Here is a 114,407-nt window from a genome sequence, read left to right as displayed (position 1 = left end):
AAAATATAACTCATATAAAGTATCATATTATGCGCACAATGGGTCGGCCCAAAGGAATGCACATTGTGCGACCAATTAAAGTTTGAGTTATATTAGAGAGTATCGCTAACAAATAATGTGTCGGCCCAAAGGAAGACACATTATGTTGTACTTGGTATCTCATAAAGAACTCATTTATATGCATTTAAAATTTTATTTTATTTGCATAATTTTATATTACTTAATATGTTCTTGGCTTTAGTAAAATCGTGAGCTTAAATAAACTTCTCTCTTTAATTCCAGTGCAATCTGTAACTGCCAGCATTAATAACAACCCAACACTAACTGGTTCGAATTTTACTGAATGAAAAGAATACGTAACCATAGTCTTAGGCTACATGGACTTAGATTATGCATTAAGGAATGATCGCCCCACACCTTTGACCAGTGCTAGCACTATAGAGCAAAGGGCTGAATTTCAGCTGTGGGAGAAATCAAATCGTATGTGTCTAAGTATCATGAAGCTTTTCATACCGGCACCAATAAAGGGCTCAATAATAGAGGGAGGAGATGCTAAGAGTTTCTTGGACCAATTAGCAGACCAATTCACCTCAAATGCAAAGGTCAAGACTACCACGCTTCTTACGAAGTTGGTAACCATGCGGTATAATGGTAAAGGAAACATAAGGGAGTCCATTATGGAGATGTCCAATATAACGATAAGTCTGAAAGCACTAAAACTCGATATGTCTGAGGGTATGTTAGTGCATTTCGTCTTGATGTCTCTGCCTGCACGGTTCACTCCTTTTAAGATATCATATAATACTCAAAAGGAAAAGTGGACATTGAATGAGCTTATTGCCCAATGCGTGCAAGAGGGGAAGAGACTAAAGATTGAGACATCTGAGAGTGCTCACTTAACATTTGGTTCTCAAAGTACGAGCAAGAAACGAAAGAGGATCAATAAGAAAGGAAAAAGAAAATAAATTGCAGATTCAGGAGGCAATGGTCATAAGAAGCACAAGAAGCAAGATAAGGAATCTACTTGTTTCTTTTGCAAGAAGAAAGGTCATATGAAGAAAGACTGCCTCAAGTACGCTAATTGGCGTGTAAAGAAAGGTTAACTTTTCAACTTTGTTAGTTCGGAAGTCAATCTAGTTATTGTACCCACTGACACTTGGTGGATAGATACCGGTGCTACTACTCACATAAGTGTCACTATGCAGGGTTGTCTCAGGAGCCGACTTCCGCTTGATGGTGAAAGATACATCTATACAGGAAATGGAAAGAAGGTTAAAGTCGAGTCGATTGGTGTTTTTAGGCTTTGTTTAGGAACCAATATCTTTCTGGATTTAGAAAATACATTTATTGTACCGTCTTTTCGACGAAATTTAATTTCAATTTCTTATTTGGACAAATCAGGTTATTCTTGTTCATTCAGAAATGGAATTTTCAGTATTCTCTTTAATTCAGTGTTGGTTGGCAATAGTTCCTTGGTTGATAAGCTTTATAAATTGAACACCTTACTCCTACAGTTGTCAATGTGATAATGCATAGTATAGGTACAAAACGTAAATTGACTAATGAGAATTCTTCCATGTTGTGGCATAGGCGTTTAGGACATATATCCAAACAACGCCTAGAAATGTTAATGTCACATGGAATTCTCGATTCCCTTGATATGTCAGACTTTGATGTCTGCATAGAGTGTATCAAGGGGAAGACCACTAACAAAAGGAATAAGGGGGCTAGCCGTTGTAGTGATGTTTTGGAGCTAATACATACGGATATTTGTGGGTTATTCCTTAAGGCATCTTGGAATGGACACACATATTTTATTAGCTTCATAGATGACTATTCCATATTTAGCTATCTGTACCTTATTCATGAGAAATCGCAATCTTTGGACATATTCAAAATTTTCAAAGCCGAACTTGAACTTCAACTAAGTAAGAAAATTAAAGTTGTCCAATCCGACCGTGGAGGTGAATATTACAGTCGATATGATGGATCAGGTGAACAACATCCAGGACCTTTTACGAATTACCTTGCTGAGTGTGGAATTGTGCCTCAATATACTATGCCTGGTACACCCAGTCAGAATGGTGTAGCTGAGCATCGCAATCGAACCCTAAAAAACATGGTAAGAAGTATGATGACTTTCACTTCTAAACCAGAGTCCTTGTGGGATGAAGCACTCAAGACTGCAGTTTATTTACTTAATAGAGTACCTAGTAAAGCAGTAACAAAAACCCCATTCGATATGTGGATGAGTAAGAAGCCTAGCATTAGGCACTTACACGTTTGGGGTTATCCAGCTGAAGCTAGGACTTATAAGCCTAATGAAAGGAAACTGGACTCAAGAAGGGTTAGCTGTAATTTTGTATGATACTCTGAAAAGTCAAGAGGATATAAATTTTATGATCCCTCTAATAGATCCTTCTTCGAAACAGGAAATGCCAAGTTCATTGAGGACAGTGGGAGTTATAAAATTAGGGAAATATCTTTTGAGGAATGCGATGACAATCCTCCTGTGGTTACTACTAGTGCGATCAGTAGCGGTATGGTTACCATACCGCACATTATGGGTATCACACATCCAATAAGCGTAGTGAACCAAGATATTCCCAAGACATCTCCAATGTAATTGGAGGAACCTGCCACTGAAATTGAAGTATTGCCTCATATTGATGAGCAAGTACCTCAACCACTTCAAATACAAGTGCCTTTAAGGCGATCCACAAGGGAACGGAGAAGCACGAATTCTCGTGATTATGTTTATCTCCAAGAGCATGACTTTGACATAGGGTTGGAAGGTGATCCTACATCTTTCCAAGAAGTCAAACAATGCTCTGATCCTGAAAGGTAGATTAACGTTATGCAAGAAGAGTTGAAGTATATGGCGGACAATGACGTTTGGGAACTTGTCGAATTGTCTGAAGGAAAGAAGCCCGTTGGTTGTAAATGGATATTTAAAACCAAGCGGGATTCAAGGGGTAATGTCGAAAAGTATAAAGCTCGTCTTGTTGCCAAGGGATTCACTCAGAAAGAAGACATTGATTACAAGGAGACTTTCTCACCTGTGTCGATGAAAGACTCCCTTAGGGCAATCATGACACTTGTAGCTCATTATGATTTGGAGCTACATCAAATGGATGTAAAGACTGCATTCCTCAATGGAAACATAGAGGAGTCTATATATATGGTGTAACCAGAGAACTTTGAGTCTAACGACTCAAAGCACCTAGTATGTAAATTAAAGAAATTCATTTATGGTTTAAAACAGGCATCCCGTCTGTGGTACCGAAAATTTGATCAAGTGATTATCTCATTTAGATTTAAAGAGAAACCTGTTGATCAGTGCATATATATCAAGTTCAGTGGGAGCAAGTTTGTTATACTTGTTTTGTATGTGGACGATATATTGCTTGCGAGCAATAATAAGGGTATGCTGCATCAAACCAAGTCATTTCTATCTGGTAATTTTGAAATGAAAGATCTTGGTAAAACATCCTTTGTTTTAGGCATATAGATATATCGTGATCGTTCAAAAGGTATTCTTGGACTTTCACAATAGGCCTATATTGAAAAGGTACTTATAAGGTATGGTATGCAGAATTGTACACCCGGTGACACACCTGTGTCAAGAGGTGACAAGTTCAGCTTGCAGTAGTATCCACGGCTTGAAATTGAAATAAAGGAGATGGAGCAATTCCTATATGCGTCAGCAGTGGGAAGTCTCATGTATGCACAAGTTTGTACTCGACCAGATATAACATTTATAGTGGGGATGTTAGGCATATTTGTTAGTAACCCAGGATCGTCACACTGGAAAGTGGTAAAGAGAGTGATGCGGTATTTGCAAAGAACCAAAGGACATATGCTCACGTATCAGAGATCAGATCATCTGGAGGTGATTGGATATTCATACTCCGATTTTGCTGGATTCTTGGATAGCAGAAAATCTACTTCGGGCTATATCTTCATGCTTACTGGAGGGGCTATATCTTGGAGGAGCGTCAAACAGACGTTAGTAGCTACTTCTACTATGGAGGCAGAGTTAGTAGCATACTACGAAGCATCCAATCACAGGATTTGACTGCAGAACTTCATCACAGCATTACAGATTGTTGATGGTATTGACAGGCCACTAAGGATCTACTGTGATAACAAGACCGCAGAACTTTATGCCAAGAACAATCATAGTTCGTCGAAGTCTAAATATATCGACATCAAGTTTCTAGCGGTTAAAGAAAGAGTTTAAAGTTGTCAGATTATGGTAGAGCACATCAGCACAGATTCCATGTTGGCTGATCCACTCACCAAAGGCTTGGTGCCTAAGGTGTTTCATGCGTATGTTGTGGATATGTGAGTCCTTCTTATGGAAGAAGAACTCTTCTAGTGGGAGTCTATATTTATCTTATTGCTCTATATTTGATAATAAAGACAAACATTTTGTTTTGATTATTGTACGTAATTAAAGTTCAAAACACTAATGGGAATTTATATGTTTGTTTGACACTCTGACTGTGATATCATCATTTACTATTACTGTTTAACATTTGGTGTTTGTAAATATGATAAAGATTTTTTTTGGAATCATAAAGTTGATCATGATTTGCTATTGCAGTTTATAAAGTATTTTAAAAATATGATCTGACCTCTTTTGAGGTCATCTTAGGACCAGTTGGAAATTGACATGTATTGATCACATTTCATGTAATTTTCACTCTACACATCCACATCTTGATCTATGTCATTAATGATATTGGTATTGTGATTACTGTTGGGGCTTGTTACGATCATATACAGTAGTTATGACCTCTTTAGTCCTATACCAATAAAATTAATGGACCAGATTGTTTATAGGGGTATTTTATACTAATAAAGTTTGATATCAACTAAAGTTTTACTTATATTTCACATACAACTCACATATAGCCCAAGTGAGAGATTGTTGGATATAATTATCCCTATTTGGTGGGTTTATTTGTAAGTTGCACACATGAATACGATCCGAACCCTTTAAAGTGATATAACTTATGTCTAGTGGGTTTCGGGGTTATTGGATGTGGATCTCATATGTGTAGAACCTATAGTCCCGCATCTATTATCATCTATTTGCTGATAATAGATGTTTAGTATATATGGATTTATAGTCCCACATCTATTATCATCGATGGGCTGATAATAGATGCGCATTATATAATGGTTTGGTCCCCAGAGGATTAGGATAATCTTGAGACGTCTCTTCGTTCCCCATTGACGAAGAGAATCTGGCGTCGTCAACCCTAACTCCTCCGGAAAGCTAACCTTCTTCTCCTCCTTTTTCTTTCGCAGGATTGTTGGATCGACGAGCTCTGCATGAAGAACCATGATGATTCCGCTACATTCAGGTTCTTTGTAATTACAGTATTTATTTCCTTATATCGTGTTCTCGATGAAACAAAGATCCATGCTCATATGTTCTTGTTTTCTCTATTCGAATTCTTACTTTGATTGTCTAGAATTCATGCGGCTTAGGTTTTACGAGAACCACCAAATTCAACTTCAATTTACCTGTTGAGCGATTTGAGTTGATAATCTCAAACTATCAGCCTTGAATGTTAGGGCGACCAACTGGGTTGCCCTTGTACGAGTGACACTTCTCTGGTTGTAGTTGAGTTCTCCTGAGTACCACGTCGCCGAGTAGTTTGAATGCTAAGTTGGGAGAGACGTCAACGGTTGAGTATTGCCCGTGTGCCAAGTACTCGGGTGTAGAGATCAGGTGCTCAAGAAAGTAATCCCAAGTGGATTTTTGAGTGCTACCGCCTGCTGAGTCAGGATGAAAGTCACCCTAGCAAATCGCTGAGTTGGGAAAGAAAGATGCCAAGTACTTGGGAAGTAATCTCGAGTCTAAGTGTAGAACGTGTAGGATCGAAAACGCTAGAGGGGGATGTGAATAGCGCTCGTGACTTTTTTAATTTTTGGAAAACACGATCAAGTAAACATAGCGGAATTAAAAACAAGTAAAGAAAATAATGACACAAGTTGGTTTTACTTTGTTTGGAGCCTGTGATGACTTCTACTTTAAGATAAACACTCATTGAGTGCTTTCAATAGGCAATCCACTAATAGTTCAAAAAACCTTACAATAATTGAGTATAAGAACTACACTGATTTAGAAATAGCAAACAAAATTATATTGACAACTTTTAAAGATCTAAAGTTACAAGCCTATGGTTGTTGGAGCAGCATTTGGGCATTATAGAAGCATTTTCTGGATAACGCGTAGGAGAGAAACTTCTTTGAATTAATGTTCTAAAGTTGCTGGTTAAACCCTCCATTTATAGCCCCGTTCGAGCGCCTGGATCCCCTTCCAAGTGCCTGGATTGTACTGACATAGCGAGCTCTCGTCGAAACTTCATCCTAGAAGTTTATCCACGTCCAAGAGCTTGGACCTTCTCCGGGCACCTGGATCGTTGACGTGGGTCGGCCAGTCATTACGCTCCAGCTCAGCGTGATGATGAGTTTTCGCCTGTCCGGGTGCCTGGAACAACTCCGGGCACTCAGACTGCCCGGGTGCCTGGTTAGGCACCCTTCCGGGGGTGCTTCCTCATCGAAGCTTGCCTAGGCACCTAGAGCAACTCTGGGCCCCCTGACCACCTTCCAACTTTGTCTTTCCTGTAAAAGAAAGTTAGTCCAGGCAACAATATATATAAAGAATAAGTTTTGACAGCTTCCGGACTGTCCAATTCTGATTTTGAGTTTTGTTGAAACTCTAGGTCGGACCGACACCTACTATTTTCTCTTCAGCGAACGCGTTCTCACCTACTACTCTCAGAAGAGTTTAGCTTTTGCCAGACCGGTCTTCCAGACAGTCTGGACTTTTGCTCAGCATCCGAGACTTCAGGACTTTCCGTTGGACATCCAAACCCCAACCTGTCTAGTCTTCTGCCTGGTGTCTGCGGCTCCTAGGACTTCCACCTAGTGTCCCCGACCCTAAGATTTTGCCCGACATCCTTGACCTTCTAAGACTTTGCCCAGTCCCCTAGATCAAGACTTCGTTACCTAACTACAGCTAAGACTTTTCATCTATCTAGTATCCACTAGGACTTCCTTTGTCTAGCCTCAACTAGGACTTTCACCTTGCCTAAGATCACTTAGGACTTTCTTGCACACTCAATCAAATATATTAGAACAATAAGAAACCTTAACTTTTAACCCTTTGTCATAATCAAACTTAGGTTCGATCATCTGGTGGTTCTTGTACCAACAAAACGATGTCGAGTCACAGAGATGTCGAGCCCCAGTCAGCTAAATGCCCCTACCGAGTCTAAAAAGATAATGTTGAGGCCTAGGTATGATACAATTTTCTTAAAATAAATTCGCTCCACCTTCGACTGTGCTTTGAGGTTATCGTGGGTCATCTAATTTCTAGGATATAATAGTAAATCATGAATCTCCACCAAGCACTGGTGATCGTAGCGAACTGAGATAATACTCAAAGGCTATCACAAGTAATCTATCGAGCAAAAGATGCATGACAGAGAGACAAAAAACTAGGGGAACAAAGTGGATGGAGTTTTCTTTCTGCTTTTCGTTGTGTGTATCTGTCTCATGGTCACAACATCTTTATATAGGAGCTCAAATCCGAAGTAGATGTCCCCTCTGGGCAGTTCAGTAGTTAAGGCATGGGGTGTTACGACATTAGGTCATGGGGTCAAAACTTGACGCTGTTGGAACCCCAAGGTGTTTTGATGTGATCAAACAAGCTAAGTTAGGTCCTGCGTTTGTTTAACCTTTGTGTCTAAGTGTGCAGGAGCTTAGGAACACAGGAAGTCGAGCGGAAGACGCGGCTAGTGAGAAGGACGGCAAGGGGAGAGAGCTGACGGACTCGGTGCGTCCGAGGGACGAGGTGTCCGCGGAAGAGTACACCGATGGACGAGAAGAGCGTGCGCGGCGCTCGAGGGACGAGAAACCGGGAAGGAAGGCTGCTCGAGCAGAAGGCCGGAACATGGGTTCGGGTGAGCCCTATTCCGGAAGGCCGAGATCACCCAAGCTAGCGGAGCCGGAGCGAACAGACCCGGACCAAGACGAGCCGAACTGAGACGAGTTGAACTGGAGTCGAAAAGTCAACTTATGTTGACCTTAGGGCTCCGTGCGCCCGGAACCAGTCCGGGCGCTCGGAAGCGACCGGGGCGCCCGAAATTGACTTTTCAACAGGATCGAGTTTTGACTCGATCCGACCGTTGGGGGATAAAATTTATCCCCCTAGGGCGCCCGGAATCCTTCCAGGCGCCCGGACCAAGACTATAAATATAGCCTTGGTCCGAAGCTTAAAAAGAACGAACTACTTGTAATCCAGTGCTTTCATTTGTGTTATTTCTTTCTGTGCTTTCAACGCTGTAAGAGGCTACTCCGCCCAGAGGAGAATCAATTAGTGCGCATTCTTTGCCTTGGATTAGCAATCCTCTGATTGCAAACCAAGTAATTCCTCTGTGTCTACTTTCTGTTTTAATTAGTCTCTGCCTTTTTAATTACAAGTTCTTTTAAGTTAGTTGAATATCCGAGAAGGGTTGTTGGTTTTATTTTGTAGGGCAATTCACCCCTCCCCTCTTGCCGGCCTCCAAAGGGACCTACAAGTGGTATCAGAGCAAGGCGCGCTTCAGGAGGACTAACCGCCGATCGAAGCAACAAGATGGCCGGACCAAGCATCGTCCCACCAAAATTCGAGGGGAACTTCGCAGACTGGAAGCGTCGTATGGAGGTATTCCTAAAAACAGATTTTGAAATTCGGTTTATTATGAAATATGGTTTTGTAGCTCCAATAGATAAAGATGGAAAAGAAAAAGAAGAGAGCGATTGGACAAAGAAGGAGCAGAATGAGTCGGTAGCAAACAGCCGTGCGGAACATCACCTGCTGAGCGTGTTACCGCTTCAAGAGGTCAACCGCATCGGAAACTATGCATCTGCTAAAGAACTTTGGGAGAAGTTCTTGGAACTCCACGAAGGAACGTCTGAAGCAAAGCTCGCTAGAAGGGACATCCTCCGCAACAAACTGATGAACATCCGTCTGGAGAAAGGTGAGAAAGTAGCCGGTCTACATGCAAAGGTAAAAGAACTAGTTACTGGTCTCGAAAACCTTGGTGAAACGGTAACAAACCGGGACACTATACGCTACGCGCTCAACGTGTTTCCAAGAACTCCGGAGTGGATATCAATCGTCGATGCTTACTACATCTCAAAAGACCTGGAGGTAAGTACTTTAGAAGAGTTGTTTTCTACCCTTGAATTACACGAAGCTAGATGTGCAGAGATATCAAAGGACACAACCCAGACTATGGCGCTGAACGCAACCAATAAGGATGAACCCGAGTCAGACTCTGAAGACGATCAAGAAGCGTACATGGTAAGAAACTTTAAAAAGTTTTTTAGATCTAATAAATTTAAAATGCAGAATAAAAAGAATCAAAAAGGTAGAAGAAAGGTGCGGTGCTACCAGTGTCAGAAGGAGGGACACCTAAGGGAAGACTGCCCAGAACTCAAGAAGGTCAAAATGAAGACACCCAAGAAACACAACCTAAAAGCAACTTAGGATGACACTTCTTCATCTGAATCAGAAGCTCAAGAATATGCGGGGATTGCACTGATGGCAAGCCACGAAGGACAAAGTACATCAGAACCCAGCATCGATGAAGGGGGAGCGACCTCAGATGGAAGTAGTGAAGCAAGGGGAGATTCAGGCTTCAAGTCTGATATGGTAAGTGAGGTATGCCTCTTACCCCCTGATGAACTTTACTTTGGTATCAAAGCTATGACTAAATCCATGTATAAATTAGAAAATAAAAATGCCAAATTAGAAAATGAAATTTTAGAAACAAAGAGAATTTTGGCAAAATCATGTCTCATAGAGGATTTTGAAAAATTGAAAATTGAAAATGAAAAACTAAAAGAAGAAATAAAAAGATTGAAAAAATCTAATGGTTCAAATATTTCTACTTTTATAAATTATAGAGGTTTAAATTGGTATTATAGATTTCATCAAAGTCAAATTAGAAATATATCAAAAATCTATATACCTAGGAAATACTTGGTTAATCCTGTAGGTAGGAACCTCTATTGGGTTCCAAAAACCTATTTAATTTAAAATTAAAATCAGACTTAGCATTTTCAACAAGGAAATTAGACAACTAATTTCTTTATGAGGCTTTGTCTAAGGAAGTGGTTGTTGCTCCAATAACCAAGAAGGCCTAGTGCCTCGCCACGACCTGGAGCCAAGTATCGAAATGAAGAGTTTAATTGACTAACTGAAAAAGCATTAATTTAAATTACTTAATGCTTTAAAAGAGTTATTCAATTTATGTTAGAAAAAATTTAAAATTTTCTTAACTTAGAAATTTTTTTATTATCTTAGAAATTTTTATGAAAATTGACTTAGAATTTTGTTTTAAGTTATCTTAGAATTTTTTTTTTGCCTTATAATTTTTCTTAAAATTGACTTAGAATTGTTTCTTATGAATATTAACTTAGAATTTTTTTTAATTAGAAATTTTTTTTAATGTTGAGATAAGTTTCAAAACTTAAAATGTTTTACTTAAATGTTTTACATTAACCCCAATTTTTATGTGATCAAAGGGGGAGAAGTATGTTAAGTCTAGGGGGAGGTACTATAATTTTTCAATTGAAAAATATTTGGACTTATTGGAATATAAATCGTTTTTATTGCATATGGTTACCCTAACTTAACTTGGGTTGCTCACATCAAAAAGGGAGAGATTGTTGGAACCCCAAGGTGTTTTGATGTGATCAAACAAGCTAAGTTAGGTCCTGCGTTTGTTTAACCCTTGTGTCTAAGTGTGCAGGAGCTTAGGAACACAGGAAGTCGAGCGGAAGACGCGGCTAGCGAGAAGGACGGAACAGGAGAGAGCCGACGGCTCGGTGCGTCAGGGACAGGTGTCCGTGGAAGAGTACACGGTGGGCGAGAAGAGCGTGCGCGGCTCGAGGGACGGGAAGGAAGGCGCTCGAGGAGAAGGCCGGAACATGGGTTGGGTGAGCCTATTCCGAAGGCCGAGATCACCCAAGCTAGCGGAGGCGGAGCGAACAAGACCTGGATCGAGACGAGCTGAATCGGAGTCGAAAAGTCAACTTATGTTGACCTTAGGGCTCCGGCCGCCCGGAACCATTCCGGGCGCTTGGAACCGACCGGGGCGCCCGGAACCCTTCCGGCGCTCGGCGACCAAGACTATAAATATAGCCTTGGTCCGGAAGCTTAAAAGAACGAACTACTTGTAATCCAGAGTGCTTTCATTTGTGTTATTTCTTTATGTGCTTTCAACGCTGTACTCCCAGAGGAGAATCAATTAGTGCGCCTTCTTTGCCTTGGATTAGCAATCCTCTGATTGCAAACCAAGTAATTCCTCTGTGTCTACTTTCTGTTTTAATTAGTCTATGCCTTTTTAATTACAAGTTCTTTTAAGTTAGTTGAATATCCGAGAAGGGTTGTTGGTTTTATTTTGTAGGGCAATTCACCCCTCCCCTCTTGCCGGCCTTCAAAGGGACCTACAGACGCATCCGAGTATGCCTTCCCCCATACCTTGGTCACTGTACTAATGGTGAAAGAGTTTCTCTCCATGCTTTTGTAAACAACTACCATACTTGTGATACAATGTAAATCAATAAAATTGCTTTAAAATTTTTAATGTGGGACTAAAAGTTCATTCACAATGGAACCTCTTTTATCTCCACCTTTTTTCCATTCACTTATATCCAACACTCTCAAATTAGCAAGTCGATCCATAGTGTCCTCTAAGTTCATCCATATTTTTTTTTAGATTTGGAATGATCATTAAACATTTTTTGCTGAAAGTATTTGATGACCCTTAGCTAAATGTGTTTGATGAAAGCCTTAGATTCAGATTAGATGAAAATAATTACTTTTAGTAATATCTTAATCTCTTCATGCTCTTATTTTTCAAATTTTTAATACTTTTTAATCATTTTTGAACAAAAATATTTAAAAGCATTTTACTAAACCGCGCACTTAGTTTTGAGTATTACCCAAAACACACCCTTTTGAATTGACCAAATCGCATATTCCTTCCCATTCTCTTTTCCATGGTATCCCCTATTCTCCATCTAAAAAAAATTCTGAAGTGCTTTATTTTTCACTAACAAATTGTAATCTCTAAGCCTCGTCCTTCATCGCCATCTCGATGAGTTTCCTCCATTGGATCAGCTTCGCCTCCACCCAATGGCGTAACGATACATGGCAAGTTGGCGACAACTTGAGATCAAGACTAGAGGTTTTGATCAATTCATGGTGGGTTCCGAGAATCAGTGCTATTTCTGATTGAGATTTGGAAGAAAGTGAACAACATGGAAGTCGTGGCGAGCTACATCTATTGCTTGGTCTACCGGGCTTTGATGACTGGCTTGATTGATCCGCTGAAATTTGAAAGAGGAAGCTTATGAGACATCACCTTTTGGATGGTAAAGATGAATAACTTCTTCGAGACGGATTGGGACACAACGATGGTGGTGGAAGAGCCATTTGAAGTCCCTAAGGACAAGAAAGGGAAGAAGCTCCGACCATAACATTGGACGAAGGAGCAAACCTCACGATCAAAGGCAAACGATATGGTAATATCAATATTGATTAAAATTTTATCTTCTAACATGATGAGTCATGTAGGTGAATATAAGAACGCTTATGAGTTGTGGAACAAGGTAAAAAAAAAAGTTCTAGGAGAAGAGCTTTTTCCTATACAAGAAGAAGAAGAGTCCAAGGAGATGGGTTCAATTGCTCAAGGAGAGGAGGTAGAGCAACTGGAAGTTGAGCCATGCTCAAATCGGAGGAGGAAAAGGATGAAGAAAGGTCATCCACAAGTGTGGATGAGGAAGATGAGGCATCATCTACATCCTCAAGAATTGAAGAATAATCCAAGACAAGTGAAGAGGATGAAGAAGATGTTGGTTAGTCCTAGGAAAACATACCGGTTCCACTGTACAAAATTTTTTTGTACAAGTATCGAACCTTTCCTTAAATAACCTATTGTGTTCTTTAGAAGTTAAATTAGGAATCGCAGGCGGAACTTAATATCATTGATTCCAAATTTAACTTATCTGTTCTTAATGGTTTAGATTTGAATCGCAAGCGAAACTTAACACTATTGATTCAAATCTACCTAAGTTATTAATTCCATAAATATTAATTTCCAAAATTGGCTTTCAGGACTGCATGGCGAGGCACATGACCTTCTTGGATATGGGAGCAACCACCACCGCCTAGGCAAAGCCTTTTAAGGAAAGCTAATATTTATTTCCTTAAATAACTCTAGGTTAACCAAAAAGAACAATCAAATCACAAATTCGAAAAAGAAAAAAACACAAACTCGAAATAACTATTCAAAAACTCTATAATCATATGCCTCTTATGTTTGATATTTCCATAAATAACTATACAAAGAAAACTAGTATGATGCGGAAAATAATTACTAGTTATACCTTTCTTTGTAAGCAAAAATAACCTCTTGATCTTCTACCGTATTCCTCTTCTTATCTCGGACGTTGTGTGGGCAACGATCTTCCGAGACGAGAACCACCAAGCTCCTTCTTCTCCAAGCTAGATTCGGCCACCATTAATTCTCCATGAGAAGTAAAGATTCGACTACCACCACCAAGCTCCAAGGGATGCTAGAAACGAAGCCTTCTTTCTCTCCTTCTTCTCCTAGCTAGAACCGGCCACCATGGACTTCCCTTAAGTTGATGCCGCCGGCTACAAAGGAGGAAGAGAAAAGAAGGAGAAGAGGAGACCCTAGGGTCGTCCACAGCAAGGAGGAAAAGAGAGGAAGAAAAGAATAGAGTCGTTAGCCATGAAGGCACCTCTACCCCCTCTTTTATAATCCTTGGTCTTGGTAAATAAGGAAATTTTAATAAAAACTTCCTTAATTCCTTTGCCATGAAAAATAAAAAATTATTTAATTAAAAATAATTTTCTTTTCTTAATATCAATGGTCGGCCACCTACAATTCCCAAATCAAGGAAATTTTAATTCACACAAGAATTAAAACTTCCTAATTTATTTCCGGAAATTTTATAAAAAAAATTCTTCAATAATTTTTCCCTTCATGGTGGATTATAAAAAGAAAATTTTATAAATTAAAACTTTCTTTTAAACATGTGGATAAAAAGAAAGTTATCTCTAAAAATTAAAATCTCTTTCAATTTACAAATAAGGAAAGATATCAAATCTTTTCTTAATCTTTTTTAGAAACTTATAAAAGAGAATATTTAATTTTTAAACTCTCTTTTAAATCATGAACATGGTTAAAAAGGAAAATTTTCTTAAAATTTAAAATCCACCTTTTAATCTACAAATAAGGAAAGATTTTAAATCTTTTCTTAAACTTTTGTAGAAAGCTATAAAAGGAAAGATTTAAATTTTAAACTCTCTTTTAAAACCATGGAATCTACATAAGAAAAAATTTATAAATAAAATCCTTTTTAATATGATGTGGCCGGCCACATCATGCTTGGACTCCAAGCATTGGCCGACCACCAACTTGGCTCAACCTTTGGGTCTTGGCCGGCCCTAGCTAGGGTTCCAAGTTAGCTTGGCCGACCCCTATAGGTTGGGTAAGCAGGTGGGTATGTGGTGGGTATAAATTTCTATATACAAGAGGCTAGGATAGGGACCGAGAGGAGGAATTGGTTTTGGTCTCCCGATGGAATTAAGCTTCCCGTGTTCGCCCCGAATACACAACTTAATTCCATCAATAATAATTCATTCCACTAAAGAACTATTATTGAACTACCGCACCAATCCCAAATTATATTTTTGGGCTCCTTCTTATTATGAGTGTGTTAGTCTCCCTGTGTTTAAGATGTCGAATGCCCACTAATTAAGTGAGTTACTGACAACTCATTTAATTAATATCTTAGTCCAAGAGTAGTACCACTCAACCTTATCGTCATGTTGGACTAAGTCCACCTGCAAGGTTTAACATGACAATTCTTATGAGCTCCTCTTGGGAACATTATCATTCTAGATCACTAGGACACAGTTTCCTTCTATAATCAATAACACACACTATAAGTGATATCATTTCCCAACTTATTAGGCTTATTGATTTATCGAACTAAATCTCACCCATTGATAAATTAAAGAAATAAATATCAAATATATGTGCTTATTATTATATTAGGATTAAGAGCACACACTTCCATAATAACTGAGGTATTTGTTCCTTTATAAAGTCAGTATAAAAGAAACGACCTCTAAATGGTCATGCTCAATACACTCTAAGTGTACTAGTATAATTATATAGTTAAGATAAACTAATACCTAATTACACTACGACCTTCCAATGGTTTGTTCCTTTCCATCTTGGTCGTGAGCTACTGTTTTTAATTTATAAAAAAACCGATAACACAATCTTCTGTGTGTGACACCACACACTATGTTATCTACAATATAAATTAATTGAACATCTACATTTGGTATATATAAATGTAGACACTTGACCAATGTGATTATTATAAATGTTTATACAAAAGCTAGGCTTTTAGTATACACTCCAACAGAAGAGGTCTTGGAAGTGGTCAACCTAGCAAGTACCTCCACCAAAGTGAAGTCAAAGGACCACATAATTTGCTCCGGGTGCAATCAGAAGGGACACTACAAGAGTAGGTGTCCAATGGGTAAGAAGAAGGTAACTCCTAAACTCATTCAAGTTAATTTGAATGAAGAAGCCCAAAAGAGAAGAATGTGCGTTGTGTGCTTCACGTGTGGAGAGAAGGGCCACTACCACACCAAATGTCCCAAGAAGGGAGATATCAAGAAACTAAAGCAATTGAAAAAATAAGAGAGGAAGAAGAAGTAGAAGAGCTCGAGTCGAGGGGAGCTCTAAAGGTAAAAGGTAAGGTAAATCTTAGTTTAAATTTGAATTACATTCTTATACTCCCATTCATGCTAAGAATAATTTTCATTATTTTCCCATGAAAAATGTTGGCTTTAGATATCATGATAGAAATAGGGTAATTGTAGATCATAATCCTAGGAGAATCATTCATGAAAAATCTAGAAATGGTAGACCTAAAAAAACCCAAGGTATTAATCCCAAGAAGGGGAGACACATGCCTAGAAAGGGTAGGTCTAGGAATGTCCAAGTTTGACATGTTGACTCTAGGTTTAGGAACCTAGAAAGGGAAAATCAAGCTTTGAAGGCAAAGCTTGATAAGTTGGAGAAAATGCTAGAATGATTCAATGTTGGATCTAAGGATTTAAGTATGATGTTGGGTAGCCAAAAACCCAATAATGATAGATCAGGTCTAGGATATCGATTTAATGTCTCTAATGCTAAGGGAAAGTATTATGCTAGGGTTGCATATGACTACAACAAGGAGAAGCCAATAAATGGAAAAGGAAAGTCATTTAATGGTAAAAAAAATTAACCAAGGATAAAGTGTCCAAGGTTAAGAAACTTAGGTTTGTAGGCCAAGTGTCACTGGAGGTGTACTGATGTGACCTAGCAATTGTGGATAAGTTACCTAGGAAGGTGGATAAGGCTAAGAGCTCTAGGGGGAGCTCAAAGAGTCAAATTGGGACCCATGACCAATGTATCTCAAGTGGATTTTACTTGGGAGTCTAGGTTGGGTCATGGTATGTGCCAAGTGGTTTGGAGACAGACTTGAGTCTCAAACCTAAGGATTTGGCACACATGAATTGTGTTTCATGCAAGAAATATTACATTGGGGGTCATATTGTATGATAATTAGTTTTGGATGTATAAATGTCATATAAACCAATGCTAGGGATGTATTGTGGTTTAGTATGAGTAAATACATCAAGAGGAAGTCAAAACTAGGACTTTAGGTCAATGTTCAATTGAACCATTTAGCTAGTTTTGAATTTTGTGTCAATCTTGAGATTGGTAATAGATACATTTTGTAATGTATTTTTTCCAAGTATACATGGGTAAAATAGACCTCTCCACAAAATTTATAGATTTTTGGATGTTTGTGAAATTATTGGTGCATTTCTGAAATCGGGTCAGAAATATAGGATAAGCTGAAAATAATGTGCTAGTCAACTGGTACAGTTACTAATCGACCAGTAACAATATTTATCGAACACAGAATGATTCTATATGTTGATTTCAATAGAGGCAGTCGACTGATGCCAACCTGAAACTGTTTTTCAATGCTGATTTTGACCATGTCAACTCGTATATGTGTATGAGATCCTAGGGGGATAAATACACGAGTTTAGGGTCAGTTTGGTGATCAAATTTTCGATAATTGGGATACTATTGGAGCTTTTTTAATGTTAGGCAAAGGGGGAGAAGTAAAGTTTAGTTGGGAAAACCTAAAAATACCTTTGTGGTGGTGAAAATCCTAGCTCAATGGGGAGCATAAGTGTAGGGGGTGTTGGTTGCTATTCGGAAAACCTAGAGGTTCCACTGTACAAAAATTTTGTACAAAGGTCTGAACCTTTTCCTAGCTACCATGTGTTCTTTTAAATTAAATTTTGGATTGCCTGCGGAACTTAATACGTTTGATCCAAAACTTAATTTATTTGTTCTTTTAGGTTTAGACTTGGATCTCCTGCGGAACTTAACACGTTCGATCCAAATCACCTAAGTTATTAATTCCATTAAATATTAATTTCCATAATTGGTTCCCAGTACTGACGTGGCGAGGCACATGACCTTCTTGGATATGGGAACAACCACCACCGACTAGACAAAACCTTTTAAGGAAAGCTAATATTTAATTTCCTAAAATAACTTTAGGTTAACCGAAAGGAATAATCAAATCACAAGGAAAAGAAGAAAACATAAGAACACTACATCAAAAATAAATTCGAAATACTAGAATCGTAAGCCTCTTGTATTTGGTATTATTTCTAAAAATAACTAGTATGATGCGGAAAGGAAAAATTACTAGTTATACATTTTAGAAAGACCTCTTGATCTTCTACCGTATTCCTCTTCTAACCTTGGACGTTGTGTGGGCAACGATCTTCCAAGATGAGAAACCACCTAACCACCTTCTTCTCCTCCTTGCTAGGTTCGGCCAAAACAAAAGCTTCACCAAGGATGAAGAATAACACCAACCAAGCTCCAAGGGATGCAAGCTTTCTCTCTTTCTTCTTCTTCTTCTCCAAGTAGTATCCGGTCACCACAAAAGCTCCAAGCAAGAGATAGGTTTCGGCCACCACAAAGAGGAAGAGAGGGAGGGAGAATGGCCGACCACAACACCAAGGAAAAGAGGGAGAAAACAATAGAAGTTGTAACCCATGAAGGCACCCCAACCCCTTCTTTTATATTCCTTGGCTTTGGCAAATAAGGAAATTTATTTATAATAAAATTTCCTTAACTTCCCTTGACAACAATTAATTAAGAAAAATTAAATAAAATTTCCTAATTAATTGTATGTGGCCGACCACCTCATGTAGAGCAAATAAGATAATTTTTAATCAACAATTAAAACTTCCTTATTTGTCTTTGGAAATTAAAAAAAAAAATTTCCCTTTAAAATCCCTTCATGGTTGATAAAAAGAAATTTCTATAATTTTAATTTTTCAACATGTAAATAATTTTCAAAGAGAAAAAATAAATATCTTTCCAATCTACAAATAAGGAAAGAGATCTAATCTCTTTCTTTAATCTTTTGTAGATCCTTTTAAGAGAGATATTTTAATTTTAATTTTCTTTAATAAATTATATCTTCCACATAATAAAAAATAAAAATAAAAATTCTTTTTAATTTAATGGGGGGCCGGCCACCTAAGCTTGGGTTCAAGCTAGGGTCGGCCACCCATGAATTAAGGCTTGGCCGGCCCTAGCTTGAACCACAAGCTAGCTTGGCCGGCCCCTTTATCATAGGTATGAAGGTGGGTATAGTACTCTATAAATAAGAGGCTACGATAGGGACCGAGAGGAGGAATTGGTTTTGGTCTCCCGATAAAATTAAGCATCCCGTGTTCGCCCCGAACACACAACTTAATTTTATCAATAATAATTCATTCAACTAGAGAACTATTATTGAACTACCGCACCAATCCCAAATTACATTTTTGTGCTCCTTCTTATTATAAGTGTGATAGTCTCCTTGTGTTTAAGATGTCAAATGTCCACTAATTAAGTGAGTTACTGACAACTCATTTAATTAATATCTTTATCCAAGAATAGTACCACTCAACCTTATCATCATGTCGGACTAAATCCACCTGCAGGGTTTAACATGACAATCTTTATGAGCTCATCTTGGGGACATTATCAACCTAGATTACTAGGACACAGTTTTCTTCTATAATCAACAACACACACTATAAGTAATATCATTTCTCAACTTATCGAGCTTATTGATTTATCGAACTAAATCTCACCCATTGATAAATTAAAGAAATAAATATCAAATATATGTGCTTGTTATTATATTAAGATTAAGAGCACACACTTCCATAATAACTGAGGTATTTGTTCCTTTATAAAGTCAGTATAAAAGAAACAACCTCAAATGATCCTACTCAATACACTCTAAGTGTACTAGTGTAATTATATAGTCAAGATAAACTAATTCCTAATTACACTACGACCTTCCAATGGTTTGTTCCTTTCCATTTTAGTCGTGAGCTACTGTTTATAATTTATAAGGTACTGATAACATCATCTTCTGTATGTAGCACCACATACTATGTTATCTACAATATAAATTAATTGAACAACTACAACTAAATGTAGACAATTTGACTAAATGTGATTCTTTATTCAAAATAAATATTTACAAAAGCTTAGGCTTTTAGTATACACTCTAACAGGGGGAGTATCTTGATAGGTTCTTAAATAGCCCTGTGGTAAAATTCTAGCTTATTAGGGAGCTTAGGTGTAGGGGAAGCCTTAGGATAGGTTCCAATGCATGTTGCATTGTTTTTGATTCAGCGGTGTAAGTCCAAGTGTGTATCCTTGGCAACGTAAGTCCATTCGGCAGTGTAAGTCCAAGTGTGTAGCTTTGACATCGTAAGTCCATTCAGCAGTGTAAGTCTAAGTGTATAGTCTTGGCATTGTAAGACCATTCGGCAGTGTAAGTCTAAGTGTGTAGTCTTGACATCGTAAGTCTATTCGGCAGTGTAAGTCTAAATGTGTATCCTTGACAACGTAAGTCTATTGTTTTTAGTATGTTTATTTGCTATTTGTTTTCCCTAACTTAAACGTATTACCAAACATCAAAAAGGAGGAGATTGTCGGAGCAATCTCAATGGGTCCGTGTGACCATGTGTTTTGGTGTTTGGGCAAAGAATTTAAGTTAGGTTCACCTTTATATTTGATATGTGTATGTGAGTGTGCAGGTTTGCAGGATACACATATGACTCGGGTTGATGGTTTTGGGTCCGATGAAGGATGGAACATCTGAGGGACCATGGACAAGGCGGCAAGGACAAGAGCTGAGGGAAGCGACTTTGAGGCATACGCGAATGATGACATTGGGGACGAGCCGCGAGCTTGAATGCATTCGAGGGACGGGAGTCAAAGGAAGTAGGCTTGAAGGCAAGAGGTCAAATCTACAACGAAGAGTCGAGTGAGTCGTAAGGGTGAGAGCCCGAGTGCTGAGAGATTGTACTTGAGTACCAGTCGATTGGTGGTTTCATTAGTTGACTAGTGTAGTCGACTGAGCAGTCAACTGGAAGCGAACAGAATGCTTCTGTTCGCTCAACCAGTGTGGAGCAGTCGACTGGTATTTTTATCAGTCAACTAGTATCGAGCCATTGGGATGTAACGGTCGAATCTCCACAGAGGGCAGTCGACTGGTAGGCGGGATTTTTCAATCAGTGTCCTATATAACTAAGACTTGGTTATAGTTGACGAAATAGAGGTGATTAACCCCTATTAGTAGTCTACAAGTGCCCTAGCTTCTCAAGAGTTCTTGTGAGAGTTGTAGTGAGGTTTCTCCACTCATAAGGAGCTACGTGAGCTAGCCGAAATTTGCCGAGGAGTCATCCACTGACGGATCGGGATCGTCCACCTTACGGACAGTCGTGGAGTAGGAGTTTTATATTTGAACCACGTTAAATGGACGTGTATTGGTTTGCATTTCCTTATTGCCTTTAGATTAGCTTTCTATTTATTTAGTATTAGATTTCCGCTGCGCAACTAACGTTTTGTAGAAAAGAAAGTTGATTGGGGTGACCTAGCTATTCAACCCCTCTTCTAGCTGACCACAAGATCCCCTACAAAATCAACTGGTGATAGAATTAGGTGGGAGACAGTATAACCAATTTTTTACTGAATCTGTGAGTGAGAATGGAAATGCTCGAATGCTAATAGCTTCTTTTGATATGCCATGAGGTTTCAATCTAGAGCTCACCATATGAAGTTCCTATATATGTCTGTTGGGATCCTTTCCAAAAAGTCCATGAAACTTTGATGATAAATATATGATTCTCCATAACTTGAAGTTTACATCTAATTCAGAATATCAGATGTAGAATGACTAATCTGTTACATCTGGTGTCCAAAACTCTTTGAGAGTCCTTTCAGTGTTATTCACCATGTTGCTTATCAAATCTGAGGTCCTAATCACACACTGAAACACTGATAATAGGCATCCACAGTTGTTCACGCAAGAGAATTCTTGGTCTTACCTTGAAATATTGACACGAACAAAATCAAAAGACAAAAAAAAAATTTACAAGATAAAATGCATGTATAAATGAGATGAAATAATTAAGTCCTAACAACATTTTTGAATTTTGTGACCACCTAAGAAATAAAAATAAGGGAGAATAAAATAAAAAAAATAAAATAAAAAATACTAAAAATTGAAAAGGTGGTCTAAATGACGAAACTTGGCTAAAACATGTCTTTCTTTATGGCATAGCTGTGAGCATTACTCTCCTCGCCTCTTTCCTTCACCTTGTAAAGTTCCAGAGCAAAAGGAGATACTAACGGTTACGTCGATAGAAAAAAATAACAAAATAGAAAAGTAAGAATAAGAGAAAGATAAAACTAGTGTACAATCTAAAAATAAACTAACACCATTAAGTTCTCCAATAATGACGCCAAAATTTTGATTGCATGTCTGTCACATGCACAAATCAAAATTAACAATTTATAATCAATTGGACCTCCTTATCTATACTAAAGTAGTATAGTAGAGGACCCCGGGCCATCTCTCTCGTGGAACCACTAGTAGGACATTTACCTTCAGACGAAATCGAACAAAAGGGTTTTGTTTAAGGTTTTTCTCTAATTCTAATGCAATAAACAAAATTCTAATTAACCATCAATGATCAATTTACAACACATTGCCACCCTATGCTATGGACATTGTCATCAATAGAAAGAGCACGTATCAAGAATTAATCAACAATTCTATCTAGCCATTGAAGCTCAACTTACACCACATTGTCACACTATGACACAAGAATCACCATCAATAGACATGATGAACACGCATATTAAGATAACAAAAACATGTATAAGATAGGGTTTAGGGAGAAAACTATCCCAAAGACTATCCCCACTGTTAACCAATGCTCAAAATCAAATATGAAAAAGTAAACTAAGTTAACCAAACCATAATTCAATAATCAACTCCAAAGACTATCCCCACTGTTACACGGAGATCCGGAGATGGAACCACTAGCTCCGGTGGATAACGACGAAGATGCCGGGGATGTTTGCGTCGTTGATAGGAAACGGTGTGACTCTTCCTTGAAGCTGTGCCACTCCAGTGGAAGTTAAGTGAAAGACACAGAGGTGTGATCCTCACTCGTCGACACTGTTTCTGCCCACACGAACCACACTAGCTTGAACATGTCGAATGGAGCCAAAGAAAGAATAGTACAATGGATTCTTTCACCAGAGAAGGATGGTGGACGACTGGAGCTTGCCAGATACACTCCTGCCTTTGCAAACCACGTTCACAAGGAGTTCTCAATTGTGCTCGGTGCTAGAATTCGGAAGGGACTTCACCGGAGAAGAAAATGAACAACCGTTCCCTCCTCAAAATCCCATGCATTCGCAAACCACGTCGTCAGGATGGAATCTGATTAGGTCAGAGTGGAGATGAGGGAACCTGCCTGAGCAGAACCACTCCGTTGAGAACCCAGGGATTAAGTGTTGTCACCGTCCGAGATCTTTATGCACAGAGGAGGTGAACCGCTCCTTCGTGAACCGCATCTACAAGATACGCACAGAGGAGGTGAGGGAATGGAAGGTCTCACTGAAGCTACCACTTTAGCGAGAACCCATCGTTGAGGCCGCTGCTACTCACCAACGCCATCAGAACGTCGCCGTCGTTGCCTTTTAGAGAAGATCAGGAGAACAATTGAAAGGGGCATTAGGGAGAAGGAGAAGAAAATCAAAGCCACTAGAGGATAAAAATATCAAAAAATAATATTAAAATAACATATCTAAATGTTGATTATTACTCACACTTCTGAATTTATACGGGTGGATGGAGCTTTCCATGACACCTATAATATTCCAAATGGTAAAAAAACCTTTCAACAAAATCAATATAAAATTTGCTATACAACCATTTTAAGTAACAAAATTCAAGTCTATCATGCCGCGATGCGATGATAAAGTGTTAAGAAGTTTACTAAGGATTTATGGTTTGAATCTTAATTATGATATGCTTAAAGTATTTTCTTTTCGTGAACTTGGAGGAATGCTGCCCACTATGAAAAATTTAGGAGATTGGATGCTGGATGTTGAATGTTGGGCAAATTTATTCAATCGGTGAACTCGGAGGAATGTCGCCCACTATGAAAAATAAGACCTTGACTTATGGAGAAGGACCTACTCGCACTTTTAAATTTATCCAATGGACACCTTTAAATTTATCAAATGGATGAAGATCATCCAATGGACCAAGATTGTCGAAGGCCCAGGCATCTCAATTAAAACAAAAAATATCAAGTCTCTTATCTTTGGGATGAAAGTTGTTTTTATTCTCCTTTACTACGTTATGTAAATGAGCCAAGCTGCTCGTCAGCTATTCGAACCTCGATTCGATAAAAGTTCATTTGAGCTCGTTTAATAAGACTCGCTAAGATAAATAAATCAAGCTCGAACTTCACAATATTCGACTCGTTAACTCATGAATATATTCGTTAAGCTCATAAATCAACTTTTAAATAAAAAAATAATTTTGATATTAAATTTATAGATTTTACACTCTACTTATGAAAAACATAGGCAAATATATTAAATTTATTTATTAGAATAAAATTATAAATTTAAACAAAACTATTATAATTTTTTTAAAATATATAATTTAACTTTTAATGAATATTTAAATTTATAATTTATATTTATTAAGCTCGTTTAAGCTCGATAAAAGTTCGAATAAATTTATGAGCCATGAATATATTAGTTAAATAAAGCTCGAGTTTGGCTCGATTATAAATAAATCAAACTTAAACATCTAAAAATTCGACTCGATTCGATTCGATTACACCCCTATATATTATCTATTTTTCATGTTACCTTCTATAATCGAAGATATTATATTTTACTCCCGTAGTTAGTAAAGTCAAATATTATATTCATAATCTAGGAATTTTTCCATCCACATAAAAATATTTTTTCTAGAAAAATTAAATAAATAATTTGGTATTTTATACGCAGTATTTCCAACTAAATCAATATAATATAAGACAAAAATTAAAAGAATACTTTTAAATTCGAATCAACTCTTTATTTTCATTTATTATCAAATGAGCATTCCGTTTCGTCCTCTTTACATTTTGTTTTTTAAAATTATTTTTATTTTTGATTTTATTATAACAACTATACCATCATAATTACTATATTCCGTAACTCATAAATAAATTATCTGTTATATCAATTATAAATAGTAAATATTATAATAGGGTGAATACAATCGTCATTAGCGTCCCCGGCAATTCATATCAGGATCAACATGAAGAAAGTAAATCACAGATGATAACTAGTATATAAGAGCATCCACAATAGCTTGGGATATTTCTCCCAAATATTTATGGACCCCACTTCCATATCATCTTTCAAATATCTCAACTTCCACAATGAAATATCCCACCAATCAAATATTTATAGGTCTCACTCATCAAATATTCACTCTCAAATATCCTCAATTCCACAATTAAATATCTCATCAAATTTAATTAACTTACATTTAATTCTAACAAAAATTTAATAGAAATATAAATTTAAGTTCATACAAATACAAATATTTTATAAATTTAAAATTACAATACAGAGATACAAAACCATATTTAATTAATAAAATACATAACAATAAACTATAAATAATAAAAGTAACATGGAGCAGCTAAAATAAACCAAATTAACTACATGTTCAATTTTTTCTTTAGTTGTTCACATATCGCTAGATGATTTTGAAGTTGTTCATCAGTCATACCTCGTGTGTCCATTACGAGGAGTTGATGTGCTTGGATGAGTTGATCAACTTTCTTATTGTTATTATACTCTTCCAACTGCGCCATTGATTGTTGCATAGCCTGATTCAATTCATCAAGTAGGTCTACTCTTTCTTTGCATTTCCTCTTTGCTGCCTTCTGTCCCATTGGACGAAATCGGATTTCTCTATCATCTATATCAGCAGTTGTATTAGGATTAGAAGAGTCAGTATGTGCACCTGATGATTCTGATGTTCTTGCTTTTTTTGTTGCCCGTCGATCTGAGGATTGAGGAGCATACATAGGACTATCTTTCACGATTCTCCACACATACTCATATTGGAAAGTAGTTTTAAAAGTACTCTTGTATTCTTCATAAGCTCGCACCATCAAATCCTCATCACTCCATCCGCTTGGTCGATCATTATACCATTTATTGTATATTCCATTGTATCTATTTACGATCTTTTTCAATGAAGCCCAATGTGATTTTGCTTTCTCCGCAGTTTTCTTTTTAGCTCCTTTAGCTCGATTGGTATTGAAGTATGTCACAACTCGTTTCCAAAATGACTCACTCTTCTGGGCATTACCAACTACTGAATCTTCACTCATAATTGTGTAGCCCGCTGCAAGGAGATTATCATCTGCCACTGTCCATACTGTTCGCTTGTTATGGTCTTCATCTGATTCGTTGCCCATCTCTGGTGCTTGATTGAGAATAATATCATCGGACCCTATTTCTGATGAAAATGGAGGAAATTGTGAATCGGGGACTACATAAGGTGTACCTTTATCACTGTCAATTGCATAAATACTAGCTCTTCTTGATTCATTTGAATTAATCTCTGGTGATTGAAGCTGATTAATTTTATGAGATGGGTCTTGCATGAAATACTGATTACTCTGCCAATATTCTGGAGGATATGTATAAAACGGAGCTCGAGGGTCGTCACTCAAAGAATTTGGATAACTTTGGAAATTATGGTAATATGGTGGTGGGTATGGAAAATGTTGGAAATTTGGTGGATGTTGAGTGGGAAATGGAAATTGAGGATTGAAGAAATTAGGACGGGTCGAGAACTTTCTTCACTTGCATTTTCGTCGATATTTGGAGAGTTGAACAAATCCCTAAAATAATGACCAGAATTTTTATCCATCTCTCTAAATTTTTGGTAGGTAATGAGTATGAAAATGATAAAAATAGATGAAAGAAATGATATATATATAGGGAGAAATTGAACGTTATCGAACGTTTAATTTTTCGAATGTTTTCGAACGGTTAATTTTTCGAACGTTTTGGAACGATTTATTTTTCGAACGTTGGATTCCTCGACAATTAATTTTTCCAACGAACTCTTTTAATGTTTACATAGTTTGAATTTAATTAAATAAAAAAAAATAAAACAAAAAAATTGTCCAGACACTGATGTTAAAGGTGGGGCCCATCATATTAAAAAAAAAAAAAGGACAGCCCACTTTTTGTGGGCCCCACATCAAGAAATCACCAGACACAGATGTGTGTCCCGTGATTTCTATTACCCCATCAATGGGGGATATTTGGGGGTGGGGGATATTTGGAAAAATATCTCTTCCAAATATCCCACATTAAAGATGCTCTAAAGAAGATATTTATCTCGGTTTTACTAAGATTTGATCCTAGACTTAACGATGATAACACCTTGATCAGGAACAAAATACCTCGTGCAATACAATAAATATTATAATATAATTTATTTATATCGACAATAGTCATGATTTTATAATTATTATAATAATATAAAAGTAGTTGGACTTTTTTTCTCTTCATCAATATAAATAATAATAATTTTAATTTGAATAAATATTTTTGGATTGATAATTTGGTACTTTACAAGTGTCCCGTGACTATGGTCGCTCTCCGCCTCTGGTCTCCAGTCGGGTAACTCGCTTTCTCCACGATAACTCGAACCGTACGCGACCAATCCACACACTCACACTCTCGCGCTCTCCCTTCTCTCCCCTCCTCCCACTTTCCCAGGTCTCTCCGTTTCACACGCCTTCCTCACCGTCCGTTCCGCCTATAAATACCCTCCACTTTCCGATTTCCGATCTACCCCCAACTCCATCGCCATGGCCTCTGTCCGCCCCTTCAACACTCTCCTCCGATCCCCTTCCCACCCCCCGCCCTCCTCCCTCATGGCGGCGCCTTCTCGCGGCCTTCCCTTCCCTCGCCGATCTCCTCCTCTTCGTCACCCTCCTCGTCCCTTCTACTGCCGCTCTGCCGCCTCTACATCCGTCGAGAGGTGAGCCCTTCATCCCGCACCGGAAAACGAAAGACAAGTTGCGATAAAGGCTTACGGCGAGCGGCCCTTGTTGGTTTTTTATCTGCAGGAAGGAGGAGAAGAAGAGGGATTCTGGCGAATCGGGGGAGCGGAGGAAGATCCGCATCCGCGTTCTGCTCGCTCACCAGGTCAAGTTCGGCCAGCACGTCAGCGTCGTCGGGTCGACTGAGGAGCTTGGATCGTGGGAGAAGCACGTGGCGATGGAATGGACGCCCGACGGATGGGCCCGCGACCTGGAGGTTCGAGGCGGCGAGTCTGTGGAGTTTAAGTTTGTTATCTCGTCGGGAGGGAAGAAGGATGTGGTGTGGGAGAGAGGAGAAAACCGGGTGCTGATGCTTCCTAAGGATGGGGGTTTCAGTATGGTTTGCCGCTGGAACAAGACGCGTGAGGCCTTGGAATTGCAGAGGATTGCTGCAGCAGAGGAAAGTGAAGAATTATACGGTGGGGATGGTAAGGAGTCTTTGGTTGAAATCGGTGGTTTGGACACGGAGGCGGAAGCGAGCCCTTTCGTCGATCAGTGGCAAGGCAAGGCGGCATCATTTATGCAATCCAACGAGCATAGGAGCAAGGAGACGGAAAGGGAATGGAGGACGGACGGTCTTGATGGTGTTGCTTTGAAATTGGTTGAAGGTGATCGATCTGCTAGGAATTGGAGACGCAAGGTACATACTCCTAAATCAGCATTGCCTACTTATACTTTCTTCGATCAGCCAGCCATTTACGATTCTTGGTGTTAGAAATCATATGTTCATTCATTGCTAGTTTGCTGGTTATTCAAAGGAGAATAGAATGCCCATTTCTCTCTTGACTATTCAACAACAAAGTGAAACAAAAGTGAAAATGCTGGAAAACAAATGGAAATATCTATTCCTTTTAGAAGGAACTGATTATTTGAAGTATTCTAGATTAACTAGGTATTGAATGATTCAAATAATCAAGGTAAAGTAACCATCCTTACTGATATTGAATTTTTAACTTCAACTTCAATTATATTAGTTCAGTCTATAAATAATAATTTTAAATTATTTGAATTTCTTTAGGAATATAAATTCATAGTTACTAAATGTATCAACACGTTCAAAATATAATTTAAATATTTTAATGCTATGAGAACTTTAGTTGGAAATATATTATTATTTTCCAAAAATTTGGGTTTCATAGTTTTCCAATCAAATCACTTATATTATCAGTATTTGAAGCTAACTTTACAAAAAGAAAATAGTATTATTTAGGATATGTAATTATCATTAATCAAATACTATTAAATGTTATTATTGTTCAAAAATCCATTGACTAAATTAAATAATTTGATTTATAATTTTTAGTTAAATATTCAAAAACATTGGTAGAACGGTAGATTAGGATATGCCATATCGTCATACAAATTATTCTTTTCAGAGGAAGAAGACAATCCATCCAGCAACACTTACCAAGCTGGGCAACCGGTGTTGGCCACAATGAGCATTGACTCAGCTAGGTGGCACGTGGCCTTACTAAGAGGCTATAATATCTTTGTTGCTGTACATTACTTCAGGCTTAGAGCTCGTAGTTTCATAAGTGATCCTTTGGATGGAATTAGTAGTTGAAATCAAAACCTTCTTTTTTTCTAAACAATGAAATAGTTGGAAGAATAATTGAAATATCTGTGTATTCTCCCTCTAATAATAATTTGAGAGGGAAAGAATACTGTGATACAGAGGACAAGGGAAGTCTACCACATCCTGGCCTTCTGTTTGTACTCAAAATTTAAAAAGAAGCCCTACCACCCATAGACCATGTACAAACATATAAAGGGCAGCCCGCCAATGCAGGTTCGTGGAGAAGGGTTGAATCATATTGGATTTATTATACACAGCCTTATCTTGCATTGCAAGAAGTTGTTTCTGTGACTCGCATCCGTGACCACAAGGTCAGGTGATAGTAATTTTATCGTTACGCCAAAGTTCCCCTTCAGACCATGTACAAACATGTATAGAGGAATAAAACACACGAACACCCTCATATTTGCTGAATTAAACATGACAAAAACAGTGGAAATTGGATATTTAGGAACAATAACAAACTCAAAATTAATTCAATAAATCTCATTGCAATATGCAAAAGGAATCAAAAGTTGGAGAATTCATGAAGTGAAGATGACGCAATAGAGGATAAAATGTAAGGAAAATAGTGAGCATTTAGTGGTGGGGTGATAAAAGGGGAAACAATTTGAACAATTGACAGATAGGGAGAGAGATATGATGTCATCTTATATGGATGATATGTAGGATGATAATTGGTTATTTGAACCATAGCTTCATTGCAGATTTGGCAAAAGTATAGAGGGGCAGCTGTTGAACATAGCTTTATATATATATATAGATTGGTGGCACTTCCTTTATCGAGCTTCTTCTTGTTGGCTCTTTCATCAGCGAGTCCTTCCTCTTTGCTTTCATCCTTGACGGTTATCACAGTGGAAGTTGGGAATGAAGCTTAAAGAGCTCTATTAGTTGTCTTGTTTTTTTGTGTGTGTTTCTTCCCCAATCAGATCAGTATCTGCTCTTAACTATAATGATTCGGATCAAGCAAAAACCTTTTAAAGAATTGGTACTGTGGTACTTATGGTACCCATTATGAAGCATGCTGGAGTAACATACCATATCTTTGACTAAATGTAATAGAAGTTCCTACTTCCAATTTCTAGCATTCAAATCGTGCTTGAACATCACTTAGAAGGCAATAAGGCACATCATCCTCTAAGGTGGATAGTGCCTTTGGGTTCTATGCAAGAGTTGGACTGTTTGAATATTCATATTGCTATCATTAGGTCCATTATTTAAAGCCCAATTCTCATGGTACCAAGTTATATCTACTGGGACATGCCCTTCATGCTTTATGGAACTGCAACTAATGAGACAAGATGACGTCTGAAGCAATTCAAAAGCTTTCTTCTATTCATATTTCCATTGTTTGCCTCTATTTCTGATATACTTGTTGACCAGGGATAGAAGGAAGCATGACAGTTTTCTTCTAATTGGATGAAATCTGTGCATAAATGGATGTAGGCAAGTATAGAACATTATCAAAAGACAGTAAACTTTATGATGGAAGTGATAATTTCCTTTCTGAATTATCTGCATGCAGAGGTTTAGATGCTCTCTTTACATTCTTTGTCTTCATTTCCTTTCCTAACAAGTTTAAGGACTAAGGACTCAAGGTTGTAGTTTCTGTGATTATCTTGTAAATATTGTTCCTTCTGCAGCTAGAGGTTGTACGAGAACTTTTGACAGATATGGATGGGAATCGCTTGGAGGCCCTTGTATATGCTTCCATTTATCTGAAGGTATTTCAAGCTTTTCTTATTCTGCAAATATAATGCTTCCTATATCTTGCATAAAGCAACTACTGCCATGTAGCATGGCTAATTGCCAATTGGTAGAGTTGTTTCTCTTATAACTTGTTCAAGCAAAGATAACTGACTTATCTGCCTCTCAGTGGATCAATACTGGGCAGATTCCTTGCTTTGAAGATGGTGGCCATCACCGACCAAACAGACATGCAGAGATCTCTAGGTTCATCTTTCGTGAACTTGAAAGGATAAACTACACGGAGAATGCATCAGCTCAGGTTATTCTAGTCATTGTTTTGAGAAGTGGATCCCTTTACATTCTTGTTTTATGTTTATTCCTAGAAGAGTTATAATTGACTAATTAGAAGTTTTATCCAGAGACATCACATGAGAATATTGGATCATTATGTTTGTTTGTAACTATGATTCCATGTAATTTTTAATCTTTTTCTGTGATTGTGACTCTCCTGCAATGTGGACATTGACAGGATGTACTAGTGATTAGGAAGATACACCAATGTTTGCCTTCATTTAAGTCAGAATTTACTGCTTCTGTTCCTCTAACACGTATACGTGATATTGCTCATCGAGGGGATATTCCACATGATCTAAAGGTTGGTTCTTTGTGTTTTTGGTGGAATTGCCTTTATTGACTTCATGTACTAAAACCTCTTGAGTTCACAGCAAGAAATAAAACATACAATTCAAAACAAGCTTCACAGAAATGCTGGTCCAGAAGATTTGATTGCCACAGAGGCAATGCTTGCTAGGATCACCAAGACACCTGGAGAGTACAGCGATGCATTTGTAGAGCAATTTAAGATATTTTACAATGAGTTGAAAGATTTCTTCAATGCTGGGAGGTTAGCATTACCATGTATTAAAATACTGTGTTTCTCTTGCATATGTGCTTTCAAGTTTGAAATGCATTCATTACACTTTCTAATGACAAGACATGCCACTTGGCCCAACTAGAGTTGCACCTCTGAATTTGGTATGGACAGTTGCACCCAGCTGATCCACATGAGTTAAGATTAAATACTCACTAATTGAATTTTGAGAGTTTTCTTCTACACTTCATCTTGACTTATTTGTCTAGTACTGTCTAGCAATTGGCCAGCCAACTAATTACTATTCTGACTTGATTCAGGTAGAGAAGAACTCATCTACTATAATTATTTGTTTCATTTCAACATTTATCAAGTAAAATATGTGGTAATCGCATTTGAGATTTTCTATTTGCTTCTTGTTTTAATGAATGACCAGGCTTGTGAGTGTATTGGAATTATAGGCTGTAGACTGAGATGTTATCCCTATATCAACTTAATGCCTTCTTTCAATTGAATGCAAATCAATATATGATTGAATAGTCATGTACAAGTTGGTCAGTTAGTATGGTTCAATTGTTTTATGAAAAAAGAGCTAGTAGTGGTCTTGTATCATCATCATTCATCATCTTCATGAAGTTGTGTTTGTTCCAACTATTTTTGGCCAATTACTTGAATCGTATCCTTTGATTGAGCTCTATGCAAGAGTATATTAAATTGATTAAATCTAATTTTTTAATCATCATTTGAGCATTCTCTATCTAAGCTACGTTAACCTTTTATACATGGAGCTTTCTCGGAGCTCCCATTGTGGATGTGGTGACACGAAGGGAGCTCCATTACATAGTGGGAGGGATCTCCTTCAATTTCTTGAAGGAGCGGCTCCGCGTTGACGGAACCACTCCTTCAATTTTTTTTTAATTAAAATGATTTTTTAAATATTTGTTTATAAAAAAACATGCTGTTGAACAACAGCTAACAGTAAAAATTTATTGATTTTTAATTTAAAAAAAATCTATAAATACATCTCCAATCTTTTTTTTTTTTTCATTCATCTTATCATCCTCTCCACTCTACTTCTTCTTTCTTCCTTTCATTCTCTATTTGTATTTGAGATGGATGAAAATTTCAATACTTCTTTTATAAATTTTTTGAATTCTTCAAATGCAGAAGAAAATACATCTTAAAATACTCGCATTCCTCCAAATGTCCAATATCCTTATTTTTTCTCTCACACACAATACCCTCCAAATTTTTAAAATATTTCATATGTTCTACAATATCCTCCAAATTTCTCAAATTCCCAAAATTCTCAAAATTTTTTGACGAATTCAAGTAACGCCGCCCCAATTCCATTTGGCATGCATCCACCCCAAGATTGGTCAACATGGGCAGCCAATTTGTGATGTCTTCTCTACCATACGTATTTTCTCCTCAACCATCAGTCATGCTTTCGAATGAATCAAGAAGGGCTACTATTGACCCATCTATCAGCGACAAAGAATCTCTAACGCCATCATCTGTTCCAGCAACTCAGTGACCACCACACTCATCACAAGAAGAGCGTGAAGTTGAATATGAGAAAGATGGTTCAAAACGAAGATTGTGGTCTCTCGATGTCGACGTGGTCCTTGCGAAGTCATGGACAACTATCAACATCGACGCAGTCACAAGCTTTTTGAAAATATATAGTTGATTACTACAACAATCATTGGCCCACTAGAACTATGACGAGAAACTATCAGCAGCTAAAATCATATTACTATAAGTTTGCGCCGATAGTAAATGAATTTCTGCAACCTTTAATATTTTTATTCTCATCGTCAACCCATATATTTGACCTCATCTAATGGGATAAGGTTTGGTTGTTGTTGTCGTCGTCGTCGTCATTGTCATTATCAAAGCAGTTGGAGTGATGAGAATGTGTTGGAGAACGCACTGGATATGTGGAAAGCCAATAACACTAACAAAGACTTCAAGTATATATATGCGTGGAGGGTTCAATATGAGAAATATGCTCCACAATCAACTCATTACTCTAGCAAGAAGGCAAGGACATCCAAATTAGGAGGGAACACTTTAACATCAAATCCAGATACGAGTGTTGATGTGGATGACTCTGAAGTCCACATTCGTTCGATAAGGGAAAAGGCAGCGAAGTGGAAGGACAAATCTAAAGTCAGAGAGGGTGATATAATGGAACAAAGCATCGACAAGGGCTGATAAGATATTAAAGAATATCAAATGTAAAAATGGCTTTGCGGGAAGCCGAGATTTTTGATAAGGATTATGAAATTCTTATGAAGGATATTAGTGAGATGTCGACAACTTCATATACATAAGAAAATTGTTGAAAAAATTAAAGAGAGACGTCCTGATGTAGATGTGTTTAAGTTTATTTTTATATATTATTATAATGTATCTCTTTTTATTTGATGCACTCTAATATTTATGTATTTTTTTAATTATTAATGTTATTCCATGTTAGCAATTTATGGATTTAAATTTTATAAAAAATTAATTATATATAATGTAAAATATGAAAGAGAGATGAGAAATATATATAATGAAAAAGTGTGGGACTATAAAGGAGTTAAGAGTTTTTTCTTTTTGTTGATAGTGGAGAGATGTGTGAGATTTTTTACTTTTGACGCGACATGGATGTGGCAACGAGGGAGCTCTCCAAGAGCTCTTAGGACTGGATGCTCTAATATCCTAAGACTACGATTTATAAAATTATGATGGGGTACATCATTAATAATAGCCCCATAATATTTTCCTGTTTGTCTTAGTTGCACAGGTCAATCACACATCACTCCAGAAGCTCCTCTTCAGTTTGACCACCAATTCTTTATCCTATCAATCATACCTTTGTTAATCACTCTTAACTGATAAATCCAAGATATCAAAACATCTTACATAAGGAATTTTATATCCATCTATTTTAAATATTAGTATATTTCATCTATTTAACAACTAAATACAACACTAAATTAACACTTGTGACTAAGGTTATCAAATCAAGGTTCACATCATAAATCATTTTGTGAATTTTCAAATTGTTGATCATGTTGAGTTGTGAAGCGGAAGGTTAATATAAAAAATCATTAAACATGTAAAAAGAAATCTAAAGTATGTTAAAAATAACTTGCTTCATTTTAAGTAGTTTTGATATAGAAGTATGTAAAATAATGAATGAAACTATTCCGCTCTTAGGACTGGATGCTCTAATATCCTAAGACTCTGATTTATAAAATTATGATGGGGTACATCATTAATAATAGCCCCATAATATTTTCCTGTTTGTCTTAGTTGCACAGGTCAATCACACATCACTCCAGAAGCTCCTCTTCAGTTCGACCACCAATTCTTTATCCTATCAATCATACCTTTGTTAATCACTCTTGACTGATAAATCCAAGATATCAAAACATCTTACATGAGGAATTTTATATCCATCTATTTTAAATATTAGTATATTTCATCTATTTAACAACTAAATACAACACTAAATTAACACTTGTGACTAAGGTTATCAAATCAAGGTTCACATCATAAATCATTTTGTGAATTTTCAAATTGTTGATCATGTTGAGTTGTGAAGCGGAAGGTTAATATAAAAAATCATTAAACATGTAAAAAGAAATCTAAAGTATGTTAAAAATAACTTGCTTCATTTTAAGTAGTTTTGATATAGAAGTATGTAAAATAATGAATGAAACTATTCCATTTAATAGAATAATAATAGTCTAGATGGAAGTTGACATTGAATCATAACAAAGTATATATGTTAATATCTTTTATATATTGATGGCAATGCTCAAATTATTTTTCATTTCATTCCATTAAGAATTAAAATGAAATGAGCAATAGGAAATTTCATTGTCAAATGACTTGGCATAAAAAAAATCATTCTCTCAAATGGAAGAGCACTTTGATGTGATTTGACTTAAATCATCATCATTTTTGATATTATTATCATTATGTGTGTCAATGTTACGAGACACATTCGTCTCATCTTGGTGATTAGTCAATTTTGTAACTATGAGACGAAATTTTTCTTCTTTTGTGTTATCATTAACTTTGAGATTTCACTTTCTTTGAACTTTGTATTTCTATTAAATAACATATAATCTATGATTTTGATTTAACTTCTAATATATTGGGTTAAATTTTGATGAGCTAGATTTTTTTTTCAATTGATCAAGTTCAACTTCTAATGGGTTTTCTTTTTGATTTATATAGTATGTAAAATAAGATTTGTATCAAATCATGTGAATCAAACTAAATCATTACAATTATTTTCATTTTTGGATGTGTCATATGATATAAATAGTGAAATGCATGATTTTGACAACTATGCTCATACTATTTTAACTGAATCACTTAACAGGAGTTCTTCTCCACAAGTTGATCTCTATTAAACTAATTGTTTTGCAGTCTTACTGAGCAACTGGAGTCAATCAAAGAGTCTTTAGAAGATAATAGCTTACAAGCTCTTCATATGTTTTTGGAAAGCAAAAAGGTAATTAATTTCTCTTGACATACTCAAACATCATCACTCATTAGTCATATGCTTTTCATTCTTTGAAAGCATGCCACCAATAATCATGTTATCCGCAAAACATAATTAATTTCTAGATGTTTCTTTCCCCTTAAAGTTCATGATTTTTCAATGTCAATTGGTTTTAATGACATACAATCTGTCACAACACATTGATCAAGTTGAAAGTTTTTTTTAAGTTTTTATAGAATTTGCTATTATTTCAGTGTTTAAGATTGTATGGTGTTATGTGGTAACTTTAACCAATGATCTAACATAACACTATCAAGGTCTGATGACCTGATCATGAGTTTTTTGTACCTTGATTTGCTATCATTTCTTATTTATATGTTAATAAGTAGTTTTTTTCTTCTTATTTTAAATTTCCTTTGCTTAACTTTGATGAATTTGTTGTACTTTGTCCATTGAAGTACATGGATTAAATGACACCTAAGTGATCCCCATCATTTTCCATATGTTCATCGTTGCTTTATCTTTATCATAATAGTAAACCTATTTGACATGTTGCAGAATTTAGAGAAATTACAGGAAGAAGAATGTTTTGTTGAAAATGGAGGGGTTGAGTCACTCCTGGAAACTTTACAATCTTTGACTAATATAAGGTCACTTCTGCTGAGAGGACTTGAAAGTGGTCTGAGAAATGATGCTCCTGATACTGCTATTGCAATGCGCCAGAAGGTACATGCCACTTGATCTTATATGTAAACTGTGGCATAACTAGCATATAAGTTGTATTATACATCTCTCCAGTCTTTGTCAGTTAATTATCTAAATTATAGCAAATAAATTACAATACTTGTATTCTTATCACTTCTCCACATGTACCCAATGCTTATGAATCCTTTTCATTTTCATGCATTAAAATGAAAATGCATTTGAGAGTTTGTTAATGCATGGTATTGCACTCTTTCAAGTTGTAATCAACTATTTGTAATAAAAGTTCACTGTTTTGTAGTGGCGTCTCTGTGAGATTGGTCTTGAGGAATACTCTTTTGTTATTCTCAGCAGGTAATAGCTTAGATTTAATCTAGTCACAGTTCTTATTTAAAAGCAATTTGATATGACTCATTGTCTTTTAGTTTGACAATTTACTTTTCTGGTGATTCTGTCTGTGTTGTCGTACATGTTTGCTTTTACACTTTGTTTTCACGTATGTTTTTTTCTTGAAATTGAAGTATAGCTGTGCAAATGTTTATGACCTTAGGCAGGCTCATACTTCTTTGCTAGTGTTGTCATTGCCACACCCCATATAAGCAGTAGGCGCATCTTCCGTCTAGTTTCTTGTTCCGTTTGAAAATTTTCACTAAGCGCATTCAAGTTTGCCACAACATGGTTGGAGGGCGACAACATTTTTATGCTTAATCCTTATTATTACTGGTTTACAATGTGAATAAACCTGACATTTTACCTATATCACCTTTAAAAGATTATAGTTCTATTTATCAAAGATAATAACTTTTTCTTGTCTTCTGTCTCTCTTTTCATGGTAACAAAAAAAAACTCACTAAAAGTTAAACATAGAACTACCCAAGTTATACATACTTGCCACCATGTATAACTTGGGTAGTTCTATGTTTAACTTTTAGTGAGTTTTTTTTTGTTACCATTCCAAATTGTTATCCTAAGACTTCAACTATAGGCCTATGAGATACTAATAAGCTTGTTTCTGAGTTCCGCTGATGCTGTAGCATGTTACTGTTGTTTGCGCCATATTAGTGTCATGTATATTGATCGATGCTCAAACAGCCTAGTTTCCAGCTAAAACTAGCTATTCTAAATGTGACCACGTCATTTAAATATTCACAAGTTCTTTCTTAAACTTTGGGCCAACTACAACATGTAACTTGTTTGATCTTCTTAATGGTCTAACCTATATGGCTTAAGAACTATACTGGAAGTTTAAGAGAAAATCCAAGCAATGAAGCAATATAGTGACATGAAATAAAGAGAAGTATAGCAGTTTTTTAGAAGTAGAGCAACTAGCTACAATAGTTTTAATTGTTGCATTAACTATATTGGGCATTTGATGCTAAATCTGGATTTTGATCCTTCAATTTTTGCATTTGGATGGATGATGATGGATAAATAATAATAATAATAACATAGACTTTGATATTTCTTACCAAAATATGATACAGATCACGAACATCCATGCATAAAGATCCAAATGCAACAATTTACACAGAAACCTCAAGATGAAAAAAAAACATGGGTGAGGGAGAAGAATATCCTACAAAGGGTGATGATGATGATTCGCTCCTCTCTAGGCTGTACTAGAGTTTTTGGAGCCTCAAGGATGCATCACAAATTTATTTATATGCTTCTCAAATCCTAAATCACACACTAAATCCAAATGCAACAATTTACACAGAAACCTCAAGATGAAAAAAAAACATGGGTGAGGGAGAAGAATATCCTACAAAGGGTGATGATGATGATTCGCTCCTCTCTAGGCTGTACTAGAGTTTTTGGAGCCTCAAGGATGCATCACAAATTTATTTATATGCTTCTCAAATCCTAAATCACACACTAAAGGTGAAACTCTAATAGTATAAAAGAACTTAAGCTGTAGTTGGAGCCCAATGGGTCCACTGCCATGGCAAGTTGCTTCAGTTTGCTGATTGCAATTGTTGGCTTGACATGATTAAGCCTCCAACGTTAGTAGCATAATAGCTTTTGTCTTGACACATTGACTCTCTGAAGGTAAAAAGTGGTCTCATCCTTAGGGTTTGCAATGGACAAGTCTATCTTGATGCCTTGATTAATTTCCCAATGGCTTTACATATTTAATTCCTAGGTTCAGAAGTATAATAGCTCATCTTCTTATGGATGAACAATTCTCTTTTTTTTTTCCAACTAGGGAAGGAAAAAATTTGGAAAAGAAAGAGAGTAGGTAAAAAAATTCATATGAAAAGGCCCATCCAAGTGGCTCTTGGAGTTGTCATCCAAGTGGATGGATGGATGAAGGAGGGACAAAAATTAACGATGAATCAGGAAAAAATAATCAAGGAGAAAAAAAATTAAGGGAGAAAGAAATAGGGAAAGGAATTTAAATTAGCTATCTAAAAATAAAAAATAGAAATGAAAAATAAAATAAATAAATAAACGGAGGACACCATGAGGTCTTGGCTTCCTCCACCACATCGTGGATTGCAACTTCCTCTATGACCTCACGGATCGTGACCTCGTTACTCCGGTGCTCGTTGACCAATGGAACAATAGATTCCGCCCGTGCCGACTAGCACATCATGATATTTTATACCATTCTATTGCCATCTTTAGTTCATGTTGTGGTTAATTTTTTCAATTTTCACTTTCCAGGTTTGTTAATATTCTGGAAGAGATGGGAGGATCGTCTTGGCTTGCTGATAATGTAGGATCTAAAAATATCAGTCCTTGGGCTCATCCACTTGTTGCCTTAAACATTGGTTTACGCCAAGTTGGCCTTTCTGGTTGGAAGTTAGAGGAGTGCAATGCTATACAGAATGAGCTTCTGTCTTGGCTACAAAAAGGCATATCTGACAAAGAAGGTATTTTTAATTCTGTTATGTGTATTTCGTTTAGAGTTGCGTTTTTCTTTCTCTTTCCCTTAATACTTACTGAATACTTTACCTTCTGTTGCCTATTGATTTATCATTAGGAAGTGAGGAAGGAAAGTACATTTGGTCACTGAGACTCAAGGCTACTTTAGATAGAACAAGAAGGTTAACAGAAGAATATTCTGATGCACTTTTACAAATTTTCCCTGATAAAGTGCAGGTTTGATATTTATTAATCACTTTTGTATAATTTTGAATTATTATTTCTCAATGGGTTAACAGTCAAGATATACCTGCTTCTTTCCTGAAAAATCTTTTTATTTTCAAGCTGATCAGGATTTAAGTGAAGAATCATGTGCATGGCCAACTTAAGATGGAACAATCTCTCCATGCATATCCTTTCACTTTCTAAGTTACAACACTCTTTGATCAGTGGTGCCACACTCATTTCTTGCTCTCTATCAATGCACATCCCTTCTATCCTTTTCTACGTTTATTAATACTGTTTGCTGTCATGGTTTATAATATTGTTTCATGCCAATCGGTATGGGTGAGACATCTCGTTCGATCTGTTGACCAACATGCGAAACTCTTCAAGATGAATGAAATTTGTCCTTGACAGCTCAAGTGATAGCCAAGGGTTCACTCGAGGATGGCCACTACTGTAGGTGCGGGAGGTTTCCCCAAAATAAAGGTTAGGTAGAGGAGGAAAACAAGGTTGTGCCAAGCATCCTCTAGGCTTTTGTGGGGGTTTACGAAGATGGCGATGTGACATACGAGGATGACAGCAATTGTAGGAGGTTTTCACAAGATGTAAACTCTATGGAGGAGGACAACTAGGCTATGTCGTGCATCCCTTAAAGCTTTCATGGGCTTTACAATGGTGGCAATACGACAACGACTTTCAAGAGGCGATGTTTCTTGAGGCTCCTGATTGGTCCGTGGGGACTTCCATGGGTATGCAACTACTCCTCCGTGTAAGTCTCCTCTGCCTAAGATTGGCACTTGACACAACCATCAGTTATTGGCACCTAACATAGCTGATACGGATTGAAACTCTGGCTCGGAATGAGATTTCAAACATTGCTTCCAATTATTTCTTCTCTCCCTGTTCTTAGATCTAAACAGTGATTGCACATTCCCCATGGTCTCTATCACTCAACAACATGATCTTAATGCCTTCCATAGTGCATCCCCTAGACATGCAGTACCAATGGATCAGATGTTTGCCCTGCTACTCGTTCTTCAGGTGGCCCTCCCTAACTGTAGAATTCCCTTTCAGCTATTCTTCATAGCCTCCTGTCAAGTTCTTAAACTTTGAGAAGTTCATTTCATTTGGCACCTTCCTCCAGAACTCTTTAATCTAGAGTAGTTTATTTTTGGTTGGCACCTTAGTCTCTGTAAAATCTGTTGTGTACAAGAATACGATTGGTTGGTTTATCCTGGAAAAAGTATACTGCTTACTTCCTCATGGCTTACATGTCAATCCCTTTTGTTGCCATTTCACGTTGTCAATGAAACACAAAATCACTTATTTTTCACCTGTTCATGTGCTAGTTTCAGTTGGTCATTTACCAGATTGCCCTCAGTATCTCTTGGGAAGAGATGCCAATGCCACTATGGCTTTAAAAGTTTTTTGCACTTGATGAGAGGCGGCTTAATTTTGGATGCACTAGGTTTGTATGAAATAAATATAAATGCAAGGCTTAGAAACATGCTTGCCGGGCACAATATTCAACTGCTTCTAATAAACCTCCTAATGACATGCTTTACCGGGATATCGTTGTCATTTTATTAGAAATTTTCTTTTTTGTACTTTTTTGGTCTCCAAATGTACAGTGTACATCCTTCTTTAAATATCACTCTCTCTTATCCTTGTACACATTTGTATATGCTTTCTTAACAATATTTGTGAGGCAGACTCGATTACCTTTCTTTCATAAAGAGAACATTGATAGTAAAAACAACTTTCTGTTTGTGGTCCTAACTAACATGATCCAAATTATAATGAAATGTGCCCGAAGTGACTTGTATCACCTTGTGGTTTAAGAAGTGATTTCTTCCAGATGAACTATTATCATGTTATTCATGCTTGCATATTCATTGATCTTCTGCAAAAAAATACATTTTAGGATTTATTCAAGTAACTACTTTACTCTTCGGGAAAGCTCCATTTTTTGTTCCTACTAAACATGCTTATGAATGTAGATTCATCCTTTTTCCAAATTTTGTTCAGTTTTTTGCATCCTTGTGCAATTTATTATGTTTCAGAAAATGTGTAATGTTCTTTATGCAAAATCTCATTGGCAGCGGGCCACTCAGGCTACCAGTTTAATATCATAATCTTTGTTTGCACTTTTCCTTCATTGCCTTTATCTTGGTTCTACTCATATCCTAAAAAGGTTTGCTGATGTTTGATATTTAGAGCTGAGTTAATATTTAAAACTTTTAATTCTTTTTTATCTGCAGAGGCTAGGTCGAGCACTTGGAATCCCTGAGAACACTGTAAGGACATACACCGAAGCAGAAATCCGTGCAGGGTATTGCCTTCTTAAAGCTTGAGTCTTCTTTTAATCCAAAATATCTACAAGTTTAATTTTAGCTGTTTTAGTTCTTCATTTTTTTTGTTTTTGTTCAGTGTTATATTTCAGGTGTCTAAGCTCTGCACCCTTCTTCTAAAATCTGTACGGAATGCATTGGGATTCTCAGGTTGGGATGTTCTTGTCCCTGGAGTGGCTCATGGGACCCTTTTGCAGGTATTAAACATTACTTATTAGGATGATATAACATTTGTATGAAACATGTACGGGGAATAATTATTAGGAACAAATCCCTATAATTACAAATCAAATTGTAACTTTCCATAAACACCCATAGTAATCCCCTCAAGTTTTTTTTATATATATACTAGTGATCGTGCACACACGTCGCGTGTGTAATATAATGCATTGAAATCACATTGACCCGTTATAATGAAATTATATTAATTAAAGTATTTTAGCATTAAAATACTAAAGTAGAGTCATTAATAGAGTCATTAGGGTAAAGTACTTGACTTTTGGATTTTCGAGTGTCACCCTTACGACTTCCCTATGAAAAAAATTAATTTAATTTAATATTATACTTATCTTAGTAAAAAAAACTAAGAAAAGTATATTTTTTTACATTGTCGGCCTAAAATATTTATAGAAGGTTTTTGATTATAGTGTTGTCAATTCTAAGATGTGGGACTAAAGAGAACTATATTTTTTTATATGAATTACTAATAAACCTTGGAATTATTTTTAGCGTGAATAGAAAAAAAGATATTAACGTAAATTCATTTTAGGATTCACCAAAGTTAGTTAGTAAAGGGGGGAGATTTTTAATAAAATAGTAAGATTATAGAGATTTTATTAGAGATATATATCCAACATTAAGCCCTCTTAACGATTTGATCAACATATATGCTAACTAACTGAAACTAACAAAAGATATGATCTCATTAGATTGTAATTTTGTTTAATGAAGTGAACAACAATTTCTATATGCTTTATCCTTTTATGGAACATGAGATTTGAAATTCTATGTATCGCAAATTGATTGTCACAATACAACTTTATTGGCTAAATAGGTGAGCATCCCAACTTGGAAAAGATGTTTTAACTCAAATGAACTCACACATTGTTAAGACAGTATATTTTGCCTTTACACTCAACCTTGCCACTGCTGTTTGCTTGGAAATAAGATGCATCCTAAGTGGACAAGATATTCACATGGACATTGTTTTTTTCATTTGGGAGTTTGCCTAATCTGCATTTGAGTATCCCATAATCTGAAAATGATCTCAATCTTAAAATAAGATATCTTTTCCATATCAATTTTCACCTATCATAGGATCCACATGGCTACTACCCAGTGACCATGACATGGACTATTTGGAAATGGTTGATTACACTAACAATAAATGAGATGTCAGGTCTATGTCTAGTTGTGAGACAATTCAATTTTTCCATCAACAATTGTATTTCCAAAGGTTGGCTCCCCTTGCCTTAGGCTATAGGAGTATGTACTACAAGGTTCTAAAATTCGCTAAGCGCTAGTCGGGTGCTAGACCGATGCCTAGTGCCTAGGCCGCCTAGGCGGGAACTAGGCGTCGCTAGACGGATTCCTCGGCATCAACATAATTTACATAATGATTCACATATTATAATAACTCCAGTACAATAACATCAAATTTAAAATGAGTTCAAAATTACAAAAAAAAGGGCAGTCGGTGCACGAAGCTCCCACCATGCGGGTCCCGGGGAAGGATCCATTGTACACAGCTTTACCTGGTTTTTGCAAGAGGTTATTTTCAGGATTCGAACCCGTGACCTTTTAGTCACAAAGCAACAACTTTACCATTGAGCCAAGACTCCCTTTCGAGTTCAAAATTACACAACTAATAAAATATCATTGGACAAACTCAATATCATCGGACACAAACTCAACATCAATTTATTCTACTTCTCCTTATCCATAATTTTCAATAACTTGTTCTTCATCGGACATAAACTCAATATCATCATTGTGATCCTCCTCTTCTTAGGATGCAAAATTATTCTCGTGAAGTTCTCTCACTCTAGAGCTTTTTTGGAGTTATAGATTTTCATCTGCTCCACTTGCTTCATCAACTATTTGCCATGTGAGCCCAAAACCTAGTTCAACTTCATCATCTTCTCCACCATCCACAATCTAACTTTGTGCATTTGAAGCATCTTTTGCAAGAAGGACATCGACATTCCTTTCTTTTTCTCTTTTTTGTTTGTTCAACAATCTAGCATTAAATTGGACAAATACTAGATTGTTCAATCTGTTGACATCCAACCTATTTCTTTTCTTTATATGAATCTGAAAAAAAGAGAGAGTGTAAATATCATAGTAAGTATGAATATAAAACTTTAAAAATTAATACTTACTTTAATTAAAGACTTAAAGTTTAAAACTTGCTCCTTCTAATACACTCCAATTTCTTTCATACCCAGATGAACTTGTAGTTAATGAAAGTATCCTCAATGTCACTCTTAATAAGTTTGGTGTGTGAGCATCGTATGTACTCCATCATACACATGGATCAAATGTATCATCATTTTTTTCACATGCTTTTGCCGCTAATGTTTTTCCAAATAACCTAGTCTTGTCTCTGTATTTTGCCAATTTCTTGTTAATAATTGTATTATGTAGATCTAACTCATTGGCATGCAAAATTTTCATGCATTAAAAAAATCCCATCGCGACCTTCTCATAAAAAGCAATAGAATTATCTTTATAGTAAAAATAAGGATTTAACAAAAATGAGTGGTATGTAATTATGTATAAAGTTTATCCTTTATTTTTGACTCAATAATCACTACGATAAGTTGATAATTTGATTTCACGTTGTTCACAGCGACCATGATATTTTCTTTAACTTGAAAAGACTCCCCATATAGAAATCCCATCGATGGTTTTCTATCTCCATCTACCAATCAAAGAACTCTTACCAAAGGAGCAAATATTTTCAAACAAAATATCACACAATTCCAAAAACTCATGCTCATCATAGTAGAGTAAGTCAATTTCTCGTTGTTTGTTTTTGACCATTTACATTTCTGTCACGTATCACTTGTAAACATGGCCCTTAAACTAGATTTTTTTTTTTAATCAAACTTTGCAATGTGAGGAAATTTGATGCAAATCTGGTAACTCCTGGCCGGACTATGCCTCTCTTCTTTGTGAATCTTTTCATTAATGACAAAGTCTTATGATAAGCATAAATGAAGATGGTAAAAGACTTGGCTTGCTTAATAACCTTTTTATATTGTGGAAGCTTTCCAATGCTTTCAAGCATGAGATTAATAGTGTGAGTTGCACATGAATTCCAAAAGATTCCAGGTCGCTTTTTTGTCATCAATTTAGTTGCAGCCATATTGTTGGTGACATTGTCTATTATAATCTAAACAATATTATGAGCTTCTACTTGTTCAACACACTTGTCAACATACTCAAAAATAAGTTTAGCTGTATGTACCTCATCTGAAGACTCCTTAGACTCTAAAAATGTAGTACCCAGCTTGCAATTAATACATATATTTAAGATGCTTCTTCTTTTTCTATCACTTCATGCACTGTCATGATCGAGCACTCATTCTTTGCTCATTATTCTTCATGTTTCTTTAGCAGTTACTTTGTTCTTTCAACTTCAGCTTTCAATAGTGGCTCCCCAAGTTGATATTAAGCTGGAGGCTTCAATCCTGATCCAAATTAATCCATTGCCTCTATTAGTTGCTTGAAGCTATCATTATCAACAACATTGAATGGGATTCCATTTTCATAAACTCATCTCCCAATATATTGTTGAACTTGTTGAGTTCTCTTTTTGAAAAGAGCCTCGTTTATATTTTTTTAGTGAAACACATTACTCCCACTAGAACCTGCATTTTTTGAAGCTATTGTCGATGCATATTTATCCATGGGGTCAAGTAGAAGAAGTTTTTTAAGTCCATCTATTCCTTCAATTTCAGGACCTTCTTCTTCGTCTAAAGAAATAGTCACCTCTGCTCTACAACTTTGTTCTTCCATTATTTTATTCTTTATTCTGTTCCTCCCTTCTAAAATAGCCCATTTGTACTTATTTTTATCTTCTTGAGATATTTTTCGACAACTAGATACATTTTCAGGTATATTTGCTATGTGCTCCTTGATCCTATACACTCCCCTAACATCGTTTTTCACACAACTTACATTTAATTTTGTCGAGGTTTTTAGGATCAATCAACATCCCAAACTCCCATCCGATTCATTTAATTTTCTCCTAAGAATTCCGGATTCAAGTTGAGTGCGAATACCATCGAAGATGGATTGCTCGCCATTGTAATTGTGATAACCTGAAAAGTGATTTAAGAATAAATTTATAGGATATAAATTAGTAAAAATTATTTATATAAATCAGTAAAAAAATATTATCAAAATATAAATGTAATTTATATGAATTAATAAAATTTATTAGATTTTTTAAAAATTTAAATATAAAATTATGAATATAAATATGATTTATTTGAATTAATAAAATTTACTAGAATTTTTTAATATTAAATATAAAATCTAAATTAATTAATAATATTTATTAAAAATTTTAAATTTTAAATATATTTTTTTTATAATTTATTGAGATAATTTAATTCAGGTGCATAAAAGCCTATTTGAATTACCCTATTTAAGTGAGGAAGTGTTGAATTAAATAAATAATTAATTAATTATAAAAAAAAATCACGCAATAACTCGCAACACCATCGCTGCTGCCACACGCAGTCAACAGCACCTGCGCCAAATTTCGACTGTGGAGGACGCGCCGTCGGAAGCTTTCAGCGACATCGGTAGCTTCGCCGGAGGCTTCTGACAGCGCTAGAAGCGTTGGGGACACGTCCAGCCAACATCGCATGACGCTAGACGCATCTCGTGACGCTATTGGCACCACCGGAAGCCTCCGGAAGCTTCCGGCTTCCCACGACGCCGAAAGCGTCGCGGGAGGAAAAAACAAAAAAAATTACATAACATAAATTTTAAAACTTACCGATCGTCCGGAGGAGGCGAGAGATAGTTGGGATTTACAATTGCGTGAGATCGAGGATTTAGAGCTTGAAATTGCAAAAATAAAATAAAATAAATCTGCGATGCCTAGGGCGTCGCCGAGGCTGGCCTAGGCGGCTAGGTCACCTAGGCTGGCCGCCCTCCGAGCGCCTAGGCAGTGCCTAAGGCACATTTTAGAACACAGATGTATTAGTTTAGTCTCTAGCATGCCAGCCTCCTTGATCATGCCAAGCATCTCCCCCTAAGGGAGCAACTTCTATTCTCAGAAAGTATTTCACCTAAGTTTTTTATCTTGAAATGTTGATGGTTATAAAGTGTCAACTGTGCAATTCCAGTAGCATCATCACCCGTAATGATAATATCATTTCACTTGGACAATAAAGAGAATACAACTCCCTGATTGAGACATAAGATGGAAGACTGATTGGTGTATACCGCTTTTGGCCATGCGATATTAAGGAATACTAAACTTTATAAACTAAGCTCTCAGAGAAACTTTCTAACTTAGCTCTTGGAGATTGTTTTAGCTCATACAATGAATTCTTCCCTTGAGTTATAAATCTGAAAGTTGCCTATATAGACCTGCTCCGGAAGATCACTGCAGAGGAAGACATTTTTGATGTGATGAATGGTCCAATAAAAGATAGCAATGAGAGAAGAACTAAAGTAATCTTGGCTACTGAAGAGAAAGTATGAGATTAATTAACACCATAAATCTGGGTGTCGTCCTTAGCTTAAGTTGATCGACAATGTCATCTGGTGAATATTTAACTGTGAAAACCTGTTTGTAGCTCACTGTAGATTTCCCAGGAGGAAGATAAATCAATTCCTAAATTCCATTGGAACATCTACCTCGTTCATCATATAGCTTGTTCTCATCTAGAATCCAAAAGTGCCTCTAAGACATTGTTAGGAATAGATAATGTGCAGAAAGAAGAAACAAAGATAAAGTATTTGGGTGACAACAAAACATAAGAATAAAATGAGACAGTGGCACACTTATCAGTGCCCTTGTAAAAGCAATGGGAATGTCCTAATTAGGGGGTGGGGGATTTGGGATGGCTGTCAGTGGCCAGAGAGTAGGAGAGTTGTGAGAAAGTGTAGATGTAACTTCACGTTGTGGAAAAGAGGCATCTTAAGTGGCTGAACCTCATAAGATGCATCTCTGGATGTGAGCCTCAAAAGGTGGAGGAAGTTTCGCAGCTGGAGTAAGGAAGAATGGTGGTGTAGGAATTGGAAAACCTTCCTTGATTGGCTTAGGCAGGGATGATGTAGATGACTAGAAAAGAGTGGACTTGAATAAGGGCACATCAACAAAGATAAAGACACAGCGAGACTTAGGTGAGCATCAACGGTTGCTTTTTTTTAGGTGTGAATAACCAAAAGGGATGCATTTGAGAGAATGTGGTGATAGCTTATCACGGCCAAAGACACGAGATGAAAAAAGCAAGTGCATCTAAAAAACCTATGGTGGAAGAGGATAGATATCACTCTAGAAAAAGAGGTAAGTCGATGAGACCCACCATAAAGAGTGGAGGTTCACATATGATTTATGAGATAACATACAGTGCAATAGCATCACTCAAGAACAAAAAGGGTAGCAAGAGTAGAATTTGAGCAGTTCAACAAGTTTTCAATTATTTTGTTTTGTCACACAATTTTGTTGAGGCGTATGAGAGCATGAAAACTGATGGAGAATGTAATAGCAAGATAGGAATGAATGGAAGTCCTAAGAGAAATATTCCTTAGCATTATCACTTCATAAAATCTTGATAGAAATGTCAAATTGATTATTAACTTCAGCATAAAATGAAAAAAATGGGCATGCCATCAATGAAAGTTCAAAATATTTGAAACTAAAAGTAGAGTAAATACATTTGAATGAACCAAAGCTAAAAGTTCAAGGCATGTTTATAGATGCTTCTAGAGAAAGTGGACCTAATATGCTTACGCAGTTGATAGGACTAATACTCAAGAAGATCGAAAAGACTAAGAATTATTTAGTGTTGAAGAGAAGGATGACCAAGATGACTATGTAGTTGGAGATAAGAGGGTGTTTCTAAATAAGTTGCTGATATCGAGGGGGCATGTAATTGGTAATGTCCATGAGACTCATACCTTGCCCTACGCTAACCATCTTGCTTATTCTTGAACTTTTGATAGAAATAGGAGTAGCATCAAACATGATAGAGTAATTCAAAGATCTAGTAAGTTGACTAATATACAATAAGTTCAATAGAAACTCAAGAACATAAAAGAAATATGGCAAGTGGAACATCTTATTGCACTTAATCAATAAGTGAGACTCATTGACTATCAAGACACGAGTAGGACTCGTGGGGGTATGATGACGATGACAACAATCAAGCCTTATCCCATTAGGTGGGGTCGGCTATATGGACCCTTTTACATCATTGAACTCTATCTCCTACTATATCATCATCTATACCAAGTCTTTTTTGTTCTTCATTTTCCTCGTTTGATATGTGTATTTATCATAGTTTCACATTGGCCAATTGGAGCATTTATTAGTCGTCTAAGTACATGTCTGTATCATCTTAAACGTGTCTCTTAGAGTTTTCTCTTAATAGATGCAACTCTGACTTTCTTTCTAATGTTTTCATTTCTTATTATGGCTATGTCCATACATCCATCTTAACATCCTCATCTCTGCAACTCTCATTTTCTACTCATATGCTCAAGTCATAGGCCAATATTTAGCTCCATATAACATAGCAGGTCTAACTGCAGTTTTGTAGAATTTTCCTTTAAGTTTTTAGAGGTACTTTACAATCACATAAAACATTTGACGCTCTCCTCCATTTCAATCATTCTGCTTGTATTTTATGTAAGACATCTCTCTCAATCCCTCTATTGTTTTGCAAAAATAATCCTAAATATTTAAAACTCTCGGTTTCAAGCAACTCGTCATCTCCTATCTTAACAATTATCTCATTATGTCTAATATTATTAAATGGTATAACTCATTAGTTTAATACCCCTATAGTTTGCACAATTTTGTACGTCTCCCTTATTCTTATATAAGGGAACTAGAGTACTTATCCTCCATTGATCAGACATTTTTTTTATTTTCAATATCATGTTAAATAATTTTGTAAGTCATTCAATACCTTGTTTCCCTAGGCACTTCCATACCTCTATCGGAATATCATCTGGTCTAACGACTTTTCCATTGTTCATCCCATTTAAAGCTTATTTTACTTCTGAAGTTTGAATTTTACGATAAAAATTTAAATTTCTATGCTCATTTGACCAATTTAAATTGCCTAAGTTAAGTTAGTCACCTAAATTTTTATTAAAAAATTGATAAAAATACCTCTTCCACCGCTATTTTATTTCTCCATCGTTTTCTAGTACCCTATTACATTCATCATTAATACATTTTATTTAGATAAGATATCTTGTCTTTTTTTTCTCACTTTAGCTATTTTATAAATGTATCTTTCCCTTTCTTTTGTATCCAATTTTTGATATAATCGTTTAAATGTTTCATTCTTTGCTTCATTCACTACTTTCTTAGCATCTTTTTTTTTTTTACTATTGTATAGTTTTTAAAATTTTTCTCATTTTTACAAATATATAATTCCTTATAATAATTCGTTTTTCTTTCACTTTCTCTTGTACTTTCTCATTCCACCACTAAGATTCCTTACTTAGTAGTGCATGTTCCTTTGACTCATCGAGTACACTTTTAGCTACTATTTCAACTTTGATACCATCTTATCGCATGTCATATTAGAATTACCATATATTTCACCTAATATTTGTACTCCTACCTTCACCTTAAATATATTTTGCTTCCCATTTTTTAACTTCTACCACTTAATTCTAGGAGTCATATATATTTTCTTTCTATTGGTACTATGTTTGAGACGTATATCCAACATTACTAATGTATGTTGGGTAGTTAAGCTTTTTTTAGGGATGACCTTGTAATATTTATAAATCCTTCTATCCTTTTTCCTAACCATAAGAAAATCAATTTGCGATTTATTATTCCCACTTTTTGAATGTGAGTGTTCTTCTCTTTTCTTAAAAAACATATTAGTTAATATAAGATCATATGCTATAGCAAAATCTAATATAGTTTTCCCTTCCTCATTTCTTGTTCCAAACCCATAATCTCCATATTCCCTCTTATATTCCTCATTTTTTCACTCCGACATGCCCATTTAGATCACCTCCTATTAAAATCATTTCATTTAGCGGAATGTTTTGTAATATTTCATCTAAGTCATTCCCAAATCTTGATTTGGTAGCTTCATCTAATCCTACTTGCGGTGCATATACGCTAATTATGTTCATAATTTCTTTCGTCACTGTTGTCTTAAGGGCTATAATTTTATTCCTTTTTCTAACTACTCCTACAACTTCATCCTTTAACGAACTATCTACAACAATACTCACCCAATTTCTTACTTTACTCTTTCCTGTATACTATAACTTAAAACCCGAGTTCGCTATCAGTTTTATCTTCTCGTGTACTCATTTTGTTTCTTGTACCCACAAAATATTAATTCTTCTTCTAATCATCGTATCTACTATCTCTATTGATTTACCAGTGAGGGTTCTTATGTTCCATGTTCCCAGACTTAGATTATTAGTTTTCCTATCATATTTGTTCTTATCTAACCTATGGTATGAGAACTCTTGCCTATTTAATACTATACCAAAGTTCTCATAAAAATATAGCGGTCCTTGCCGATGTGTTACAGTCGGACCCTGTAACAGGAATTCTTACATATTTAGTACTACACCCGAATTTTGACGATGTAGCTGTCCTTGACGAGAAATTACAATTAGACCCTGCAATGCGTTCCTTCCGGGGAATAACCTAGCATTAATATAATAGTTTAATGAATTCATTCATTAAATATTTATTATAGTTTTAACATTGGCGGGCAACCTAATGCAATCCTCCTCCTTTAGCGGGGCTTGGGACCGGCCATGACTAGTTTGTCATGGGCGGAGTTACTCGTGGGGGTACGAGAGTAGAAAAAATGGACATGTTATCAAAAATATGCTTAGATGTCTTTTAGTAAAGATCTAGGGGGGCAACATGGAGGTATGTGATAAACATATGTTAATGGACAAATGTGGTACCTAGCTGAAAAGATGCACTAGCCCTGAAATTGAAAAAGTCGGGAGTACTTCTTTGCAAGGAATATAATAGTAGAACAACCTGGCCAAGTTGACTGAGTATCAGATTGGGTAGTATGACAAGTGTGACATGGATCACTATGGATGATTGATGAAGAATCCATGAAGAGAGCAGCATGTATCCGTTGAATATTCAAACCCACCACAATGAGTGTACTTGTCTATTTTGTCCTCCTAAGTAACCACCTCTACCCTTTGTTAGCCCCCACAATCACCCCGTGATTCTTGGGAGGTGAATCAACTACCAAGTAGGCAATCTACCATAGGATCTTAGCTGAGGCGTAGCTGAGTTGGTACTCGAGTGGTAGATTGCCACAAGAGAGCAGGGATTGAATCCTTGGGGAACAATCCCCGTGGGAATAAAATGCCTCCACCTAAAGAGAAGCCGCTCGGTTAATTTACCTCCCTTCCAAATGCTTTGGAGCAGGTGTGGAGGGGCGCTTGGGGTGAGCGCATCACCTTTTGCCACAAAAGAGAGCAAAGTAGTAGCTGAGGCATGCAACATTTGTATGTACACGTTCGATAAAGGAAGAATAGAAGACCTGCATTGGATCTGAGATCTCAATCTCACTAACTTTAATTTAAGGCACACAATGTGAAGAAATATGTTGTTGAACAACCTACCAATGTGGCTCTACATTTCTTTGGCATAAGAAGAGATCAGAAGGATAGAACAATCTACCAATGTGGCTCTACATTTCTTTGGCATAAGAAGAGATCAGAAGGATAGAACAATCTACCAATGTGGTTCTACATTTCCTTGGCATAAGAAGAGATCAGAAGGATAGCCTTGAAACAATTTACATGAGTAGTCATCTGAGTCACGTTGGCATAACTGGAATAGACTGCCAGATTTCTCTCCTTCAATGTCATGTAATAAAAATGAGAGCAGCGGAAGATGTTCATGAGTTTAGCAGTAATTGATTCCCAGAAAAGAGTCAATTGCTAGGTATCTACCCACTTCTACAATGAACCAGTAAGCTCAGGGATCTCAGCAGCTTGAGTAGTAAGTTACTCTATGTGGCCCTGACCAATCATCCATTCACAAATTGCCGTGATCCAGGAGGCATAAGTTCTACCATTGAATTTTTTTCATCATGATGATTATAAACCTTGAAATACTAAGAGGCATCAGAGTTGTGGTAGATGATTCCAAAATTTAAGCAGAGAGAGTTGCTTGTTGAGTTCAAAAGGCTAATGGAGGAAGAAAGGGTGACTGATGAAGGAGGCCAACTGAGAGAACAAAGAAAAATCACTTGCAAGTAGAAGGAGGTTGCAGATGGCCTTGCTCCTAGTTGGAACAAATAGAGGCTCATGGTTCTGTGATCATTGTTCAAATGATCAGAGAAAGTGGTGATTGTTGTCATCGATCGGGGATAGAATAGGTAGGTAATGACTGTGGTGCTATGAGGCAGGGATAGAATAATGAGTGACACATCAAAAATACAAAGTTAGTAATGGGGATCACACGTTCCCCCCCTCTCTTGCATGAGGACACAGTGGGACCGCATGACAGCTGCAACTTTTGGTTGGAGTAGGAGGAGTGGGCAGGAGGGTATGCTCAGTGTGGTGTTGAGAGAACTATGCAACGCAGGGGAACCAAGCAGATAAGTACTCAATGCTGAATGGGGGCATGCTCTGCTCGTTGTGATGTGACTGATCAGGCAACGGGGATGAATGAAGTTGAGGATGGCTCTAATACTGTGTGAGAGGATTAATTATTGGGATTAAAACCCTAGCTAATTCCCTCTACCTATATAGAGAGATATATTGAGTATATGAAATATTACAAATAGAACTCTGTATCTGCATAACCTTTTAACCTTCTGGATGACTGCACTTGGATAAGGATGCCATGAATTGCATTTGTTTTTCCCTTATGGAAGTGGCAATGCCAGGATGAATGAATTTTCAAATAATTAACCATATAACTAAATTATAATAGCTATTATCAATATGCAATTCATATTTTGACAATTGGAATCTATGTATGCAAATGAAGCCAATTATTTTACTCTTCAGAAATTCTCACTAAATTGTGAAATGCATCAAATTGATTCCCACTAGCAATAGCAATGACGTCAAAGTTTGCATACATAGCTATATGATACTCATATTTAGGCTATATGTAAGGGCACCCAATAAATTTTCAGTTAGAAATACAACATAGTAAGAGATATTTTTTCTTAATTTAATTTATCTGGTCATGGTAAAGTTTATTTGTTCTTTGAGCAATGATACGCACAAGGAAAAATATCAAGGAAATGCTCAAGGATAGACACATAAATTCATGGCCCACCATTCCACTTTTTGTGGGTCCCATCATTTTGTGTGTGAGTATTTCCTTGAGATTCTTTCCTTAAGCATATCATTTTTCTTGTTCTTTAGTCTTAATGAAGTGTCTAAGTTATATAATTAATGATATAGGATTCTCAATGGTTAATAAGCATCTGAATCACTGTATCTTGTTCCTCCTAATCATGTATCATACACGCTTTTTTAATCTTCATCCATATGTCAGTGTACTGTATACCATTTTCTTCTGCTTGGTTTTCTAAATATGTTTCTATTTATCAAATCAAGATGTCTTTTTAATTTAAATGTTTATACTTACTTCAGGTTGAAAGTATTGTTCCAGGATCTTTGGCTTCATTCACTGAAAAACCTGTCATTCTGGTTGTCAATAAGGCTGATGGGGATGAGGAGGTTATAATTTATCTACTGTTATTAATACGTTTACTTATCTTGCTTGTAGTGTCATTCATCTCTTTTTCAGTTTATGTTAACCTTATTTTTTTGGTTTTAGTATTATTTTTGTTGTAAAGTTTAGATTCATTATTTTGGGTTGTGATTAATTAGGTCAAAGCTGCAGGAGATAATATTGTAGGGGTTGTACTTCTACAGGAGATGCCCCACCTTTCTCATCTTGGTGTCAGAGCTCGACAGGTGAATTTATAAATGCTATATGTAACTTGAGATAACTGAAAGATGTTTGTCTATGGCTAATTAAGTTGATATTTTCATCATTACCCTTTTGTAGGAACAAGTGGCATTTGTGACTTGTGAGGATGATGATAAAATAGCTTCCATAAGGAAATTTGAAGGAAAGTATGTTAGGTATGTTCATTGAACTCTTGTGTTGTCGAATTAATGAGAGATTTCTTTTGGGTACTTTTATTGATTTTTTTATTCGCTTTAATTTTGACAATCTAATTCCCCTGATTAAATTTGTTTCTTATTGTGAAGTTTTCAATATCCCTCTCTCTTATGTTAACGATATGTTCCTTCTCCTCTAATTTCAAAAAATTGTGGAAGTGTTTATCATTTTAGTTAAATTACCAAGGGCACCCTTGTGCAACTCCTAAAGGTATGCAGTACCTTCAGTAGTTTGTCTAGTTGATAGCAGTTAAGATTTCATATTGTTAACTATTTTAATTGGACGCCTGTTTTAAAGAGTTGGTTGATTTTTTTAGAACATAAGCAGAAAGGTTGGTAGACTAATATTATGTAGGGAAGAAGATTGGAGAGGTATTGGGACTTTTTGCCTGCTTCTGACTCTTTTTCTTTGCTTCTGCTCACATTTGACTGGAAGCGCTGGAGAGGGTTTTGGTGCTCTTTCATTTTTGCTCAGTCTACCTCTCTTTACGATTAATAAGAGGACTGTTACTCTAGACATGCCTTTCTCTTTCCTTTTCCACCAAAGTCAGGACCGGACCCTTCCCTCCTTGTAGACATAGTGTAAGTGAGGTTTCCTGAGTCTTGTAAAACAATTGGGTCTTGTATGAATTTTTTCCCAGACATAATTTAGCAAATAAAGAGAAACAAAATGATTTCCTATTAAGTTCTTGTCTTTTATGTTAGTACTATATAAATTTAGTAAATCTCCTTGGACATTTCTGGATGTTAATTGCATTGATGAGAGCACAGATTGAATAAGTTCAAAGTTTGCATTATGGAGAGAAGCTTCATAAACTAAAGGTTTTAGGTTAAAGCTAAAACAGAATATATGACAGGTAGCTTCAACACTAAAAGAAGTTGAGAGGATAGTTTAAACTCAATATATGGATAATTTTTTTTTTTTTGCCAGAGTTAAGGTATTGTGTATTATTATTCAACGAGGAGGATTATCTTGTTTATATTATTCAAAAAGAACGATATGTTTGGATGAAGATATAATTAATTTGATAAAGAGAGAGGTTAGGCTAAGGATTTTTTTAATTAAGTGCATTAGATGTCCCATGGGTTCAAATTAAAGTTTTAGAGTTGGAGTCTGATTAATCATGCTTAGCCATAGCGTTGAACAAATTGGAAATATCATGTTAAAAAAGTTAGTGTTAGAAGAGATGATAATGTTATGAATATATGAGGTCAATATATAAGTAAAATGGAAAGCGCTGCTATCTTAGAAGCTATAATAGATGATAGAATGAGTGAAAACTTGTTAAGATGACATATATATGTTCAAAGATAACTAATGGATTAATTAATTTGAAATTGGCATGGAGGCATGGGCTGTGAAGGAAGACATTTCAATGATGGGATAAAATTTGCTACTCCAATCACGGTTGTTAAAATTGATGTCTGATTCAAGATCAAATGGATAAGAAATCTAAGTATTGGTCATGTTAGATTGACACTATTTAGAAGTTTACATTTTTCTGTTCAAATTGAAAATCTGAACTTAAGCGAATCAAAAATTTGATCTGTTTGGGAATTTTTTTTATCAGATAAGTCCAGTTTAGATTGAGTTGCAGAATAAAAGTTTTTGGTATGATTATGACTATTTTACATTAAGATTAACTTTCAACAACCCCAGTTTTAAAAACTTAATGCGGAAATTGTAGAATAGAATATGACAATTCAATTTACATTATTTTTTAGCACAAAAGTTTGGTCCTTGAAATTATAATTTAGTAGCAAAAATGAAAATTTATAATGTTTTGATGGAAATTTGGTTCAACTTGAACCAAATGGGTATTTTGGTGTTATTATTAGATCGATTTTCATAATCATTTTATTGAGGAGCTTGGTGCTTTTGGAAATTAGGGAAATCCAGAATACAGACCAAGGAGAGCTGTAGAGGTGAGAAGAGAAAGGTTTGGTAAGATGGCAGATTGGCTAGGTGTTAGGGAGAGCTTTTAGTACTTTGAACTGGAATGTGCATCTATAAACTAGGTTTGAGAAGTAGGTACTTGGAGCCATATATATGTGCCTGTCGAAACATGTTCAATCAGTACCTAAACATGGTTCGAGTATTTTAACGGGTAGGATTGTGTGGATGAACACCCAGCCTGCTAGTTTCTGTGTTTGTCTATAGGTACACTAGTTTAATTTTACTACATCATTGGTTAGTTAACTCATTTTTTGATGTTACCGTCTCAAATTTACAGGTTGGAAGCTTCATCTGCTCGTGTTGAATTGTTTCCAGCATCTAGAGATACAGAGGATTTGCCTCATGAAAGATTGAGTATTTCAAGTTCATCAAAAAATGAACTTCCAGCTAATAACTTGTCCATTTTGGATATTCCTAATGCGCCATACTTAAGTGAGGTATTACTTATATCTGATACACTTGTTAAATCTTGTCTCAGCCATTCTTTATGGTTGCTAGTCTCAAGATTTATCTCTGTCCTATTTTACCACCAATGCTCCCCTAATGGCATTTATTAATGTCAACTGGTTAAACAGAATTCTTCAGATCGAACTGATCGAACTGTGAGTTCACTAGAAGTTTCAGAGGCCACAGCTGAATCTTCTGGTGCAAAAGCTGCTGCTTGTGGTCTCCTTGTGTCTGTATCAAATAGCTCTGAGAAGGGTAACATATTATTTCATATACTGAATGTGGCATTATTTTGTTTTTATTCTCCAGGAAGCCCCCTCGGTAAATATAAAATACCATCTGAACTGTATACATTTCTCCTTTGAAGTCTTTCCTAGGACTTTTAAATACACAAATAATTTATCTATGAAAACATCTTTGTTTAGGTTCTCTTTGAACCTACATAATAAAAATCTTAATATGCCTTCAGTCAGCCTTTCTGAGTGTAATAAATTGTTGATCCATATCTAATATTTAGATATGAAGGGAGCTTTGGCGCAACGGTAAAGTTGTTGCTTTGTGACCAAAAGGTCACGAGTTCGAATCCTGGAAACAGCCTCTTGCAAAAAGTAGGGTAAGGTAGCGTACAATGGATCCTTCCTCGGGATCCCGCATAGCGGAAGCTTCGTGCACCGGACTGCCTTTTTATATTATATATATAATATATATATAATATTTAGATATTTGCTCTCTTTTGATTGTGACATTTGGTGCCAGTTTACAGTGATCAAGGGGTTCCTGCTTCATTCAGGGTTCCTTCAGGTGCAGTGATTCCTTTTGGATCTATGGAGTTAGCTATAGAAAAAAGTGGTTCAACCAAATCTTTTCTATCACTCGTAGAACAATTAGAGACTGCCAATCTTGAAAATGGAGAAGTTGACGGTTTATGCTCTGAGCTCCACTCATTGATTTCTTCCCAACGTCCATCTGAAGAGACACTGGAAGCCATTGGGAAAATTCTCCCAACCAATACACGTTTTATTGTAAGATCTAGTGCCAATGTTGAGGACTTGGCTGGAATGTCTGCAGCTGGTTTGTACGAGTCCGTGCCAAATGTCAGCCTATCAACCCCAGATGTCTTTGGAGCAGCTGTTGCTCGAGTATGGGCTTCTCTTTACACTAGAAGATCAGTTTTAAGCCGTCGGGCAGCTGGTATTCCTCAAAAGAATGCATTGATGGCAGTTCTGGTGCAGGAGATGTTGTTCCCAGATCTCTCTTTTGTGCTTCACACAGTAAGCCCTACTGATCATGATGCTCAGCTGGTTGAAGCAGAGATAGCTCCTGGTCTTGGAGAAACTCTTGCCTCTGGAACTCGTGGCACCCCATGGAGGCTTTCATCAGGGAAGTTCGATGGAAGAGTAAACACCTTGGCTTTTGCCAACTTCAGCGAAGAGCTATTGGTGCTTAGTTCTGGCCCAGCAGATGGAGAAGTTATTCGTTTGACTGTAGATTATAGTAAGAAGCCATTGACCATCGATCCCATTTTCAGGAGGCAGCTTGGTCAGCGTCTATCCACAATCGGTTTCTTTCTGGAACAGAAATTTGGATGCCCTCAGGATGTTGAAGGGTGTGTGGTTGGCAAAGACATCTTCATTGTTCAAACAAGGCCCCAACCTTAACCAGAGTTACATCTTGTATCTTGTTTCATCTATGATGTTGATCTTGAAGATAAGGAATCCAGGTGCTTCAAGGCTAGAGCTGTGCTAGAACAAGTCTAATCGCTAAGTTTGAAACTGGACGAAGCCAGAGGGAAGGACAACCAACCATTTTATCCGCAGGGGCAAAATTTCAGTATCATATTATCTACGTTGATGGTCACATCGCCAAATGGTGCAAATTTTCTTGCGTATGAGTTTTACAAATAAATACCCACGGATGACGCTTACATATAGCGATATACTGATTCGTATAATTCAGAAGGTCAAGGAGTCAGGTTTGAATCGTTTGGTTGTTTAATATTTGATCGTGTAGTATTACCATGAAATATGGCATTTATTCGTCGAGTTCATTTCAAACCATAGCAATTCGTTTTAATTGTTCGAAGAATATAAGGATAGTGACAACAAAATAGTAAAACGTTCAATCTCCAGCAATCAGGCTCCTCTAGGAGTTTCTTAGCAGAATATGAAGTCGTTAAGATCATAAATTGCTGCTCGAGCATCAACCTAAACAAGGAATTCAAGATTCTTGTCATTAATGCTTTACTTATATATATATAATGAATGATACGCACACACCTAATATTTTTTTTCATTTCTTAGATGTTATATCCTAAATTCTAAATCCTAAGTTTAAAAAAAAATTACACTATGTGTGGAACATAAGATGAGCATCATATCAAAGTTTAATTATATATGAAGTTGGAGTGAGTTGTGCATGGGGAGTCGGGCAACATAACATTACCTTCTCTATATATATTATGTTTCATTTGAAAGCAATGTGATGCATTGAAACAGATTAAAGGATGTATCATCTATAGGGTCTAACTATCATTTATCGTAAGACACAAATTGAAATTGATACAATAGCTAATAATCTATTGCAAGAGACATTGTATCTCTTATTTATTATAAGAGTTCTTGTAATTACGGAATGATCTTCTATATGAGTGGATAACAACCTTAGTTTCTTTTCAATGAGGAAGAGAGGAGAAGATGAAACTTAATCTAGCAAGATGCCTAAATTTCATTTCTTCCATTATATATCTTGGCCATCTTCCAGGGATCATTTACCTTAAAGTCATAAATCATTAATAGCTTATTAACGTTAATGAATCGGATTAACCGAATTATATATTAAATTCAGATTCAATTAATTTAAATTTTCTTTTACGCGTGAGTATTATATCACTTAATTGATATTTAAATTTTTTAATGGTAAATCATTGTGCATGTATTATTAATCACATATTAGCCTATGACTTAAACCCTTTGTCACTTTCAATTTTTTTTTGGTTAAAGGCGCTCGTGGAATGCATGATGAATTATTTAACAGTATAAGCAACTATTTTTTATTTATTTTGGTGTAGTCCATATCCTACCCTCCATGCTTTGGTGTCTGTCCATGTTTCATGTGAGCCAACAATACAATCATGACTTCTTAGTTTTCGACATGTTGGAGGTTTAAAATCAAAGGTTATGATTTAACTTTTTTACGACCAGAAGTAGAAGTTTTAAAATGTAAAAGACACCTACAAGGAGAAGTTTATGTAGAAAGAGCGAGCTTTAGAGAAAGGTTAAGATGTTTGAGGTAACTAGTTGAGATGATGTGTCAATAGTCGATTAAAGCTCTAAAAAGGGGTCATAGTAGAGAAAGAAGGGGCACCTTGCATGGGGCATGGTAGGACATCTTCTTAAGTTTTTTAAATATCTGCATATTGAAAGGGTGCTTGGTTGTATGAAATATGAAAAGAATGAGAATGAAAATAAAAAAAGAATAAGAATAAAGAATGAGCATGAAAATAGAAATAAGAATAAGAATAAGAATAAGAATAAGAATGATAGAAGTGGAAAATATGAATGGAAGGATTTTCATTCCCTCATTTTGGTGAGTAATAGTTTATTTTCATATTTGAGGGATTGAATCCATGACATCCATCATTAATTTCTCAAATCAAGCATTAATTTTTCATTCCTCATTCTCATACCATCCAACCAAGTACTTTAGTTCAGTAAATTAATGAATGAATTTTTTTTAATGAGTGGTTGATTTAAAAATATTGGGGTGATGAATCATTTGCTGGGAACATTTTCTGATTTAGCTTGATGGGCGGAGGATAATTTTTATGGGTTATGTAAAGATTAATTGGTATAAATCAAATATATGATATTAATTAAAATAAATAAAAGGGCCATGCTAGTGTTTGATAGAAGAGTAATAAAAAAAAAAACAAAAGTGGCAGGTGAAATTGAGCACATGAAAGGACTGAAGTTATTGCAGTTTTAATAATATACTTAGGACGCCCTCAAAATTATCCTAAGGTTGTAGCAATTATTGTTAAGGATATTTGTTATATATATATAAAGGATATTGTTAATCGAATTTATGTTTTCCAAAGTTATAGTTTCTTAAAACTATCTATCAAAGAAAATATAATTAAATATATGTTTTTGAGGTTCACTCATATTAGAGTTGAAATTTATTTGAGGCTTTGATTTTGCCTAAATAGATGATCTAAAAGGATCGATTTAAGATCTTATCCAATATTCACTCACAATAGTTGATAAGATTTATCGACATCTAATGGACTTGGATATGGATCCTTGACCATTTAACAACTAATGGACTTGGATCGATCGACTTTAAACACATGTTGATGTCAAGGTGGTTTGTGAATTTATTTATGTTGGAATTTTGTCGATGTTGATTCTTCAAAGTGCTAGAGGATGTCAAGCCTCTAGACATAATCAAATGATATGTGAATTGATATTGATTGAACTTACGCCAATGTTGACCCTTTGATGGATCAACGATTAGGTGGTCAAGCCGCCAACAAAAGAAGATGATCGATGAAGTTACTATCATTTATTTGTCAATATCAATCCTTCAACCATTCGTCAAGATGCTTGAGAGGATCAAACTACTAAATGTAAGAATATGTCTTATTGATCTTTGAAAATGTAATTTGAATTTTGCATTTGATTTAGTTGATTTGAACAAAAACTATGATGAGTTAAATATAATTATTACAAGATGAGTTAAATTGGAGACTATACAATTTGATTAAAGATTAGACATTTTAAAATATTAAAGATTATTATTATTTAATTTCCTTCTTTAAAGGATAAAATAGTATTTTATCTTTGAACCTTTAAAAATTAATTTTGGTGGAGTTGAAAATTAAATTATGTTAATATTTTTTTTTACATTAAAAATAATTTTAAAGTTTATTAGTACTTTTGTCTAGTTATTTTTATATAAAAAATAAATATTGTCATGATTTTTTTTTTAGCCCCGGGACCAATCTCTTGGTCCATATTTTTGTTGACCCAGGGCTGGACCATATGGAATTACGGTTGGATCTTGGTGGTGATTCGACTGCAATTGATTGCAATCCTTTCTTGAGTTCATCATCCCCCAGGTTATAATTTGGGTCGGGGTTGATGCCCAGAGGTCGCTAGAAGGCCGTCGGTGGTGGGCAAGTGACCAGGTGTTGGTCGTCGAACGGGGGGTGACTTTCGAACGGCCTCTGGCTACCCGTTCATACTCAAACTATAATCTGGAAAAACTGTGAACTCAATAAAATATCGCAATCAATTGCGATCGGATCATCGTCACGATCCGATCATAATTCCTTGTAGTCCATCCTCTAATCCATAAAAATGTGGACCCGAAGATTTTCTCTTTTTAGTCTCACATCTTAACATTAGTAATATCGTTAATAAAGATATTTTTATAAATGTCTTAAGCCGATAATATTAGAAAATGAATCCCTCTCGACTTTTTGACTGAGATGAAGTGTTTTATTTTATATAAAACATTAAATTAATTTTTATGAGGGTTTACATATATTCATGTTTTATATTATACCTGAAACGTGTGATGACTAAGTATATATTATATATATTTCACATTATTGATTTGTTAAATTTTTATGGTTTTACTGATTTTAAAATGTTAAAAGAGTTAAAAACCAACCTCTCCTTCTAAAATCATTATATTGAATTTACAAAATGATAAAAAGCGCATTTTATGGTTGAACAAATTTTCTATATATATTAATTTTATGAATTTTTGTTAAATTCCATAATTTTTAAATAAAATTATATTCTAACATTATTTATAAAAATATGTTTTTTTTTATATTTTATGGAGTTTTAAAATATAATATAATGCACTTATGGAAAACAAAAGTGAAAGATATTTATAAAAACAAACAAGTAGAGGAGTAAACGAGTAAAAAAAACTAAATAGAAATTCTGATTTTGTCTTGTAATTTGTTGCTTTTTATAAATGCACTTTTAACATCTTCATTTACCCTTTATAAATTTGATATATTATCAAAATACCCTCACTTTTAGAAATGGTAAGTTGTATTACAACAAATGCTAAGATTCAAGGAGAAAATTGAATTATAAATTAGCTCACGCTCGATAAATTCAAGTTTTTAAAAAATATTTTAGGTCAAAATTTTTAAAAACTATGAGCTTTTTTATTTCTTAAATTTAACACGAGGAGTTTCTGACATCAAAAAATTCAAAATTTGAATTTACATAGTGCATGTTAAAATTTGACATTTATTAGTATATATTAACTATTTTAATTATTTGTAAATCAACTTACGAGATTATACATTTTTTTTTAGATTTTTAATTTTGACACGAATCTTAACATAAGTCTTTGGCTTAAGAAGGAGCAAATTGAAGAATACGAATAAATATAAAATTTAATTGGTTTCCGATCGGGTTGATATTTTCAGAATTAACTAAAAAAAATCAAACTTGCATCTTCAACATCATGAAACGTTAACGACTCAGGGATATTTAAGCAATAAATTCAAAGTAGAAGGGTTGAAGTGATAATTTTAAAACTCTGGAGGACATTGCAGAAAATACTTCCAACTAAATGGGTCAAAATGAAATTTTCCTAGGATAGATATGCGAAGGGTAAAAGTAAAATACACAACCCAAACGAAGCGAGAGAGAGGGAAGAGAGAGAGAGAGCGAGAAGCGAGAGAGAGAAGGAAACGAACGGGAATAAAGGAAGCATTGGAGCCACGCATTTGGAATTGCAGAGAAGTAGTAGGAAGAACGCCAAGGATTCATGGCTAAAGAGATGGAGATTGAAACTTCCTGTGCCCTATGTTCTCCATTGACGAATGACGATCCTCGTCGTCGTTGAATCGATTAATCCTACGGAAGAGCTGGTTCTTTCTTCCTTCTTATATCCCTCTTCTTTTTGATGGATACCTTCCTTTCTCGCCCCCTTTCTGTAAAAGGGTTACCTTTTTTTGTAAAGAATAGTTTCGTTGTGTTCTTCTCGTTGTCGATTTTTTTAATGATCTTTCCCTGAAGATTTTGTTTTTATTCCATCTTATCCGTTTTGCAATCAAAATTTTGTCTAATCCAGCTACTTGTAGGTATAGGTAGATATACTCGTCTTTATTGCTTTCCTTATTGTTGTTGCTCCTTGTTTCCTTCTTATTTCCATTTACAATTCCTCAAGATTGCCTTTTTGCCCCTTCCCCTTTCGTCTTGAATCGGTTTCTCGTCTTGGGGAGCAGAGGGAGAAGTTTGACGGTGAGGGTATTGGATTGCTCAGATAGAAGAGGTCAAAAAGTGGTGTTTTAATCTGGGGCTCGACGGATCCGCCTACTCGATTCGTTTGGTTCAGCTGTCTGGCTGCTCTGGAGTGCATATTGGAAGTGATCAGGGCCCTGCCGATGGGGTCCTGCTTGTCGGCCGATGGGCAGAGAGGTGGCTCAAGCCCGTCGTCCCCGGCTTCGGGGACCAGGCGACAACGGGGTCGCTTCAGGAGGTTGACACAGACATCGCTAGAGGAGGACGACGAGCTCTGCAGGATCCCCGGGAGGAAGTTTCGAAATGGCTCCGCCAGCACCGCCTCGCTATTCACCCAGCAGGGCAAGAAGGGGACTAACCAGGACGCCATGATCGTTTGGGAGGTTTGTCGCATTCCATTTTACAGTCATTTTTCACTACTAAATTGAACTATTGGCCATGTGATCTCGATCCAGAAGTGCTTTTCTCTTTGTTTCTGAGATTATTATATGCTCTTCAAAATTTTACCTTCGACATGCAGAATTTTGGTGATAGGAGTGATACAGTCTTTTGTGGAGTTTTTGATGGCCATGGTCCTAATGGCCACACGGTGGCAAGGAAAGTAAGAGATATTCTCCCTTTGAATCTACGTGCCAGTTGGGAGCTAATCGTAGGAAATGATGAATCCAAACAGAACCATACCGACACCATGAATTCAAATGTAATTCCATCTCCAATCCCCATGGATGAATCCATAGCTTCTACTGGATTTGACGAGAAGGATAGACGTTCAAAATTCTCAAAAACAATGAAAGACTCGTTCCTGAAGGCTTTCAGAATAGTGGATAAGGAACTGAGATTGCATCCGGAGATTGATTGCTTCTATAGTGGGACAACAGCAGTCACTCTGGTTAAGCAGGTTGATAACTTCCCATATAATGTTCATGTTCAACTAATAAAACTGTCTATCAATTGTGGTTTAGCTGTAAACAATATCCAATATTTTCTTTGGTGAATGGTCTTTTGTCTTCTGTAGGCTCAAGATCTTGTCATTGGAAATGTTGGAGACTCAAGAGCAGTTTTGGGCACTAGAGATGAAAATAACTCCTTGATTGCCGTCCAACTGACTTTGGATCTAAAACCAAGTCTTCCTAGTATGTTTTCGTTATAAACCTTTTATCTTACTTCCAACAATGCTAATGTTGCATATTCATGCATCCTGGCATGTGTATCGTCATCATCCATTTTTGGCATAGGATCTTGGTGATGCCCCTTTTGGGATGCTAGAATAGGCAATACATATACTTCTGGCATTCCTAACTTACCATTGAATGTATGACTTATTTGGTATTCATACGTCACTAAGGTTCCTTTGTAAATGTTTGCTTTCAACCATTTTCATTTGAGAAGTTTTTAAGAGAAATATCATCCTCTCATATGATTATCTTTTGGTGGGAGTTTGGTCGGTCAGACTCTTAGAATAATAGGCAATGTGGTAAGTGAAAAGTATTTGGGACAATCTTGTCTACCCTTGACAAATCTTACTGCATTTTTAGTGCAAATTTGGGATGTCATGATACATGCAAGTGTTTAACTCATCTTACAATGCAGGTTCTTATATTTGATTATTTTTTCATGGCACTAGTTTCCTTTTGAACTCTACCCATGGCGAATAAATTCTATCATTCCAAGCTTGGATAAAGGGGGAGGGTTGCGTTAGGTTGCTAGCCTATGTTAAAACATAGACAAATATTATGTACGAATTCATCAAATTAGTTTCCTTTGCAGACTGCATAGTATTGAATGAGTAGTTCATAGATTAGAACTTGCGAAGCCTTGGTCCTTTAGAGGTGCACACTGTCATGAAATTCCATACCATGCCTTGTTTAGTATGTTATAACAAATATTACATACTAACAATTCAATTCACTACATAATATGTTTCTAAATTTTCTTAAACAGTTAAACATATTTGTATATGACTTATTTGATCGTAATAGTAAAAAAAATATTTTAAATAAATGCTAAAATATTTATCTTTTTATTGTTTGAAAGATCTTGCATATGTGTCATATAACATGTTATAAACATATTATTTAATTTGTTGAATTGGCATTTTGTTATTTCACAATTTTGATTTTTTATGTTTGTGTCCTCAAGGAAGTATAGGACTTCACATTTAAGCACTATTTCTAGTGTGTGTTCATTTTAACCATAAAGGAACACGCTGCGATCCTTTCACATTCATTTCATATTGCTTAAAGTGTGTTGGCTTGCAACTTTTTTGTTCTTTGTATTTCTAGAATTCATTGACTACCTTTGCAATAAGCTTTATCTGCATTATTGATGAGAAAAAGTTCATTTTACGATAAAGACAATTGCTAGTCCTCCCATGAGTTACCTTAAGTGGCAAGGTGAGGTATTCTGCTAAAGTATCATCGTCTAGTGTCTACGGTGTTCTGTTTCTGGCCATAGCATAATTCACTTCTGTGTATGATGTGTCTGGGATTTTATGGACAGTTTTTTGAACAGAGAATATGGGCAATGGCTGATATGTAAATTATCTTTTCATGCATCGCCACTTGGATAACTGTATAGCGATAGGTAAATGTTTGTGTCCCATTGAAGGTAAATATATGGAGTGATCTTATAAAAAACTTCTTCCTTTTTGACATTTTGTTAAGCTTGACAAAGCCAATTTACATATTAATTTCATTTTCAAAGTGTTACCCCTGAGTTCAGTCCAAATGCATGTTCATTGACTTCCTTTCCTTCTGAGAGCATGATAATCTGCATAGTGATTCTCTCTCATTATAAGGTTGATACGGGGATCTGTAACAAATTTCTTTTTGTAAAGAGGAAATATATCGAAGCTCTATGAGAAATTACAAGAATATGATTCCCTTTTTAAGTATTGTGTTTTGAATAGATAATGATGGAACAATATGGAATTATGGATCTAAAAGTTGAGCCAATTCATAAAAAATTTGAAGCTTCCCATTCTCGTTCCTTTAGTTATCCTTTATTCATTATGTTTTAACTTCTCTCTTTCTCGCTTACACACACACACACACACATCGTCTTGTTTCTCTTTATTCACTATGTTTCAACTTCTTACCCTCGCTTACACACACATATCTTGTTTCTACTTATCGAAGCCTTTTTTGATTCAAGGGGCAATTTTTGAATGAGTTTTCTGCACCGATGAAAGAAGTTTAAAATGATTTTGATGTTTGAATTTGCTAGTATATGTAATAACTGTGGACAGATACACTCAATGGTCTTGCTTCCCTTTGCATTTCTAATTACTTTCTATTATTGCAGTGATGCCTTACGATTAATTTTCTTCGAGAATATAATATTTTTCCTCTGCAGGGGAAGCTGAAAGAATTAGGCGTTGTAGAGGCCGTATCTTTGCTTTGAGGGATGAACCAGAGGTGGTTCGGGTATGGCTGCCCAATATCGATTCTCCAGGCTTGGCTATGGCACGGGCATTTGGAGATTTCTGTTTAAAGGATTTCGGTTTAATATCTGTGCCTGAAGTTTCTTACAGACGCATTACTGAAAAAGACGAGTTTATCGTGTTGGCCTCGGACGGGGTGAGATGTATTCAGTTCTGTTAACACACTCCTCATATTAGCTGACAGAAATGTACAAACTCAGCGTTGCATCCTTATGACTTTTTATAAATTTTTGTCAGGTTTGGGATGTTCTATCCAACAAAGAAGCGATACACATAGTTGCATCTGCTCCTACAAGGGCCTCCGCCGCTCGGTATCTCATTGAGTCAGCTGTACAAGCCTGGAAGTCCAAGTATCCAACTTCAAAAATTGATGATTGTGCTGCGGTTTGCCTCTTCCTTAATACTGACACATCCAACAACTCCACTCTCAGAGGTAGAGAAGCTGACGGGACACTGCATGAGGTCGAGGTTGTCGGTCATAAACAGGGTAAGGGCAAGGAAGCTCCTGAAAATTTGATCTAGCTCCTGAAACCCTATTAATGCCATCAAAGTCTATTACAGGGCAGAAACAACCGACAACAAGTGTGGCAACCATCAAGCATCATCTTTAATGACTCTCCACAGTTGGATGAAGAGCAGCCCGACTCTATTAGAATGCCCAGGTCTTTCTCTCTCTCTCTCGTTCGTTCTGAAATAGTTAAATATTAGTGTGTAGGATTGCATTCTTTGCGCAATTTCGGTTGCGGTTCGGTCACTGTGAGTTGTAAGTCTAGTGCCATGTCCTAGTTGTATTGGGGACTTGATGCCTCACTGTTCGGTATCCTGTATTCTACATTACCATGCGAGGAAGCACTTCGTCTATATCTATTCAAGAACTGTAAGCTGTGTGAAGGAGCTATGCCATATCCAAAAGCAGTAAAATGTACTGAATTTCCAACCGGTTCAACCGGAACCAGCCGAACAGTTCAACCTCCGGTCAGATACACAAAACACTGATCGACATCTATCAGATTGTGGATGGATGAGATTGTCACCTTGGATGTGTGGACTGTGACTCAACATTTATTGGCATCACATGCTCAAACTTTCCACCTTGTGGAGCTTATCCTTCTGCTTGCATTTGCATGTTTGTGGACCTACAAGTGAATTGAATCTATTTTAAATAGAAAAAAAGAAAAGAAAGAAAGGTGTAAAATACAAACAGGTTCATGATTTGGGGACAGTGTAGATGAATTTACTGTTCATGTTGCAGTTCTTGAATGGATATCTGTATATAAACAATTCCTGCCAACTTTATTTGATTTGAATATCTATGATATTATTAGATTGTAAAATATAATAGTGGAGAGTGGAGGCCGAAGTTTGATTTTCATTTTTTTTCCTGTCAATTTCTTTTAATCCTCTAGTGACTTTAGTGGTCTTGTGGAGTTTGTTTATCTAGTGAATTACTTTTAATTAAAATTGTTATGTGATTGGATTTTAGATAAAATTGTTAGATTTTTTTTTTTAAATTTATGTTTTTATTTTGTTGAAAAAAATTGATTTGCTCTTAACTTATAGATTTTTTTGTGGTTTTGGTGGCAATTGTTGCATAAATATTTTGTTCTTTTTAAATCCTAAATAATTCTCCTAAATTTCTGAATTTCATTTCACTTTGATCCTTTTATTTTTATTTTATAACTTTTAAAATATGATTTTTTGATCATTTTTAAATTTATAATTTATATAATAATTTTTAAAAACTTATGGTAGAATTTATGACATATCTTTATATACAATATCTTTCCCTTTTCCATCTTAGTGGGTGTTGATGCCTCTCTCTACAGAACAGTCAGTTGTGATGGACTCACTGATCCCGTTCATTCGGAATCTAAGTCAGATGAAGATCGATTATGATGTCGTTGACGTTGACGGAAGGAGATGGAGACTTCCTACGAGTACAGTACTTCATGAGTGGGTTCCTTGGATTGCTGACGAGGGGTGGACAGATGCGAAAAGGTGCGTGAGCGTACCTGCACAGGGAGAGGACACTCCTTTTTATATGATCATGTGTACTTAGGGCTTCTGGCAAGTGTTAGGGAATGTCGGGTGTCAGGCCATGTCTGGCGGTGGGTGACACTTGGCATCCTCTTATAGGTCGGAAGAAGGTTTTGTTACCAGCTGGTCACAGACCGTTAGAATATACCCTGACACACAATAAATATTCTCTGATAAGTGGTTACGATTCTCGGACTTTGTTGTCGTTTTCGTTGATCGGGCATGAATAAGAGAACTCCTAACAACCAGCACTCGATGAGCTTGACTGAGGTGCATCTGAGTAGTTCGTTATATCCTGGCCAGGCGTATCAAATTCTTATATATAAGTCTGCTATGAGAAAACTTGACCAGTAGAGATGGTTCCTTCTCCTTCTTCCTTCTTCCTTGTTCCTTGTGCTACTAGTCTGACTTCTCGACCTGGGCATCCCGACCGGTCAACTTGTCTAAATTCCTGACCTAGGCTTTTTCGTCCGAGTAACCTGTCTGAATTTCCGACCTGGGCCTCTCGCCCGAGTAACCTGTCTGAATTTCAGACTTGGGCATCCTGATCGAACATCCTTTCTGAACTCTTGACCTGGGCCCCTCGTCCGAGTAATCTGTCTGAATTTCAGACCTGGGCCTCCCGACCGAGTGTTAGCTGGGTAATGACTTTTAAAATTACAGCCCCTCTGTGGGGTGATACGTCTTCTCGACCTCTGATTGCCACATCCCCTTGACTTCTGACTGCCATGCCCCATTGACTTTTGACTGCCACACCCCCTTGACTTTTGACTATCACACCCCCTTGACTTCTGATTGCCACATCCCTTTGACCAGATCCTACAATTATACACCGTATCACTCGCCAATTAATGCAATGAGCTTGTTAAGGTTTGAACTCTTCTAGGGGGCAAGTGACTTTCTCAAAATCAGATGTCCATGTTGGTGCTATATGTGACGATGTGAGGGCGGTTAGCTAGCTTGAGGTCTGCAATTTGAATTTTGTCATAATTGAGATAAATATATTTTTTATGTGTTAATCACTATTCCAATGATTAATAGTCATCTGTGATTTATCTTCACCGTGTTAACCTTGAGATAGATTAACAGAGACGTTAGAGATAAACACAGTCATTTTTTACCAACTTGTTATGCTTACCGACTCTTTTAGATTGTGCAATCACTATTCTTTCCTTACCTTGCCATTCTCTTATACAATTCAAATGTGGCATGTGACACTTTAGGAGAGATTCTTGCCAACCAAGCTAAACAAGATTCTTGCTCTCAGTGATATACTTCTATTCTGCCTCCTATTCTTTCGAACTAGGCTTTTTTGTTCTTGCAAAACTTGAGGATGGGAAGCTAATCAAGGAACACTGTATCCTCGTTAGTTAAGGGTTTAGAGTTGGTCGTTGAGGATCAAATGCTAAGGCCCTCACTTTCTGGCTACGAAAGTAGGAAGTTAGCTCCACTTGCCTCTCCTTTTAGTGAAAGGGAGAGCACAAATCAAATGAGAGTTTTTTTTTTTTTTGGAATCCTCCTCCTTCATTTTTGTTAATTATCAAAAGAGTCAGCCTCGAATATTATCGATTTTTGATTTTTTTAATATACCGATTTTAAATTTAAATATTTAAACATGTTCAATAACATTCACATTATAAAAGCTACTCCAATTTATATTGTAATATTTATAAAATCATAGTTACAACACGAATTTAACTTGCTCATCTAATATTCATGTTATAATAACTAAAATTTCATAGCTACTTCAATGCAAACATATTTTAACAGTATGTATATTATAACAACTACAAAACTATAACTAATATAAATATGTTAACTATGAAACAATAAGTGCTACAACACAACTACTATAATATTTGTAACAATTATAGTTTCGTAATTATTACAGTACAAACTTATCCACTGGCCGATCAATTCAAGATTTAATGTTAATGACAACAGATAGTAATGTTAAACAACGTACGTGTGTCATTATACAAAGGGATCTGGTGGACTGCTCTTTTGATAAAAATAAAAAAAAGAAAAGAAATGCTCATGTGATGAATAAAAAAAGAGGACGTTTTTGATTTTTGCCCAAAGGGAAACATGTTGGCTCTTAATCAACTTGGCAAACTAAAGAGTCAAGGCCCAGATTACTGTAACTCAAAATTGAGTCTAACCTCTTGGGACATTATCAAAACATACTTATTAATATATACTGATAACATATCATAGTTTAGGAGTTGGCATAGCCACATAGAAACCTACACCAGAAATTTACCTTACTATCTCAAGCAGTTTAAGATAACACATGCAAATGGAAGTCTATATATGCAGGCTATAATACATGAACTAAGAGCACATGATCACTGATCTTGTTGAGTGTTTACTGCAGTGACTGTGGAGACCATCGAATCCACACCGCATACATTGTGACCCCTGCAGATCTTGTAGTACCCATTCTCACCCCAGCTATCTCCCCATGAATTCTTTATTATCCAGTAAGGCTTCTTCTTAAGGCGAATGGGGGAATAACCTGCCGAGCCGTAGCCCACCAGGAGCACGCCGTGATCCAACTGCCGCCCACAAACATATGGGCATGATACGCCTCCGATGTAGGTTTGCATGTACACTGCATTTATGCCAACTGCAGAAAGAATATCAGAAATTTGAGTCTGGAGATTATCAGTAGAACAACAGCGTAGGGACACCTACTTGCGAGAGGGCCGTGTTTCACTAGGTTAGCAGCAATTTGATCTTCGTCAACAGAGACGACGCTGAAGTTTTGAACTGAAGCCACAATTTTGGACTTGTCAAACTTGCAACCACCTCGGTCAGTCCCAGTGTAAGGGTAGTCTTCTTCGCGCTGAAGCCCACCAGCCTTGAGTAAGTACTGAAATGCAGTGGTCATTAAACCGCCATTACATCCCTGGTCGCAGTCATCTGGTTCATCTGAATCACACTGCAAGAATCCGATAAATTGCTTGAATATGATTTGTAACATGAGCAGATATCTGTGAGTGAGGAGTATCCAACAAAAAAATGGCTTCGAGCAAAAGTCTGTGCTTTTCTTTACTAACTCTCTCTCTCCCTCATGCCTTTTCACCCAAGTAAATCAAGCTTAAAGAGAAGCCAACAAAATTGATCACGAAATTGAAGATTGAATTAACATCTGGACACAGAAGACATTTAGAACACAAGGGGTTGGCGTTAAAAGTTAAAGATGGACATGTTTAGAGGTCAATTGTTTATGCATTTTAGCTCATTTGTCAAAAACTAGTGGAAGCTGCTAGTTGAGATCATATAGATCATAAGTTAACTGCCAACAGAACAGTAGAGCAGGAAATAACATATAGGAAATGTTTAAAATAGATATATCAATTACAATAGTTCCTAATACATAGATGGATGGATTGTTTTACTGAATAAATATGTATGGACTAATGTATGCTTATTTTCCTATTATTGACCTTAATGTCCAGCAGATAAACGAATTGGTTGTTTTACTATCAAACTAATTAGCATCAAGTGGTGTTGGTGTTACCAATGTTTTTAAAACCATAACAGGACAACTGTAACATCTTTTCCAATTCACGGTTTTTCCAATTGAACCAATTCCACCATTTCAACCAAACAGATTGACCTTTAGTTCCCGATTAATATTTTCAAAGCATTAATTGCTGTACAAACCAAATGATAGGACCAGAAAATCAAGCTGAAAAACAATGAAGCCAGGTTGGCCCTATTTTTCTTTTTGGACTTAAATTTTTGTCTTACAGAACCCTTAGCCATATGATTAAACTAGTTGGACTTGGTAAACTTCATGATCTCTTCCCTTTGTCTAATTGGATTGCTGTTCCAGGTTTAGTACATTAAATACAACAAGTTTGCTTAGAAGATGAGCTATATCTTGAAACTGCTAATCAAATATGAGGCATCAAATTCTATTGCATATCGGTATCTAAATACTGATACTTGAAGGACAGGTCTACAAAACCTGTACAATTTGTTACAGAATTATCAGGAAACATCCTTCTATCTTCCAGATGACTAGTTATAACAATTCTAATAAACAAACAAATCAGAATTATTTCTTTTGTGGTCCTTGTTTCAGGTTTTTTCCTCCTTATGGCTCCGCTCAAAAATCATGTTGATTACTTAAGAGATATATCGTTCTGAGCTGTAACATCATAAATGACTAAATGTTAACGAGCAGGGAATTTAAGCAAAAAAAACCCATCAGGGTAAGAGTTTCAGAAAATTATGAGACTTTTGGAAGATATCACCCTAAGTATTAATAATTTTTGCTAGTTCTTCAAAAAAAAAAAAGGTTCATAAAAAGTAAAACTTCCCCTTCTGATTACTATCCAACAAGTGCATATGGTACGATTACTAGAAAGTTAATCAGCTAAATACAATCATATAGATAACCACATCTGATAGCCAAGAAGTAATAAACGGGAGTAATCCTTCCAGCTAAAGATCCACTTATCTTGAAATGACTATACAGTTTCGACTTTTGCAACATTTTCAAGCTTCGTATTCACAGATATGACATTCTACTACTGTTTGTTAGGTAGGTGCTTTTCCTCGCTGAAAACTTTCATAAATAAGAACTCAGTCGTATAAATTATTTAGAAGAGGTTCGCTTATAAATTCCACGAAACAGACAGCAAAGAATCAAATAAAATAAGGCTTTCTAAGTATTTTCTAGAAAAGGTTCGCCCTTTCAATAGCGACAATCAAGCATAGATGTAGAATTTTAAGCCAAAAGATCATACCTCATGATCGCAATCAACTAGCTGCTGCTCGCTGAGGCTTTCCAGTTTTCCAGTGGCCAAAAAGTGTGCTCCTTCCAGAGCTGCTGCAGTGCTGAAGGACCAGCACGATCCACACGAACCCTAAAATAAAACAAAAACAAAGGAAGAAAACAAATCAGGCAACATACAAAAGAGGGCCTTAAAAAGAGGCAAAATTAGATGTTAGCCTGTAGATTTGCTTAAAAAGAGAACCTGATTCTTAACGCTAGTGACAGCTCCCTTGTCTCTCCAATCGAAGTCTGTAGGTAGGTCGTTAGTGGGAAGGATAGGCGCCTCGTTGGAAGAAACCATAGACGGGCGGCGGAGGCCGAGGTAGGCGCGTCGGAACTCAGCGGGAGTTAGGTCAGAGAACTTGGTGACTCCGTGGACGGCGGTGGGGTCCAGCTTCTGGTGCTGCGACGCCCGACGGAGGTTCTTCTTGAACACCTTGAAGCGGTGAGCACGCTCGTCCTCGTCGGCGTATGTCTTGCCGAACCGCCTCACGAAGCTAGCAAAGTGCGCCTCCGCGCCGAGCGCCTTCTCGTCCTTGGGGGAGTCCACCACCTGCAGGATCATCGGATCCTCTTCGGCATCGCCGGCGGAGGAGGCGATCGCCAACGATGAGAGGAGAAGGAGCGACAGAAAGAGGCGGAGGAGATCCATAGAGTCCCTGATGCTCTCTGCTGCTTCGCCCTTCCGCTTTATCCGCCTTATCAATTATCAGTTGCGTGCATCCATTGGACGACGACTGACCCATCAGGTTCCAACACGTGTACTCCTTTGTGAAAATCAAAATGACGTCTTAAAAACATTTATATTATAATAATTATAATTTTATAATTATTATAATATAGATTCAATCTTATTCACTTATTATTCACTTGCAATAGCTATAAAATCTAATTAATATAATTATTATAACACTTATGATTTTATAGCCGATAAATAGGTTCATCTAATATTCATATTGTTACTATTATAAATATATTTATAGTAATTGTGATTTCATTAATACGTATAACTGAAAATTTGAAAATAATTGTATTATTTTATCCGAAAGACATTCCGATTATGAAAGCGAATTGAGAGAAATAATTAATTAATTAATCTCGAAAGCACTTTCGTCGATGAATGGTCCAAATGGATTCTGATTCGAATCTGTCAATCGTACGGTTGCGGAGGGAGGGGCCTTCCCGATGAAAATTTCATCAGAATTTTCTTCGGCGGGTCCCACAGTCTTCTGGAAGATCTTGGCCGTCGATGCCAATCCGACGATCGCGACCAGCGATTTGCGTGTACGAGACGATGCGAACCAATTTATTGAATTTCCAATTTCCCATTAAAAATTTGTGCCGAGAATGGTATTTTATCAAAAGATGTACCCAACTTTTTGAAATATTTAAAAGGTGTATTACGTTAATATATATCCATCGATAATTAAATTTATAAATGAATAAATATATTAAATAATTTTACAAATTCTTTAAGGGCATTCAAACAAAGATGCTTTTGGGTAGATCTGAGACAAAACGCCCAGATAAATACTTCACTAGATACTGCACTATAGTCTGCCAGACGAACTACCCAACCCACGCCGCATCGTTTTTATTGGTAGCTAACAGGAACCCCACCACACTCCGATTCAGGTATCGAATCAGGGTACAAATTCTACGTCGATTTATTATTTTATCGGGAGTTGAAAGCTGCCTCTAAATCGCCCTACAGCTTCACTTCACTGCGTCGCAGGCAAGATGCGTTCACTGTGAGAGCGAGAGCAATGAAAGGTACAAGAATTTTTTGGGGGGAACATAACTCTGTTCTTCGTCTCATTATACTTTCCTCGATCAGATTTTTGATATACCTGTAGAGTTGCTGTTCCTCTCCTTTGTGATTTTTCGCTGCGCATGCATTTTTTTTTTTTTTTTTTGCCGATTCGACAGTAGTTGAGGAAAGATCGGAATGGTACTGATCATCGCCAGGTTTTTTCTTCTCTTTTTGATGACTGAAACCCTAAAGTTACCTCCTTTCTTGCTTCATGGATCTGTGGATGTTGTTTCTTGGTGGGAATCGCTCTGAAACCCTATCCGGCATTTTAGGGCTAGCAGTTCCGAACTCATTGTGATTTTTCTAGTAGATTGTTGTTTATTATCTGAGATGATTTTGGTTTTGCTCATGCAGTTCGAATGGAGGAAAGTGAGAGGGGAGGGGAAGATGCTGAGAAGGGCAAGCATGATTTGGAGATTGTGATGGTGGATCATCACTATCCTGAACCCTTGGCAAAGTATGAGGATGTCATTGCCGATCCGAAATTGTTTGTCGAAACACTTGAGGATTTTCACTCCAGAGTTGGGACAAAGTTAAGGTGTGACTAACTCCCATCCTTTTTGCTGTGTTTACTTGAAGGAGGTTACTAGGAGGGAAATGAAACAGTTCAAGTGAAATGAAAAGAAAAAAAAAAAGTTTTCTCAATTTATTAGATCTGAGGAATTTTCATCTTGTATATTTCTTTTCAAATAAACAAGCAAAGTTTGAGTTTCATTTTTTTTCCTTTCTGTTTGCGTTACTACTTTTGTTCAGGTAAACATAGTATTTATCCTTAAATTTAACTATTAGACTATTTACTTGTGCATGAAAGACCTTTTTTCTAATGTCTGTTCCTTGAATTTTGTATCAGGGCGATATTTATTCTATTAGAACAAGTCTATCAGTCTTTAACCAATCATGAATCACCTTTACTAAGCTTTTATGATTTGATGGAATGATAAGGAATGTAAAATTTACTACTAAGAAGCTAAATGGAGTTATGATTTGAAGATTTTAAATTAGGAAGCTATAAGTTTTATGATTCGGAAAGTTGTAAATTCTACTTAGGTTTAAGTCATAGCAGGCTAGGTAACTTTAGTTATTGTTTAGGGCAGTAAGTTATTTACAGATAGGTTATTTATTTACCAAGCTTTTAGCGAACAAATCTCTTTCCGAGTTAGAACTACCTAAGTGAATATGGCCTAGATTTTCACTGTAATATAACAAGAATGAGTTGGAAAACTAACCATTAAACATTGACCTTAATGTGACCGAATCAAAGACAAATATATTTCCACACTCACTATGGATGAATTATATACCAAATTGATAAATCTTAAACAATAATAGCTAAATGAGGTAAAATATAGAAATAAGGACAGTCCAAGATGGATCTATTGTACGCAATTTCATCCTACACTACAAACTGTAAGAGGGCCACACGCAGCAATTTTATTGCTGCACCAAGGTAAAATGTAGAAATCAATTTGAAAATTTATTAGATGTTGTGACATTGATGAAGGACCTGGTTGACCATTATTCATTGATGGAGTTAAGATGAAAGTGTGGGGCTACCCTCGAGGGGCCGCCAAGGTGACGGTTTCACCTTTTGCCACATATTGATGGAGTTAAACTAGAAATCCATCAAATGAGCTTGAACTCTCTATTCCTACTTCATTAGAAAAAGCTTATTCTATTATAAAGATGAAGAGAGTGAAAATAATCCAAAATTGATGTCAACTTTTGTATTGGAAATAACACCCAAAGCTTCTACTTCACTTACATTTGAAGAACCATAAACTATCATGTAAACTAACTCAAAGGGTGTTATGTTGACTTGGGTCCCTATACGGAGCATATCTGCTACCCAAATGGCAACCAACATCAGTTTTTCACTTTTCAAATCTTCACAATAAGGGACATTTAATTGAGTCACCAAACTTAACCTTAGAAGAGCCCCCTAATAATTTGCCCCATTCAAAGGAACTTGTTGCTTAGTACTGACCATGGCTTATGCTCATGGATTAAAACTGATCATACGACCCTAATATAAGAACTTAATAAGATAAACATACAGCCAATAAATAAACCTGATAAACATTATAAGATAAGAACACGAGACATCCTTTTGACAATCAACAAAAATATTAACTTCTATTTGGATATGTCCTTTTGTAGTTATTTACTAGTCTAAAGCTCATCAACCTAGAGACTGGATCTACTTCTTGCTACCAAATTGAGAGTTCCATTAAGCACATATGAGAGGCATATGGTGATATTAAGAATGAAATTATATGGAGTGTAATGTTTGTTATAAAGTGTTGACCCACTTAGTGAGATATAGGCTTGGTTGTTGTTCGTGATTGTTATAAAGTACACAACAACACAATAGGCCAACCTCTTGCATTCATAAGCTCAAATAGTTTCAAAGAACTTGCTCCAAGAGCTATCTTGTTTGCTTTTGTTATGATAATTGTTCCTAATGCTTATTTAACTCACATTAGTCCATTTTTAATATAAAAGATTTTCTATCTTGGGATACATTCAAGCCTTTGCTTTTGCATGTTGACTTTTCTACAACACTAGGACTACAATGGAGCCGCATAGTGTTACCGCCTTATGTTATTCGCTTTGTTTTCTTATTCATTGGAAAAGACAAAAGACAATCAAAGAGAGATATGAAGTCAATGAACTTAATGCTCAAAATTCTCACGGGCCAAAAGGCTATGTAGATACAACTATTCCTCATAGGAAGGGACATCTAAAGAAAAAGATAGCAACAATAGCAACCAAGTTTTATCCTACTATGTGAGGTCGGTTATGTGGATCTTTTTATGTCATTAGGTTTGATCCTCTACTATATCATTATCTATACTTAAATAAATTTTAACTTATTTTATTGTTGCTAACCAAGTCTTTTTTAGTCTTCTTTCTTGCTTGATTTGTGTATTTGTCATAGTTTCACATCGTCTAATTAGAGCATTTATTAGTCGTCTAAGTACATGTTCGCACCATTTTAAATGCATCACTTGAAATTTTTCTTAATAGATACTGACTTTCTCTCTAATGCTCTGATTTCTTATTTTGACCATCCTCATACGTCCACACATCCACCTTAATATTTTCATTTTTATAACTCTCATCTTTTGCTCATATGCTCTAACATTCAACGTCATATAATATAGCAGGTCTAGTCGTAGTTTTGTAGAATTTTTTTTTTAAGTTTTAGAGGTATTTTACGATCACATAAAACACTCAACACTCTCCTCCATTTCAATCATTTTGCTTGTATTATATGTTAGATATCTCTCTCAATCCTTTCATTATTTTCCAAAAATAATCTTAAATACTTAAAGCTCTCAGTTCAGACAACTCGTCATCTCTTGCTTTAACAAGTGTTTCATTACGTCTCATATTGCTAAACTTAAATTTTATATATTCTTTCTTTATTCTACTAAGTCTAAAAGGTCACGGGTTGCAGTCTGAGACAACTCGTCATCTCTTGCTTTTTTTTTGGCTATTGTATATTTTTTTAAGTTTTCCTCATTCGTACAAATATATAATTTTTTATAAGCTGTTCGTTTTTCCTTCACTTTCTCTTGTACATTCTCGTTCCACCACCAAGATACCTTACTTGGTGACGTGTGTCCCTTTGACTCACCGAGCATACTCTTAGCTATTATTTTTAACTTTGATATCATTTTATCCATGTCATATTTGAGTCATCATATATTTCATCTAATGCTTTTACCCCTACCTTTTTCTTAAATATGTTTTACTTTCTATCTTTTAACTTTCACCACTTAATTATAGGAGTCATTTATATTTTCCTTCTATTGATTCTATACTTGAGGTGTATATTCAACACTACTAATTGGATAGTTAAGCTTTTCACAGAGATGACGTGACAATTTTTATAAATTTTTCTTACCCTCTTCCTAATCATAAGAAAGTTAATTTACGATTTATTATTCCCACCTTTGAATGTGATCAAGTATTCTTCTCTTTTCTTAAAAAATGTATTAGCTAATATAAGGTCATATTATTGCAAAATTTAATATAGTTTTTTTTCTTCATTTTTTGTTTCAAACTTATAATCCCCATGTCCTCTCTCATATTCCTCATTTTTCACTCGACATGTCTATTTAGATCGCCTCCTATTAAAATCATTTTTATTTGGCGGAATATTTTATAATAATTCATTTCGATCGTTCCAAAATCTTGATTTAGTAGCTTCATCTAATCCTACTTGAGGTGCATATATACTAATTACATTCATAGTTTCTTTTGCCACTACTATTTTGAGAGTTATAATTTTACCCCTTTTTTTAACTACTTCAACAATTTTATCCTTTAACGAACTAACTACAACAATATCCACTCCCATTTCTTGTTATACTCTTTCCTATGTACTATAACTTAAAATCCAAGTTCTCTATCATCTTTGTTTTCTTGCCTATCCATTTTGTCTCTTGCACACACAAAATATTAATTCTTTTCCTAATTATTACATCTACTACCTCTATTGATTTACCATGAGGTTCTTATATTTTATGTTCTAAATATTAGATTATTAGTTTTTATATAATATTTGTTTTTATCCAACTTAGGGTGTGAGAATTCTTGCCTATTTAACACAACATCCAAATTCTCATGGAGATGTAGCGGTCCTTGTTGAGACGTTATAGTTGGATCTTCCAACGTGTTCTTTTCGGGGAACAACCTAGCATTAGCACAATAGTTTAATGAATTCATTCATTGAATATTTATTGTAGTTTTAACGCTAGTTGACGCAACTCTCTTAGGGACCGGCCTCATGGGCGGAGTTATTTAAAGAAAAAAATAATAAATATAAACTTTGTTTATTATGGGTCAAAACTAAGATGGTGTTACAACTTCCTCATTAGAAAAGACAATCAAAGGAAGATAGCAACCATTCGCCAGGAGTCAAGTTCTCTATTTGGAGCGAATACAAAAGAATTGGAAAGTTTTAAATTATGAAGCATTTTATCTTATGGGTCCTAAAAATCATAAGATTTGAGTATCAAGTGCTTTTCCAACGTGTTCTTTTCGGGGAACAACCTAGCATTAGCACAATAGTTTAATGAATTCATTCATTGAATATTTGTTGTAGTTTTAACGCTGGTTGACGCAACTCTCCTAGGGACCAGCCTCATGGGCGGAGTTATTTAAAGAAAAAAATAATAAATATAAACTTTGTTTATTATGGGTCAAAAGTAAGATGGTGTTACAACTTCCTCATTAGAAAAGACAATCAAAGGAAGATAGCAACCATTCGCCAGGAGTCAAGTTCTCTATTTGGAGCGAATACAAAAGAATTGGAAAGTTTTAAATTATGAAGCATTTTATCTTATGGGTCCTAAAAATCATAAGATTTGAGTATCAAGTGCTTTTCCAACGTGTTCTTTTCGGGGAACAACCTAGCATTAGCACAATAGTTTAATGAATTCATTCATTGAATATTTGTTGTAGTTTTAACGCTGGTTGACGCAACTCTCCTAGGGACCGGCCTCATGGGCGGAGTTATTTAAAGAAAAAAATAATAAATATAAACTTTGTTTATTATGGGTCAAAAGTAAGATGGTGTTACAACTTCCTCATTAGAAAAGACAATCAAAGGAAGATAGCAACCATTCGCCAGGAGTCAAGTTCTCTATTTGGAGCGAATACAAAAGAATTGAAAAGTTTTAAATTATGAAGCATTTTGTCTTATGGGTCCTAAAAATCATAAGATTTGAGTATCAAGTGCTATGTTAGGCCCCTTGGCATTCCCGCTCCTCCCTAAAAATCATAAGGTTTGAGTTTGACCCGACACTGAAGTACTACATGAATATCTATTATCTTTGTAGAATGGGTATACACTCTTAAGCATCTTGCTAGTTGCCTTTAGAAATGCTGCTGATAAATTGGCATGTATTTAACATATCTGGTGTTTAATCTGGTGATTTGTTTTCTTTCAAAGGGTACCAACGGTCGGAGGCAAGGAGCTTGACCTTCATCGCCTTTTTGTTGAGGTAACGTCTCGAGGAGGCATTGAAAAGGTTAGTGCCATATTGAAATTTTGCTTAAGATTTCAAAACTTTCTACTATGTTCTGGTTAACTTGTCGTCGTTTGCTTGACACTGACAAGCACCGTGTCATTTTTATGAAGCTCTTGTAAATATAGTTGGCAAATTGCGTGGAGGATATATAGAATTGGAATCCTCTTTTAATATATTATGAGTAAATTGAACGAGAAAAAGGAGTTCCTCTTGATTAGTAGCAGAGTGAATGATCACATTCTAGAATTGAACTTGAATGAACGATCCACGAGTGCACATAAGCCATGGCCGGCAAATAGAGATGGCGTTTCCATGATTACAGGAAGTTTATTTACCTTCGGAAACCATAATCAAGATTTATGTTGATACTTGCCAACAACAAAATATTTTGAAATTCTGCGCCGATTGCATCTGTCTTTTATCTGACAGATACTGCAACACTACGATTGGTACATGTAGCTACATTATCTTCATCGAATGGGTTATTCAGAAATTTCTTGGTGATAAGACATTTAAGTATTCGACTTACAAAATACAGTGTTAACAATTTCCTGATTCATATTCTCGTGCCTTGGTTTCTTTAGCACCATTTAAACTAAATATTAATAATTGGTTATTATTTTTATTTGGTCACAGGTAATCGAAGACCGGAAATTGAAAGAAGTAACTTCTGCTTTTACTTTCTCATCCACTACCACAAGTGCATCTTACTTGGTTCGCAAAAACTACATGTCTTTGCTGCGTAGTTATGAGCAAGTCTATTTCTTTCGGTCATCAGGTTGGTGCTTCCAGTTTGTTTGCATATGCATTAGTGTGGCACAGGGCAATTGTCCTGTTTCTCAATGTGTTCTCGTCTTTTAGCTTCCATGAACATGAGTTCCGCAACATCAGGTCTGACAGAGCGATCTGTTGAAGAAATAGAACCATCTTCTGAAACTCAGGCTATTTCACAAAAACGAAGGAGAAAGAATAGTAAGTCTTTGTGTACTTTATATATTTATACTTTTGTGCTCGCAACTTGCACGCTACTGATGCTATGAGGGTATGCCCCTCCATATCTTGAAAGGATTCTGAGTCCTCTAACCACATTAGCTATCGGTTTATGTCGAAGGTATTGAGTTGGTTTTAGTAAGGGAATATTGATGATGTTATTAATTTGTAGAAGTGGGTGATTGAGACTAAGAGGAGTTTTTGAAATTTTTTGTTCCCTTTAGGCTTGAGGAAAGACTTTGTAATATCAGTTAGAAATAGTTTGGGAAAGACAAGAATGTTAAGATTATCGAAAGTGAAGATAAACCCAAACTCAACATTTTTGAAGAGAAAGTAGATATAACTTCAATATATGTGGCCAAAAAATATAGAAAATAGATTAAGATGATATCGACTTTCTAAAGGCTATCAATAAGATAGCTGAGTTGGAACTCACACGACTTATTGTTATACTATTTCTTTGTAGGTAATGCAATAGATCAAAATATAGATAAGCCTTTCTATTTTGTTAACTTTTTTCTCGTCTAGTACCCATTTTGTGACAAAATATAGTACCCATTTCTTTGTAAGCTTTTGCCTCTTAGTCACTAATAACCGCTTTTTTTTGTATTTCCAGATCTGGCAGCCTCATCTCCATATCAAAAAGTTGTTGGAGTAATTGACGGAAAATTTGAGCAGGGCTACTTTGTAACCGTTACTATTGGAGCAGAAAAACTCAAAGGTGTTCTCTATCACATTCCTAGACGGACTGATGTACGAGTAACTAAGCATGCAGAGGTTGTTGACGATAGCAACTTGGAGAGCCGGAGTGGTGGTCGCACGCGAAAGAAACTTCACAAAAGTTACTCTAATAATCCAGAACCAAAAGTAAACAAGAGTGGGTACCCTCTATTTTTTGCTGAGCAGCAGGCGAAGTTTAAGCAACTCTATCCTAGAAAGGGCCGAGAAATCAATAAAATGATCCGGGAGTTGTGGAGCAAGTTACCTGAGAGCGAGAAGGCGGTAAGAACCATCAATTTGCAAGGCATATCAAACCCCACAAAGTTATTTTAACCTTTGATATTTCAGGTGTATCAAGACATGCAGCGCTATAGAACTGAAATCGTGAATAGGGAGAAACAGAAGGCAAGCCAAATAATCGATGCAGCATCGTTGGCGCAATCTCCAGCTGAACCGAAGTTCCTACAAGATGCTGGTGGAAATTTTGTGAATGAAGAAAATTTAATTCTGAGTAACGAGAACAACTCTGGTTCTGAAACTAGTGGTTCTGATATTGAGGCATATCATGAGTTTGGTGGAACACCTATAGCAAGTAGATACCAAATGAGAAAGTGAGTGATGCTAGTAGTCGCAGGAAAGATGACTATGATAACGAGAAGAGTTTAAGATGACCATTTTGTGACTTGCATTTAGATCCTGATTGGGACCTAAAGTATTGGTCTAGAGAGTTTTTGTTAGTTCTATTTCCATTCTAAATCTAAACTCTGTTGTAATATAACCTAGTTAGGGAAGTGCTATTGTTGGATTAGTTTTGTGGCCAATGGTCCTTCATCTTAATTTACTGTCTCGTTAACGATCGTGTATAACTTGTTTCTGTAATGGAATGTTGATGATTTTGTAGCATGATAGTAATGTGCATTTCTGTGAATCATGCAGAATACTGATAAGATGCTCTGTAATCTGAAACCCCAAATTCAAGTCTTTAGTACCGTATACATTATTTAAGAATCCACAACTAACAATGCTTGATTATATTCAAATTATTACATCTAAGATTAAAAATTATAAGAAAAGGAATCTTCCCTGATTTACTTATCTATTTCAGCAGAGGCAGAACTGCAACTTGGGCGCTTCTTGCGGCTTTTGGCCGACAAAATTGCTTTTGAGCTACAAGGTCATCTGAAGGTCGAACTGACTATGGTTCTGCTCTAGGTTTGCGCCACTTTTACCACATGATTTGGACTGAACCTGATTCGATTTCTGAGTCCAATTCATGGTGGTACATTGCTTCAATCGAGTGTAGTATGGATTCTGCAATATAACCAATGTGAAGGAGCTTGCACAAAGTAACATATATAAGCCCAAAGATGAAAGATGCAATCATGAAGGCCGCCAATTCTCCACTCGTAAATGGGCTCGAGCTCGTGAGGTTTGGGAGAGAGATTGTTGAATTACGTCCCTCGTATGTGTGGCGTCATCCACTCCAGCTCGTGTTGCCAATTCAAGGTAGACAAGAGCCTCCACCATATCCCCTGACTAGGAAGAGATCAGGGATGAAAGCTATCAGATATCTGTACTAGCTCCTACATAGTTGATTCATGCTATATGAATTACTATATAACAAAACGACCAGAAGAGAATGAATAAATAAATTAGCTCCAGGATGTTTCATACTACACACACATGAGGTATAGATTTGTAAAAACTACCAAATCAAGAACGTGGGAATCAAGATGGGAAAAAATTCATATAACAGAAATTGCTCAATGTCCATTCTCAGTTGCAAAACGCCCAAACAAAAATAAAATTTAGCTGCAAAAGCATAGTTTCTCATGCATGGTTTTGTGAACCGTAAAGTTCAGATAAGAAAAGAGGAACTTAGAAAAACAGAATTCTACTCTACTCAAACTAGTTTTGATACTTATAATATATAGAATACTATAGCATTCCATTTAATAGCATATAATTTGTAGTAAGTTGATGTTGACAGGTACAAGGGATATGCGAGTTCATATATCTCTATGTTATTCCACTAAGATTGAAATGAAATGATCAATAAAAAATTATTCATCAAATACTTTTCACATAAAAAAATTCATTGCCGTCAAATGGAAGATAGCTTCCCAGGCATCAGCAGTTTTGCCCTCATTCCCATTTGTGAACAATATGACAGGACTTGTACTTCTTATTAGGTGTTGAGCCTACTATGGCTATCATAAGCTGTTTCTACAAAATTTTCTTCATGTCATCACGGACTTTGAAATTCCACCCTATTCAACTTTTATACCTATGATGTATAAGATAAAGCTCATCCTTTCATTCTTTTGTTATTATGAGCTTAGTTTAGTTCTAAAATATTGGGTTTGTAATTTATTTTTTAACGTCTAATTGTTAATTTAACTTTAACGAGAGCTTTCTTTCTTATTTTTCAGAATTGTATATTCACATTGAATCATATTCAATTGAACCAAATCATCACGTTCTTATAATTTCCAGTTCATATGTAAGAACCATATCAATATGCGTGTCGAACTGTGGATAATGCATAATGAATATCATCACAGCTTAGGGGTGTCAAAAATGAATCCGACCCGATGACCTAATTCAAGTCGGCTCGAAAACAATCAAGTTTGGATTGAGATTTTTGGATTCGGTTCAAGTTCGGGTTGGAGGGTTTTCGCATTGGAGATTTTCGGGTCGAATTCGGATTGGTCCAAATTTAGGTTTTAGTGGATTTTTTTTTTTATTAAATCAAATTTTATTTTAAAAATTAAGATGTTTTTATGTATATCAATATCAATGTTAGTATGCTAATGATGGAGTATTGAGATAAAAATGAAAAGGAAAAATAGCCAAAGTAAGTCGTTTTTAATCGAGTAATTCATGTCGGGTTCGAATTTAGGCTTCGGGTATTCGGGTTAGAGTTGGATTCATGTTAGGATTTTTTATAATTTTTTTTTTTTCAATCCGACCAAACCCGACTCACCTGAATTGACACCCCTAATACAACCCAACTATGATTTTATATGTTGGTGCAATTGTGGGTCAAAGTTAGCCAGTTTGACTTAAGTTTGAATTTTGATATTTAACAATATATGAAAATTGCAGGTGCAATTGTCCATTAGAGAGAATGCTTGTGCAAGTCTCCTTTAGTCAAAGGTTGACCAGTTTGATATGAGAGTAGTCAAGTAGATCAAGATTGACTGGATACTTGTCTAACTGGAGGTTAGGCAAGGGTAAGACTAACGGAATGGTTGGTAAAAGAAGAAAAGCCAAGCGAGTCAATGTTGACAGTCTTATTGAGTGAAGTCAGACAGCGAAGAAAGTCCTAGTGAGTAAAATTAGGCAGATGGAAAGCCTTGGAGAGTAAAGCCAGACAGATGAAAAGGCATGGTGAGTGAAGCCAGACAGTTGAAAAATCCTAGTGAGTGAAGTCACACAGTTAAAAAATCCTAGTAAGAGAGTCACACAGTTGGAAAATCCTAGTGAGTGAAGCCAGATAGATTGAAAGTCCTGGTGAGTGAAGTCAGAGAAAATCTTGGTGAGTGAAGCCAGACAGATGAAAAGTTCTGGTGAGTGAAGTCAAGCGGTTGGAAAGTCCTAGTGAGTGAAATCAGGTAGTTGGAGAGTCCTAGTGAGTTGGAAAGTCATAGTGAGTAAAGCTAGGCAGTAAGGAAACTCTAATGAGTGAGAAAATCTTAGTGAGTGAAGCTAGGTGGAGAAAAGTCTTGGTGAGTTAAGTCAAACATGGAAAAATTCAAGTGGATCAAATGTTAACCGAACACCTAGTGTTTGGAAGTCCAAGTGGGTCATGAAGGATCGAACACTTGACACGAGGAGAAAATCTGGGTGGGTCAAAGGTTGATCAGACACTTGGCGTTCGGAAGTCCAAATGGATTATGGAGGACTGGACACTTGGCACAAGAAGAAAAATCCAAGTAGGTCAAAGGATTGATCGGACACTTGGTGAAGAAGTTCCAACAGGTCATGGTTGACCGGAGATTGGACAAGGGAACCCTAGACTCGAATCAAGTGAGTTAGGGTTGGACAATCGATTAGGGTAATTGATTGAGACATGCTCAAATCGATTAGGATGGATTCCTAATTGATTAGGAGGTTCACAGAGGCAAAATCGCAAAGGCGCAGAAAACTGCTGAATTGATTGGGCCAATCAATTAGGTAGTTTTAATCGATTGAAAATGTTTTCTTCGTGAAGAGAAATCATGAAAACAATGTTTTCTTAATTGATTCAACCACTGCTAATCGATTCGGTTAGTTGATTAGGCAGTGTTTTGTCGCGAGAAGAGGTAATCGATTGAGGCAATCGATTAAAAAGGATTAATCAATTGAGCTAATCAATTAAGGTCTTTTTACAAGTGAACAGAGAGTTACGGAATGGATTGAGTAATCGATTAAGACTCTCTGAATTGATTGGGATGACTCACCAATCAATTAGGGTTAAAAAAAGCGTCGTTCTGCAAGTGTTGGACGGTTGGATGATGTAACAATCGATTAAGGAAAAGCCTAATCGATTAGAGGCATCGAGTGAGCTCGAGAAAAAGGTTTTTTGCGAAGGCGTGAAGAACAACTCTCACACAGCTTCTCAACAACACACAACCATTTCTTGGAGACTTAGAATGAAGTGTTGATGCACTTCCAAGTAGCTCAAGAGGTGATTCCAAGCAAGAAGAGAGCAAGCTAGGGTTTCATTGTTGTAATCTTATAAGATTTCATTTGTATTAGCTTCTTGGTCTCTTTTTTTTGTATTTCTTTGTGTGTGAGTTTGTACGAGGCTTCTCCGCCTCCTGATTGTTTCCGAGGAGTATTTTCATAGTGTAGATGTGTGTACTGTGTGGATCCTTGGATTAGTCACCTCAAAGAGGTGGATACCAAGTAAATCCTCATGTTAGCATTGGAGAGTTCTTCACTTCAAATATTCCGTTGCAAGATCATCTTCATTGAAGCGAGCGAGCTATTCACTCCCCTCTAGCTCCTCTTGGTCCCCACATTATATACTTCAATAAAAAGATGTTCAACATTGAAGAACAAAATTAGAGGAAATAATCAAAAACACTTACAGAATAAAGTTGAAGACCATACTCAAACTGTGCTTTACTGTGGCCAGCTTTGGCAGCTCGCTTCATCCATTCTCTTGCACGTCTAAGATTTTGTGCCAATCCTTCTCCAGTTGAATAACATAATGAAGTATTATACATTGCTCGCACGTACCCACCTTCTGCAGCTCTAAGATACCATTTGGCCTGATATTACAAATATACTATCATTCAACATGCAATTCATAAACAAATACACTGCAGTGAACTAGATAAAAATAGAATGATAAATGATTTATTTTAAATCTATCATAAACAGCAGAAATAGGGATAGATAAGGAAAGAATCGAAGGAACACTAATGCAGTAAATAATTTTAGATATAGATAATTATTTGTATGTTGTAATTTTCTTCAAAAAAATTTTAGGGTCATCTACAGAAACTAGCTCCCACATTTTATAATTTTCATTGTTTTAAAGCAACGCTCATTATATTCATGACTAATTACAATTATAACCTGTACAGGTGCCTTGCTATTGAGTGTTGTGGTTAGTAATTTGTGCAGTCATAAGATGGATTTAATGCCTGGGTAGGTATTAATCAGAAATGTGGTTCACTTAATACATAAATTATGAATATCAGACAATTGACAGTTACTTAGAACTGGAAGTAACTCATGTATCCCTTACCTCAGGACTTTCAGGTCTGTCAATATTTTTTTTAAAAAGGAAAAACTTATCAAAAGTGTAGTTCAGAATATAGGAAAATACGTTTTCTGCTCGATAGTGTTTGAAGGGGGAGGCATGGTAAGCACTGACACGAGAAACCAGTAATATTTGCTCATGTGGATGGCTTTCGATTTTGGCTGACGGGCAAAATGATAAGCATCATCCATATCAATTGACAGAACAAAATTTTAAACTATGAATCAAATACCAAACTATGTTGAGCGTTGCTTTAAAATCAAACCCAACAGTCATTGAATCACCTATTAGTAGAGATGACAAATAAAAATATTCACATTAAACCAACCAAGGTGAAGGATTTCTGAAGTAGCCATTTGATATGGGTATATCAGATTGACCAATACTGGATTACCATTTGCACATAACTGCATAGCCAAATGAGGGGGAATCACAGTAGATTTCATGTTAAATGAAAAAAAAAAATCATAGTAGATTGTGAGTTAAATGCCGATATATAATGATCAGGATGAATTGGAAAATCATACGAAGACAGTTTAATAAAATAATGAAGTTGAGAGGTTAGCATACAGCATTTTCCATGTTAATCTTTAAGCCACGTCCCTTATGAAGACATAGAGCCAAGTTATACTCTGCACGTGCATAACCTGCTTGAGCTGCTTGGTAAAACCACCTGACGGCCTCTTCTGGATTAGGTTGATCAGCTGAAATGAAAAAACCTTGCCTTATGTTACAAGCGTCCTTTGATCTATTAAAGGGTAGACAAGCTCAACTTCATGCACAAGACTACCAAGAGAGAACCTAAAAAAGATTTTAAAAAATTTAAAATTTAAAATAAAAATGTGAAAGCATATATAACTATAGCATGTGCAGCATTAAATCTTAGCTATATATAATTCACTCAAGCAAAAGAACATCCAATAAAATATAAAATGTAGAATAATTACTTATATTTTGTGTATTTTAGATTAATCAAATGATATTTCCAAATTATTTAATTATGAAAATTTTAGATGAATTGTTCATTTGGTCATACATTCAAAACAATTCACATCCATTAAGGAGAATTATGTTGGACAAGCTAATAATGAGTTCTATTTAATAAATCATCTATCTTCAACCATTTTTCATGGTAACTAAAAGGATTTTGTAGGAAGAGAATGTATCCTTATCTAGGCTTTGAGGTAGGATGTTTCCCTCCTCCAAGCAGTATACATGCATCTTTTAGTGTATCTCATGATTTCTTATTTTAATGGCTTTGAATACTTTCTTTTCTTGACCAATGTACAAACACTCCGAATCTTTGACAAGAAAAAAAAACTATTAATTTGTTCTCCATGATTAATTGATAATAATTTTTTAAAGACCTTATCCTTGGAATTTCTTTGGTAATTTTTAACGTGTTTTGCTTATGTAGTTGCAATTTTGTATATGTTTGATATTTTCTTTTCACGTATGCTTTTGATCATATAAGAACTTAGATGGAGTCATTTCTATACAGATTGATCTTCTATTTAATAGATTTTTCATGATGTGGTCCAGTAAATATGTTTGTGAATATAATTTGCAAATTGTATTGTAGTTGTATGGTTGTTTTTGTCTTAGGAAGTGTCAACAATATTGTCACTCAGTTGTCATAGGTTCCATGTCAATGGCCGTGGAGACTAACTTGCCTCAGATTGATATATTAGTTCCTCAATAACTCTTAATATGATGTCCCTAATCTCGATACTCAGTAGTCTTTAATATATGGCTCTTACCTTGCTTGACAAATTCTAAATAATGAAAAGTCTTTGTCATAGAATCTGTATTTTGTGGTGGTACCTTTTCGAATTCAAGTTGTCAGATATTGCAATGACGAGGTTCATCATCCTTATGAAGAGTATGGTGAATCCGTAACACATTATAGTGTGTGTACAACACTTCAAGAGAGAACAAAAGTTTCTTCATTTCACTCTGATCTTGTGTATGCACTTGACTTCTTTATGCTCTTTGTCGATATTGAATCTCTTCTGAGCACTTGATTTTATAGATTTTCCATTGGATAAACCAATAAACCTGGTAGTATAGAATATAGATGCCATTCAAAATAACATACCCCAAACGGCAAACTTGTTTCATTATATTATGCTCTCGATTACAACATCCATTTATTTGATTTATGATATTGTTGTATTTTTCATGTTCATTAATCTCTTATGTTAATCTTTTCCATTATGTTCACTGCTAGATCATCAAAATTTACTATATTACTTGCTTTTGTATTGGATTTATGTACCGTATTATTTGAATTCTTAACCTTTAGACCTTTTGCTTGAAATTATTTAGGGGAATTCTACTTAGCATGCGCATAATACATTGTAGTTATTTATATTTTTTAGTAGAGACTGTTACGAGGAGATATATGTTCAGTTGGTATTTGCAGAACAATGAAAGAACAGTATGAGATTTCTAGATAGGTGGATGATTGTATTCATTGTATTTGATGTAAAAACTAGCATTTGCTCTATTTGATAGATCTTTTACAGAAAATTTTATGCACGATAAGATTCTTATTGTTAATTTGTATTCAGAGACAATTGCACTAAAAACACGTATATTTAAATGATGGAGAACATTAGATGCAAACTTTACCTGCAACAGACATAAATTCTTGAAGAATATTTTGATTCTTAAAATACAAAATTCTCATTCAGTAACAGGTTCCATGAGTTGGTAAGACTCATATATCAGTCCATTCCATTGGATTATCAGCATGTGAGAATAAAAAAAAATTAAGGAAGCAGAGAATCCTTCGAATCAACAATTGAATAAACAAAAAAACAATCAACACGAAAAGAAAAATGTACCCTCTAAGTAGCAGACACCAAGGTTGCACTGTCCAACCGGGTGACCGAGCTCAGCTGCCTTGTTATACAACGCTTGGGCCTCCCCTTTTCTCCCCATCTCCCAGTACATAAGCCCGGCGTCGACCATGGCGGCGGCCGAACCGCGATCGGCTCCCTTGAGGAAGTACTCGAGGGCCCGTCTAGGGTTGGGGCGTGCGATCCCGGGGCCGCGGCCATGCTTGTACCGCTTCCCGAGGCGAAGAAGAACCATGGCCTCTCGGAGGGGACGGAGCGCCTCCCTCCAGGACTGGCACGCCATGCTCGCCGCCCAGAGGGTCGGCATGTCGAAGGGCGCCGCCAGACGCATAAGTAGATCAGAAGGGAGGTCTGCGAAGCTCGCCTTGAAGGAGTTCCGAGAAAGGAGCAGCCGAGGGCTCTTCTTCCGGCGGGAGTGGCTGTGGACGGGCGTGGCGGCGGCTGTCGGTCGCCCCCTTTTCTTCTCCATCTCCGACCGTGAACGCGATGCCATGGCCGTCAAAAAAAACACAAGGTAATGGCACTAAATTAATTTTAATGAAATTTAAAATAAAAATATTGATACATTTTAAAAGGGCCTATTAATCATTAAAAGGTAGAGCAGTAAATCAGTTAAATTTTACGGCTTAGTTGATAAAGTAATGGAGTAATCGACTTAAATCAAATTATATTAAAATGAATTAGCGTGCTGGAATGATTACTCATATTTTGACTTAGATTTTTTTTTATTTTTTATGAGTTTGGGTTTCATGTTTTTAGATATTATCAAATTTTTAATTTAAATTTATCTGATTGTTTAAAATTTTTATATTTTAAATTTGTTTAGTTGATTATTGAGTTCATTTTAAAAGGTTTTTATTTATTTAATATGTTAATAAGAGTTTAATTGATTAACATGATTCATAAATTTTATTTGTAAGCATGATTTATAAATTTTATTTATGAATATTATGTTGGACCCCGTGGTAGTTTTGATGTGATCAACCAAGTTGGTTAGGTCCTGCTGTGTTTGATCCCTGTGTCTAAGTGTGCAGGAGCTTAGGAACACAGGAAGTCGAGCGGAAGACGCAGCTAGCGAAAAGGACGGCACGGGAAGAGAGCCGACGGGCTTGGTGCGTCCGAAGGACAAAAGAGCTGTGAAAGAGTACTCCAGTGGGCGTGAAGAGCGTGCGCGGCTGCTCGAAGGACAAAATTGCAGTAGTTCTGAGCAATTAGAGTGTAAAAGGCTTCTCCGTCTTCAGAGAAGGAGAATTTTCTTAGTGCGCTTTTCACTGCCCTGGATTAACAACCCTCTTGGTTGTAACCAGGTTAAACTTCTGTTTCTGCTTTTATTTTTTGTCCTTATTATTTTACTACTGCATTTATTCTGAGTTTAAATCCGAAGAGGGTAGTTTTATTTTTTGTCTACAGCAATTCACCCCCCTCTTGCCGGTCTCCGCTGCACCAACAAGTGGTGTCAGAGCCAGACCGCTCAGAAGGACTAACCGCCGACTGACGCACAACGATCAAAACGATGACCGGAGACAGTGACTACCCACTTGCATTCGAGGGGGAGTTTGCTTCATGGAAGCAAAAGATGGAGGTATACCTTAACTCTGATTTTTCTATTTATTTAATAATGAAATCTGGTTATGAAGCACCAAAGAAGGCAAACGGAGAAGAGCTCGAGAAATACCTCTGGAACGGAAAGCAACGTGACGAGTTTATGGCAAATGCACGGGTTGAATTTCATCTTCTAACCACAATACCAAATGAAGATCTCAACAAAGTCGGAGAGTACAATAGCGCAAAAGAACTTTGTGAAAAGTTCTTAAAACTCCACTAAGAACAAATTGAAGTTGAATCCAACTCCTCGATGGACACTGATTCGACGTCAGAAGAGTCCGAAACTGAGGTAAGTGTCGAGACAGAACTAGTAACCGAACTCCAACTTGAAGACCTAGAATGCTCATCACAAATGAGCATCGATCAAGGGGGAGAAACATCAGAAGACGAAAACAACTCGACAGGGGGAGAATCAACCGCCGATAAGGTAAGTCAGGTATGGTCTCCACCTCTTGGTAAATTAATTGTTTCAATTTAAATATTGCCGAAAAGTTTTTGTGAATTACAAATGATCTCGTCGAAAGAATATTTTAAATTAAAAACTGAAAAACTATTAAAGAATATTGAGTTAAAAGACACAATTTATCAATTAAAAGATTTTGATAAACTAACAATAGAAAATGTACAATTTTTTGCATGCTCAATATTTGTTGCCATAATTCTAAAAAACTGTGAATTAAGAACTTATGAAAAGTTAAAATGGAAATTTAAAAATCATGATACTTTATCTTAGTTGGAATATTAGACTTAGCGCTTTCAGAGAAGAAAATTAAACAGTAAATTTCCTTATAAAGCTTTGTCAAGGAAGTGGTTGTTGCTCCAATAACCAAGAAGGTCTAGTGCCTCGCCACGACCTGGAAGCTGAAATACTGAAATGAAAGGTTTAATAAACTTTCTGAAAAAGTATTTAAAAAATTAGAATTAAATAATACTTTGAAAGTTTAATCAAACATTTTTGAAAATTTTGTTTATAAATTCATTTCTAGAAATATTTTTTCCTGAAAATATTCTAAAGACTTAATTTGCTTTTGACTTGAAATTCTTTTATAAATCCTTAGAATTTTTGAAAATTCAAAAAGTCTTTTAACTTAGAATTTTATTTAAAAGGTTCCCTCTAATTAGGACCCCATTTTTGCTGTGATCAAAGGGGGAGAGAAAAGTACAAGTTTAGGGAGAGTTTAATTTTTTTTTTTAAAAAAGTGTTGCAATTTTACTAATTGCAAAAATTATTCTTAACTTGTTAGTTTAGTATTTTTTTTTAAAAAAAATTACTGTTTATGTCTATTTTTAACCCTAACTTGAACTTGGGTTGATGCACATCAAAAAGGGGGAGATTGCTGGACCCCGTGGTAGTTTTGATGTGATCAACCAAGTTGGTTAGGTCCTGCTGTGTTTGATCCCTGTGTCTGAGTGTGCAGGAGCTTAGGAACACAGGAAGTCGAGCGGAAGACGCAGCTAGCGAGAAGGACGGCACGGGAAGGGAGCCGACGGGTTTGGTGCGTCCGAAGGACGAAAGAGCTGCGGAAGAGTACTCCGGTGGGCGTGAAGAGCGTGCGCGGCGTTCGAGGGACATTAAGCCGGGACAGAAGGCTGCTCGAGGAGAAGGCCGGGAATTGGGTTCGGGTGAGCCCTATTCCGATTGGCCACAATCACCCAAAAGAACGGAGCGTCGGAAGTTGGAAAAACCAAGCTGGAAACTGAGCTGCCAGCTTGGAGGCGCCTCCATCATGAAGGCGCCTTCAACAGGTCAGATTTGACCGTTTGCGTTGCGGATAAAGTTTTATCCGCTGATCGAGCTAGAGGCGCCTTAAACCTTGTTGGAGGCGCCTTGGACCATCGGGATAGACTTTCCAGGAGCTATATAAAGGCCCCTGGAGCTAGGAATGAAACAACAATTCAAGCAATCAATCTGTAAGCAATTCCTAGCAGTAGTTCTGAGTAATTAGAGTGTAAAAGGCTTCTCCGCCGTCAGAGAAGGAGAATTTTCTTAGTGTGCTTTTCACTGCCCTGGATTAACAACCCTCTTGGTTGTAACCAGGTTAAACTTCTATTTCTGCTTTTATTTTCTGTCCTTATTATTTTACTACTGCATTTATTCTGAGTTTAAATCCGAGGAGGGCAGTTTTATTTTTTGTCTACAGCAATTCACCCCCCTCTTCCCGGTCTCCGCTGCACCAACATATTATTGACGAAGAGTCTACAATCTTTGTTATTATTTATTTAGTATGTTGACAAGAGTTTAATTGATAAACATGATTCATAAATTTTATTCGTAAACGTGATTAATAACTTTTATTCATAAATATTATTCACAAAAAATTATTAAATATATATTCAAACTTATTCATTTAATTTAACGAATTATTCAAGCTTACTACTTAATTCATTTGATGTAGGTTAAACAAATATAAATAAATTTTTACTGATCACCAAACTTGCTCACCTAAAAAGATATTTTTTTTGGAAAAAAAAGTTAATAGAGAGGATAAAAGTTTATCATACTAAAAAAATCTTTAATTCTCTATTATTATAGTAGTTAATTAATAATTTCTATAAAACTTAACTTTAAATATATTATAGCTCTCGTGGCAATGGTATAATAGAAGAGTCTAAGTTGTCATTAGATATTTACGATTCGATTTCTAACTATAACTTTTTTTAGTTGGATGTTACTAGTTTAATATTTTTTTTCATAAAAAACCATATTATATATAAAAAAGCTTGTATATTAAAATATAGTTACTATAATTAAAATTTTGAGTTAATTAAAATTATTTTAAAATTAGTATAACAGTTATTAAATAATTGTTATATGAGTTTTAAACTGATTTTAATTATTTTAAATAATTTTAATTAAGTTGATAAAATATATATATATAAAAGTAAGATTTTTAATTAAGTTATTTTTTAAAAAATATGTATTTTAAATAAAAATACTTTAACAGCGTTCAAATAAAAGTATTTTATAAATGTCCTTTTATTTACTTTTTTTTTTAATTGTCAATTAGGGTTTCGATTTTGTCCATTTTAGGAAACGAAATTCGTTTTGGTTGCCCCCTCAAATCTAGTTGGGAAAACTCAATATAGAGAAAGAACGCTGCCATGGATCTTTAATACTGCGAATGTCCAGGGCAGCTGCCTTTCTCTACTTCCTCTCTTCAACCACCGTAACGAAGCGCCTTTTCTCCTCCGCCGCCGCAGCCGCCGCCGCAGTCATACCTCGGCAACAGCAGGCGGAAGGCCTCTACGCCGACGGATTCGCCCTCGTCGCCGCACTTAAATCCTCCGCCGCCGCCCTCGACGTCGCCGCCGGGCAGCGCCTACACGCCTTCGCCCTCAAGCACGGCCTAGAAAGCTCCAACCTTTTCGCCCGCAACGCCCTCCTCAGCCTCTACGCCAAATGCGGCCGCCTGGACGCCGTCCTCCGCCTCTTCTCCTCCGCCACCGACCGGGACACGACCTCCTGGAACATCCTCCTCGGCTTCTTCGTCAGGGCCGATCGCCTTCCCGACGCCCTGGCCGTGTTCAACGAAATGCCCCACCGGGACACCGTCTCCTTCACCACCATGATCAAGGGCCTCGTGCGAGGCGCCCGACCGGACGATGCCCTCGCCGTGTTCCGGGATATGGTCGCCGCCGGAGTCCTGACGAACGAGGTTACCCTCGCCACTGTCACATCCGCTGTCGCCCACCTGCGCGAGCCTCGCTCCGTGAGGATGGTCCACGCCGCCGCGATCAAGTACGGCGTCGTTGATCTAGTCGTCGTCGCCACTAATCTGGTTCACGCCTACGCGACCTGCTCGCGTCTGGACGACTCGAGATTGACCTTCGACTCCATGACGGAGAGGAACATTGTAACCTGGAACGTGATGCTCAACGGCTATGCCAAGGCCGGTCTAATCTCCCACGCTCGCGACCTGTTTGACAGAATGCCACAGAGGGATTTGGTTTCTTGGAGCACGATGGTTGACGGATTCTTGCGCGCCAATAGATTGCGCGAAGCTTTGGAAACTTACCGCGGGATGCTGCAGAGCTTGGGCCAGAGACAGGTTGAAGTGCTGCTGGTCGATTTGGTATCATCGTGCGGCCGCTGCTTCGCCACACAGGAAGGTCTGCAGCTTCATGCAGTGATCGTCAAGACGGCAATTGATTGCCATGCTTTTGTGCAGTCAACACTGATCCATTTCTACGGCGCCTGTGGCCTCATTGATCATGCTGCTCTCCAGTTCCAAATTGGCTGCAAGTCTCATGTCCCCTCCTGGAATGCCTTGCTATTCGGGCTTACACGAAACAACATGGTTGACGAAGCAGCTCATCTGTTCGACTATATGACCGACAGAGACATTGTCTCATGGAGTATCATGATCGCCGGGCTTGTTCACAGTGGGTCCTCTCGACTGGCTTTAGACCTCTTCCGAACGATGTTGTACAAGGGTTTTGAGCCAAATGAAGTCACATTGGTGAGTGTTCTCTCGGCGGTTGCTGACTGTGGCAATGTCGAGTATGGGAGGTGGATCCATGACTACATAACCAGTAGAGGCATGCCTCTCGCCGATAACTTGGCTGCAGGGCTGATCGACATGTATGCAAAGCGTGGGAGCATCACGAACGCAATGGAAGTGTTTGAAGCTGTGAAGGACTTGGATTCAGTTTCGCCTTGGAATGCCATCATATGTGGCTTAGCCATGCATGGGCATGCAGCTAAGTCACTGCAAACATTCTCAGATATGTGTGGGAAGAACATCAAACCTAATTCGATCACATTCATCGGCGTTCTCAGTGCTTGTTGCCACAATGGTTTGGTCGAGGCAGGAAAGCAGTACTTCAATGCAATGAGAAAGGAGTACAAGATCACACCTACGATCAAGCATTACGGGTGCATGGTCGATCTACTTGCCCGAGCGGGTTGTCTTGAGGAGGCAGAAGGGTTGATCAAATCAATGCCTATGGAGGCGGATGTGATGATATGGGGGAGTATGTTGGCTGCCGCAAGGACTTACGGGAATCTTAAGATAGGGGAGAGGGCTGCGGAGAGTTTGGGTAGGCTCGAGCCAACTCATGGTGCAGCAAGAATTATGCTGTCGAATATCTATGCCGACGCGGGTAGGTGGTATGATGTGCTTCAGCTGAGGAAAGAAATGGATAGCAGTCGATTGATCACAACACCAGGGTGCAGTGGGATTCTATGACGACTAATCATGGAACCTTTGTTCAACTGATTTGATCATTGTTTATGGATCTGTTTCATTCATTCAGATGCTAAAGATTTGTTTACAAAAGGATCCAGCCATAACATGTTTGCGGTGTTCCCTTGGAGAAGAAGAAAAGGTCAAGTACTTTGGAGAGAAGGAACGACACAAAGACAAGAAAAAGAAGATAAGGGAGGTGAAAAATAAGTGGGCATTTGCCTTGAACTAGATGGAAAGTCTTCTTCTCACCATTGCTTTGTCACCATTTGGGTAGTCACTTCATACTCGAGGAGAGGTGTTGATTGTTGAAGGTTCATGTAAACGAGGTCAACAATGAGATAAGATAAAAAATGATTAATCAGATTAGGGAATGTTGAATCGAAAAAATATACATAGAGGTCTATCTTAATAGTCAATATTCTCAGATTTGTTATCCATTAATAAGAAAAAATTTTAGTTAAGTCTCGAACTCTAGACTCTACTTCTAAGGTAACATTGAGACAAGATAGATCATTATCGAAGATGTTTGGGTGGAGAGTATAATTGATGGTGAAAAAGTTGGAAGGATGTTGACACTGCAAATGATAGTAAACCGGTAACATTTCATATTCTCGTTTGCCGTCTGAGACCTTAGTTTTTTTACTAAAATATCACCTATTTCTATTCAAGATCCCAATATCACAACTCCATTTCTATCTAAATTGTGGAGTAAATGAGTCTTTAGATGTGGTATTTTTCTAATGATTTTTTCAAGTCCTTGGTTTGTCATATGAATATGAATTTCATATTTCTAGATGTGAAAAGAAGTATAAATATCTTCATATGTCAAACATTCACTAATTAGAACTGTATCTTCAAAATTGATGGAACCATGTGCAAGGGTGAGTCGATAAGATAATAGTTAATGATTAGTAGAGAAAAGGATAGAAAATCCAAATATTTTGATAATTATATTTCTAGCCTTATTATTCTTTTCTTTTCTTGTGTTTCATTTTCGATACTTGGAAGGAAATGAGGAATTTGTGAACACAATTCTCTCTCAATGTTTTATATGATCCTTATTGATTGATTCAATGACAGTGATGATTATGATCAAATCCAGCTTTTACTTGCAGTGTAATTTTATCTGGAAATGAAAAAAAAAAAAAGGATTAATTATATAAAAAATAATAATTATCTTTTTTGAATGTATTGTCCAAAAAATTATTATAGATAAGAATATTATAAATCCCTAAAAAATATTTAATTTATAATTTTAAAATTATTTTTAAAAAATTAAAATAAGTACTTATCAAAAAATAATATTGAAATATTTATTTTAGGCTTACCTTGTATGTATGGTAGGTTTAGCATAAATATGTTAGAATTGTGGTATATCAATAATGAAAAGGATAAATCTATAATAGGATTTAACTAATACTCGAACCAATCTCTCTAATGCTAACAATATATATTTACTTGGTATCCACCTCAAATGAGTTAACTAATCCAAGGATCTACCCCTCTCTCACACATCCATTATGAATACACTCTTTCTTGGAAACAATCCGGAGGCGGAGAAGCCTCGTACAAGCTCACACATAAAGAAGATATAAGAAGAGGAAAATACAAGCTAATATAAATGAAATCTTACAAGATTTACAATAATGAAATCCTAGCTTATTCTCTTCTTGCTTGTAGACACCTTCTTGATCAACTTGAAAGTGCAGCAACACTTCTCTCTAAGTCTCCAAAAATCTGGTGTGAAGATCGTGTAAGCTCGGTGAAGAGAGTGGAAGAAAGGGATGCCTTGAACAGTGCACGCGCTCACCCTTTTCTTCAACTCTGTGGGCGCCTTAATCGATTAAGAATCTCCTTAATCGACTACCACGTCAGCAATATGCATAACGGCTACTTTTCTGAATCTTAATCGACTAACCCAGTCGATTACGCATGCCTAATCAACTAGCCTGATTGATTAGACATGCTTCTGTTTGTGCGAGAATGACCCGTAAGCGATTAAGGATCTCTACTTAATCGCTTACCAAACTCTTTGTGCCTTCACAAATTCCTAACTTAAGTGATTACTCTAATCGCTTAAGCCAAGCTGCAACTCACTATGTCGGCTTGGTAGCAAGGTGCTCTTTCGCTCGGCCTAGTAGCAAACTTGACGTCAGCCGAGCACATTGACAGTGGGCTCCCGGATGAGCGGCTATCTCGCTCAGCCCTTCAACAGACAACACTTAGGAAATGGACTTCTGGGCGAGCGGCTACTCCGCTCGGCTCGACAACAGACATCATGTGGGCAATCAAATTTCGACCGAGTGGCTATTCCGCTCAGCCGAGCAACAGACACAGCAGGATATCTTTTGACATCCTTTTGGGAGTTAGTGCTGTTGACAAGCGGCATGGTCAGACAGATGATCATACGGCGGAAGCTTCCACTGTCACTTCAGAGATATGCTTGGCCCGTTAAGGTACTGTGTCAGGGACACTTTACTGACACGTCTTTTCAGGGAAAGCTTTGAGATGTGTGTCCGCCACGGGAAGCGGACACACTCACTACAGGAGCTCTAAATAAAGGGGAGTCCAAGCATCGGCGACGTTAAATGCGAGTCTCCACTAAATCATCGAGCGGCGACGTTAAACGCGAGTCTTCATCAAACCGTTGAGCGGCGACGTTAAATTCTTGTCTCCGCCTACGGTCGAGCAGCGACCTTAAACGCATATCTCCACTAGAGGTCGAGCCGCGACCTTAAACGCATATCTCCACTAGCGGTCGAGCGGCGACCTTAAACCCGAGATCATATCAAACCGTTGAGCGGCGACGCTAAATGCGAGTCTCCATCAAACCATCGAGCGGCGATGTTAAACACGAGTCTCCATCAAATCGTCGAGCGACGACGTTAATGTTGGTCCCTTTGGAGGACGGCAAGAGGGGAGGGGTGAATTGCCCTACAAAATAAAACTCGAACCTTTCTCGGATTTCAACTATATCATAAACACTTGTAATAAAAAGTAGAGACTAAGTAAAGAAATCATACACCAGAGATTTACTTGGTTTGCAATAAGAGGATTGCTAATCCAAGGAAAGTAAGCGCACTATGATCTCCTCTGGGCGGAGAAGCCTCTTTACAACGTTGACAGCACAAATGAAAAGAACACAACTGAAAGCACAGAAAGAATTGATTACAAGTGAGTTAAATAATCTGTGCAGACCAGTACTATATTTATAGTACTGGTCCGGGCGCCTGGAAGGGGTTTCGGGCGCCCTGGGGGGATAAAATTTTATCCCCCAACGATCAGATCGCGTTTGACGCAATCGTGGTCAAAAGTCAGCTCCGGGCGCCCGGAGGGGTTCCGGGCACCCGGACCCTCAATAACGCCCAGGGCGGCCGGAATGATTCCGGGCGCCCGAACCTCTCAAGTCAACTTTGTTGACTTTTTGTGGTCCGGTTCCACTGCTCCGGTTTAGCTCGTTTCGGTCCGGGTCTGTTCGCTCCGGCTCCGTTAGCTTGGGTGATCTCGGCCTTCCGGAATAGGGCTCACCCGAACCCATGTTCCGGCCTTCTCCTCGAGCAGCCTTCCTTCCCGGTTTCTCGTCCCTCGAACGCCGCGCACGTTCTTCTCGTCCACCGGTGTACTCTTCCATGGTCACCTCGTCCCTCGGACGCACCGAGCCCATCGGCTCTCTCCCGTGTCGTCCTTCTCGCTAGCCGCGTCTTCCGCTCGACTTCCTGTGTTCCTAAGCTCCTGCACACTTAGACACAAGGGTTAAACAAACGCAGGACCTAACTTAGCTTGTTTGATCACATCAAAACACCTTTGGGGTTCCAACAATCTCCCCCTTTTTGATGTGAGCAACCCAAGTTAAGTTAAGGTAAACACATGCAATAAAAACAATTTATATTCAAATAAGTCCAAATATTTTTCAAATGAAAAATTATATTACCTCCCCCTAGACTTAACATACTTCTCCCCCTTTGATCACATAAAAATTGGGGTGATAAACAAGTCTAAGGTAAATTCAAACAAAAACTTTAAGTGTAAAATATTTAATAATGTCTAAGTAAAGACACTCTTCAGAATTCTTCTTTCGAAAAAGAATTTAAGTAAAACATTTTTCAGATAAAAACAGTCACAAGTGTTAAAAAAATTTTAAGTTTGAAACTTATCTCAACATTCCCAAAAAAATTTTCTAATTAAAAAAAATTCTAAGTTAATATTCATAAGAAACAATTCTAAGTCAATTTTAAGAAAAATGATAAGGCAATATTATCATAAAAAAAATTCTAAGTTAACTTTTATATAAAAAAAATCTAAGTCAATTTTCATAAGAATTTCTAAGATAATAAAAAAAATTTCTAACACAAATTGAATAACTCTTTTAAAGCATTAAGTAATTTAAATTAATGCTTTTTCAGTTAGTCAATTAAACTTTTCATTTCGATACTTGGCTTCCAGGTCGTGGCGAGGCACTAGGCCTTCTTGGTTATTGGAGCAACAACCACTTCCTTAGACAAAGCCTCATAAAGAAATTAGTTGTTTAATTTCCTTGCTGAAAATGCTAAGTCTGACTTTAATTTTAAATTAAACAGGTTTTTGGAACCCAGTAGAGGTTCCTACCTACAGGATTAACCAAGTATTTCCTAGGTACATAGATTTTTGGTATATTTCTAATTTGACTTTGATGAAATCTATAATACCAATTTAAACCTCTATAATTTCTAAAAGTAGAAATATTTGAACCATTAGATTTTTTCAATATTTTTATTTCTTCTTTTAGTTTTTCATTTTCAATTTTCAAATTTTCAAAATCCTCTATCAGACATGATTTTGCCAAAATTCTCTTTGTTTCTAGAATTTCATTTTCTAAATTGGCATTTTTATTTTCTAATTTATACATGGATTTAGTCATAGCTTTGATACCAAAGTAAAGTTCATCAGGGGGTAAGAGGCATACCTCACTTACCATATCAGACTTAAAGCCTGAATCTCCCCCTACTTCGCTACTTCCATCTGAGGTCGCTCCCCCTTCATCGATGCTGGATTCTGATGTACTTTGTCCTTCGTAGCTTGCCATCAGTGCTATCCCTGCATATTCTTGAGCTTCTGATTTGGATGAAGAAGTGTCGTCCCAAGTTGCTTTTAGGTTGTGTTTCTTGGGTGTCTTCATTTTGACCTTCTTGAGTTCTGGGCAGTCTTCCCTTAGATGTCCCTCCTTCTGACACTAGTAGCATCGTACCTTTCTTCTACCTTTTTGATTCTTTTTATTCTGCATTTTAAATTTATTAGATCTAAAAAACTTTTTAAAGTTTCTTACCATGTACGCTTCTTGATCGTCTTCGGAGTCTGACTCGGGTTCATCCTTGTTGGTTGCGTTCAGCGCCATAGTCTAGGTTGTGTCCTTTGATATCTCTGCATATCTAGTTTCGTGTAATTCAAGGGTAGAAAATAACTCTTCTAAAGTACTTACCTCCAGGTCTTTTGAGATGTAGTAAGCATCGACGATTGATATCCACTCCGGAGTTCTTGGAAACGCGTTGAGCGCGTAGCGTATAGTGTCCCGGTTTGTTACCGTTTCACCAAGGTTTTCGAGACCAGTAACTAGTTCTTTTACCTTTGCATGTAGACCGGCTACTTTCTCACCTTTCTCCAGACGGATGTTCATCAGTTTGTTGAGGAGGATGTGTTGGTGCGGGTAGCACTAACGGTCTAACCCAGGTTTTGATGAATGACAAATAGGTTAAGTTAGTTGTGTTGTTGTCTGACACTTTGATCAAGTGTGCAGGAAAAGTCCAGACAGGTCGACGGGCTGACCGGATGTCTGGCACGAAGTCCAGCTAGGTCGACGGACTGACCGGATAGCTGGCAAGAAGTCCAAGCGGGTCGACGGGCTGACCGGACGCTTGGCGAGAAGTCCAGCTAGGTCGACGGGCTGACCGGATAGTTGGTGAGAAGTCCAAGCGGGTCGACGGGCTGACCGGACGCTTGGCGAGAAGTCCAGCTAGGTCGACGGGCTGACCGGATAGCTGGCGAGAAGTCCAGACGGGTCGAAGGGCTGACCGGACGTCTGGCAGGTAAGTAAGGTAAGTCACTGGAGGGGAGTGACTGCGAGGACGCGTTCCCGGGAAGGGAACATTAGGCGTCGATCCGGCTTAGATCCATTTCGGATATCTAAGTCGAGATCGTGACTAGATTCCGGTCTCGGAAAGACGGAATCTAAGTCATACTCTTTGCTATTACTTTGTTGAACTTTAATTGTGCTAACAATCTGTTTTACAGGATATATATTTGCCTTCGGACTAACGTTTGTCTTGCAGGACGGACGGAAGGAATCCAGGCGCCCGGGAGGCAAACTTTATCCTGATTGCGCGTCGCCACGTGGAGCTCACTGGTTGGACCTGCCACGTCTCACCAGGGCGCCTGGAAGGGATCCGGGGCGCCCTGAGCTTCATATAAAAGAAGGGGCAAGGGTGGAGCTTAATATCAACTAAGAATCCAAGATCTGCTGCTCTGCGCTCCAACGACGTTCACAAAGCTCCGACGACTCACTCCGGTTTTCTTTTAATTCATTAGTTGTCGGTATACCTTTGTTTTTCTTTCATTAGCAATATTTGTACGTAAATTGTAATTATCCGAATTGCTAGTGAATTGCCCAACGAAAGTACTCAAGGAGTACGGGCCTTCGAGTATGAGTCTTCACAGGCTCCGAACGAAGTAAAAATCAACCGTGTTCATCTCTTTACTTCCTTACTTTTCCGTTGCGTTTTAACTCGAGATTTTCGAATCGATATTCACCCCCCCTCTATCGAATCTAACGGTCTTACAAGTGGTATCAGAGCAGATACCGCTCTGATTTGGTGCAACCACCAATCAGACAAAGAGGGGGTCTTTTTAAAGAAAAATTATATATCGTTCATTTTTAAAATAACATATTTTTTATTATATATCGTATCAGAGCAGGTACGCCTTTCGTTTTTTCCCTCCAAAACTGTTTTTGAAAAATACATCGTCATCTTTTCACTATTATTTAGTATCGACAAAATATTACATTTTCAAAAATTTGAGATAATATTTTTTATTAATATTTTAATAATATTTTATTATTAAAAAAAAAAATTAGTGAAATATTATTTTTTCCAGCACTGCTAATCCAAGACCAAGTCTTGGGATTTTGTCTTTGTTTCATTGTGTGCAAGAACAATGTCTTTTCAAGAAGGATGGAACCCCAATGAACCACCACCGTACGATGAAGATTTCAACTACTGGAGGCGAAGAATGGAATGCTTCTTAGGAAGCGTAGATATCAATTATATGCTAATATTGAAAAAACCTTCTCAGAACTCGGAACTGAATAAAAACGTAAGTAAAATTATTTGTAATATTTTACCTAACAATATCATATGCAGACTAGAAAAATACAAGAATGCATATGAGCTGTGGACCCAGTTGATCAAGCTTCACGAGACGCCAATGGAGCTAGAAGATCAAGTTAAAGTCGAATCCGGACTCGAGTCAGATCCAACGGAGAAGCCTGCTGAATTAGGGGTTGCGCTCAAGGTTAGTAATATTTACCAAAACACCCTTGCTAGTAGTAGTTTAAAATATGTGCATCTTAATTTGGATATATCTGAAAGTATATGTGAAAATAGTGTACATGACAATACTTGCGAAAATACCCCTAGGACATTTTCTGATAAAACAAATATAATTAATTCAGAAAATACAGAAAATACCCCTAGGATATTTTCTGATAAAACAAATATAATTAATTCAGAAAATACAGAAAATACCCCTAGGATATTTTCTGATAAAACAAATATAATTAATTTAGAAAATACAGAAAATCTGAAAATAATTAATAAATCTAAAATTTCGAATTTAAACCTAAACAAATTTGAAAATTCGAACAAAAAGGATGACAAGGTCAATATCAATCTAGACACAATTAATAAATTGTTTAATAATCTAGACAATATCAATCTAGAAAATTCTATCCAAACCCAAGATAATTTAATTAACAAAAATTAAATTTTAATGATAAGACTTATTTAATAAATTCCACTAATTATATCAACTTAAAAGGTAAAGAAAATATAAGGATAAAATCAAACACTTTGATAAAATCAAAACGGAAGTTAACAAACTTAAAATTAAATGTTAAAGATAACATATTAAACAAAAATAATCTAGAAAATTCAAAATTAATAATTAATAAAAAGTTAAAAGATAAACCCTTAAAGAAATATAATTCAAACAATTTAATTAACTCAAAATTAAATAAAAACCTAAACTTTAAAAATAAGCTACTAAAGAAAGATAAGTCAATTAACCCAATAAAATTAAAATTGAAAGAAATTTTAAATATTAAATATACTCTTTTAAAGAAAGATAATTTGACCAATTTAATTAATTCAAAATTAAAAACTTAAATTTAAATTACAAATTAAACATTAAAACTTAACTAAAACTAACTCTAATTATACAAGAAATCTTAAAAATAAAAATCAACAATTTAGGGGGAGGCTCCAGAATAGCTGGCACCTCCAAAAAATAATTTACCCGACAAGGTAACCGAAACAAACTTACCCGGTAGGGTACCCAAAAACCAACCTACCTGGCAGGGTAGTTAGGAATAGAATAAACAGGGACAAAAAGTTTAACTTGACAAGCAGTACTGGTGAAGTTTTGGATGATAGTACGTTGGGGAAGCTTGGGCATCGCATGTCTAGAAAGATATGGCTTCGATCTGGTGCATTTGGCCAAGTGGAACTGACCGAAGCTACCCCTTACGGATCCTAACTAGGTAGACTAAGGTTTGGTACTAAGCTCCGTGGATAGGACTATTCGGAAAACCTCGAAGGGTTGGTTACTTCTAATGATGTCCAGGTGACTCACCAAGCTTAGAAGTTTATCCGAAGAATGCCTATTTGTTGAGACCAAAGCCAAACCTGAATCTAACACAAGTTAAACCAAACTCTGTAATTAAATCTAATTCATCTCACAAAATTATAGGATTCCCTGATTGATAATCTAGATCGGGTGAAATGAATAAGGATTAAATTAAATAATTTTCAAATTAAAATTAATTTTCAAATTTCCAATTAAATTAAAATTAATTAAAATTAAATTTCGAATTTCAAATTAAATTAAAATTAATTTTCAAATTTTAAATTAAATTAAAATTAATTAAAATTAAATTTCGAATTTCAAATTCAAATTATAATAACTTTAAAAAACTATTTTAAAAATTCTTTAAAAACTATTTTAAAAATTCTTTAAAAAATATTTTAAAAATTCTTTAAAAACTATTTTAAAAATTCTTTAAAATCTATTTTAAAAATTCTTTAAAAACTATTTTTAAAAATTCTTTAAAAAAAAACTATTTTAAAAATTCTTTAAAATCTATTTTAAAATTTCTTTAAAAACTATTTTAAAAATTCTTTAAAATCTATTTTAAAAATTCTTTAAAAACTATTTTTAAAAAATTCTTTAAAAAAACTATTTTAAAAATTCTTTAAAATCTATTTTAAAAATTCTTTAAAAACTATTTTAAAAATTCTTTAAAATCTATTTTAAAAATTCTTTAAAAACTATTTTTAAAAATTCTTTTAAAAAAAAAACTATTTTAAAAATTCTTTAAAATCTATTTTAAAAATTCTTTAAAAAATATTTTAAAAATTCTTTAAAATCTATTTTAAAAATTCTTTAAAAACTATTTTTAAAAAATTCTTTAAAAAAAAACTATTTTAAAAATTCTTTAAAATCTATTTTAAAAATTCTTTAAAAAACTATTTTTAAAATTCGTTAAAAACTATTTTAAAAATTCTTTAAAAACTATTTTTAAAATTCTTTAAAAATTATTTGAAAAATTCTTTAAAAACTATTTTTAAAATTCTTTAAAAACTATTTTTAAATTTCTTTAAAAACTATTTTTTAAAATTCTTTCAAAACTTAAAATCTAACGGTCTTAAAATTTTAAAACATTTAAATTAATTCTTTAATTTAAATTCTTTTAAAAATTATTTTAAAACATTTTAAAAATTATTTTAAAAACTCTTTTAAAAATCGTTTTAAAAAAAAAAAACTTTAAAAAATTCTTTTAAAAATTCTTTTAAAACATTTTAAAAACTCTTTTAAAAATCATTTTAAACTTTAAAAAATTATTTTAAAACATTTTTTTTAACTTTAAATTATTTTAAAACATTTTTAAAAATTATTTTAAAAACTATTTTAAAAATCATTTAAAAAAAAAAAAACTTTAAAAATTCTTTTAAAAAATTCTTTTAAAACCTTTTAAAAATTATTGTTATTTTAAAAATTATTTTAACTTAAAAATTATTTAAAAAAAAAAAATTTTAAAAATCATTTAAAAAATATTTTAAAAATCATTTTAAAACTATCTAAAAATTTTGTATCATTTTGAATGAAATTTTGTTAACTTAAAAATAGTAATAATAAATTATTTCTATAGATTATTTTCACTTTAAAAATTATTATTTTGATTTTAAACTCATTTTTAATCTTAAACATCATTTTAACCTTAGAATTAATTTTTAATTTGACTTAACTAAAAATTAAATCTTAAATTAAAACTTAATATTGAAATTACAATTAAAATTAAAATTTTTAACTTAAACTTAAATTAACCACTAATATTAATTTAAATCTAAAATCAAAACTGAATCAAACATATGTTAATTGACATAAAATATATTATAAAAATCATTTTAAATTCCTTTTAAATGCTGTTTTAGAAATCCCTTTAAATTTTTTTTTAATAATAATAATTATAACTAACACTTTCATTGACCAGCTCAATCAAGTAATATGAAATTTAAATTATTTCACTAAGTATTAAATTATTAAATCAAGTAAAAACTAATCAATAAATTATTGATAATGCTTAACTGTTATTGAATTAATAAAATCTTATCTTATTTAACCTTAAACTAAAGTTAAGCACCTGAATCTAAAATTAATTAATAATTGATTAATCAAATTCAAATAAACAGTTATACCAAGGATACAGAGATAATAATATATGTATTACTAAATTAGACAAATGTGTTAGGGCTTTGAAATTTAACACAACCAAACCTTAGTATTAAAGGGGAGATATTAAATTAAGGGGAGTAACCAATTCAGGGGGAGGTTCAATTTCTTTTAAATCCCCTAGAAAAATTAATAAATAAGGAGGATTAATAAATTAAAGGAATATCAAATTAAAGGAATATCAAATTCAGGGGAGGTTTATTTTTTAATTATCTCCTTAAGCGTTATTTTTTTAATCTTCTCTTTAAAATCTCTCTAGAAAATTCTACCTCATTTAAAAAAAAAAAATTACTTTGAATATTTTTAGCAAATATTTTCAAACTTTTAAGTATAAGTTCAGGGGGAGAAATTAATTAAAATTTTGTGTGTTTGAAAAATACTTTTCTACATCTATTTTTAAACTAACTTATTTTTAAAACACCAGTTTTCAAAAAGTTAAATTTAACTAAGTTTAATCCCACCTAATTTTCAAACCTGATTTGAAAAATTAACTATTTCCAAAATTAGCCTTAAAAATTAATTTTGGCAAAAATTTTATTTCTTGAAAAGTTTAATTTTAACTTTAACTTTTCAAAACTCAACTTGTCTACTCCCCCCAGTCAACTTGATCTTTTCTTGGATTTAAAAATTGTACTTTTGTTCTTGAATCCTGAACCAAACTCAGTTATTTTTCAAGATTAAGTGCTATTGTTTTAAGTAACTCTACACTATGCTTGTTTACCCTTATTTTTTTGATGAATGCCAAAGGGGGAGAAGGGTTAGGTGGTTAAGTTAGCTAAACCAATTTAACTTTAAAACCACACAAATGCATATGCTTTCACTAACTTAACCAGGTTGTCATTCCATCAAAAAGGGGGAGATTGTTGGTGCGGGTAGCACTAACGGTCTAACCCAGGTTTTGATGAATGACAAATAGGTTAAGTTAGTTGTGTTGTTGTCTGACACTTTGATCAAGTGTGCAGGAAAAGTCCAGACAGGTCGACGGGCTGACCGGATGTCTGGCACGAAGTCCAGCTAGGTCGACGGGCTGACCGGATAGCTGGCAAGAAGTCCAAGCGGGTCGACGGGCTGACCGGACGCTTGGTGAGAAGTCCAGCTAGGTCGACGGGCTGACCGGATAGTTGGCGAGAAGTCCAAGCGGGTCGACGGGCTGACCGGACGCTTGGCGAGAAGTCCAGCTAGGTCGACGGGCTGACCGGATAGCTGGTGAGAAGTCCAGACGGGTCGAAGGGCTGACCGGACGTCTGGCAGGTAAGTAAGGTAAGTCACTGGAGGGGAGTGACTGCGAGGACGCGTTCCCGGGAAGGGAACATTAGGCGTCGATCCGGCTTAGATCCATTTCGGATATCTAAGTCGAGATCGTGACTAGATTCCGGTCTCGGAAAGACGGAATCTAAGTCATACTCTTTGCTATTACTTTGTTGAACTTTAATTATGCTAACAATCTGTTTTACAGGATATATATTTGCCTCCGGACTAACGTTTGTCTTGCAGGACGGATTCTGCGGGAAAACAGGGTCTGGGCGCCCGGAAGGAATCCAGGTGCCCGGAGGTCCGGGCGCCCGGAAGGGATCAGGGCGCCCGGGAGGCAAACTTTATCCTGATTGCGCGTCGCCACGTGGAGCTCACTGGTTGGACCTGCCACGTCTCACCAGGGCGCCTGGAAGGGATCCGGGGCGCCCTGAGCTTCATATAAAAGAAGGGGTAAGGGTGGAGCTTAATATCAACTAAGAATCCAAGATCTGCTGCTCTGCGCTCCAACGACGTTCACAAAGCTCCGACGACTCACTCCGGTTTTCTTTTAATTCATTAGTTGTCGGTATAGCTTTGTTTTTCTTTCATTAGCAATATTTGTACGTAAATTGTAATTATCCGAATTGCTAGTGAATTGCCCAACGAAAGTACTCAAGGAGTACGGGCCTTCGAGTAGGAGTCTTCACAGGCTCCGAACGAAGTAAAAATCAACCGTGTTCATCTCTTTACTTCCTTACTTTTCCGCTGCGTTTTAACTCGAGATTTTCGAATCGATATTCACCCCCCCCTCTATCGAATCTAACGGTCTTACAGAATGTCCCTTCTAGCGAGCTTCACTTCGGACGTGCATTCGTGGAGTTCCAAGAACTTCTCCCAAAGTTCTTTAGCAGATAAATAGTTTTCAATGCGGTTGACCTCTTGAGGCGGTAATACGGTCAACAGGTGATGTTCCGCACGACTGTTTGCTACCGACTCATTCTGCTGTTTCTTTGTCCAATCGCTCTCTTCTTTTTCTTTTCCATCTTTATCTATTGGAGTTACAAAACCATATTTCATAATAAATCGAATTTCAAAATCTGTTTTTAGGAATACCTCCATACGACGCTTCCAGTCTGCGAAGTTCCCCTCGAATTTTGGTGGGACGATGCTTGGTCCGACCATCTTGTTGCTTCGATCGGCGGTTAGTCCTCTTGAAACGCCTTGCTCTGATACCACTTGTTGGTCCCTTTGGAGGCCGGCAAGAGGGGAGGGGTGAATTGCCCTACAAAATAAAACTTGAACCTTTCTCGGATTTCAACTATATCAT

The 114,407-nt window shown here is 36.2% G+C and overlaps 7 protein-coding genes across 10 annotated transcripts; 4 read left to right on the top strand and 3 right to left on the bottom strand.

The window, feature by feature from the left end:
- Positions 1 to 25,303: 25,303 nt before the first annotated feature.
- LOC121986950 (glutathione S-transferase T3-like) lies at positions 25,304 to 26,260 on the bottom strand. The gene has a single exon (XM_042540870.1). The coding sequence runs from the start codon at positions 26,258 to 26,260 to the stop codon at positions 25,304 to 25,306; it is 957 nt and encodes a 318-aa protein (XP_042396804.1).
- A 1,057-nt stretch (positions 26,261 to 27,317) lies between these two features.
- LOC121985448 (phosphoglucan, water dikinase, chloroplastic-like) lies at positions 27,318 to 60,336 on the top strand. Its single transcript, XM_042538912.1, has 19 exons — positions 27,318 to 27,654; positions 27,743 to 28,355; positions 30,935 to 31,015; positions 31,168 to 31,299; positions 31,510 to 31,635; positions 31,706 to 31,884; positions 36,289 to 36,373; positions 36,923 to 37,090; positions 37,368 to 37,420; positions 39,734 to 39,942; positions 40,053 to 40,171; positions 42,421 to 42,491; positions 42,590 to 42,707; positions 55,342 to 55,428; positions 55,582 to 55,668; positions 55,763 to 55,839; positions 58,113 to 58,272; positions 58,411 to 58,537; positions 59,039 to 60,336. The coding sequence occupies exons 1-19, from the start codon at positions 27,482 to 27,484 to the stop codon at positions 59,938 to 59,940; spliced, it is 3,567 nt and encodes a 1,188-aa protein (XP_042394846.1). The 5' UTR covers positions 27,318 to 27,481; the 3' UTR covers positions 59,941 to 60,336.
- A 4,611-nt stretch (positions 60,337 to 64,947) lies between these two features.
- LOC121985446 (probable protein phosphatase 2C 33) lies at positions 64,948 to 70,340 on the top strand. Of its 3 annotated transcripts, none has more exons than XM_042538910.1 (7): positions 64,948 to 65,186; positions 65,544 to 65,942; positions 66,080 to 66,457; positions 66,575 to 66,692; positions 68,914 to 69,137; positions 69,239 to 69,488; positions 69,563 to 70,340. In XM_042538910.1, the coding sequence occupies exons 2-7, from the start codon at positions 65,703 to 65,705 to the stop codon at positions 69,610 to 69,612; spliced, it is 1,260 nt and encodes a 419-aa protein (XP_042394844.1). In that variant the 5' UTR covers positions 64,948 to 65,186; positions 65,544 to 65,702; the 3' UTR covers positions 69,613 to 70,340. The 3 variants fall into 3 exon arrangements, with proteins under 3 accessions (XP_042394844.1, XP_042394845.1, XP_042394843.1); XM_042538911.1 differs by having other exon boundaries at positions 64,948 to 65,942; positions 66,080 to 66,160; positions 66,233 to 66,457; XM_042538909.1 differs by having other exon boundaries at positions 64,948 to 65,942.
- Positions 70,341 to 73,203: 2,863 nt separating this feature from the next.
- Positions 73,204 to 76,529, bottom strand: LOC121985444 (cysteine proteinase 1-like). The gene is made up of 4 exons (XM_042538906.1): positions 76,033 to 76,529; positions 75,802 to 75,921; positions 73,736 to 73,982; positions 73,204 to 73,667 (listed from the first exon to the last, which is right to left on the bottom strand). The coding sequence occupies exons 1-4, from the start codon at positions 76,480 to 76,482 to the stop codon at positions 73,387 to 73,389; spliced, it is 1,098 nt and encodes a 365-aa protein (XP_042394840.1). The 5' UTR covers positions 76,483 to 76,529; the 3' UTR covers positions 73,204 to 73,386.
- Positions 76,530 to 77,015: 486 nt separating this feature from the next.
- LOC121986949 (high mobility group B protein 10-like) lies at positions 77,016 to 86,297 on the top strand. Its single transcript, XM_042540869.1, has 8 exons — positions 77,016 to 77,112; positions 77,466 to 77,603; positions 77,998 to 78,181; positions 83,606 to 83,684; positions 84,321 to 84,462; positions 84,546 to 84,656; positions 85,291 to 85,676; positions 85,743 to 86,297. Exons 1-8 carry the CDS (start codon positions 77,016 to 77,018, stop codon positions 86,007 to 86,009), a joined length of 1,404 nt encoding a protein of 467 aa, XP_042396803.1. The 3' UTR covers positions 86,010 to 86,297.
- Positions 86,298 to 86,343: 46 nt separating this feature from the next.
- On the bottom strand, positions 86,344 to 94,545 carry LOC121985445 (F-box protein At1g70590-like). Of its 2 annotated transcripts, none has more exons than XM_042538908.1 (4): positions 94,002 to 94,545; positions 91,723 to 91,856; positions 90,495 to 90,655; positions 86,344 to 86,930 (listed from the first exon to the last, which is right to left on the bottom strand). In XM_042538908.1, exons 1-4 carry the CDS (start codon positions 94,507 to 94,509, stop codon positions 86,846 to 86,848), a joined length of 888 nt encoding a protein of 295 aa, XP_042394842.1. In that variant the 5' UTR covers positions 94,510 to 94,545; the 3' UTR covers positions 86,344 to 86,845. The 2 variants fall into 2 exon arrangements, with proteins under 2 accessions (XP_042394842.1, XP_042394841.1); XM_042538907.1 differs by having other exon boundaries at positions 90,473 to 90,655; positions 94,002 to 94,543.
- A 4,107-nt stretch (positions 94,546 to 98,652) lies between these two features.
- On the top strand, positions 98,653 to 101,451 carry LOC121985443 (pentatricopeptide repeat-containing protein At5g19020, mitochondrial-like). The gene has a single exon (XM_042538905.1). The coding sequence runs from the start codon at positions 98,744 to 98,746 to the stop codon at positions 100,808 to 100,810; it is 2,067 nt and encodes a 688-aa protein (XP_042394839.1). The 5' UTR covers positions 98,653 to 98,743; the 3' UTR covers positions 100,811 to 101,451.
- Positions 101,452 to 114,407: the final 12,956 nt, after the last annotated feature.

Source organism: Zingiber officinale, chromosome 5B, assembly GCF_018446385.1.
Source record: "Zingiber officinale cultivar Zhangliang chromosome 5B, Zo_v1.1, whole genome shotgun sequence".
In the NCBI taxonomy this organism is placed as follows: Eukaryota; Viridiplantae; Streptophyta; class Magnoliopsida; order Zingiberales; family Zingiberaceae; genus Zingiber; species Zingiber officinale.
This window is presented reverse-complemented; position numbering and strand designations above follow the sequence as displayed.

Coding starts and splice junctions, on each gene's coding strand:
- LOC121986950 (XM_042540870.1), bottom strand. CDS start 26,260: ATGCAAGACCCATCTCATAAAATTAATCAGCTTCAATCACCAGAGATT.
- LOC121985448 (XM_042538912.1), top strand. CDS start 27,482: ATGGCCTCTGTCCGCCCCTTCAACACTCTCCTCCGATCCCCTTCCCAC. Junction 31,636..31,705: donor ATATTCCACATGATCTAAAG/GTTGGTTCTTTG, acceptor TTGAGTTCACAG/CAAGAAATAAAACATACAAT. Junction 58,538..59,038: donor ATCAAATAGCTCTGAGAAGG/GTAACATATTAT, acceptor ATTTGGTGCCAG/TTTACAGTGATCAAGGGGTT.
- LOC121985446 (XM_042538910.1), top strand. CDS start 65,703: ATGGGGTCCTGCTTGTCGGCCGATGGGCAGAGAGGTGGCTCAAGCCCG. Junction 69,138..69,238: donor TCGTGTTGGCCTCGGACGGG/GTGAGATGTATT, acceptor AATTTTTGTCAG/GTTTGGGATGTTCTATCCAA. Junction 69,489..69,562: donor GGTTGTCGGTCATAAACAGG/GTAAGGGCAAGG, acceptor AGTCTATTACAG/GGCAGAAACAACCGACAACA.
- LOC121985444 (XM_042538906.1), bottom strand. CDS start 76,482: ATGGATCTCCTCCGCCTCTTTCTGTCGCTCCTTCTCCTCTCATCGTTG. Junction 75,922..76,032: donor TCACTAGCGTTAAGAATCAG/GTTCTCTTTTTA, acceptor GTTTTATTTTAG/GGTTCGTGTGGATCGTGCTG. Junction 73,668..73,735: donor GAAACACGGCCCTCTCGCAA/GTAGGTGTCCCT, acceptor TTCTTTCTGCAG/TTGGCATAAATGCAGTGTAC.
- LOC121986949 (XM_042540869.1), top strand. CDS start 77,016: ATGAAAATTTCATCAGAATTTTCTTCGGCGGGTCCCACAGTCTTCTGG. Junction 77,604..77,997: donor GAGAGCGAGAGCAATGAAAG/GTACAAGAATTT, acceptor TTGCTCATGCAG/TTCGAATGGAGGAAAGTGAG. Junction 84,463..84,545: donor CTATTTCTTTCGGTCATCAG/GTTGGTGCTTCC, acceptor CTCGTCTTTTAG/CTTCCATGAACATGAGTTCC.
- LOC121985445 (XM_042538907.1), bottom strand. CDS start 94,509: ATGGCATCGCGTTCACGGTCGGAGATGGAGAAGAAAAGGGGGCGACCG. Junction 91,857..94,001: donor TGGTGTCTGCTACTTAGAGG/GTACATTTTTCT, acceptor TTTTCATTTCAG/CTGATCAACCTAATCCAGAA. Junction 90,656..91,722: donor AGATTAACATGGAAAATGCT/GTATGCTAACCT, acceptor TTGTAATATCAG/GCCAAATGGTATCTTAGAGC.
- LOC121985443 (XM_042538905.1), top strand. CDS start 98,744: ATGTCCAGGGCAGCTGCCTTTCTCTACTTCCTCTCTTCAACCACCGTA.